At 35.5% G+C, this 144,179-nt stretch overlaps 1 protein-coding gene and 1 long non-coding RNA gene across 3 annotated transcripts; both read right to left on the bottom strand.

Annotated features, from left to right (window-relative positions):
• Positions 1–39,697: 39,697 nt before the first annotated feature.
• LOC135071909 (G-protein coupled receptor dmsr-1-like) lies at positions 39,698–122,621 on the bottom strand. Of its 2 annotated transcripts, none has more exons than XM_063965775.1 (6): positions 122,457–122,621; positions 92,499–93,359; positions 72,675–72,855; positions 56,101–56,291; positions 50,527–50,604; positions 39,698–40,364 (listed from the first exon to the last, which is right to left on the bottom strand). In XM_063965775.1, the coding sequence occupies exons 2-5, from the start codon at positions 93,258–93,260 to the stop codon at positions 50,587–50,589; spliced, it is 1,152 nt and encodes a 383-aa protein (XP_063821845.1). In that variant the 5' UTR covers positions 93,261–93,359; positions 122,457–122,621; the 3' UTR covers positions 39,698–40,364; positions 50,527–50,586. The 2 variants fall into 2 exon arrangements, with proteins under 2 accessions (XP_063821845.1, XP_063821846.1); XM_063965776.1 differs by having other exon boundaries at positions 56,125–56,291.
• Positions 43,099–43,994, bottom strand: LOC135072262 (uncharacterized). Its single transcript, XR_010257386.1, has 2 exons — positions 43,728–43,994; positions 43,099–43,313 (listed from the first exon to the last, which is right to left on the bottom strand). It is a non-coding gene; the product is annotated as an uncharacterized LOC135072262 (long non-coding RNA).
• Positions 122,622–144,179: the final 21,558 nt, after the last annotated feature.

Genomic DNA, 144,179 nt, shown 5'->3' with positions numbered 1-144,179 from the left:
TGTTTGCTGCTCCCGGCGTAAGCATCATTTCCACCTCATGCTCGTCACAAAATGACATTGAAGTTGTTACGGTTGAAACTGGGAACTGTACTATAACTTCCGTGTACAAACCTCCAGGGACACTGTTTCATTTCGACCCTCCAGATAATTTTGACAACCAACCAGTGAAGGTCGTGATCGGAGACTTCAACAGCCGGGGTTCCAACTGGGGCTACCAGGACACGGACATGAGTGGACACGCACTGGAGGAGTGGGCTGACACAAATGATCTGAGTCTGATCCATAATCCTAAGCAACCGGCTTCTTTTAACAGCGGCCGATGGAAAAAAGGGTACAATCCAGACTTGATCTTTGTCTCGTCCTCCATTAGCTCACAATGTGCCAAAACCGTGTGTCCACCCATACCTCGTACCCAGCACAGGCCTATCATGTGTGTGGTACAGCCCGTCATCCGACCTATTGAGGTTCCATTCCAGCGCAGGTTTAACTTCGCCAAAGGTAACTGGGAACAGTTCGCGCAGTCCGTCGACGTCGCCCTTCTCGATGTCTTGCCTACCCCGAAAAACTATGATCGCTTTGTTGAGATCGTGTGGACCATTTCTCGGCGCTGTATCCCCCGGGGTTGCAGGACATCCTACATTCCGGGGCTGTCGGCGGACTCCGCCGAACTACTAAGGCAGTATGAGCTCATGTATGACTCTGACCCTTTCTCGGAAGATACCACCTTGATAGGCGAAAAGCTCCTGACAAATATTGGTGAAAAGCGAAAGATGAGGTGGGTTAACACTGTCACTAGCGTCGATATGACGCACAACAGTAAAAAGGCCTGGACAACTCTCCGCAAACTCACAAGCGAGCCCCCTCAACCCGCATCGCCCAGCCAAGTCACGGCCAACCAGATTGCGCATCAGCTCTTGCTGAATGGCAAATCTTCGTGTCCCCTTGGTAGAGTCCCCAAATCAAAAGACATCACGAACAACTGTGATGATATCAGCAAACCCTTTAGCCTGACTGATATAAAAACCGCAATAAAACTCCTTAAGTGCGGTAAAGCCCCTGGAGTCGACGATATCTCAGTTGAGCAAATTAAGAACCTTGGTCCTGCTGCGGTGTCATGGTTGCTGCAAATGTTCAACTTCTGCCTGGAACATGCCTCAATCCCCCAGCTCTGGCGAAAGGCAAAGGTCATCGCTATCCCAAAACCGGGTAAGCCAGCGGACGATCCGAAAAACTTTAGGCCAATATCATTATTGTGCCATTCTTACAAGTTGTTCGAGAGACTGTTGCTAGCCCGGCTTACCCCAATGATCGACCCAAAGCTAATCCCCGAACAAGCCGGTTTTAGGCCTGTTAAGTCTTGCAGCAACCAGACGCTCAAACTAACGCAGCACATTGAAGATGGTTTCGAGACAGGCATGGTTACGGGTGCTGTGTTTGTAGACCTCTCCGCAGCCTACGACACTGTTAACCTGAGACGTTTGTTGTGGAAGGTGGAGTCCCTTACCAATGACAATAAATTTGTCAACGTACTCCGCGAACTTCTGCACAATCGGAGGTTCCAGGTCCACTTCCTGTCCGACAAAAGTCGTTGGAGGACACAAAAAAATGGTTTGCCTCAAGGCAGTGTCTTGGCACCCATTCTATTTAACGTGTACACCAACGACCAACCATCTAACCCCCACACGTCCCGCTTCCTATATGCAGACGACCTTGCTTTAACCTCTCAGGCTGCTAGCTTCGAACAGGTTGAAGACGACCTATCGAACGCTCTGGAAAGCCTGGGAGAGTACTATGAGGCTAATTCCTTGAGGCCAAATCCTACCAAGACCCAAAGTTGCGTATTCCACCTGCGCAATAGAGAGGCGGGCCGAAAACTCAACATCCAATGGCGTGGGGTGCCCATTGAGCATACCGACTTTCCCAAGTACCTGGGTGTCTTTCTGGATAGGTCACTGACTTTTAAGAAAAACTGCCAAAACATTAAGCAGAAGGTGCATTCCAGAAACGGCCTCTTGCGCCGACTGGTTTCCACTAAATGGGGAGCCTCGCCCGCTGTTTTGCGGTGCACTGGTTTGGCGCTTTCCTTTTCAGCAGGTGAATATGCGAGCCCCGTATGGAGCCGCTCAGCCCATGCCAAGCTAGTAGATACAGCACTGAATGAAACCTGCCGGTTGATTACTGGTTGCCTAAAACCGACACCGGTACAAATGCTGTATCCGCTGGCTGGAATAGCGCCCCCAGAGATCCGCAGAGCCGTCGCGGCCTCCTCCGAGAAATCGGCCATGCTGAGTGACACACGGCACCCACTTTTCAATTACGACCCTGTGCCTCAAAGGCTAAAAAGCCGAAGCAATTTCGTAAAAAGTGTGTCCCCTCTCCTTCATGACGATCGGTCAAAAGAGAGATGCAGGTTATGGCGCGAGAGAGCTGATCTCCCCTGCCCTTTTGTCCCTATGTCTGAGAGTCCTCCACCTGGACATGAGCTCCCCTGGCTTACCTGGAAGTCTTTAAATAGACTTCGGACGCAGGTTGGCCGTAGTAAGGACAATCTGGCCAGGTGGGGATTCTTGGATGGCTTGAACATGGAGTGCAGATGCGGTTTTGTTCCCCAGTCGATGAGGCACCTGATGTCATGCCCTGAGTGCCCAAGCAACTGCACTCAGGAGGATTTGATGAGTGCTTCTGACAACGCCACTCTTGTGGCGGAGTTTTGGGCTGACACTGTGTAGGTTTGTTGTCGACACGAAAAGAAGAAGAATAACGTCATCATCACCCGGTGTCTTGTTCTTCTTTAGCTGTTTGAGAGCCATCCTATAATCTCGTATGGGCTGATGTCCGGGATATCTTCGGTATAAGGTCGAGCTACCTTAGCTCTTGGAACTGTCCTGTGGCTGAGCTATTAACAGGTTTGGTAACCGAGGTATAATAATATGCTGTCCATAATAACTTTTCGATCTCACCCAGAAACTTTACTTGAATTTATACCATCATCGAACTAAAGTCGCAGACATAGCCCGACGGATTAGCAAGCTGAAGTGGCAATGGGCAGGGCACATAGTACGCAGAACTGACGGCCAATGGGGCAGCAAGGTTCTGGAATGGAGGCCACGTACCGGAAAACGCAGCGTGGGACGTCCACCTACAAGGTGGACCGACGACATCGTAAAGGTAGCAGGGAAGCGCTGGATGCAGGCCGCTACCAATCGATCAACGTGGAAAGCATTAGGGGAGGCCTATGTTTAGCAGTGGACGTCCTATGGCTGAAATGATGATGATGATGATACCATCATCCGCCGTCTTCAGCTGGCTTCGCCCATTAGAGTTGTCTCTAGCGAACATTTTGGAGCTTTGGTTCCGCTCTATTGCCTCTTTTATATTATTAGAAATAAAGTTGCGAATACATATCTCAAGGACTTCCTTATCTAAGGACCTATTTGGATACTTTAACGTTTTGAAAGCTTAAAATAATTTATGAAAAATTTCAATATCGGAATACGATATTGGATTCAGTTCCGGAATTGAAATATCGGAAAAAATCCATCCGAAATTCCGGAGTTACGAAATTCCGGAATTCCGGTATCCAATAGGGTGTCCCGAAATGTCTTTTTTTATATTTTCGCTACACAAGACCCCTCAAAAGTTGCGTCATAAGATGTAGATTACCGTAAAAATAATTAAAAAAATATAAAATAATGTCTCAAGGGCTCTACCGGCATTTTTATGTCTCAAAAAATCACTTAATCAGCCCTTCACTGTTTGTCATCTATTATATTTTTTTCACAATTATTTCATTTTATTTTGTAATAACAGTGGCAGCTGAACCCTAAGATATTATGATTTGCAGGCAATGACAGACTGTTTCCAGTGAGGAATAGGTTTGGTTCGAACTAGCAGAATTCATATTTTGACTTGTTTTTCTCAAATTTTCTACTCCTTCGGCGAAGCTGTTGGTATTATTTCTGTTGTGGTTTTATTGCTGTAAGGTATCGCACCGCAGTTTATTGTTATAATATTACATACTTTTAGCATAAATTTAACAAAAATTTAGCAATATATGGTAGTAATATACTTTTTGATGTTTTTCAGGTAAAAACTACCTAGCCAAAAATCTTTATAATATTATATTTAAACAGAATACTAATTAACATGTTAAATAGTTTTAGCATACTATTAAATATAAATAACATTTATGTACGTTATATACACTTTCTAGCTGAAGTTTTTGTTGTCTACGCAGTTTTTTACCAATAGTGAACTTCAACGGAAGTAAAAATATATTTTTAGTTATGAAACGCATACATATTATATATCAAATTAAAGACAATTTAATATACTTCATTGGCTCATGTAAAACTTTTAGTAGAGTATAAGACATTTTGTAAAAAAATGATTTAAAAAGTAGTATCACAACAATGTAAAAAAATTCAATTTTCCTTTAATTACTAACTAAAGGTTGATTTTATCGATACAATTTATACCACAAAATATCAAGCGCACACGTAAAGCTATCATATAAATAAAAAAGTAATGAAATCGGACAAATGGTTTTCAAGTTATGGTTGATTTTCTAAAATTGACAGCCATTTTTGTTAGATTCCACTTAGAGATGCCAATCATTGTTTTATAATAGCGTAATAAAATTATTAACCTGCTGTAAGAAGGGAATTGAGTATCCTCAAATTAAATCGATATCTTGGCTGACCCATGGATTAATTAGGAATACATTAAAATCGCGCGCGTAAATGCCTAATTCTGGTCAAAAAGCCAATTCTGTTTTGAAAGTATTTATGGATTTATTGGTTTTTAAACTATTTTAAACCTTGATGTGACTCATTGTGTACCCTCAAATTTAATAAAAACGTTATTTTTGTATTATAAATAGTTTTTGTTAGGAACCCCTAAAATAGCAATTTAAAAATTTTTTAAGGACAGGTAGAGGCCTCAAGATGACAGATATCTCATTAAATTTAATGCTAATCGTAATCTATATTTCAAAACGCAACTTTTGATACCTCTTGCGTAACCGTAGCTCAAAAAAAAATTTTTCCCATACAACGACGGGACACCCTAGTATCCAAGCCCTAGTACTAACTCAAATTATGTCATTACTAGCTTTTGCCCGCGGCTTCACCCGCGTGAAATTTAGTTTTTCACAGATCGTCTTAAGTTATAGCCTATATGTTATTCTGGGTTATAAACAACAATACTGTAAAGTTTCATTAAAATCCGTTCAGTAGTTTTTGCGTGGAAGAGTAACAAACATCCAGATATCCAAACTTTCGCATTTATAATATTATAGTAGAATTTAACTACTTTCATGAAGTTTCGGCCTCATTAACACTATTTTGTTTGACCAGGAACAACGGGATAGATAAAGGCCTCTCTCGTTACCTTAGTAAACGTCAAAACAATGTTAGACTCTCGGAGAGTTCCCGTGTTCTACGAGAACTACGAGTAGTTCCCAAACTTTCGAACTATGTTTGGACAACTTTTCCTCATACGGCTACTAAAGTATTTTATATTTTTCTGAACTATAAAGTTGGAGTTAAAATTTTAGTATTGCGGCATTCAAGCGAGTACTTCAGGGATTCTTTCAGTCGAGAAGTTTCAGTCGAAGGTTTTTTCTTATCAAATACCACGAGCTGCCGAGCTATTCTGAACGATGATAGGTTTATACCTACTTATGTTCTATATCGTCTTAAAACATATTATCATCCTATCTGCAATACTGCTAGTATTACCTACTACGTATCACGGATATAAACATGCTTGAATATTTCCATATTAGGTGTATAAAAATACTCGATTAGGCAGATAAACTAGGGATTTCTTTTGTGTAAAACGAACTTTGGAATTTGTATGTACGTATAGCTTACCTCTAAATAAAAAATTACTGACCGTGAAAGAGTACATTTCCAGATTTTTGATAAAACGATTTTCCCAGAGACTTTATTCGGCACATCTGGCACAATCATTATCGAATCACGGGAATCGAAATCTGCGTCAGAATCGAAGTATCATTAGAAAGTTGCATTTTTTATAACTTCTCTCCGCTTGCTACTTTTCTCGGATTCGGTTATTATATTGAAAAACTTGGGACACATTTTTTCTTGCATACATAAGTACACGTATTATGTGAAAAAAATTGCCTTATTTTGCCCAAATGGAAATATAATTAATTTAAACCAGTGAATGAAAGTCATTAGCGGAAAAATATTTTCTGTGTCTAGGTACCTACTTATTGACTCGTAACTGGATCTAGATCGTTATTACAAGATTCACGATACGTCTATATAAGTTTGTTTAGCCGTTTTACTTACAGAAGTAGTTTCTTCTTTCACCTAGTACCTATTTGGTTTTCCATTCACGTTTTCGATTACCAGATAAAACTGCCGCCAATAACATAGCACGAGTTCCTCTGTGTTCGAGGAATAAAAAACGATCTGGTTTTTATGTTTGAGAGATAATCATAATGCTAGTATATACATAGAAGCCACAAAATAATTATGTATGGCATGGCTAAGTATGTATGTGTACCTGTTCAATAATCATAATATACAACCCGTGTGGCCAGCGTGGGGAGTGTAGACTAAATCCTCCGTTTTCCTTTGGTAAATTAGAGAGAGTCGTGAGCCTAAAAATGACCTGACGACGATAATGATTCTTCTTCTTGTCGTGTCGACAACAAACCTACACAGTGTCAGCCCAAAACTCCGCTACAAGAGTGGCGTTGTCAGTAGCCTATGTAGAAGATAATGATAATGATGGTGAGATGTATCGAAGACTTAGTTCAATTATTTCGAGTTTCATTGCAAAAATTCAACGCAAACAAAATAAGCAAGTACAAAATACAACATTAATAATGATTATATTAATAGAAAACTTGTATATAATTCAGGGCAGGAATTTGAATTCGATTATGGATGCAGAATCATTTAGAATACTGATTATAGAACAAAGTTTGCGCATTTTCTGATAGGTATTCATGGCGTTGAATATTTTTGCGGGCGTTCACCTTCAACTTTTGGAAAGTTTGATAAGAAATAATATTTGTACGATAAATCGGTACGAGCCGTTGGTTGGCATAAGATAACACTAGTGTTGTATTATGCAGTAGTGACGTTTTATTGCTATTAAGAAGATTCATTTAAGTTATTTCCAACACTTTTGCTTTTAAATTTTGCGCCTGACTTGTGAATGTTGACCGTTCAACATTTATCAACTAATGAAAACTAGAAAGAACTATTCTAAAGAAATACTCAATACTTTATTTCTTTACCACATTACCGCATTCTCATTAGGTCTAACTTTCGGTATGAGTTTTTGATAAAATGCTCCTGAAATATATTTATTGTTATTTTCCAATTCATTCCATCCTTATCAGAAATTCAGTAGCCATTGAAATTAAAAAGGAAACATGAGAAACCTATTATGATTCAGTATGAAATTGAAAGGTTTATTTCTTATTACTTTCTTCTATTATGCATAGGTAGAAACCTTGTCATTGTAACACGGAAACGCAAAGCTTCGTTCAGCCATTTTTCTTTACCTTTGTGGATGTGGTGTATTCTTTGATAGCGTTTTCTTTTGTCACTTTTCATAAATAATACGGGTTCCTTACATAACATTACAGCTTTTCAGCTGGCAGCATAATTGAAATTTGTGATAAGACAACAGCATAGTTTCAAATTGGTAAGAAACGACTATGCACTTATATTTAATCTGAAATTACATAGATACTCGAGTCCTGAAATCTACACGGCAGGAGCCGCAGGCAAGTTTGTGTAACATTGCAAGTTTGGAAGTCATAAATGTAGTTAATAGATTTTAGTTTACTTCCTTCCGCGATGCTATCGCACTTGATAAAGTGTCTGTCGAAGTTGCGGAAATTTAGTTGCATCTGTTGCTCGGTTTACCCTTGTCACGATGTCTCATCAGGGCTGCCAAGCGATGTTCTCCCGAATCTGGGTCATGGATCTGATCGGAAAGCGATGTACAGTCAACCACACATCAGACTACACATATTTGTTGCAAAGTAATCTCTATTACAACTACCTACTTAAGATGCTACAGTGTTAACGTTGATGTGCCGTCGTCTGTACCACTGCCTGTGGTCACTCAAATTCGGTTACAAGTCAGTGTTTAGTCACAATGCAAATAAAAACTGCGCTTTGAGTATGGTAAGAAGCCCTTTGAAGCGAGCACAATTTGTAATGCATTATTTATTGCTCCACATACAGAATATCGACCGTAAACGTTGTTGGAGTTTGGAGCGTAAGAAGGAAAAGACCACGAAGATTACCACGGATTTATTTTAGAACATACAGCACACAGAGACTACATGAGATCGAGTGATTGATCCAGAAGTCTGGAAGCCTTACATTGACAGCAGAGTGCCAAATTCAAATATTCAAATATGCTTGCGTTTAACCAAAAAGTTTCTAACTTTCCAACACTGGCCCTTAAACGCAAGCTAAACTTACAATAAATACATTTATAAAACACTTAACACTAAAGAAACACAACACAAATACAAAATTAACATTTTAAAAAACTTAAGTTACAATTAGCTTTAATTCAATTGTTAGCATTAAGTAACTTAAATTACAGTTAGCAATTGACACACAAACTTATTGTGTTTCTCTTTACATAGTGCTTTAGTTAACACATCAGCTAACATAACAACAGTTGACAAATATTTAATTTCAACTATTCCTTTGTTTACAATTTCTTTAATAAAATGATGACGAATATCAATATGCTTAGTTCTAGAATGAAACATATAGTTTTTACATAGTTTTATAGCAGATTGATTGTCATTGTAAATTGTTATTCTAGGCATGGTACCAAAAATCTCACATATAAACTTTCTAATAAATAGAGCTTCCTTACATGTGTCAGACAACGCCATGTACCTACTCCGCTTCAGTACTGGACAAGGCAACAGTACGTTGCTTGCGACTCTCCCAAGTAACGACTGACTTACCAATAGTAAACACAAAGCCTGTGTATGACTTGCGGTCCATGTTGTCTGACGCCCAGTCAGCATCAGCATAAGCTGAAATATCCATGCCCGACCTAGAAAACACAAGAGCAAAATTACTAGTACCCTTCAAATAACGTAAAATTCTCTTCGCAGCTTTCCAGTGACTTTCTCCGAAGCAATCGTTGAATTGACTAAGGTAGCTTACGGCATGACTTATATCAGGTCTCGTGCAAACTGCCACATACATCAGTGAACCAAGTAAACCTCTATGGTCATAGGTCTCATCTTTAGGTTCCTTGCAAAGTTTCAGTCCCGTTTCCATGGGTGTTGCAATAGGTTTACAGTCCTCCATTCGAAACTTCTTCAATACCTTCTGTATATAGTTTGACTGAGTGAGGTAAATTTTATCATCTTTCCTCATCAACTTCATCCCAAGTATGTGTTGAGCTGGCCCTAGATCAGTGATTTCGAATTCATCCTGCAATCCTTTCTTTATATTATCCCTGTCTGGAAAACCTGGAGATGAAAATACAATTAGATCGTCCACATACAATGCAATGATCATCATCAATCCATTTTCAGACTTCGAGAAAACACAAGGCTCAGAATTCAATTGACTGAACTTCAGCTTGTTGCATAAAACCTTGGTAATCTTGTCATACCAAGACTTGGAGGCCTGTTTAAGTCCGTAAACAGCCTTATTAAGTTTATATACCATTCCTTCACTACCTTTCACCTTGAAACATTCTGGCTGCTCCATATACACAGTTTCTTCCAAATCACCATTCAGGAATGCAGTTTTTACATCCCAATGTTCAATATCAAGGCTATACTCTGCCGCTACTGCCAGAAGCATCCTGAGTGTAGAGTATCTAACCACAGGTGAGAAGGTTTCTTGATAATCTATACCATATTTCTGTGTGTATCCCTTGGCAACCAGACGAGCTTTATATTTCAATAACTCACCATCAGCGCCATACTTCCTTTCGAAGATCCATTTGCATTGAACAGGCTTACGACCTGGTTCAGGCTTTGTTAGAGTCCAACATTTGAGTTTATTGAATGAATTATACTCATCATTCATCGCCTTCCGCCAGCTGTCTGAATCAGTTCCGCTCAGCGCCTCGGCTGCAGTACGTGGTTCGTCGGGGTAGCCGTCGACCGATCCCACAAGGTTGGCCAGCAGAGGAGACTCCGGAACATCTTCATATGAAGTGTCTGTTGACATCTCCGCCTCAGCAATAGAGTCTTCACCTGGAACATAGGTTTCATCCGAGCAATTTTCTGTGTCATCGCTAGAAGAGTCTTCTGTTGTACTCGTGCTGACTTCCTGTGATAATCTCATGTCATCAGAAATATCAGATCTCTCATTGGATGACTCTGATTGCTGAATTTCAACAGAACTCTTGTTGAAGTCAACAATTATGGTGTTGATCAACATTTTCATCATCTGACATGTTTTTATTAGAGAATTTATTTTCTAAAAACATAACATTGCTTTTCGAGTCTAGCTTTCTTCTATTCTTTACTAAAGAATATGCGACGCAACCAAAAATTCTCAAATGGTTTAGATTTACCTTTTTATTTGTCCATTTCTCTTCAGGTGTCACTCCAGCAACGGCCTTCGTAGGACTTCGGTTTTTCAGGTAAACCGCTGTATTCACTGCCTCAGCCCAGAATTTCATTCCGAGGCCAGCATCTCGCAGCAAGCACCTGACCTTCTCCATCACAGTCCTGTTGGCTCGTTCTGCGACGCCATTTTGTTGTGGACAGCCTGGTATGGTCTTCTGGTGTTTGATCCCACACGCCTTCATATAAGCCTGAAATTTAGAACTCATATATTCTCCGCCTCCATCACTTCTAAGTACCTTTATTTTCTTTCCTGTTTCATTTTCCACAAGAGCTTTGAATTGTTTAAAATATTCAAAAGTTTCATGTTTGAATTTCAAAAAATAAACAAACTGCTTCCTTGTGTAGTCGTCAATGAAACTAAGAAAATATTTAGCTCCCCCTAGAGATGGCTGTTGCATGGGACCACAAAGGTCAGTGTGAACTAGACCTAACACCTCTGTAGCTCTACTATACGACTTTTTGGGAAATGGCGGGCAGCCTACTCTGTTTCCCTTCAACACATGACACACATTGCTGAAAAGTCGAATTATTAAAAGAAATACCATTAGCCATACCTTTTTGTAAAAGTTGCATACTTCTCGAGTTCAGATGACCAAGACGCTTATGCCACAAATCATGGGATGTCGTGTCTACTGCTGGCGACGCCACTATGGTACACTCCTGTTCCACAGTACTGGCGTTGTCTGACACCGTGTCGAGTTGATAAACACCGTTGATTTGAGTACCAGTAGCTAGAATTTCATCACCATTGTAAATAATACAAGAATTTCTGTCAAATTTGACAACATAACCCTTTTTTGTCAAAGCACTGACAGATAATAAATTAGTACTTAAGTTAGGTAGGTACGTAATAAGTTTCACTTATTGTCCTTACACAGTCTTTTAAACGAACCTGAACTTCACCTAAGCCCGCGGTCTATGGCATTTCACCGTTTGCAATGCTCACTTTAAAAACCTTATTACGATCGCACTTCACCATCACTTTTTCACTATTACACATGTGGTTTGTGGCCCCAGAGTCTATGTACCACACGTCACTTTTCACCTTCACGGAGAGTGCCGACAGATTAGCCTTGTTCTTCTTCCATGGCTTCTTCTGCTGTTTCTGACTCTTTGGCTCGTCCCCGGAGGTCTGCTCTTTGGACGTTGAACTCCTTTTTGGACAGTTCCGCAGCATGTGTCCTCTGGCACCACACCCGAAGCACTTTGGGTTCTTCTGTGTAATCAGTGCCGTTTCTTCAGTTTTCTCTTCCCGTCTTTGGGTTTCCTGAAGTAATTTAGTCGAGATGGCTTCCGTACTTAGCTTGGAAGATGAGTGCTCAATCGCCATGATGAGCGGGTCGTAATCATCTGTGAGCCCACTCAGTATGATCACCGCAACGAGTTCATCGTCCAGCGGCGATTCAATTTCACTCAATTGATGTGAAATTTCTTTTATTTTGTTCAGGTACACTTCCATTGAGCTACAATCAGATAATTTTGTATTGAAGAGACTCCGCAGCAAGCCCAATCTCCTGCTCAGACCACGTCCCTCATACGTTTTCTGTAGTATTGTCCACGCTTCGTGGGCACTTTTGGCAGTGCGTATATGCGGAATTATGGTCGGCGCCACGGACAGCGCGATGCGCGCTAAGGCCTTATCATCCTTCTTCTTGTTGTCCTCGTCGGCCACCGCTTCTACGCAGTCCCACAACTCTTCATGGATTAGCACCATTCGCATCGAGAACTTCCACGTGGAGTAATTTTCTGCCCCCTTTAGTCTCTCAATGCAATTCTGACCGATTCCCATCGAAGCCATCTTGAATACCGTTCGCCGCTTCCGGTACGGTAATAATTCCAAGTGCGCGATGTATGACCAATCTCGCGGAAATATGAGCGCTTTTCACTTCTTGTAACTACGCTCTGCTACCATGTTGGAGTTTGGAGCGTAAGAAGGAAAAGACCACGAAGATTACCACGGATTTATTTTAGAACATACAGCACACAGAGACTACATGAGATCGAGTGATTGATCCAGAAGTCTGGAAGCCTTACATTGACAGCGGAGTGCCAAATTCAAATATTCAAATATGCTTGCGTTTAACCAAAAAGTTTCTAACTTCCATTTGTGACGTCATCTTGTGAAATAATGCGAGAGGTAACAGCGTGGGCATATGATGCATAATGTTAGTAAACATACATATTAAACAATTTTTCTTATTAACCCCGCCCCGCAAGTAAGTTAAATTAATTATAAGCTTAAACATGCTCAGGATTAAATATGATGTTACTATAATACGAGTACCTATAACAGATACAGATTACTCAATAGCTCTGTAGCAACGAATCACAAAAGACCAATGAAAACATGCAATGCTATTAATATAGTCATTTTATACCCAATATCAACATATTTTTGACAAAATAGATTATTTTTTCAATCCAAATTTTTACTAGGGTATCTATTATTTGTGATACCTATTTATGTCTTGTGATATTGATCCGAAAAATAATGATTCGCTTCACTGTTTTGCTAAGCAAGAACTTTTTTTTCCCAATAGAGAAGCTACCCACAACCATCAAGTTTGTAAGCGATTATTTTATTGTTATTTATATCTTATCTAAGTATAAATCAATTATGGGATTAGTACAGAACAGAGGTGGAATTGTGTAAAGCAATCGTTATCATTTGACAGTTCATAACGTACGATTATTCTGTCAAACGCTTTGTTTAACTGACTTTATCGTACGTTATGAACTGTCAAATGATTACGATTGCTTTACACAATTCCACCTCCGGTCTATTAATAGCCTTAGAGTAATTTGATAATTAATTAACATATCTGACAGTTATAAACTCCATTAGTGTCCTAACATATTATCCTATAATGGTAATGTCTTTGTCGACTTTGTAAATTTGATATAGGTATTAAGTTGTAATTAATTACCAAAACTAATATTTAACGATGAAAGTCCTGTAAATGATGAAGCGAAAGTTCCCAGAAGAAGCCTATTTACTCCTGGAAGTCTATTACTTGTATGAAATCGGGCTCAAATAGAAGAAAATGTCGTAGTTTCGAGTTCGAAGAATTAGTTATTTATTAGTCTGTTAATAAATAATAATAAAAGTATATTGAACAGCTTGTATTGCTCAAGATCCGTCTTGTATAAACCAAAATATAGCCTCAGTATAAATTTAAGTAATCTCCGCAATTTGTGAATCAATTTTTCAGCAAAAATTATTAATTTAATTGTACTTTTAAATTGACTGAATGTGTAAACAAACAGGTATCTTTGTTTTTGCGCTTCAGATATTTTATTTACATATACAAAATACTCGACATACATTTTTGGTATTAAAAGTTATCTATGTAGTAAAATAAAATAATACCCATACACGAGTAAATATTTATGGAGTAAATAAACATCTTTCTTCGTAACACCTGGCGATCCGATCTATTAAAAGACGGAACTGTAAGTAGGCCACGGCTCTTCGAAACAATACTTATTTATAGTATACTTTATTGTTATAGTAATATTTCGACAAACATGTTATTCTTCTACAGCCCTACAGTTAAATTCGTGGCTCTCATGATTTTACGTTGCTTTTCGTACCTTCTTCTTCTTATCGTGTCAACAACAAACCTACACAGTGTCAGCACAAAACTCCGCTACAAGAGTGGCGTTGTCAGCAGCATTCATTAAATCCTCCTACGTGCAGTTGCTCGGGCACTCAGGGCACGACTTCATGTGCTTCATCGACTGGGGAATAAAACTTTCGTACCTTTTCCCACTATGATCTCTTTGTCTATGAGGCATTACATCAATAGTGCTCCCACTAACCACAACTTTCTACCTACATGAGATAGTGAATCTGGCACCCACTACCATTTCAGTTGCCCTGCACAATTGATGTCTACCTATGAGCTATGACCTCACCCGAGTTAGGTCAACTTTGTTATGCGTAACTGAATTACGCTATGACCAATGACCATGGTAAAGTTGCGGGGTTCGGGCATGTGTGTGGGATCGGCTGTCAGTGCTCGATCATTTTACATGCTGATCACTCAATATTGATTAAACCCTTTTTTAAATTCGAGCACATTTATTCGAATCAGATGTTTTTTGTATAGGAAGGTTTTGATATGCTTTTTCGGGTTTAATCTCGCAGTGCATTCAAGCTCGTATTTTGAAAGGACGCTCAAACCCCATTGAAGTTTAAGTGCGGTTCAATTTAAAAATGATCCGATTTATGAATTGAGTGCAGATTCATGCTAAGTATTTTTTGACATAACAGGTTTTAGTTTGAATCGAGCTTAGAGCTTTGTGTAACAGGAAATTGTTGCCTTATAAATAAATATACAAAGCAGCGATAATATTTCTAAACGTCTCAAAAATCTCATTGATGTTGTGTCAGTCAGTCCATACAAATATTTTGTGGCAAAATCTAATTTTACATTCAATATGTTCTCATTACAAAAACAACGAATTATGTAAACCATTTGAATATTTTCGGATCTTTTTGGTCCATTGAATTACAATCCAGGCAGAACATGTTGAGGAGCTTCATATTGAGAAGGAATTTGTCCGCCGGCTGCGTATTAACATTGAAAATATGTGAGGTATACGTTTCCCTGTAATTCGCTTTGGGAGATCTGGATGGATGATTTTTGGGGTTCCAAATATACGGAAATAATGTTTTGTGGACGAAATGTATAAATAGATATCACAGATATGGTCTAGTTACTAATGCTTTATTTTCCGGTGGCATGGTAGTTGCGGGTGAGGGTTCGAATCCTTCTAGTGTTTGCCCGATTAGGTGCACAAGCACACTACAAAGAGTCATATTTATAGAAATGACAATAGAGATGATAGCAATAGAAATACTTTAGAACTTCTTTCAAATATTTATCATTTTAGTCAAAAGTGCATTTTACTGCAAAATTTTAAGAAATAAATCATTGTAAATTCGGGTCAAGCCACCCGATCAAATAATAGCTCTCCACCTTGCCAGCCCACGCCTACCGTTAACTGTCATTTAAATTAACGGGAACAAATAATTAAACAGGCTGTGACAAAATTAAATAAGGTCTGCACCATTTACTTACGTAAGGCAATAATTATTATTTACTTTGGTACGAGTTTATTATGGTATATGTATGCCTACTTGCTCCTCTATTCTAGGGACATTAAAAATTATCGTTTTGCGGAATAAAAATGACAATAATGTTACCAATTATTCGGACACCACTCTGTCAACACCTCATGACCACTTTTCTTCATTCATGGTTACACCACGATATTTTCGTTCTCCAGTCCTTTTAGATTTTGCGAAGTGAAACGTATTACGTATTGGTGCAAGAGAGAAATCTAGAGTTTGGATGAATAGATAGAAGCCCACTAGGGTTAATAGGGCAACATACATTCTGAAATTCCGCACTACCTATTGACCTAAAACCAATTTGACTTGTGGGTAATTTTTCAATTGTTGGATAACTTTTAACTAAAGAATAGTTTGGCACATTGACAGTTCTAGTATGGGAAACATGTCAAAATGACAAGGTTATTCTTTAGTTAAAAGATATCCGACGATTGAAAAATCAGACCTAAATAATTTCCACATTTTCATGCCAATAAAATTTCGATATTCATAACCCGTAAGACCTTTGAAATAATACGAAAAACGCGCTTGACGTGTTTTCCGTTGAAAATACAATCAGCCGGCTAAAATAATGAAATTATTTTACTAAACACACATTTGCTCTGTAGTCGGTGCTCGTTTTTCGTCATAATACCCTTGTCCTGGAAAATATTCTCCCGCTTTTGTTGGTGTGCTTATTTAGGCAAGTACATAATATAATATTGACATGTATACGAGTACAATGTACATCGAGGAAGAGGGTGGTTTTTGATATTTGTTGCTACGTTGGATCTACCTTCTCATATGGCTTAGGAATCTATATGAATAAAATATTAACACTGAATGATTTTACCTTATATTACAAAAAGTACATTTTCACATCACTTTGACTTCATACTAAGCAAACCAGTCGTGAAAAACGAAGTATTTTTCCCTATTCTTCTTCTTATCGTGTCGACAACAAACCTACAGTGTCAGCCCAGAACTCCGCTACAAGAGTGTTAATAATATTAATATCGGATAATATTAGATCCGATAGATATTTCAGGCGTTTCATTTGATCTTTCAATAAATAAGGAAAACATTTTAAAAAATCTATTTATAATACAAAGTGGAATGTTATGCCACTGATATTATATCTGCTGTTTTTAAGATAATGGCTTTTGGTTTGGAATATAGAGAAGAAAATTATTGTTCTTATTATACGTAATTGAATTTTTAAGATGGTGTACCTATCCTTCCAGCAATATGTATCCTCTTTATTTAGTAGAAAATACATATTTTATAAACCAAAACCACAGATTTGAATTTCAACGATGAGCTATCTCTCCATATGCGAAACATTTTTACACGTGTATTTCAGTGCGAGTGGTCACGTTTTTCCTTGTATTTTTTAATCGAATCCGAGTTATGAAAAAAAAAAATATAGTGCAGCTTCGATATTTTTGCCGACACTTATTATAAATGGATGTCACTTCTTTGTAAAAATCGTACTCTGGTGACTTTTTTCATGATTGGCCTCTTTCAGTCTTCAGTCATTTATGAAAAAATTTGAAGGAAGAAGCATGTCGTGGCGGAGATCCGTATCAGGGCATTCTCCATTGCTTCTATATTTTTTGTGACTGTTTATTATTGATCTTCCACTTCCTGTGAAAAAGAGTAAATTATTTTACAAATGAATGCAAATGAATATTATACAAATACGTAGGTGTACCTTTTTGTGACCACGCTTATTACCCTCGCAGCCTCGTGTACCGTGCTTGGGTATCATGTCGCTGAAGTACTGTAGGTAGGTAACCCATTTTTATTTATAAAACAGCGACAGCCCATATGTAATTAGGGGCAGTAGTACGAATGTGTTCGCGTTGTTAGCACCGTTTCGTTCCATTAGCCCGTTGTCAGCCAGCATCACACGCCTGACCAGGCGGCGTAATAGCAAAGGATGGGAATAGTCATGATGTCTGCATACATACATATACAACGGTGTGTTTTTGGCAATAAAATAAAAGTTGCCAAAGCTTGGTTGTTAGGGACGTGAAGTTTTGATGACGAACGACTCTATTTTTAGATTTTGATTGATTTTAGACATTGTAGACGACTGATCACATGCATGCACAGCAATAACTGGGTATAAGCTCTATTAGGTGTCTTCGCCTCTAACCTAGCCGTTTTGGTGCCAGTACCTTGTTAAATATTTTTAGTATTTAATACACAAGCTTTTATTTCATTATTGTAATGCTGTACGTTTACCAAATAAGTATGTTTTCTTTCTGTCTTACCAATGATCCTATGGCTAGAATCGAAAGACGCCTTTTTATGTATGTTGTTAGAACTCCTTCAAGTGGCTCAAGGTTTCGTAGCAGCCTTGCTTGCTACAAAACTTGTGAAACTTCTATAAGGTATACTTTTTCTATATCTACTTATGTCGCAGATAGATTGCTACTTAGGACGTCATCAGAGAATGTCGCTGATTTACCATAGGGTGGTCCAAACCATGCTTATTTTATATGGTGGCTGATACGAGTGATAGGACACTAAAATCGGGGCTGTTATGTCTACATGGTTGGTAGGCATAAACAACTATTATTTATTCCCGGACCAACTGGAGCTTGTATTATAGTGACTAGACAACGCGTATTAATATCTAAATAAATAATTTCACTCAACAAAATAATTCCATAACAATAGCCTGACCTAGAACGTAGTACAGATTACAAAAGGAAGGCTGGTATATTTAGCGGGCTAGTCTTTCTCACCCCATATAATGTGCTTCAATGTTTTTTATATTTTTCTATACAGGGTGTTAGGTAAATGGGTATATGAGCCGACCGACACTAGCCCATGTTAACATGGGCATATAAATGGTATGGTGAAGTCAGAAATTTGATATCATCATATTTTTTTAATTTTCATACAAAATTTAATAAAATCCGATTTGTATGAAAATTAAAATAATTAAAATGAAGATATCAATTTTCTGACTAAACCATACCATTTATAAGCCCATGTTAACATGGGCTAGTGTCGGCTCATATACCCATTTATCTAACACCATGTATAGGTAAAAAATCTGGTGTCAGATTTTTAAGAGTATAAAGTAGGTCTCTGGTATTTGTATAAGGTTTAACGGGCAATTCAGAGCACAATATTTAGCAATTTTCTAACAAAACATATCCCAAAATTATATTCTGTGTCAATTGGCAATTGAACATTAAAGTCCAGTTAACAGTCTAACCAAGCCTGTAAAATGAAATCGTCGCAATAAAATTAAGTATTCAAAGGAAAGTATTAGGACTCGTTTGCATGTAAAAGTGCGTAGAAACGTAGTAAACAGTGGTAACAATTCATTGTTTACGTGTCGGTAAGGGGAGCAATTACAAGTGGGATATTACCCACCTGTAATTCCACGTATGGAACGATACGTTAAATTCCACGTATATTAACCGCACACAGAACCGCACCTATACATGGAAACGTGTCCCCGTTCTATTTGGCCAAGCCCACTTTTAGGCAGTATTCTGATATTACGGAACAAAATAATGCCGAAATTTACATAACACATTGGAAAGTACCCGGTTGAGTACTTGGGTATAATCTTTACGTTTACATTAAGTCAAGCTTTAGCTTGACTTTAGGCTATAACGAGATGCTAGACGTGTACCATAAGAACGTGAAAGTAAAAAAATTAAGAACTGAAATATTTTAAAGGTAATCCATTAATTACTAATCTTATAGGGTGTAGATATCCGCTAAGAACGGATTTTACAAAACTCCACCCCAAACGAGGTAAAACGGGGTCCACGAGTACGAAGTCGCGGGTGGCCGCTAGTTTACCATATTTTTGAAATCGCATATAAAGTATTATGTAATTACCTAATGAAAAACATTATTTTATTCAGCAGCAGTAATTGCACTACGCAAAGTAAACGATGTTTGATCAATTGTATTTCCCGAACAATGATTGCGGAGAGCTTTTGTATTCAGTTCGATGATTCTTCATTTGCGAATCGTTAAATTACCAATTTACGGAATTTTAAAACTCGAACTCACTCTCAGGGACCAACAATAACTATTAAAGAAACGTTAAACTTGCGCAATAAAAAAATCAAGATGCGTGTTGGTAATTAGGTATATACATACACTCAATATCAAATAAATCGCACCTTCCGCGACGCGAACTTTAAAGATTTTGTTTCACAGATAATCATGGTGCCCCAACAATATTGGTGTTATTTGAAAGCCTAATAAATAAACTTAAAGAAAAACACATTTAATTTTTTTATAAACAATTAACAGGTACCATAAATTTGACTTGAAAAAAGGCATCACTTGGGGCTCACCTATGGGACTGTGCCGGTATGCACAATACTTAATCTCTTCATATCTTATCTTGATCACGTTCACAGTGTCAGCACATTTATCACGTATAGTGTTGATGCTGTGACGTCATTTACCTGTAATCTATATCGCATAAATAGTCACGCAGTTCGCGTTAATAAACAGACATATAGCAGAGACTAATACCAACTGTTGTATCATTCATACGGTCTCTCACCATGGCACAAATTGGTGACCCCGACGAAGAAGATGATCCCGACGAAGTTGGCACAAATTGGTGACCGCGACGAAGAAGATGAACCCGACGAAGAAGATGATCCCGACGAAGTTGCCACAAATTATTATCACAGACGAAGAACCCGACGTGAAGAAGATTAATCCAGCGATCCCAACGAAGCCGACGAACGACGACGAAGTTAACACGTACGAAACAACGTGATGTGAGACGTAACCTCCATCACCACCACCTTCGGCATCAGCCTTCGCCAGCTTTCACCATCTGACACGGAATCAAATTGGTTACCCTGATTGAGCAGAGCAAATCCGTGACGTCATCAACATACATCACCGTCAACATGTCAACTTCGTGCAAGTCGTACAACACAACACCACAAGAAGTCGTTGCCAGTTCCGCTGTCACATCCCATATTCCCGAATATTGGAAGGACCAACCTCGTCTGCGCAGCTGGAATCAGTCTTGGAACCTCAAAAGATTCAAATCGGTGATAAAATATTAGAGAATGCAAAAATAATGAAGTCTCAGCACTCAGCAGTCAACGACAACATCAGCAAAAATTCAAGACCAAACAATGGAAAATGTGCTAACTCAGCTACAACATGTGCAATTGAAATAATAATTGTGCCATGAATAATGACCGTGAAAATTTGCGACGCAGCAGTTACAGGCCAAGGTCGCCTAGTCAAGTAAGAAGATTTTGTTATTATAATATGTATCAACGTATGCAGAAAAATGTGAAAAATGTGAAAAATCATGTGATTGGAAACAAACGAACCAAGGAAATTAAAAATCGCACAGCCAGCATGGCTTCTGTGCTATCTACCCGTCTAACCGCCTTATTTTTACCGACTGAAAAAGTGGTATGAGGTTTTTAATCGTTACGGGAGCAACATATCAGTGATAATAATCAACAATGCCAAATGAGCAATATGTTATTATGCCACGAATGGTTCAAAGATAAACACTTACGATGAGAAAACTCTGACTCTTAGCTTGGGAATTCAATCATTTAGAAAAATGTGAGTCCCTCCAGAGCGAATAATATTTCTTAGGTTATCCGATAACGAGCCAAGGAATCGCCCAACAGAGCAGAAATACAAAGCAATCGATGAATGGAAACACAGTTAAGGAATTGAGAAAATTACGCAGCCGCGTATCGAAGTTGAATACTTTGAATATTTCAAGAATGATAATTCGCCTATCCTTTGGTCTTCAGAAGCCGATAACGCTTATGAAATGTGCAAGGAAACAAGGCATGAACGCTGTGACTACAGCGCACCCATCGCGTAACGCCGAGCTTGCGCGAGGGCAACCCACGATTGTGAAAACGCCAGCTAAGGAAGAAGCCAGTGGTTATGTTTTGTTATAATCTCATTTTTATAAACGTTTCCCCATTTTTCACCACATGATTTGTATAACGTAGATAGTTATTGTAATAAACGCATTATTTTTATTTCTTGTATGTAAGTATGTAGAGATTGAACATTGAACCATGTATTAACGTAGATAATTTATGTAGGTGTATGTTATTGTAATTAGCGCATTATTTTTTATTTCTTATTTAAAGGGGGGGAGTACTGTGCCGGTATGCACAATACTTAATCTCTTCATATCTTATCTTGATCACGTTCACAGTGTTAGCACATTTATCACGTATAGTGTTGATGCTGTGACGTCATTTACCTGTAATCTATATCGTATAAATAGTCACGCAGTTCGCGTTAATAAACAGACATATAGCAGAGACTAATACCAACTGTTATCTGTATCATTCATACGGTCTCCCAACATGGCACAGGACCAAGTAGACCAATTTTTGTGGTTATAAAACCAAATAATGATCTTACGTGTCCTTTTAAACAGATGGATAGCAATTAATCCCAATTTAACAGTTTTATAAACATAAAAGTTGGCTCAAGTATAACTACCTATTTTTTGAAGAAGTGACTCTGGATCCTTCTAAAGACACATTTTTGGGACAAAAACCTTTTCCTTAATGAAATGAAGTTTAGAACTAGGCTTTCAAATGGTAGCATGGTTGGTGGGAAGTGGGGATGCATACGTTTGGTAAGTGCTTGTCGCGGGAGGTGCGATTTATTTGATGCCGAGTGTATATACCTAGGTACTTGAATAAGGCCCTGCCTGGCCCTGTTGAATTTCTTTTATTAGATTTAATTTCATGACACTCACACCGTCACTATTATTTACTGAATAGTAAAGTAGGTGTCACAATGAAAATCGGAATGAAAAATCTTGATTCATTTAGATTAATACGAGTAGACCAGTACTTGCCACTTATGAATAATTTAAGTGTAAAATTGATCTTTTTCCTTTTATATTTCGTATATTCCTCGATATTAGTTCAAATTCTATTCTAAGCGAAACTAGTTAAATATTTACTTACTTAAGAGGGTGTCGCTAGTTTGGTCGTCGCGCCTAAGCAAAGAACGTGCCCAACCACGGAATTGTTTAGGCTTAGGCAGCGATTTTAGATTTTTTGTATGTTGGGTTAGTGTAGCAGAGAGTCGGCAAATGTTGACAACGGAAACACGTCAAAGGTTTGTGGGTCTATTCTGGAGAACAATTTCGATATTGTAACTTCGGTTGAGTAGATTTCGATAAAATGTTGCTAAGCCTACTTATGTGCCTTAATTTACCTACTTTTGAAGTTTATAATAAGTACGTAACGTTGACTTGTATGTGCTTTGGGCTCAACAGTAAGTCTAAATATGATTTCACTTGAAAAAAAAATAGTGTCTCTATGTAGGTACTCGTAGGCTCCCACTTTATACCTTCACAATGGTCGTACTGAGTTGTAGAAAAGGAAACAACTGACCTGTGAGAGTAAATAGATAACTAAATAACATCTTTATTAGGTACCTGTCTCTCAAATCTAGTTCTATACTTACCAGCATTTTATAACCCTTCTCTGATACATAGGTAGCATAATGTTGAATGGGTGGAATGTCACATACCTACTGAAATCGTTTTGTAGAATAGGACCCTTAGTATTGTATCGAACTTGCCGATTGTGCTGACTTCGTGGTTTCATTGTGGAGCCGTCCACAACAGGTTAAAACTGAAGAGTCTTGGCAGGTTGCAAAAAGTGAAGTTATTGTTTGCTTTTAGGGAAGTATGAAAGTTATATCTTTTTATTTTTGTTCTGTCTAGACCAAACCTATGGGTGCACGAAAAAGAACAACTTTTCACTTGAAAAAAATATCACTTCAGAATATACAGGGTGTTTTTGGGACGTCAAACGTCAGCGAGACTTAAAATGTGCTTTATACATTATACATGTATGCTCTGTCACGTCATTAATGTCAATGTCATTTGTCCTATGCCGCTCCCATACCTTAGGCACCGACTAAGTTACGTGCTAGACCTAAGGCTATAACTAATAAAGAATGTGTCTTTGTCAGTCGAATTAATGACAATGAGTGAGGCCCATAAATTAGACTTCACCGATTCAAACCGATCCATTTAAATAAAAGCATTAGTCAATTTCCGAAAGCAATTTCAAAGGTGTGCTTTGTTAAAAAGCGCAAATTTCATTAATGGATGAAAGTTGACGTGGGCCGCGTCGCAGTGTTGATCATTCCACTTTTCATACTACACTCGGGGCCAATAAATTGGATCACTTACTTTGCATTTTAAGAATAAAAGTCCCAGCACAATTACACAAAAACGTTATTACTTTCACGGGAAACAACTTTTAAAACATTAAGCAATGTTTTACGAGGTAGGTACAGTACGTACCTAGGTATACAAAATAATTTGTTTTGCAGAACTTAATGAGCTATGTTATGTTTCATGATAAATGATAACCATAGCTATCATCACCACATTCGAAAACCAAGTTGTACAATAATTACGAACATGCGGTCAGAAAGTCTGGTTGGATAAATTAATTAATTAATCATTCTGGTGATTTACAATTCAAATATTTGTTGTTTAAATTATGTAATTTATTACTTAACAAAATATGTAGGCACTTATCTCTATAAGCCGCTTATTTTAAATGATACTCAGCAAAAAGCAGCATCACTAAGGACATCTATGTATAAGCACACTTTAAACTTAGGATTTCTCGGAGATCGTCGTGTTTCATAAGCTTGGGAAGTCGGTTCGTTAGACTTCCATGGACTAACATTTACCTAAGCCGTCGTAAAACATGGCTTGGCGAGCCGTAAGCCGCAAAATAGCTACCGAAGCAAGGCCGCGTTCAAACCGTGTTATCAACTGCCAGATGTGCTCAGCGAATCCCAGGTGCGTATTACAGAGCGAAGCTTAAAGCTCGACTCAATATCTAGAATTGAATACGTTGAATTTAAATATTTGGGTGAATATCAACAAACTCGTTTTTTGCCTAATTCCGGTGGCGAATTTTAATTTCCACTTTCCAAAACTTTTTTGTGGCAGAAATAATAGTAAATAACTTGTATTATTCAATGATATGGTAGAGATCAAAATATTATTAATACTTCTCGAGATATGTCAATTTGAAATTATCAAGAGCCACCGAAATTGTATTTGAGCCACCGGAATTAAGAACCAATCCACCGAAATTTATTTATACAGCGGACTTCGGAATGTTACGGATGATTGTCTCAAATTACTTATTTATTTGTAATCAATTAAGTATTATTATCCAGTAAAGATGTTTATAATTAAAAATAATATTCAGGCCTGTGTTGTGACCCTAAAAAAGCATCAAATCTTCCCACGTGAGTCGTAATAGCCGACTAAGGAATCAAAATACTGGAGGGTGGGCTGCAGCATCTTTCCGGGTATTATACTACCATACTGGAACTACCAACCAGCCTGTTAAGCATGGTGATAACGGCAAAATCCCTCCATAGAGAACAAATCCAAAACTTTCTGGCTCTAGCCGCCAACAGCACCGTTATTCTAGAGTCATCACAAAGACATCATACATGACCCTCAAACCCAGAAACCAACTCTAGTCCCGGGAGGGCGACCAACTGCCCCAGGTTGGTGTTAGGTTTATCTTCCATAAGTAAAAATATTGGTCCAGGCTAGCCAAGTTTTCATGATGGTATCATACCTATCCTATACTCAGAATTACGCAACTAATTATTCGCTAAAGACCATGCGAACTGGAGATTAAGTATGAAGATATTTCTAGATCTATACCAGCTACTGAACTAACACATTACATATTTGTGACAGGGTAATTTAACGGAAAACTATGCAAACCTAGCGACAATGAGCTAGATGAAAGTAGTACAATTAAGAAACGGAGGACTAAATCCAGCCAGCCTCATAGAGAGAGAAGGCCTAGCAAAAGATGCCAGAACTGTAAAAGCGTACTGAGCTGCACCCTAATAGTACTGCAAAAATCAAAATGTAATAATCATTTTTAGACGAACAGGCAATCACATTTGCATTCTCCGATCACCACACAGCTTATGACCGCAGTCTATGAAGGAACACTATCTGCGGTTGCGATCTTCATCAGTGAGGGACCGAGGAAGAAGAAGAAGTCATCACCGAAATAGAAGAATGCCGAATAAAAGATGCTCAAAAGCTGTCGACTGATGAAGCCTAAGCCACGACCAGTGCCAATCCAGCTCCAAAGCCCCACGAATTTTCATCTCGAGTGGCAGAATAGATTGCAACCTACGAGACTTGGGAAATTTTAGCTGTTTCAGGACTATTCTTATCTGTTTTTAAGATTCTGCTTAGTATCGATGTATAAATAGCTATCCAAGTCCTCACGCTGATACAAAGTGTATGACGAGACGATTTTTTGTAATAAATCGAAAGTATGTATTTGCGAGGACCAAATTGAATATACCAACATGAATAACGAGGATAGCAGAACCATTTTGGTAAATGCCTAAGCTGCTAGGAGAGATTAAGAAGCACTACTAGTAATTAGGCTGAAGATCGAGATTATTCCGACACTTTAGCGAAGATATCCTAGACTTTAGCTTGAGTGAGATTAGAATGCCCTATTAAAAACAACAAGGTATGTACCAGGAGATAATGAAATCACAACTGAGCTTATGAAATCAGATGGAATGCTAGTACTAAAGTTCTCTTAAATACCACCATGTTTATTGGTCGATAAACCAAAAAATAAGACATGGTGGTGGTGCTAGAGACTGGAATGGAATGGACGTTGGCGATGGTCCAGAGTCAGGTGAGGCAGCTTTTTCCTGAAACATGACACTCTTGCTATCCAACATCCAGTCTCCCAGACAACCTCATTTTCGAAAAGACGTTCGTAATACTACGTATACATATTTAAGGCTGCGTCAAATTATGCAGAAGACTGAGGACTATAATCAGTCATTATTATTGGCCTTTTTGTACCTTCTTCGATTCGGTCAAGACCTGGGCTGTGCTACAGTCTCTTTAATGGCGTCAAATTGACTGTCGATACATGCAACTTCTGAAGTATTTGTATGAAAACTTCATAATATCAGCCCTCCCCCAAGATCAGAACTCGAAACTTATCTGATTGCTGCGAGGGTTCAGAGTTGGAGACACCATAATCTCTTAAAGTCTTCACTACCTCCCACTTAGAGGTTTTCAAGCTTCTGAGCTAGACCGAGCTCAGTATCAAGATACGGCGAGTACATCACACAACTTCGATTCACTGACGATATTGTAGTTATGACTGAGACCTTAGTAGACCTAGGTACAATGCTCCAGAGCCAATAAGACCAATTCCGGCAATAGATTCGCCACCGGAGCCACCGGAATTGAAAAACTGTTACAAAATTCAAATTATAAAGAAAACTATAATTCTGATCAATAATTTCTGTATGCAGATACAACAAAACACCAAACTTTAATCATGTTAAAGAATCGTTTAGCATCTAAGTAAGTAGCTTTCACTCATACACTTGCCAGCGAAATTGAAAAATTTTGTATTCCTGTGCCGCTGATACAAATATTTACGGGTCTGCTGGAAAAACAATACCACAAGTCGCAAGTCTTTATAGCCCGATCAGGAGGACACAGCTGAGTGATACAGGGAAGAAGAAGTCTACGTCTCTCAAAGCTTCTTTGGAGAAGTAAGAGAGTGTCGAAATTGAGCCACTGTAATTGCTTTTTTCCGTGGGACAGTTTTGAAAGGCTATTTAAAACACTTAAAATATGAAATATCACATTTCTTTCATATCATTTGGAAGTCTTATTTAATGTATTTTATAGCTATACTATTTTTAAATTACTAGAATCCCCGAGAAAGAAGGAATAACACAATTTATGAGTAGAAATAGAGTTAGGACGCGCCACCGCTATTAGATTTTGGGTCTTTGAAAATTTTTTTAGTACATAAAATAACTACCTATTGTCCTGAAGACTTTGCTATCGTGTAAAACGCTGTATAAACTATATACAGAAAAAAAATCATCGGTCTAGTTACATTTCTCCCATCGATTCTCAGCTCCGCCGCGTAAAAAACGTGTTTGGGATATTCACCCATTTAGACCAAATACAGGGTTTGGCTTTGTAAAACAACGCCAATCCTAGGGGAGACACTGATGCCAAAAAAAACCTTAAATTGTCATGGAAAATCCTTGAAATCGGGAAATTAAGGTATAATTACGCGGGCGAGCTATCGGTCACTCCCCCCGCTCTCTCGGGGCGGCGGCCGCATTAGTGTAGCGGGCTAGCGGGGTACCTATGCGGGAGCGATGCGTACGGTAACAGCAAGGTTTTTTACTAATAAAGTATTAGTTAAATATTTATTTATATTTTTCTTACTGTAATTATTTTCATATTGTTTTCTATCAACCCTGAGTCGGATGTTGCTGTTAAAAACTACACCCTGTAAAGGACATCTAAGACTGAAATTGAATCGAGTCTTGAGTGTTGTTTTGAGTACTAACCTTAGTGTGAACCTCTAGGCAATGTTTTTTTACGACCGTGCCGGTACCTAGGGCGCTTTTATGTGTGGTGGCGTGATACAGTCCACAGCACATAAAGTTTATATAATATTTTTGTTCCAACGTCGCACCCATTACAACTATACACCACTACTTTTTTATCACCGGAAAAAATTTAACAGGTTATGTAGAAATGTGTGAAAATTATAAAGTAAAAAAAATGTTAAATTTTTATAAAGTTAATTTTTTTATTAAATTTTCTTTAGTCCCTATTTTACGCGTCACAGCTGGGCCACTCCGCTGCTCGTTCATTCAGTAGAGTAGTCGTACGCGCTCGCACATTGATCTGTCTGTCTCGCTCACGCCTTGACCACGCTTCCAGTGTTATTATTACTAACTTAGACCATTTTAATGCAACATTTCAAGTAATTTTGAGTTCTAATAAGTGTTTCATTACACTTACGTACTTCTTTACGTGGTATTCTGACTGTTAACACTAATTGTAAGTTAATAATACAATGAAATACCTACCTACTGTGAATACGTTACGAATACACACCAATGTGTCGTTACGAGGCTACTACGACTTTAAAAGAAATTTGTAATTCAAAGATCTGCCAAAACAGCGGCTTTCAGTGTTATCACCACAGAATAATAATAATGTATTACTTAGCTACCTATCTTAGGCTATTTTTATTGCAACATTTCAAGTAGGTAATTAGAATTGTAATTAAACGCAGGGCAAAGGACGAAAACAGTAATTTAGTAATTACGTAATACGTCACGTTGTATTTCTGTGAGTTTTTAACACTAGTTAATAATAATACCTACTGTGTAACTCCAATTGAGATCGCGCGTCGTTCGTAGTTCGTGAATTTAAGATCCGCCATAACAGCTGAGTGGTGTGAACAGTTTTAGATGGTGGTTTTAGTAGGCGCTTAGGTAAAATAATAAAATAATTCAACTTTCCCTTCATACTTACCCGGGCTTAGGATCGGCCTTAGGACCGGCAAAATTCAATGCTTTGATAAGCACCCTGCATCATGCTGAAGTGTGGCTGTCCCGGTACAGTCGCAAAACCGCACTACACAATTTCTCCGGCCAAGAATAATAATGTACGTATCATTAACACGTATTCACGTGAGGTGAATTGGTAAGACAACGTAATAATTGCACGACACTATTGACTTGATTGATACAATGTTAACAAGACAGTTCACGACCGATCAAGAGCTCGCGCGCGCGCAACTGACCGCGGCCGGCGGCCGAGCGAGCGAGACGGCGGCGCGGGGCCGCGGGTGATAATGGCCGCCGCACAACAAACGTACACCGCCGCCTTTAGGAAGCGTCGGGCCGGCAACGTCGCATCTCTCTCCATAGTAACGGGCGGCCTTGCGTTGCCGCGTTGAGCGTAAATATTGCTAGCGACGCGTGTGTCCAAATATTACCAATTTTGGGATGAAATTTTGAGTAGCTTTATTTAACTTTTTTTTTTGCATAAATAGGATCAGTATCAATAACTCATTACCCAGAATTTTTTTTTTCGGTGATAAAAATTTAGTGGTGTATAAGATGCTATAGTTTTAACCTTCATTTGTCCTTGTCTTTACAATAAATCGGCAGCAAGGGATAGCGTCAGCGTATGGCCGAGTCGTGAAAATGTGTAAAAGTCGTAACTTAGTGAATGCGCTTTTTTATTTAAGAATTAGTCAAAAAAGGATATTATTTGCGTGACATCACAGATCTTTCTTTAAAAGTTAAAATACAAATTAATCGAGAACTTACACCTTGTTCATAAATAGTTTTCTTCATACATACTGTGAGATAAGATTTACTAGAGATTATTTTACGTCTATTTATCTTACTAAATAAATATGCTCTAAGCTAAATACTTAAGTACCTAAATGGTACTTTAGAATCACAGGCGTTATTTGGTTCTCAGACGTCTACGTAGTTTATTCTTAAGATGTTTGTTTGTTAATTAGCCTACTTCGGCGCAACTCGTGTTAGAGTAGGCGAATTCACTTTACTTGTATTTATTAAGAGTTATTATTTTTCTTCAGACGAGTGGGCTGAGTAACGACCCCCTTGTCAGGCTTTATTGCTGCCTTAGGCGGGTTCGATTCAGCTGTTCTATGCTTAATTATTACCCATTTACATAATCACGTTTTTTTTTATTGATAACACGCTTAGTAATTTCCCAAACCTTTTTTTTATGGGACAGCAGGCAAAGGACCAGACGGATCACCTGATGGTAAGTGATTACCGTCGCCCATAGACACCCGCAGTCCCGGGGGCGTTACAGCCTTTGGTATAGAAACGCTCTCTTCTTGAAAGTTTGTAGGTCGTATCGGTACGCTCTCTTCTTGAAAGTTTGTAGGTCGTATCGGTACGCTCTCTTCTTGAAAGTTTGTAGGTCGTATCGGTACGCTCTCTTCTTGAAAGTTTGTAGGTCGTATCGGTACGCTCTCTTCTTGAAAGTTTGTAGGTCGTATCGGTAAGCTCTCTTCTTGAAAGTTTGTAGGTCGTATCGGTACGCTCTCTTCTTGAAAGTTTGTAGGTCGTATCGGTACGCTCTCTTCTTGAAAGTTTGTAGGTCGTATCGGTACGCTCTCTTCTTGAAAGTTTGTAGGTCGTATCGGTACGCTCTCTTCTTGAAAGTTTGTAGGTCGTATCGGTAAGCTCTCTTCTTGAAAGTTTGTATGTCGTATCGGTACGCTCTCTTCTTGAAAGTTTGTAGGTCGTATCGGTACGCTCTCTTCTTGAAAGTTTGTAGGTCGTATCGGTCCGGAAATTAACCTGTTCAAAGTTAACGTTTATTTTTCAAATGTCATTTTAGATACTAAATCACTAAAGTACTGCAGAAATCGAAAATCTGTAATGATTATGAAAAATGTGTAAAAAAATGATTAGAAATTACTTAGTCCTTGAGATATTTTTGCAAGTCTCCTTGTATTTATTTATATTTAATAGAAACGCGCATATCTCTTTAGAATTTCCATTTATTATTTCCTATTTGCCCGCTGGATATACAAATGGAACGACATCTGCAATGGTTTTCTTTTTGCTATTTCGCTTTCACGACAAAACATTACCTCTGATGTCTTTGCTTATCTGCTGAAAACGGTTTTTACAATACTTTGTAGCTTATTTCTATACAAATTAATGTACCTATCATCCGAGCCGACTCTGCCATTTTGTAAATAGGTAGGTCGTCAATTTAAGTCAAGGATAAGGTTTAGTAAAGAGAGCACATCAAGTTTAACACTGGGCTTTTATAAATAGCGGTAATTTTGCAATAAATACAATAAATAGATCTATCATGCTATCGAGTGTAGAATATGACATAAAATTGTTTAATGTCAATTGTCATTGTCAATGTAATTTCACTCGTTCGTGTTTTAAAGTAAAATAAAGACCTATCAGGTAAAAACAAAATAAATCTTTGCATTGGATGGTTTGCATTCAAAACGGCTAATAGAATAAATTAAAAAACCGAAGGACATCAGGGATGCTGATCAAAATATTATGAAACCACCCAAAGGTCCCATCGGATATTCGGTGTATCGATAAATCCATAATATCCGGGCCATCTGCGGTCTTAAATTACACGATATTATCAATGTGTGACCTCGACTTCTGATCCGATAATTATACATATAGGCCGTGTGTTGGCAACATTAGTAGGGGAGATCGAGGAGAGTTGAGGCATTGTCGAATTTTGGAAATCTATTAACTATCAGCAAGCTAGCAACAGCGCGCATTTGTTAGCTCGGGACTTGAAATAAAAAACGCGCACTGTTACGAGCTCGCTAGTAGTCAGCAAGTTCCAAAAAATCGTCAATGTCACAACTCTCTTCTGTTACAACTCACCTCGGTCTCCCATAGGTAAATAGGTAAGTTAGATCAAGCTATACATTTTCTTATTGAAAAATAGCCCCTATCACAACTACACAAGATGCCACACTAAAAACTTAAATTGCTGACGTCTTTACCTACTTGGAGGAAAAAAACACTGCGGAAGGAAATCGAAAACAGGGCTATTTTTATTAGAGTCTAATTTGTCAGAGGCTTTATAAGTTTTATTGCTCTTCAAAGAAAAGATACTTAAAACGCAATCAAATAAAAAATAAGAATATTGTATTCAAAGGAATGATTGATCTACAAAGGTAAAATACAGATGGAACAGGTACTGTAATGGAATAAAATTATCGATTTAGGTAAAAAAAAAATTCTTTAAGTTTGCGTTGTTGACTATGCCCGTAAGGCTCTAAAAAAACTAAAAATTATCATGATATTGATTATAACCATAAAACCATCTCTGAATTTTTGTAACAATATAAATTAGGTAGGTATTCTTGTTTAACCTGTTATATTTTCAAATGAATTATGGAGCAATTAGAAGCAAAACTTTGGACCTAATAGCTGCCTTTGATTGGAATATGTCCAGATTACTCTAGATTGATTTATATTATCTGTTTGCCGAGCAATCCTGCTCAAGAAATGGTCCTTGTCAAATCACCTTAAGAATCTGTAAAATTAAATTGTAAAATGCGATTAAGGGATGATTTTACCATCATCGGATAACTAACTGAAGAATAAACTTGTCATTTTGACATATTTCCCTTGCTGAAGCTGTCAATGTGCCAAACTTATTCTTCAGTTAAAAGTTATCCGACGATGGTAAAATCAGCTCTAAAACCGTCAAAACACTGTAACTATGAATTTGCAACATGACATCTTGTAAATGCGATTACGAACGTCAATACTACTGTAAATAATAAATAAGACATGTTACCGATAAGAATTTATAGCGTATTTATTTCTTGCGTTGCCTGTCTCGTCGTCAGTTGCAAATGGCATGAGTGAAATGAGTTTGCATGTATAATAGTTAAATGGAAAAATATGTTTTTCTGATAGTTTAGGTAATTGAACCTACTTATCATTCGAATTGAAAAGTAAAATAAATTTTTTTGCCTAAAATAGTAGAATCAAATAAATTAATAGCTTACTTAGGAAAAAAAACATAGTGACATAGAGCTCTCGTGTTAAGACTAAGGCACATACCATCGAATTTTAGCCGGCCGATAGGTGGGCCCGATTTTAATTTGTATGAAAATCAAATCGGTTTAATGTGCACAATAGTGCGCATTTCCATACATGCCCATACCGATTAACTGCCCGACTAAACTACTTATCGGCCGACAAAAAGTTGGTGGTCTGCGCCTAGGCTAAGTGTTACATCTGAAATGAAAAAACTTTAGAAGGTAGAGAACTAATCTCGCCTCTCGCTTCTACTACTTTATTTCTCGTTTATTCAGGATTGCTCCTTGGCCACCAATGAAAGTGAAAGTAGAGTAGTACCGAGGATAGCTAAGTGTCTTGCAAACAGCAACTTATTTGTCTTTGCCAGAAAAGAACAATACAACCCTGCCCTGTATAAAATAAACATTTTTTAGCTTAACGGAGTTTTACAAGTAAAGTGAATTTGAGCTAAACTTAAAAAGTTTGATCAAGGTGACACCCAGAATTTTTTGTTAGAAGTAGGTACTACTTACATCCATCTTCACAATCATTCGCGTTTATAATATTAGTTAAAATGGTTTCAGACCCTTAGGTCGTCCAAATCTAAATAAACATTGAGAATCCATTAGATATAATCAATTTAAGATGTCTATTAGAAGCCCCGCTCATTCAATAATAGCAATGAAGTTTCCAATAAAGGGTTACCTACCGTATTTCTGTCTAAAATAACATTTTCGAATCTTTAAAATAACATAATGTAGAATTGAATGACAGATATTCGAAATGATGTCTATTTCTGCCCCCCTAGACAAAACGCACTTTTTGATCGAATCGAAAATCGAATCCGTCAAAACTCCATACAAAAAAGGGGCTTTTCGACCACTTTTCGACTGGTTTGCGATTATAATTGCACTTTGTCTAGACCCACTGACCCTTACTTATTTGATTGATGTGGGTGGCATATATGATACTCTAGTTCAAACATAAATTCGGTAGATATCTACCGATCTACCTACCTATTTTGTCAAAATAGTTTAAGTACTGTATAAAATATTTTCATTTGCATTAAACATGACTCTTTGTATCTGTTTGTCTGTGATGTTATTTATTTTATAACGTTAATTTTACTTGGAGATGGATTGGATCTGAAAAAGCTTTCTGAAGAAAAGTTAATGAAATTAAATGTCTGAAATACGGTATGAAAGTTTGTAGGTGTAGGATTTTAAATTTTAATCTTAAATGAATCAAAGCATGCTGTAGTCTACTGCTGTCTTTATTATAATAAACGAGAGAAAGAGACACAGAGAGAGAAAGAAAAACACAAAATAGATAAAACTAGCCTGTCTTTAAGGCAACAGAAATCCATGCAAGCAAAGTCTGAGCCTATTATATGTCTTTAAGATTAGATAGTCTCTAAAGGGAAAGGTCATGTTTTTATACAGTACTAAAGCTAACTTAATCATCCATGTTCTGAGAAAACTCACGAAAGAAACAAATCCCTATAGCATTTTGTGTAAGTAATATACATTGTTAGTAGAATGTCACATTTTGCGGTACTTTTTCGTCTCAAGGCTCACAGAAGATTGATATTTTGTGGCTTTTTCATCGAAAGGAAGTTCGTTTTAAAATGTAAAAACGTTGTAGAATAACGCTCTTTTACCTACTCTCCACGCAAAATTCTTAAAAAAGAAGATTCTTATCACACTAATAACTATAGGTAAAGTTCAAAAGATGAAACTTGAATAGGTGTTAAACAACCTCTACCAATTTTAATTAAATAATTTCGTATCCTATTTAATATTGTTCTCAATCAGAGCACACCTAAAGTAAGAAGATAAAGTTTAATTCACATTCCATTTGCATAAAAAAATAACGAAATATTTGCTTAAAATATTTTCATTTCCTTTTAATAAGCTGCTGATTTATCGCGGTATGTGGTAATAAACATCATTATGGTATGAAGCACCGCAAATGAAATCCATGGAATAACATACTGCAGTCGTAAAATAAACTTTATGTGCCGTTAACAGAGTTTTTACTGCATTGTTTATCGCCCCACGTACTGGATGTGTAAATTTTTATACATGAACTAGCATTTTCTGAACCAGTGCGGTAAATGCTATATCAACATTTTTTGTCTGAAAATGTAGTAAATCAAATTAACGATTCGCTTATCTTTCCAATATTTCGAAATAACAAGTTAGGTATCATAAATGTACTTTTTTAATACTATTTGGGTAGCTTATATTAAAGGATTTTGTTGATATAAAATTACTTTCATTTTACTCAAAAGTAGCATACATAGTACCTTATAATGTAAGCTTTAAGCACTGCAAGCTTACTGAAACATCAATACGTTTTTTTGTATGAATAAAATATAGTTTCAAATGGCAAATTCAATGTAAGGGTTTATGCAGTGGCTTATTTACCTTTGGTAAAGTAATAAATTATTTCAAGTCAATTTATTTTTGTGTAAATCTAAAAAATCCATAGAAAGTAGGTAACTTTTCGACTTAATCACGCCTTGGAAGGATATTTTCCTATACCAGTGCTCTTTTCCACCCACGTGCAACGAAACTTTTCCTTTATGAGAAAACGTATCGCTTCGTTACTTATGAAGTACCCAACAGTTGCTTTATTTATTTTTATGCGTTACCTAAGAAATCTTTATATAAACTAGAGAATAAGACTTGAAGGAAATGCACGTGTTGCATAAGTTTTCTTTAATAACTTCAATGCCATGCTACAATACTTTTGTTGATAATAGCATATTTTGATACGTTTATGACAGGGACAACGCTGAGGACAAAAATTATAGTATTATATTAATGAGCATTTAAGAATACCTACCTATCTACATATAATGTGTAGATAATGTAGAGACGTAGATCACCAATCAAAAAACCCGTTTATAGGTATTCCATCCTTCATCGATTTTGCATCAAATAACGCCAGTTCATTACTACTTTATCCTGGTACATTTTGGACTGTGGTACAGTCACTATAACATCAGAATAACACTGTTGGTGAAAATAACGGTATCCTTCCGTTTGGCCAAATTACTTTTCGCCAAATTTCACTTCGCAAACAACTTATCGCCAAAGTTTCATTTCCCAAATGAACTTTTAGCAACTGTACTTTTCGCAACTAATTCATTTGGTCAAATTATCATTTGGCAAAATTTTACTTGGCAAATGTTTATATAGCAAATGTTTTAATTTGCCAAATATTATATCCCAAATAATTTGTTTGGTCAAATTGACACTTCACATTCTTACCCACCGTTACCCACAAATCAAAGCATAAGGCACATGATCATTGCTAAGACTGGTGGGCATACAAATTCATGGTTTTCACAAGAATTTTATGTAAAACAAAGAGATTGCAGAAAATAGTATGGTTGCAAAAAGTAGGTATTGCAGAAAATAGTAGGTTAGGTTAGGTTAGAACAGTGACCCTTAATGCGCGAAGGCGAGCGAAGCGTGCCGCGGCAGCGGCCGCCGAGCGCTAGAATCACCTCTATTGTTAATGAATCATTTGGAAATTTCGATAAAAAGAATGAAAAAATTAATTTAGGAGAAATTTTATACATATATTAACTACCCACTAAACAAAATAATAACCACAAGCTAATTTGTATTCCATTCTATGCACCAATCAAATTATTTTGTAAATAGTTTATCGTGAAATATTTTTGCCAAATGAAACATTTGGCAAAACATACTTTGCCAAACAATAATTTGCCAAACAATAATATGCCAAAAACGACATTTGTGAATTAAAAGTTTGCAATAAGTTGTTTTGCCAAATGAGAATTTGCGAAATGAAAATTTGCGAAACGTTGTTTGCAATGTGATAATTTGGGAAACGTTTTTTGGCCAAACATTAGTAATCCGAAAATAACACCTGTTACAACTAGATAAGACCCCTAAGTGTTTATGTTAATGTGCAATCGACTTTAGTATTTTAGGCCAGTAGAATTAAACACAAAAATTGATTAAATCGGAAATAATTCCTACAAAAGATTTTTTTGCTTTAATGGCTTCATTGGTTGCCCATTAAGACTCTCCTAAGTTTTCGACTTCGACGGAGTTGTGCTTAAGTGGTGAGGGCCCCCGAAAGCGGCGTTTTTTCGGTTTTCCGGTTATACCGCGTAAAGGACTTACCCTATCGAAAAGTGGTCTTCATGACGGTTAAAGGGCACTTAATCCTGCATTTAATAAGACCAAATTCATATGTTTTGGACAAACCGTTCTCGCGCTAAAGTTCGGCAAAGTAGAAAATATACGTATAATTAATGACCCTCTCTACGTCCAATGGCTTGTTATCCACATGCTTCCAAGCCTTGTAAAGGGTCGCCTTAATCAGTGTAACCCTAACAAGGCTCACGAGTTTGATTCGCTTATCCTTGTTCGTCCCAGCCGTTCCTTAAGTGCGGTTGCTGCACCTCTTCCTGACACTCTCCTGAACGACTCTGTATTACCTAATGTGGCTGCCTCTCTTCCTTGTACCCTCCTGTACGATTGCATTGCTTAGCTATATGCCTGGTCCAAGGTTCGACGCCACAAAATCAACTTTGTACGCGTGAAAATAGTTTAAATACTATTTTCCGTGCTTGCAACATTTTTCTTTACTGCTTCGCCTCTATTAGTCGTAGAGTGATTGTATATATCCTATAGCCTTCCTCAATGTATGAGCTATTCAACACAAAAATAATTATTTCAATCAAACTAGTAATTCTTGAGATTAGCGCGTTCAAACAAACAAACAAAAAACTCTTCAGCGTTTTAATATGAACTTGTTGTTGTTGATTTTTGGCGTCGAACCTTAGACCAGGCATACGGCTAGGCAACGTAGTCATGCAGGAGGATACAAGGAAGAGGGGCAGCCACAGTAGGTAACACAGAGTCGTTCAGGTGAGTGCCAGGAAGAGGTGCAGCAACCGCAGTTAAGGAACGGCTGGGACGAACAAGGATAGGCGCATCAAGCTCGTAAGCCTTGATAGGGTTACACTGGTTGAGGTGGCCCTTTTCAAGACTTGGAAGCCTGTGGGTAACAAACCATTGGACGTGGAGAGGGTCATTAATTATACGTATATTTTCTACTTTGCCGAACATTAGCGCGAGAACGGTTTGTCCAAAACATATGAATTTGGTCTTATTCAATGCAGGATTAAGTGCCCTTCAACCGTCATGAAGACCACTTTTTGATAGGGTAAGTCCTTTACGCGGTATAACCGGAAAACCGAAAAAATGCCTCTTTCGGGGGCCCCCACCACTTAAGCACACCTCCGTCGAAGTCGAAAACTTAGGAGAGTCTTAATGGGCAACCAATGAAGCCATTAAAACAATAAAATCTTTTGTAGGAATTATTTCCGATTTAAAAGCTAATTCTACTGGACTATTTAATAATATACAGTGAAGTAAAAACAAGCGCGTCATACATGTCATAAAATGTCAGTTAGTTCGCCTACGTGACGCCTCGTGTAAAAAGCTGCATGTGTGTGAACGAACACTCTGATGGAAATGTAACAAGTATATTTATTTCGCACCAATGGATCTTGAGAGATGTTAACTTCATCCGATTAACATTGAAAGCGAACTTACTCTATTAATCCTACTAGATGTAAAACAAATGAAAAGCATTTAACAATATCCACCATCAATAAGAATATCAGAGTACCATTCGCCCTAAGTTCTATACTAAATCTTATTCAAGGCTTTTCCAGCTTTTTTCCCTTTCAGCCTCTATGTCCCAAGGCTAAAATACATTACAATACCCTAAGGCCTTTTTTAAGCCACGACTGAGGCATCTTTCGGGAAGCCTTGCTCTATCATAGAGCATTGTATCCCCCGGGCAAAATTATTATCAGGAGAAAGTCTATACCTATTACTGCCGATTTATATCGTAATATACGAGTACAACGCTTTCAAAGACTATTGGCGCGTGCTATACTTACCTACCCTCTTAGCAATTAGTGTCACTGGCAGGAAAGCTCTTGGCAGGGCTGGTATGAAATAACGGCTTCTCTCGACGATACTTACAACGTTCAGAATTCGATATCTAAAAAAAAAATCATCAAACCTACCTTTACTTTGAATTAAACTATAAATAAACATTAATTTCAAAGTTGTTTTTAACAGTACTTACCTAAATTTCAATTAAAATTAACGAGCAATATTTCAAAACTTAAATTAGTTTGCTATTCATAAATTAACCTTTGTGTGGAGGTAGGCAGCCAGTTCAGTTGGGTTTGTATTTTAAACTTTGAACAGAGAGTAAAGAGGAACTCCCATAGTTTCGTTACCCGAGTTAGTTTCACCTGTGGTTTCACTTTAAAAGTCTAACTTTCCTCTTATCATACCATATTTATTTAATAATTTAAACTGCTTCTATACATAATAAGAATTATTATTATGATTGTGTTTTTTTATTCTTCAAAGACGATTGGGAAAGGATCTTAAATAAAACAGATTTTTATAAACAAACTTTTTTGGCGTTGACTTTACTTGACTGAAATTCGTGCGTACAGTGAACACACATTATTTGGTACAATTGAAATGACATAAAGTAGAAATGATGCTAAAAATTACAAACATTTTAAGACATTGTATTTACAAACTTTTATTTTTATTCAAAAAGTAATAAAAGTCTAATCTTACATGCATAATTGCATACACGATGAAATATGATGGCAATCGTTACCCGCTTATTATGTTAACCCTGTCAATATTCATATTAACTATACACTAAGACAGTAAGTGCAAATAGCGGGTATACAATAGTGAGTACTTAAACGTGACATAAATGCGTAGTCTACTTTACTCTTCAAACTATAATACAAAGTATACAATTAACGTTTTGGACCCTAGAAGTAAAAAAATTCTGAGTAATTTTGTTCAGACATACACAACTATAATACAAAATGTACAGATTGTTACTCAAATGCGACGATAGAGAATTCTAGATCTTGCGTCATGGCTCATAAGACACAAAATCTAGAGAAAAACACAGACACATAAAGATAATCTACTTAACTACCTAAGAAATTTATAACAATTCTATGAAGTAGGAAATTTACATCGCCTTACTAATAATACAATATTATACAGTTAATAACTATAGTAATCTTCAACTAATTTAGAGAGCAAGATTATGTACCTGTAAAAGAAAGTAATTTCATTAATTCAATGTTGAAAAATAAAACCTTCAAACTATATTTACAGGCCAGAAAGTTAAATTTTATATTGTGTGCGACAAGTTTTATATGTAAGAGGCCTTTGAAACATTTTCGAGATCGTTGCTCGAATAAAGTTGAAAGTTTTTTACTCGTTCATATCGGCTGACATGATAAATGACAGTCGCTATCGCTGGCTCGACACGCTATCGACGGGCAAATAGGGAAATTTCGCCCAACGATTAATTGACGTATTTATAATCGCACGGGTAAAATAAAAGATGAAAAACGACCGAGTTGTGACAATAGAATATTTTTTGATTGAATGCATTTTGATGATTTCCGTGAAAAAAAGGAAAGGGAACGTGAAAAACCCGTAGTTGAATTTGAAATAATTATAAAAATAAATGTGGGTACCTACATCATACAGTTTTTGACCTTCAAGTGAAAATCTGAAAACTTGGCAACGAAAGTAGTAAAAGCCAGTATTGCCTTCATTTAGACATAACATTCTTGAGGTACCAATTTCAGAGGAAAATGTAAAACTTTATGAACCCTCGGGGCGTCAGACATCGATGCTGTCGAACCCAGTTTAAAGTTTATTTCTTAAGTTCAACCGAGTGATTTTATATTTTCCAAAGCCCGGATTAGCTACTTCAGTCAGTAATGAAACAATCATCTTGGATTTTCCCCGACTTTCAGTTCTTGTTAATAATTAGAAAATAATAAAAATAAAACAGTCTAAATGAGAGAGTTGAAAGGCAAATCAAATTCTGTATATTAAGTCAAAAAAGGAACGATACACACAACAGAAATGATTTCAAATCACTTTTGCAGATGATACTTGATTATTTGGTTTAAAGTTTTCTGGAATTTTCCAATAACTTTCACAATCTCCTAGAAAGTTCCACAATATTGTAGAGAGCAGGAGGAATAAATCCAATATCAACTTAAAGTTTAGTAAAGTGATGACATTTGATGGTACTTTTACTTTATAGAGGCGTCTGAAGAAGTACTAGTGGATGATCATTTCATGCTACACTTAAACTTAAGATTTAAATTAAGATTAATGATCCCACACGAATTTTAATCGTGCTTGAAATTAAGTACTTATTTTATGTTGGAATTCATGATGTATTAAGTAGATTAACACCTTTGCTGCGGCAGTAACTTTCTAATACTTTCCATTCCTTCGGTACAAGGTCGGTAAACCTGGTATTAAAACTTACATTGTGGCGGCACAAGGCTTAAAGACCTTGTAATATTTAAGATATATTAATTTTATTTTTGGCTTCATGTTAATAGATATTGTGTTTTTTTTCTTTGAATATTAATAATAATGCATTTATTGACATACACCTGAAGGCGTTCGTGAATAACTTGTTTAGTATAAAAATTATAGCTATTTTCAAAATACAAGGCTTATGCACCCTGTGCCGCACTGAAGTAGGGGAGTCTGGTGGGTATTCTAGGGATGTGAAATACAAATATCGATAGTTTTAATTAAGTTTTAATAAAAATTTAAAAAAGTAACAAACAAAGATGTTTTAATCATTTAGTCTAAATATTTTACAAATAAGACATACGTGCATAAATACTTAAATAAGCTATATTTAAAGAAAACATATTATTTAATAACATTTAGTTACAACTTCAAATATTTGTCACGAAAAACTATTTAAATTAGCAATAAATCGTGTATCAAATTAAATTATAATCAATTTGCAGTTTTGATTTTGTTTGTTTCTCTTGACGCCATGTCGACATGTGCGTTTCTTACGAATGCGAGGCAACACTGGCTGCATGAAGCTAGCGTGGGGTGCGGTACCAGGTGCGCAGGGTACAAGGCGCTTCGACCTGGTTTCGCATTGTGAAGACATTTTATTACTTCCGTGCGGTACCAGGTCTAAAAACCTGGTATTAAGGTAGGTACATCATTGGATTCTATTTTAAGAATACATCATAGATATATATTCATCACTTTCCTACACCGGACCCAATTGAAGTTATGCCTTTCGCACGACAAGGAAGACTATAATTTTCTTAGCCGCACGGTAAGCGAGACGTACACAAGGTCTATAGACCTGGTTTCGCACTCAACGTGTTAAGTATCTATTGAATTCAGTCAAAATCACTACGAAGATTAGTAGGTATTTATTAAACAAACGAGTGATGCAATTTGTAAAGCTTTCCGTTATATGGAAAATACTTTTTTGTTTTTATAACGTGACGCACTTTTAGCATCACTTCAGTCAACGCCAACACATCATCCATATAATTCAAGGAAAAACCTTTTTGGGTTAATTCGGTCCTCGCCGCATTAATTTGCACAGCTAATTTAAACCCTTCACTTTTAACCTACGATGTACAATCAGCAGCACATCAGACGATACAGTTTTGTTGAAAAATAGCACCTATTGCAACGATACAAAAGCTCGCAGAGTTTGGCTTAATGTGCTGGCGTCTGTACATGTATCGAGAGTTGCAAAAATGTAATATTTTTAGTTGTGCAGTGTTTTTCCAAAGCAATTTCACTAAACAAATATTCAGACCCGTAATATGAATTAAAGGATCCAAATTCAAACACAGTCCAATATTTTTAATTTCAATATTTCGACGAATTCAAATATAGGCTAATCACATCATCGAATCTATGATTAAGTTAGTATCCATTGTCACGTTTTAAATTAATTTTTAGAATTAATAAAACGAGCAAAATAAGTTTACAAAATTTATTAATCTAAGTTTAAAAATATTTGATTTTAAGGTACAGGTGGGTAGGTTGTAAAAAGATCGGTTCCACGTAACACTTGTGCCAGACTCCCCTGTGCGGCCTCCTGCGGTCCCCGTGGGACGCCGTGATGTCCACTTCTCTGCCCCCTCCGGAACGGTCCACAATAAGTCCTAGCTCAAACTGAGCCCGGCCGTAATTCCTGCATAAACATTGTTTTATATTAGCCTTCGTGTGGGGTGAGAGATTGTACTGCCACGAATCTTGATTAGGTGATTTCAAACAGGCGGAAGAATATAAGCCAAGCTAGGGAAGACGGCCAGCAAGTACTAGAAGAGGTCTAGGCATTTAATTTACTGGGATGTAGTGGCAGTTGTAGATAGCAGAAACGGTTACAGTTAACTGATGGCTAATAAGAAAATAATTAAGTAATTTCGCTTCAAGGAACATAATTTATACCAACCAATTTACCTACACAATTCGCTAAAATATTAATAAGCGTAAATCTATGCTATAAGGGCGATTACAACAACACTTAACTTCTACTATAAAAAGCATTAATTACTATTTAGGAACATACCCTATCTTAACAAATAATAAGAGATGCACAACTTACCCAGTTACGGGATGAAATGTAGGCTAGACACTTAAGTTTGATTAACTGTGAGGTTTCATTAAAGTTTTATTAAACTCGCACTATGAAAAAACGCCAACGAGATCGATTTATTAAGACGCGCGCCGCATCAAGCGGTACGCGGGTGCTCAAGTTCAAGTTTCAAGCGAGGCTGGCGAGTGTGGCAGTCTGTCTCTGGCCGAGACGCTGCGCCTGCGGCGCGCACTCCCCGCGCCCTTCGCCCCGAGCGTATTTACGTTCAAAAACTTATGATCCATTGAATCGTAAAATAAAAAAAAATAACATTTTCAAATGTTACACCATCGCTATAACAGGATATAGGCCCAAGGCCCGGTTCTCACCAAAGCGAAGCAAAGCGGAGCGGAGAGGAGAAGTGTTTTGAGTAACCAATCAGATTTCATTATTTCCATTTGCCGCTGCGCTCCGAAACGCGCCGCCGCCGCTGTCAAATTCTATACCTAAAAAAAATTGACAGCCTGATACTTCTCCGCTCTGCTCCGCTCCGTCTTAGTCGAAACAGGGCCTAATTTGCGTTATGTAATTGCAAAAAAAAACCTATAATCGAGAGGCTCAATCAACAATATGTCTCGAAAAGACGTTTAGCAATCTAATTTTGTTGTCTCAGCCTGTGAATTGTATTTAATGGTATTCCGATGATAAATTTGAGACACTTTCGGAACTTCAAAGCTCAGAGCTGTTAATTTGGACGATGATTCGTTTATCATATTTTCAGCAGATACTTGGAGGGCATTTAGTCTTCGGTATCGTTTACAGTCTTATTATATCGATATTTTTCGTTGACACATCGATGCATTTCGAATCGATTCAAAAATAATTAACAGATAATAAATAATTTAAGTATAAAACACAATTTCACATTATATTTTCTTGCTTATAAGTTTCATAGAGCATTCAGTTTGCCAAGTCATTCATGATTACTTCTTGTAATAGCGAAATAGGAACGGTACATTTAGCTTTTCACTTAATTAAACAGTACTACCACTTAGGTTGATTAGCCATTGAAATATAAGTAGAATTGGCTGTCTGAATACGAATATAGGGGTTTGATTTTCTTTTATAAGGGTAGAATACCTTTTCTCACCGTAAAAAGTATTTGGACATAGGTAATTTATTATTGTTACACACCTGTCTTGTAACACATATTTCTCTACATTTAGATTTTAATACCTACATTTACTTTATTTGCAAAAGTGCGTTTAAAAGTAAAAACAATTATGTTAAAGTACTGATTTATTGAATTGTGTAATTTATTACTTTAGACACCCTTTAAATTGATTTGACCTAACCGCGCTGAAACTTTAGGCTCTTTGATTCGATTAGGCACGCTCTTTTATAATTAAATATTTCAATAGAGGCTTAGCATAAAATATTAAAGGCCTCTTTAAATAAACCATTTGACCTAATAATGAAATATTTAGATGATTTAATATTTTTACTAAAAACGTGACTAGACTTAGTTTCATATAGAACATCACAATGAGCAGCGAGTGACTCTATAATTGAGTAGGCCATTAGTCCATCTGGGAGGTCGACCCTGAAATTCTTATTCAACAATAAGCCCTAAAGCATCATTAGAACTAAAAATACCGTTTAGTCTTTATTCATCATTAGTGAAATCCATAGTTGTCCGAAAATGACAAAGTATTTTAGCTGAACTGGTGCTAGGGCACTTCATTAATGTTCATGAGTACCTATCATGGTAAGTACAGACGACAGCACAACAAGCTTAACACTGTGGCAACTTATACAGTTTTTTTTTTTTTTTTTTCATTTATTGGGGTCAACAAACAGCTTACACAATGAATGCTTATTAGCTATATACAATTCTGACTTAGATAATTGTGAAACCAACATAGTTAACCACATATTACTATATGAGTACTTAATTATAAGTATGTTGAGAAGCTATAATTAAAGAAAAACAATTATAACGTAACCTAGTCCAACATTCAAACCATTATGCCTTCTGTTAATTTATCCAATACAAGTTTTTTATATGTGCTGATTTTAGAAGAGAATATATCTATATGATTAAAATACTTATTATATATCTGCGCTAGTCTATACGATGGTGAACGCTTTCCAGCATTAGTCCGACATATATCTTTAGCAAAAAGTTTAAAAGTACGGCAGGCTCTCATGCGTGGCCTACTCGGTACTTGATATCTTATCCTATCTGTAATACTGATACAATCATATTTAATCATATTTATTATGACAAAAATCATAAAGCAGGGTAGCCTGCAATAACAGTCTCCTAGTTTTAAGGCAGGGCAACTCATACCTTTCCAATAATCCAGAATAAGGTAAACGGCCACGATAACATTTATAGTTCATACACTTTAGGTATTTTTTCTGTACTCTTTCTAGACTATCAGAATATTTATTATAATAAGGATCCCAAATAGATATGGCATATTCCAACTGAGAACGAATCAAAGATTTGTAAAGATGAAGATATGTAGCTGGTTTCCTAAAATTGTTAGCAGATCGCATGACACAACCATACATTTTGTATGCTTTGTTACAAATATTTTCAATATGTGAATCCAGCGTAAGTTTACAGTCTAGTGTAACCCCTAGGTCCCTAAGTTGCTGTACTCTATTAAGATTGACACCACAAATTGAGTAGTTATACTCTGTAAATACTCTTTTTCTTGTAAAAGTTATGCAGTTACATTTATTCAAGCTTAGTTTTAATTTATTTTTATTACAGTATTCCGTAAATCGGTCCAGATCTTGTTGAAATTTGAGGTGGTCAGAAGTATTATTAATTGTACGATATATCTTAAGGTCGTCTGCATATAATAAAAAGTTGCAATGCTTAAAGCAGTCAGTGACGTCATTAATGAAAACAACAAAAAGGAATGGGCCCAAAATTGAGCCCTGTGGGACACCAGAAGTTACAGAGACAGTTTCGGATTCGTGCCCATTGATTACCACCTTTTGTGTTCTATTTGTCACATAAGATTTGAACCATCTCCACAGATTCCCCCGTATACCATTATAGGCTATTTTTTCTAGTAATATTTTATGATCTACCCTATCAAATGCCTTTTGAAAATCGGTGTACACACTGTCTGTCTGTTTGTTGGAGTCTATATTGTGAAATAAATCGTTGGTGTACACTACAAGATTGGTAACGGTAGAACGTCTACGGACGAATCCGTGTTGTTGTGGAAGTATGTTATTGTGGAGAAGAGGATATACGATATTATGTATACGCCTCTCAAAAAGCTTCGCAAGAGTGGGTAAAATGGAGATAGGTCGATAGTTTGCGACGTCCTTCTTAGAACCGGCTTTGTGTACTGGTGTGATTCTGGCGACTTTCCATACTTTGGGACACACACCTTCCCTTAAGCACTTATTGTATAATTCGTGTAGCGGCTTACATATTGTTTTTGCAGTTCTTACCAAGAATATAGGTGGGATATTATCTGTACCTGCGCTTTTAGTAGTATCTAAATATTTAAGCTCTCTTAATACATTATCAGCTGATAAGACTATTTCGCTTATGATGTTTTCAGTACGAGTTTTTGAATCTAAGTCCTTAACATCCTCCGTGCTGTAGCTATCAGAAACTTGTGTTGGTTGAAATACAGAGTGAAAAAAGGCTGAAAAAAGATTGCACACGGCTTCCGGGTTTTCAGCTGTAGTATATTGCATATTGTTAGGAATATCTGATGTATTTTTACGATTTTTAATATAAGTCCAAAAGAATTTTACATTATTTTTGATACTATCCTCGACATGTTTCATATATCTATTGTAACATAAATGTGATTCCTTTCGAAATCTATTTCGAAACATATTGAAAGTTATGTAATCCGATTCATTGCGATATTTTTTCCATTTTATCCAAGCATTCTTTTTATTTTTGAAGATATGAACAAGCGATGGAGTGAACCAAATTGGGAAATGTGAGTTTGAAATAGCCCTAGCAGGAACATGCTTGCGTACAATATTATAAATAGACTCGTAGAACAGATCCACACACGATTCAGCCGATTTATCGTGAAACAAAGTGTCCCAGTCAATACTTAAGATATCGCCATTAACCGATTCGTAGTCCGCATTTCTAAAACAGTATCTCGTCTGTGGCTTGCGAGGTATATGAGTCTCGCCGCTATCATGAGGAATTAAAACATAAAAAGGTGGATGATGTTTATCTATAGGTACTAGGGATATGGGTGTAGAATAAGCTAGACTATGAGGAATGGTCGTTATACATAAGTCAAGCAGTCTCTGTAAATCATTTTTTATTGTATTTATCTGTAAGCAGTTAAATAAAGACATAAAATTTAATAAATAAGAGCTAGGTGGTCTAGTACAGCTTGACTGTATAGGTTTCAAGTGTGCACCGTCTTCGTACCATTCAATAAACGGTAAATTGAGGTCTCCTATTATACAGAAATGAGTAATCTCTGCCATTTGTAAATAGTCCCGCATACTCTCAAAGTATTCATTGTATACCTCGTTATTTACTTGAGGGGGCACGTATAATGCGCCAATAATATATCGAGAATTCCCTACGCCTAGTTCTAAGAGTATCTGATCGATTACGGGAGGGAACGCGAGGGACGCAGAGGGGGGCAACGGCGAGCAGGTAGCGGCACGGTGCACGCGCAGCACGGCCACCAGTACGCCGCCGCCGTCCCGCCTATGGGTGGACGCGCGGTCTCGATCGCTACGATATACAATATAACGGCAGTCAATAAATTCGTTGTTAGATATGTCAGGGTGTAACCATGTCTCAGTTAGAATGATAACGTCGTAAGTATGTAATAGAATGTTCATATAGATCGTATTTAATTTGGTTCTTATTCCTCGGCAATTTTGGTAATAAATAGATAACGAGTTAGTGTTATTATGTGTATCGAATTTTATTACTGATAATAAACAGTTTTCTGTAAATAGTGTTCATAAGTTTACAGTTAAAATTGAAGAAGTAATTTGTTATACATGCCAAGGGAAAGTAAAGTGATATATAAGTTAGCGGATTTAATATGCTTAAAAAGTTAGACAGATTCAATTTTGTTAAGACAAAGTAGTTGGTGCCATTTACATTTGCATTAATTGTAATTGTCGGGTAGAAAAAAATTAAGGATAATGACAAGTAATTCCAATAATGTTTAACTACACACAGTGTACTTGATTTATTTAGTAAGGGATCCTTTGTTTTTAATAGCTTTAGCAACTGTAGACTATTTAGGTGATATTTACTAGTATTTATATGGAGGTTATTACTGCCGAGCTCTTTACTTTTGAGATATGAGCGACCCTGTACCTTGAAATATGAAATAAAGTTATCTTCACACTTTAGTTCACATGAGTTAGAGTTACAAAATAACTTACATTTAGTTAGTATTATATCAGTGACATTATATAAGCTTAGGCATACAAAATGGAGGAATAATAATACAATAAACACATATTGTCTAGGTAGGTATGGCCAGTGTGTATGATTACGAGTATACCTTACTAGTTGAGGATTATTTGATTTTATTAATGTCTTGTTCCATACGTATGGCGACCACCGGTGATGTATCTGACTTACGTGCCAGTATGACTCCGTGCTTAATCCATACGTATTTATACTCAAATTTTTTGGCCCTGTCACGACACTCTCGAAACAAACGCTTGTTTTGTAGGGTTAGATGTTCGTTCACAAATATTTTTTGTACCGACCCAGAGATACCTAGTTGCTCGGTACTCAGTCCTTTCATTGAGCGACTTGAGGAAAGAACATTGTCACGTAGCACCCTGGTTGTGAATTTGACCACGATGTTTTTAGGACGGGTGTCTTTATGGTCTGCGTGAGGTACTCGGTGTACTGCGACTATATCTGACGCCAGTATCTGTTGTTTGATTACTGTTCCAAGGTTCATGACGATATTGACAAGGTTTTCATTCCGTCTGTCCGGCAAGTTGACAATTTCTATGTTGCAGTCTCTTGCCTGTTGTTCCATTGTTGCTAACTTGTTCTCAAGTGTTTGTATAGAGTTAGGTAGATTAGCTGTTACAGATATTTGGTTTTCTACCTCCTTCATTCGTTTCTCTAATGTGTCCTGTCGCAGATCAACAGCCCCCAGCGATTTTTCCATCTCGGCTAATCGGGTATTTATGTCATTAAGTGATTCCTTGAAGCCAGCGTTGTCTGAACGCAGGCCAGTGATCGTCGCGTTCATGGCATCTATGGAGGTCGAGATTTTAGTAAGCTCAGAAGTTATAGTTGATTTTAAGGAGGCTGTAGTTTCATCAATCATACGAGTAAATTTTTCGAACATAAAATCCGTCTTTTTTTCTAGTAGTTTCATCCGTAAATCGATGTCATCATCCGGTTGCTTGCGTTTACGCATATTTATAAATGAGTCATCCATTGTCGCTTCAATAGTTGATAAGTTCGGGTTAGAGGCGAACTTCGGTGGTGTGCGTTCGGTCATATTCGCAAGCGAGCCGAGTATGTGCGAATGAAGCAGATGTATAGTGTTGTCTTCTTATCTTCGTTGAGTGGGGTAGGCTAAGCCGAACCGATTGTCAGACAATATCAACACTTATGTCACAAAGCACAATGACGAAAACTGAACCAGTCACTTTAAGGCACTCTTGTCACGACGAATAACACGTCTGCTCTCAACAAACTTTGCGGGCGAAAAAAAAAAGGAACAGTTGTAATAGACGCTATTTTGCAACAAAAAATATACCTATGTGTATAGTCTGAGGTGCTGTCGACTGCCTTTAATTTGCAGTTCTTACTCACCTTTCAAAACTCTTACATATTACTTTCTTCGACCACCCTGATCAGGGCGGGTATTTGTCGCTATAGCGGCCCGGTGACCTGTAACAATTGGTGACGCTTAGAACAAAACAAGACACGTTACAAACTACATAAAATTACTAATAAAACAAAATAAAATCGCTAGGCGCAAAATTCGGCAGAGAAAAAATTTAAAAATGTCCGAACGAAAATCGAAAAAGTAAACGTAAGCTTCGGGCAAAATCGAGGGTACAAGCTAGTTATTAGCATAATTACTAACTAGTAAATTATATTACAAGTTTGCTTAAAATTACTTTACTTTATTGCATATTCATGAGTTATTAATTTTAGTAATTAAATAAAGCTAGGTATTTGCATTAATGATTTTTTGATTTAAAAGTTATTTCTAGTATTTTCAATTTTCTTACAATCGAAATAATCGGCTTAAAAGAATTATGAGTTTGCTCATTTATTCCTAAAGATGAATGGTATAATTAAAATTTCTTTCTTTTTCAGGTGTGGCAGCAGCACTGGCCTGACGCTGGTCTACTGGTAAGTTTTTAAAAGCTTTCCAAATTTTTTCGTATAAATCTCTAATCTAAATCTAGGCTATCCCATTGATGCCAAGGAAGTAGCTACCGTCAGTGTTCTAATCTAAGGGCTTAGTCTAGCCAAATCAGATCTATCCATCGGGTATCTAGCTAGATGGTCGACCCACGCTATACGTGTCGGAGGGCAGTCTTCAATTAAGAACTCTGTAACTTTTTCTTTATTTGTTTGATAAAATTGATCGCCCTCCCAAGTCAAGAATTTTTCAGTGTAATTAATTAGGTACTTTACGTAGGTCGAGAATGTTATCAGTGAAATCACTAAGGCCCTTTTCAAACGTCCCGGTTGCCGGCTAACCGGCGCCGGGTACCCGGTCGTGAAGTGTATGGGCATGCCGGATTAATTACGCCGGAACATGTGAAAGCTACATACCATGCCCATACACTTCACCACCGGATACCCGGCGCCGGTTAGCCGGCAACCGGGACGTGTGAAAAGGGACTAAGTACGTAATATACGTACTGAAATATGTAATAGTACCAGGCCTGTTCATCTCCGCGAGTTTGCATCGAAAACAAAACACGTACGATGGCCCACCTACAGGATACTATTCGACAAGGCCTCACATACGAGCGAACATTGACTCACGCACGCGTATTCTTGTGTATGATGGAAGAAAATAAAGAAAATGGTGTACTAAATACTGCGCAGTATTTAACTGCCTAAATAATAATAAAAACACAGAAATGTACTTTTTTAAGTTGCCTCATCTAGACACTGAGAGGTAAATAAGTAGTTAATATTATTCATGATAATTCATGCTAAATCATATATTTCCTCCGCCATTTTCCGCAGTTTGGCACCTCACGTCACATCATTTTACCGAAGTCAGCCCTATAGCTTCGGCGCAGTGCCGATCACTGACGTTTGTCAACAAAATGGTGCTTGACTCTTGAGACAGGCTAAATTACACCATATTGTTAATGACATTGAGCATACATTTTTTTAAATAGGTACCTTCGCGAAGTAAAACTTCTGTACGTAGTACTTATTATTATTCTGTGATAGTACTCATGGGAAAATGCGCACATAATTATCTATTTTCCATCTGCTACCAACATCACTGTTTAGATAATACTCGTTGTGTAATGGGTGGAACACCTGTCACAAACTATACCGATATTGTGTACACCTTAACGATCCATTAGCATCGTTAGGGGTTTGACAGGTCATCATTATTGTTTTCATTTATCTAGCTTAGATAAGCATCTGGCAAATGTAAACAATAGGTTTGTAGGTATTACAGTGACGTTCCTTAAATATATTGTGAAAAGAATTTGAATACAGAGAAACTATTTATTTATGAGGCTTTGTTATTTTAGGCTGGAGTAAAATATCGTTGACCTAACTTGTATATAACTATGAAAGCTTATTTTATTTATCGCCATCTGGTGCTTACTTGGCCTATAGAGCGAGCAATTTTGGGATTTTTTGTTTCCAAATTCTCCTCGCAACGTAAGCTTGATCAATGATACACCAAACGGTCGGGATCACACTGTTTCTATCATCATTCAACATTCATACAATGACGAATGACGCATCAATCACATTATTCATAGGCTAAATCCAACGTAGAAAACCTTTTCATCTAAGCGCAATTACTACTCCCCTAACCCTAAAGAAATAGGCTTAAGCCCAAAATTCTAAGTGTAAGCAACTGATTTGAATTGATTTCTGCCAATTTCCATTCACACATACGAAACTAAACAGTTGCGGGTGTGCAGATAATCCTTTGAACGTTTAGTTTGCAAATGTTTAGCCCCGGACGGCTGACTCGATCACGCTCATTAATCAGGATTAGCAGGGCTGTATTGATACACTATTGGGTCCTGGGAATTAGAGAAAAAACAACAAAACTAGGCACAAATAACCTTGAGTCACTAAAAAACCTAGTCTCTAAAAACCTAAGTTACTAAAAAACCGGATTACTAAAAAACCTAATTACTATAAAACCTAATTACTAAAAAACCTAATTAATTTCTAAAAAACCTAATTACTTAAAAAACTAATCACAAAAAAATCCATAAGCGCTCCTGCACACGACGCCGCCACCGCGCCGCCGCCGCGCCGTTGCCGCGTCGTGTGCAGGAGCGCTTAGTCCTAAAAAGTCTAGAGTCACTAAAAAGGACCCATTAAGCCACTACTTTACGCATTTCTGCGTCAGTTATAAATTCTGTCTTATGATTGATCTAATAAATATTCAAACAAAACCAATCAAGCCTTAATCTACGCTTGAAATTGAAAGTTTTGAGCTCCGTTCTTTTTTATGACGTTCATTGCCGTCTGAACGTCGAGTACTTTATCTAGGTATCCGACATCCGTATTTCAGATCAGATTTAATTAAAACACCTACATTATATTCTGCAGAATCTTCAATATGAATGGATATTATAGTAAAAGAAAATGAACGGAAAGCTTTTACTTGCTAAAAGCTAAAAATGTCCTACAATAATTCTGTTTGCAAGCCTTATGGATCAGTCGCGGTTAGTACGGCTCTGCCTACATAATTCAAATTGCATACTAATGATCAACAAACTACATCAACTTTATGAGATTTCCATTTATTGATCCACACGTAGTTCACGTACAGATTATGTAGGTCGAATTAAAGGCGTTCATTTTATCACTACATACTGTACGTCTTGAATACTGACGAAGTGTTTTGATGAAAACTATATTTAGAGTAAACCTAGTTTTATTTACGTGATTTTACAAAATAGAAGTAACATGAAAATATGTTCGAAAAAACAATTCGCAAAATATCTGTTATTACAACATTTCAAGCAATTACAAGTTGATATCAGTCAATTCCATTGCCTACATTTAAGACATGCCCCAAATTCAACCTCGGTTTACAGGCAGAGGGATAAGAATGGCAGGATAATCCTTTTGAACCCTCAGATAAGGAGCTTTGTATAAATTGAAGACCTCTGTTCAGGACTAAGTAAGATCAAGTCGAGTAAAAGTACAAAAATAAACACTCTAATTGTGTGAGAAATGAGAAATGTGGCGATTTATGACCATACGTCTATCGAATATTTTATGTGACCTAACACCAACTAGCTTTTTTGTTAAAAAATCTTTAATTGAGCATCTTGTAGTATAGGACACCTAGTTTGGATGTTAATGCCTGCCAATCAAATAAATAAGACAAACGATTCCTAACAATTCCAAAAACAGTCCTTAAGAAATACTTGGCTACGAGTATATAGGTGCCTCATGAAAACAGCAAAAAGCTCTTCAATCTGTCTACCCCAACCCTGTCAGTGTGATGGGTTAATAGAACAAATTGTAGTAGGTACACATTCTTCCCCGACAAATAACCACGTACTACAATAGGCAGGAAAAATGTTCACTGAAATGTTCCACAATATAATCCAAAAGGAAACTTGTCTAGACTTTTCTTCAGATGTTATCCTGTTTTATTTCGCGGAAAATCATTTATTTTTACTATCACGTAACTCCGTGTACTTATCTAGATACAAAACATTTTTAGAAAGGGCCATTATCGTGACCATCTTACCTTTCTAAGGTTGTAATCGTATATGATCTTGAGGCACAGGGTATCATATTTAAATTAGTGGGGAAATGTCTAAGTTGTGCTACTGAAAACCTGATGATGCCAATTTTGTGAGATCTAGTTATGATAGAAGGTAAGTATCTGATTTTATCATTTTGGGCTACTTGGTGATAGTTTTATTTTAACACAATAATACGAACTTTTTGAAATTGTAACTGATGTAACTGTTACTTCATAAGCATAATCAAATGTCTAAAATGTTTTGCCTTGACTTTTGTTTTGATATAAAAAAAAAATCAACGCATGGTGTAAATATTTCTTAGCATTTCTCAGATTAGGTGACATCAATTAATAAGGCTGGATGACATTTTGTAAGACGATAGGTAATATAAACAAAGCTTATACTCGTATTCCTATCTAAGTCAAAGCTTCCATTGTGTGAGTGACAGATACCGGATTTTAATTATTTGCTCGTCTTTTTGATTTATTTAATTAATGATGTTCCTTTATTGTTTCAACTTCGTAGAAAAGTCACAAAATGTAGTTAAGTATATTTTTAGACATTAAATTTTATTAAAAAACGGTTCAAAGGTAAAATAATATTATGTCTTTAGCAAAACGCTTATCTCTTGGTAAATGTGGCTGTAATAATTGGACTGGAATATTTTTATAACAATAGACGTAGGTAATTACCTATGTCTGTAACAATTTGGCAAAGTACAAGGTTTCAACTGAAAAACTTTGCCTTTGAATTATTCTAGATTGCGGTTACGGCGGGGAAACCACAAACATTCTATTATAATCATAATTAAGGTTCAATGCTTTGGGTTTGTTTGTTAATAAACATCTTAATAAACATCTTAATAAACATTGTTGGTGCAAAAATATAAAATATTGCAACTAAAAGTGTTAAGTTCCGTTTACATCGATTAAATTTTCTAAAAATAGTAAATGTTCTTGCTTGTTATTCTCCTCGTAACCCAGTCTGGACTTTTAGCACGCTAGTCACATAGAAACAATGTGCGAAGAAATTATACGACCTAATTCCACTGGCCCCCTTTCATCACCGGGGAACCAGACGGGAGTAAATTATACCCTGTAAGCCTACCTGTATCTACTATACTATATTTAAGAGGAATAAATCAAATCGTGTTCATAAAATTGTCCATATAGATTTCCGCAATTTTGTATAACAGAGACTGAATCAATATGTAGTCTTGGCCCTATTGAAACGAAGCTTAAACTTCAATCGAAACTAACCTACTTGAGTGTCATTTCTGAATACGAGTTTCAGTGTTCGATAAGTGCAGGGTCATTGCATTATTTAACTTTTCAATAATAGGCAAGCAGAGGCTTAACTAGCAAGTTATAATATTTGAGCTGTCAAGCTAACTGGCAGCGGTCGAAAATGCCATAAGTCTAACAAGCAAAAGTCGAAAGTCTCTCACACAATGGAAGCCTCCATCCGATACCTGCGTTGTGGGCTCCAGCTTGGTGGCGAACTTGGCCGGCTCCTCTGCCGCGGACAGCATTCGGCGCGCCAGCCGCGCGAAGGTGCAGCGGAACTGCCGGCTCATGCTGCAGTACAGCACGAAGTTCACTGATGACGTGAACAGGGCTAGCACATCCATCAAGTCACCTGGTGAATAAAAAAGTCAGTTAAGCACAGAACTTTTCACGCCAGGGCGATGACATTCGGGTTCTGGAAAAGTATTGCGCGGGAAATCGAGACAAAGAAAACAAAAGAATATCGGTATTATTTGCCGAAAAAGAACGGCGTTTCTTAGTGGCCAGTGTCACGCGGCCAAGGAATAGACCATAAATATTGTGTAGTTTAACGCCCGTTTTCCTTATTCAATCCTCGTTTAGATTTTAATATTGTTTAAATAGTCATAGAACAATACGAACATATAAAACATCGACAACCGCAGATATTTTCACCAAAAACATATTAAAATTTGACAGTTGAGGGACGAATTTGGATAAGGATTGAATATAGGAAACCAGAATTGGATTTAAGAAGGATTTACAGCATGGATGTAAGTAAGTTGTCAAATTGAAAGCGAACGTGAAAGATTTGTGAAACCAACAAAGATATTCGTTACATTTCGCAAAAAAAAAAACGGAATTAAACCTGTCACTTATGTTACATAACTTCTTAGGACGATCTTTTGTCGTATACTACGGGAATCGGGATCCTATTCCCTATTGGTTCCTATATCGCATATAAAGGGAAGCTTATGAATGTGAAGCTACATATTATCAGAGAGAGTTTTGCGGTCAATTAGTGCTGCCGCATACTAATTGCGACTAAGAGTGGATTTTAAGCCGATCATTAAGAACTAGGTGCGGATTCCAGTGGCAGACCTTTTAACAGACGAATTTTAGCCAATTAGGATCTAATTTATGAAACAGGTTAATTAAACAATTTTCCGTTCCATTTAATAATTTTCATCTACGGCTCATACTAATAATACTTAATTAGCAAACTATGTTAATTAAATAATAACGGCAGATACTCTTACAGTTCAATTCGTACCTACAATAACCGTAATACCCGTATTCTTTCGGGTTGATCGTTTATGCCTAACCCAGAAATTGAAAGACAATCATCTGTAAAATCAATAATTGGGCGCATGATATTCTGTTCAAACAAGAGATATTATTTAAAGTTAGGACTCACAAAAATTCCGGAATGTTTCTCACAACTTTTTCCGTGCAGGTTGAATTACACAGAACAAAATAAAAATAAAGCACCGGGCAGTTACCTAAGTTTCGTTGACGAAGAACCCACCTTAACGATCTTCTCTTTAACATTAGGTACTTTTAATGTCGACAGCCAAAATCCTGGACCCTTGTCGTGTTTCAAACTTTACGCAAAGGATTGCTCCTTGCTGCCTTTTGTGAGTTAGATTTAATATAGCTTTCATTTTCATTCCTTTCTGGTATATTAATATCGTAGGACATTTATATAGCGAATTAAATATTCATATGATGAATGTTGCTATGAAATAAAATTGAAATAGGCAGACGTTTTAGGACTGTAACTTAGTCCTTAGATATTTATAGATAGGTAACTCTTTATTGCACCCCACATAAAACTGTCACATGAAACTAATGTAAAATGAAACGCCACAATTTAAGCGGTTCAAGGATCTAAGTATTTAAAGAACAAACTCGGACTTTCAATGAAATACAATGCGGACTGTTACTTTGAATAATGTTTTTCCCAATCCATATTATTGTAACAACAAATCAGTTAGTTATAAATAGTGAAATATATTTTCAGATGTTTCAATTCAACCTTGGTCCTATTATGAACTAAAATTGCCGCTATTTGTGTCAAATAGGGTATTACATGATTATTTTATTGAACAGAACCGAATAGGCTAACCCAAAGGCAAAACAAAAACAGTGTCAAGCCGATGACATAGAGAGATGGATCGTGTGTATCTGTAGCTTATCGAATTGAGCATTATTTGGCAACCACAGTCTCTTAACCAGATGATATATCTGCCTTCACGTGTCGTCTGGGCGAATTGGAAAAGGGAAATAAAACAGAATTCCCCGAAATAAGTATACATCGTGAATTTAAAATAGCAAACCCTAAAAAAAATTTAAGCACTAGAAGATGAATACATTATTCAAATGAGCATTACTTAATCTGATCTACTAGTGGATCTCAATAGCGGACGAATGATTAAACTCTAATCATTCGTTACTCGATATAAGTGCTTAGCTCATCAGTCTCCATTTTCCACAGCATTTGAGAGACCTGAAGCTGACTTTTATTTGTTTTTTAGGCAGTTCTTTTATTGTAATGTCTCGATATCCCTTTTCGATTGGAGCACGTACTTCGGGACACTTACCGCCACCTGCGCATATCGATTCCACTTTCAACTGGAACAAATGAATTCATTTTTTACGTCACACTAGAGATCGTTTCAGGCTATATTTTCAGCACTTCGCTTATTTGAATTGTTCATTCTATAGACTTGAAGCTCAAATGTTTTATTGATTTGATGGCAAATAAAACTGACTAGACAAAATACTGAGAATATTTTAGGTTATTTAGCTAAAATAAAGTTAAGTTTTACTGTAAAATGCTTATTTTACATGGTAGGTGGGTACTTACTGTTATTTCTTTTCAGTTCCACGAACGTTAACGACTTGTAAAAGTTCGTATAATTTGTAAAGTCCTGCCATTCTTTTGAATACATTTATGGTTAATTACGTTTTTATTTCTTTTGTATTTGGTTATGGTAAACGAAATTGTATATTAAAATGAATGAGTACGAAGAACTCATGATTACTCAAAAGAATTCAACTGAAAAAGAGAGAAAAGTTAAGTGAAAAAATCAGATTGTATAATTTGTATACTAGAGTGAAATTCGCAATTGTATAGAAAAGAGAGGTTTATTTAGCTCTATTTACTGTGCCTAGTATTCACTTTTAGTAATCTAAGTATCGCATCGCACTATATTTTAATTCCCTTTAGCTTAAATGTGCTATTTAAAATCACTCCGTGACTATTAACCCAGATACTCCTGAAACTTTTTATACTTGTCAATTTTTATAAAATTTTAGTATGTTTCTTAATAGAGGTCAAGTGTCCACAGAAAAATTTTAGAAAAATTATTCGTCAACTGGAAAAGCCGGAAAATGGGTGGTGTTTTAACACCTGGTCGGAGAATGGACTACTACTATGAGCAAAAACCATACTATGATTTTGTTAGGTTTAAGAGTTAAAAACGAGTTGTAAGTTACTCATTTATTTAAAAAAAATACCAAAATCTTATTCAGAGGTATGGTAGGTATATGGTAAGACATAAATCATAGCCTAGGAAGCTTTAGTAGGCGCATATTTTACACCAAATTGATTTTTTCTTGCGAATTTTACATGTCAATTGCTTATAGTACTCGTAAGTAAAGTAGTACATAGGGATGTAAGCTCCGTGGACCCTGGTTGTGGCGCCATTCTTCATAAATATGGTTTCGGAGTATGACTTTAGCACAGAACTTTCACAGAAGGTAGGTACCTACTTGCACTATATTGCATTGCATTGTTGTAATTGTGATTGAGGTAGGTACCTACTTTCATGGCAGAAGAACTAACTGCATTGGAGGCATCATTAGATTCATTTCGTCTTACTTTAAAAAATTCAGAGATCGGGATGTTATCATCTTTATCTGAAGAAGACTTGTCGTACTGTACTTCTGTCTTGGCTCTAAGTTGAGAACCTGGAGTTCAAGAAAAATAGCAATAGAAAACTTACACGCTATAACTAGTAATGCAGAAGCAACGGATGAATATTCTGGTGAAGAAGACCACGTTACCTTACAAAATCTTCCAGGTTATAGTTGATAAACGGAACCAGGCTAACCTGGAAGATTTTGTAAGGTAACGTGGTCTTCTTCACCAGAATATTCATCCGTTGGTTCTGTATTAGCATTTTCTGGTGGTAAAATTGCTATGTAATTCGGTATCTGAGCATCGTCGTCAATGTTTTCTAATACGTCCTTAATTTTGTGAAGTCTCAGCGGTCTTTTATATCGTGACCTGAACTTTTAATAAATATACAGGTTATGCGACCAGGTGTTAAAACACCGATAGAAATTTTGTCATAAAAAGTCTCAAAAATGTAAAGCTTTTCAAAAACATATGTTTATAGTTTTGTAGCTAAAAGTAGTACATAAAAAATCAAAATCAAAATCAAAATCAAAAATATTTATTCAGTTTAGACCACAAGTGGCACTTATGAACGTCAATAGAAAATAATAAAAAAAGAAAAGGTAGCCCTTATGGGGCACTTTACATGTCTCCTTATCTTTTGGGCCCTACCAGCGCTTCGAGACAAACATATGGCAAGTGCTGAGAAGAAACGCCGGAACAAACTCAGTCACCACTTATTGCCAGGAATTATCTAACGGTAAGAATAGTCAAATTTAAGTACATCAAATTGTGCAGACTGAACTGACCACGCATCCTTGTCATCAATATAGTCTCGAACCTTGTAGTACCCTTTGGACATAAGGGTATTTTTTATATGTATCTTAAATTTGTTTATTGGCAATTCGACAAGGTTGTGTGGTATTTTGTTAAATATGGTAATACATTTCCCCAAGAATGAATTACCTATCTTATGCAACCTAAATGATGGAACAGCAAGTTTATTCTTATGTCTCGTGTTAAATGAGTGGACGTCACTTTTCTTAGTAAATAAATGTATATGTTTACGGACATACATAATGTTATCAAATATGTATTGCGAAGCCACAGTCAATATATTGATTTCTTTAAAAACTTCTCTAAGCGAGTCACGTGGTTTAAGACCGTATATTGCCCGAACAGCTCTTTTCTGTAAAATGAAAATTGATTCTATGTCTGCTGCTGAGCCCCACAGTAAAAGACCATAAGACATAATACTATGAAAATAACTAAAATATACAAGCCTTGCTGTTTCAACATCAGTCAAGTTTCTGATCTTTCTCACCGCAAAGGCAGCTGAACTAAGTCTTCCCGCCAAGGCAGCAATATGGGGGCCCCATTGTAATTTACAGTCTAGGATAATACCTAGAAAGACAGTAGAGTTTATCAGTTCAATGCGTTCATTATTTACTGTAATATTAGTATTAACTTGTTTGACATTAGGCATAGTGAATTTTAAACATTTAGTTTTTTTTGCGTTTAATAGCAAATTATTAGTTGTAAACCAGTCTAATACTTTGGAAAGAGCATTATTCACGTCGTAAAATATTTCCTGACGCCTGTCAGTTTTAAAAATTAAAGAAGTGTCATCAGCAAATAATACTATCTCACAAAGGTCCTTTGAATAAAAAGGTAGATCATTTATATAAATCAGAAAGAGCAATGGTCCCAGTATTGAGCCTTGGGGCACTCCCATTTTTAGGGAGGCGCCCGAAGAGTTAGTTCCGTGAATATTTACTTTTTGTAATCTGTCTGAGAGGTAAGAGTGTAATAGGCTTAAGGCCTTGCCTGATACGCCATAATGTTCTAGCTTAAATAACAGAGTTTGATGATCAACACAGTCAAACGCCTTCGATAAGTCACAAAATACACCAATAGCATCTTTTTTCTCCTGCCAAGCATCGAAAATGTGTTTGATAAGAGCAACCCCTGCATCGGTCGTACTTTTCCCTTTTGTGAACCCATATTGTTTTTCATGAAACAGTTTATTTAAGTTAAAATGAGACAGTAGTTGATTGAAAATATTTTTTTCAAATATTTTACTGAGCGCAGGTAGTATCGATATAGGTCTAAAGTTGGATGGGTCACTTTTGTCTCCTGCTTTAAATAATGGTATGATTTTACTATGTTTCATCAGGGTAGGGAACTGACCTTCGTTAATACATTCATTAAAGATATGAGCTAAATGGGGAGCTATAAGAGGAATGATGGGTTTTATTATGTCTGTTGATATGCCCCATATATCCTCTGTCTTTTTTATATTTAGTTCTTTGAAAGTTTTAATAATAACTATGGGGTCTATTTGTCTAAATTTTAATGGGCTATTGCAAACATCAACACAACCCTCGAGAAGAGACATTGCCTGATATGAACATGAATTAAGATTGCTTGTTGTTATGATTGGTACATTTGAGAAGTAACCTTCGAATGCGTTTGCTACCTTATCATTGCATTTAATATACTTATTATCAATTTTTAATGCGAATGTGTCATCCCGAGATATAATTCTACAAGTTTCTTTATTAATACAATTCCAAGTAGCTTTAATTTTGTTGCCAGAGTTTTTAATTTTGTCACGTATGTAAATAGATTTTGCCATAGTACAAACTTGTTTAAAAACTTTCGAGTATTTTTTTACATATTCTATAAAGTCCGGGTCGCTACTATAGGCTTTTCTACCATATAATTCAAACATTTTTTTCCTACTAATATAAATACCTACTGTAGCCCAGTCACTGAATTTAGTTTTATTGTTTTTAATAATAATTGTTTTCTTAGGAAAAGTTTTATTGAACTCATTTTTAATTAATTCAAATAATTGCTCATATAAAATATTTATACTACAGTTAAAATAATGCAAAAGTGGGACCTTATTAGATATTTGAGATTTAAATTTGTCTTTCTGGGATGCAGTGACTGGTCTATATTCTATTTCCTTGCTCGATGGCACAAAATGGTGTTGAAATGACGCTATTTGACCGCAATGATCAGAATTAACAAAATTTATTATTGATTTCTCTAGCACTAAGCAGTTACAGAATATATTGTCTAAGCAAGTAGCTGATGTTGGAGTCACCCTAGTTGGTTCAGAGAAAAGATTTAACAAGTTAAAAGATTTGAATAAATTTAAAAACCGTATTGAAAGAGAGGAATCTTCTATTATATTAATATTAAAGTCTCCACATACAACTACTTTCTTTGAACTATTACACACTCTTCTAAGTACCTCTTCCATTGTGGTTTCAAATAATTCATAGTTACTAGATGGGGGTCTATATACACATACAATAACATAGTCGTCCAGTTTAGCACATGACAGCTCAATGGTTCGCTCAACAGAGAGAGATACAATATCTTTACGCTCTTTACATTTTAATTTATCATTGATTAATATTAGTGACCCTCCACGAATAGCTAACTCTCTAGTGAATGAACTAATAAGCTTATAACTATTAATGCTCAGCATTAGTTCATATTGCCTGAGCCAATGTTCCGTTAAACATAAGACATGAATATTCAATTCTTGGATAAATAACTCAATTTCCAAGTCTTTGCCGGAGAAGCCTTGTACATTTTGATGCACTAAATTAAAACCGTTAAATTTCTTTGTACCCGAATTTTGTATGCCAGAGTTATCCTCTATTGTCTTACGATGTAATTTAAATTATGATTTGGAACAGATTCCAAGGGTCGAACATCCATGTTCTGCTCAATAAAAGCAGTTTGGCTAGCCAAATTAATGGCTAAATCTATACTTATAATAAATCTGTAGAGAGGTCAATTCTGTACATGAAATATATTTTCAAAATAACTATCAGGGGGTGATTAGTGATCGATACTGATGCCAAAAATGCAATCAGTAAAATTTTTGTCTGTCTGTCTGTCTGTCTGTCTGTCTGTCTGTCTGTCTGTCTGTATGTTCCTTATAGAAACAAAAACCACTTGACGGATTTTAACGAAACTTGGTACAATTATTCTTCATACTCCTGGGCAGGTTATAGGATACTTAGGAATTCCCACGGGAACGGGAATTAGCGGGAAAATCCTTTTGTACGAAAAATCTAAACCGCTTAAGTTAGACGCTTGAAATTTGGCATGCAGGTACCTTAGTAAACTTAAAGCTTAGTTGCAACAGGATATTGCAAAATTCCCACGGGAACGGGAGTTAGCGGGAAAAAACATTTGTATGAAAAATCTAAACCGCGTAAGATAGACTCTTGAAATTTGGCATGCAGGTACCTTAGTAAACTAAAAGCTTAGTTACAACAGGATATTGCAAAAATCTCACGGGAACGGGAGTTAGCGGGAAAAAACATTTGTATGAAAAAATCTGAACCGCGTAAGATAGATGAAGGGGGGGTAAAACGGAGATCCACGCGCACGAAGTCGCGGGCGGCCGCTAGTATTTAATAAAATATGATAGCGAATTCGCTATTCGTCGTTTACAATATTTATTTAGATAATTATATTTATCTATTGTCAATAAACATTTATTTTTTAAATAATTGTTAATGTCAATTACATGGAATTTGCATTGATTATATGTCAGTGTATTCAATGTCAAATTCAATTTATATCTTAAATTATTTTCGTCCTGTGGCAAGCTTCTACTGTAGGGGAATGTGAACAAAATTATTTTATCTACATTAAGTAAACATAAGCTATCAAAAATATTTAGTAGGTCTTTTTTGCCTACATTGCCCCTATTTCCTATTAAAATTACTAATGTGGTATTTATTGAGAACGAATAATTTGTTATTTTTCTCATAATTTGTAAATAGGAAGCACCCGGTAAACAATGGTTGATTACACTTTGTCCCAAGTAACTATTAATAAGTTGGCCCATATTTTTGCCTAACTCATCACTGAACATTACTATGTTGGTTTTTTCAATATTTTTAGTTGGGGAGCCGCTGGTAAATGTGTGTGATATCCTAGGACAGTAGTCTTTGTTTAGGGTGTTTAGAGTAGGTGGTGACTCACAACCAGACTGAAAACTATCTGTACAAGATTCATCCAATAGGATAGAATTTTGACAGTTGCAATTAGATATAAATTTTTTCAAAGCCTGGAAATGTTCATCACACTCTTTTTTTGTACATTGATACCGTTCAGACATTGTGTTCAAAGATTTCTTAAGATTACATAATTTATATTCTAGGTTTTCGACATCATGTTCATATTTCAGTACACTATTCTCTAACATTGTGGAACATAAATGTCAAGCTCATTCTTTAGACGCTGTCTCTCATTTATACAGTGTGAGTCACGTTAAAGTGTACATATGAAAATAGATGAAACTAGACCTATTTTTATCGACAAAAAAGAGGTCAAAAAATTTTTGAGATTTTTTTTTAATTTTTTATAGAATTTTTTTTCTTCCAATTACTTATTGTAAAGAAAACGTAATAACTTTTAAACTAAGAGGTATATCCTGATAAAATAAAAACAGTAATATTGCTTAATAACAGGCAATACTAAAAAAAATACATAAAATACACAAAAAAGGCCAACAAATAATAAAAAATGATACTTTTTGAAAAAAATATGCTTTTAAATTCGTGTTTTTTTGGTTATTTGATAAATTTCTCCAAAAAATGCCCCTATAACAGGTGGTTTTTATTACTTTGTATTATTCTCTATCGTATTATCTTTGTAAAACCAAAAATCGCATGTCTCTATCCCTATCACAACATTTGCTATGATCGTTTGAACAAAGGCCTGACACAACATTATTCTCCGCTACAGGTAGAGACAATTTTAATTTTAACTAAAATGCTTATTTTACTTCGAAATCTTTTGTTTTTATTTGAAATCTAACTTGTCTTTATCAAAATTACAAATCTAGAGCCATTTTCAGTTTCGTTGTTAACGAAGCGTTGAATGGCGCGCCCAGAGAGGCTTAGTTCAAACGATCATTGCAAACGTTGTGATAGGGATAGAGACATGCGATTTTTGGTTTTACGAAGGTAATACGATAGAGAATAATACAAAGTAATAAAAACCACCTGTTATAGGGGCATTTTTTGGAGAAATTGCTCAAATAACCAAAAAAACACGAATTTAAAAGCAATTTTTTTTCAAAAAGTATCATTTTTTATTATTTGTTGGCCTTTTTTGTGTATTTTATGTATTTTTTTAGTATCGCCTGTTATTTAGCATTATTACTGTTTTTATTTTATCAGGATATACCGCTTAGTTTAAAAGTTATTACGTTTTCTTTACAATAAGTAATTTGAAGAAAAAAAATTCTATAAAAAATTAAAAAAAAATCTCAAAAATTTTTTGACCTCTTTTTTGTCGATAAAAATAGGTCTAGTTTCATCTATTTTCATATGTACACTTTAACGTGACTCACACTGTATAGTTTACTTTGTTGTATAAGCATTTTTGTTTTTTAATCAACTTATTTGTTTTTTTAATATAATTACTAATTTTTACATACATACATAAATTGTTGCTTTTGGTAAATAATAAAGTATTAGAAAGTAAATGCCAAAGGATCAATTGATCAATAATTGGAGGTTAATAAAATTGTAGGTAAATATAACCTCTTACGCGGGTGACAGTATAAGGTCACACTAATAGTATTTCGCTTCTAAAATATGCACTACTGTTGTAAATATAAAACAAATAGGTACCTGTTTCCAAAGATAGAACAATGTTAACAAAATCCAACGTAATATTTTCGAAATTGCACTGTCAAATCGGTCCTAAGTATTTGCACAATTTGCACCATAAACACAATGCAATACACAGATTTAAACGATATTTCACATATAATTACATAAAACAGAAACAGTGATGAGTTTAGAGACCTTTTACAATATTAAATTTATAATAAAAATCAGTAAATAAATTGGGACAAGTTCAAAATGGGACAAGTTAAAATAATAACTAGTATAATCTGAGGTATTACTAGCAAGTTTATGAAATACCTTACCTTTTATTAGACGTTTTTTCACAAAACTAAATTACAGAATTCAAAATAATAAAAAACTAACAAAATAAAGCAAATATGCGATATCGAACATACTCAATTACAGCTTGATTCGTAATGAAGAGAAAATACAAGAAACAGTAAACAAATTCTCGATATTTTTATAATTTATCTGAGGATATTCCGAACTACATTTTAGCGGTGTTATAACGCCTGGTAGGAGTAAGTGGGTTAAAGACGCTTAGAGACAGTAAAAGGTAATTTTCACTTCGGTTTTACACATAATAGGTACCTTTAATAGGTCCCCAGACGTCGCGTCGCGCCGTGACGTTTTATGTACAACCTAAAATTACACCGAAGCGAGGTGTTACATCAAATAACTACATACACCGTAACCTGAACTAAGACGTGTTTAGGTGTTCATTTCCTAACTTGTGTGTGGGCGCACGTATTTCAGGCGTTGATTAACTCGCTGTGGAGGTAAATTAAAACACAGCTTGATAACTACATATTAATAATGGTAAAAAAATGTGTTTCACCAAACATTATTAAAATACCGCTCTTGGTAAAAACTAAGTTTTTGGGATTGATTCATTCACAAAATATGTAGGTAGTCAAGATTTTAGCATATTCAGGTTTTAAGCAATTGGATTGGATATCCAACAACACAAAGTAATCTGTATAACTTTAAGTAACAAAGAATGGTAACTAAGAAAGTAAAAATTAAGTATTTGAGAATGGGAGAACTTATAACAAGGACATGTAACAATATTGCTTAGTTTTATCAGGTCCCAATAAATTTTCAGACAGTAACTCGTATCTAACTAAATCTAAAAGTTTCTTTACTTTACCTAACCCTAATACCTATGAGACACATAACCCCAAAAGTAGTTTATCTGGCAGATAAAAGGTTCCTAAAAGGCATGATCTTTATGGGTAAAGTAGTGAAACAAGTTTTTAAACTCGTTTCATGTAGCATCCATCAAGTAGGTACTACAGTTTCCATAGATAAAGGAAGTATCGGGATCGATACCCACTAAGTTAAAACTATTTGACTATCCATTAGTCTCGGCCGCACGAACGAGTGACCACTTGATTGATTACTAACATTGAACGCATCTCCTGTAGACTTTTGGTGCGTACTTTTAGAAAAACGCTATTTTAATGGAAGTATTAATATTGTTTTTTCTGTGTTTGAAAAATATGAATACTTATATAAGGTAGGTACTTATACCTAATAGTTTTTTATTTACTCAGCTATAAAAACGTAAAGTTTAAAACTTCTGTTATTCTCTGAAATCAAGCTAAGTAAATAATTTTACATTACATTTTCAGAATAGACGAAGAATTCACGAAAATAATCTCCGTAAGATTGCTAAGAATTCGATTATCATCAAAATTGTTTTCGCAATTTGAAACTGTCCAATAAAATAAATAAAGTGTGAAGATGACAAGAGCTTTTAGACCCAAAAAAAGATCCACCGCGACGACAGTTCAACTACAAGAATGTAATATTTCTTTGATGCCCACCTGTCCTTTAATAGCAAACACCTTTTTCTCTTTTTGTTACTTACATCCTAAAAGGCCTTTTCTCGCGTGTTGTATAATAATAATAATAGACAAGCCTGCCACAGATAGAATAAAACTGTCTGAAGAAAAGTATTAAATCAATCTTTTATTATTTTTGTGACATTTTTATTACTTCCTAAGGACTTCGAATGTACCTTAAGTAATACAGTTATTTTTCACGCTAGCTTATCCCCATGTTGGGCATTTCAGTGACTGTCGCCGGCTTTGATCCCACGTAATATATGGAAATTGATATGACAGGCGGTGCATTAGAATCGCGCAGACACGTTTGACTGCTGTATACATATTAAAATCCAATTTTCGCCGCCACCCTCGTTCGCTTGGGTGCTGCTGACACTTTCCGTCCGTGATTAAGTTGTTTTAACGGTACGGTATCTAACACGATCGTCATTGATAAAATATTTATTTCGATGCTTTATTGTTTGATGACTCGCAAAATTTGTTTTGGTAAAATGATCTTCAAGATCATGAAGTCAATGTCATCTGACTCATTCACCTTAAGCGCACCTGTTTATATTTTGACAGTTGTAACATACAGTTCAAATCGCAAGAGTGACCTGAAAAACAATGGAACCAGGTTAAAAGAAGACGTCGAATCTTCGATGCAATAAAGTTGTTTGCTTTCGCGAAACGAATGTGCGCTGTAAAACTTTATAGCGAATGAAGTTTGCGTTTGTTTTTAGAACTTTTAGGTGCGCTTGAGTAATTCTGCAAAACTGACCCCAATTATCTTGAAAAAATATACATTTGGGATGTAAAGTAAAAATAACAAGTACCATTGTTTCAACCTTTTGCTAGTAATAATATTTGTCTATTTGGTTGTCCTAAATAAACAAAACTAAAATTTCATGTTTAAGCCAAAAAAATTCATGTGTATTTAGAAATTCCTTCGGCGATGAAACGATTCGGTTTTCCATTTAAACGTTACAATTCCAAACCGAATAGTTGTCTATTTTTCAGCCAACTCTAATTGGTAGAAATAATAAAATTCCATCGTGGAAATGGGACGTTAGTATTCGTTAGAAAACATTGCTTAATTGCTATCGTTACTGGTTGAATCTAAATAAACGTCGCATTTAGAGTCAAAATGCTTTATTCAAATATTCCCAGCAATAAATTCATATACGAGTACAACTGCTGCTGATGTTGTTGAAAATTGGGGCGAAAATGTTGTGAATTTAAATCATCTGAATAGGTGTTTAGGTATACGTTTAAGCTATTCCTATTGTTGTATTTCAATATTAATACGTGTAGCAAAGCTCTTGATTGCATAAACCATTTGAAAAGCTGGCAACATTTATGTAGCGCAAGTAATTAATGCAATTTGCAAGCTTAAATGCTTTAAAAGCTGTTCATTTAACTGATACGTGTTGTGGATGTGTTCAAATACCTACCTGTTTCATCGACGACACATACACAATGCCCTAATCCCTACCGTGTTTTCAATTATACTCTCCTCCGTATTCATAACGATTCGAAACTGTAATTAAAATTCAGATTGTAAGGTACTTGATACAAATAAGGCCTACGTTCTAATAAGGCCTATGCATCAGAAAACACAGATAAATAAATCCAACCGGGATAATACTTCAAGGACACGTACTCATATGCCCTACAACCCGGTAGAGTGCAAGAGCGTCCCGATCCACGATCCCAGCACCAATTGGCACGCGTTCTTCTAAGGTGGTGGGTGATTTCGTGCTCTCTTATAAAAATCTGGCGATTTCATCTTAAATTTTCGGTAAAATGACGCTGTTTTAGATTAAGTTTTTCTTAGTAATCGTTTCTAAATATTTCTTACTAGCTAATAATTACCTTAATTTGTACTACTGGCTATAGATGCATTATTTGTAAATTTTTAAAGACAACAAGAGCGAGATATCTTATAAGGCCTAGGCCTTATTTCAGCATGGTAGGCCATATTAGATATTAATGTCAACACCTGATTACGGATAAATTCATTAAACTAAATGAGTCAAAGAGTAACTAAATAAGAATGTTACTAACAGCACAGAAAAGAAAAAGAAAACAGAGTCGAAAAAAAACACAAAACCTGTAAAAAAAGATACAAAACCAATAAAAAATAAGAAAAAAAGCCGTATGTATAATTCTAAAGGAAAGGAGAATAAAAGCTGGTATTATCATGCCTGTCTCGAAGACAATGTAGCAGATATGCGACCATAAAGGACTGCTTTTGGTGGTATCACAAAGATTGTGTAGGAGTTCGTAAAGATGATTCAGAAGCCTTTTTATGCCCTGGTTCTAACAAAAATTGAGGTCTCATTTTGTTTACAAAAATTCAAGACTAAATAATGTTCCTAAACTGATTTATTTAAAAGATTTTATGTGTAGGCCTTATTCGAACACGGTGTTTTAATAAGCCCTATACAAAAAAATAATATTGTTTGTTTTTGATATTTTTTTTTGATAATTTAAGTAAGGAATCATTACTTTGTTACTATGAATATTTAATTTTATCTTTAATTTATGTATTATTCTTAATAAGTGGAATTTAAGTTTATGTAGAGATATACAGTATATTTCTGTTTACTTGGTATGTAAAATTTTGATAACGCAAACAAATCGACGTGTTTAATGATAAAAGACCGCATTTTGTTTATTACAACTTCAATTTTAAGGTCTACAGGCATTTGAATCATATAGGCCTTATTATATATATATATATATATTCCGTGTAGGTGATTTATTAAAGCCAAAATCAGTGGTTTCGTAATTTGCTTATTTTGAACAGATCCCAACTAATATTATAAATGCGAAAGTAACTCTGTCTGTCTGTCTGTCTGTTACGCTTTCCCGCTTAAACCTCGCAACCGATTTTGATGAAATTTGGCATAGAGATAGTTTGAGTCCCGGGAAAGAACATAGGATAGTTTTTATCCCGGTTTTTGAAACAGGGACGCGCGCGATAAAGTTTTTCTGTGACAGACAAAATTCCACGCGGGCGAAGCCGCGGGCGGAAAGCTAGTTTAGTTATAAATTGTGTTATTTTTTGTAATATTGCTAAAATTAAAGGATGGAACAAGTTAATTAACCTTATTTTTGTTGACTGGCGTTAATATTTATTGAAATATAAGCATTTAAAGTTAGGTAGGCCTTATTTGTATCAAGTACCTTACTTTTTACATCTGACTTTCAATAAAGGTTGGCTCTTTTCAATCTAGACGGTCATTTGGCTACAAAGTTTCTACAAAATCCAAGGAATTTAAAGGGAACTAAAATCCTGAAGCAATAGAAACTCGAATAGGAAAGACATTTTGGCAAATTGGATTGCTGTAGCGTGTAATAGGCTGGTAGCCCAGTAGTGATAGCGTACTTAGGTCTCTAAAAGCTAAGTCGAGTTTAATATTACGTTTAACAATTATACAATTCAACCGTTATCCTTGGGGTTTTCAAACATTTCAAAATCTTTGCGTAAGTATTTTTAACGACTAGAAGAATCCTCATTCGACGCTTTTTCGTAGTCATTTCAGCCCATTTGTAGTTTAATTATTTTAGAAAATGTATCTATGACTTAAGGACTTGCCACACTGGATACGTTCTGCGGTCTGCGGTCCGGTCAAAGTGAAAGCAGCCCGCATCATGTATGAACAACATTATCAGTTAGAGCAACGGTCTACGGTCCGGGCAAGACAATCTGTCAGCAATCGTGAGAGGTGCGGTTTGCGTTCTTTGCTCGTGCCCGCACAGTCAGATCGCATTTGACTTAAGAAGTGTGGTCTATGACTTACCAAACAGTTCTTGAAGAAGTTTGGTGCAAGGTATAGCAGGCCTCGAGGCATTTCTGTCAATATGAATAGCCCCAGCACAAACAGCAGCTTAATCCACTTCATCTATAGGTACAGTCTTGTCTTGATTTAGGGAGTGGGTACTTAATATTTAATGACTTACCGAACATGCTGTAGCAGTTCTTGAAGAAGTCTGGCGCTAGTGCACTGGCAAGGCCCAGCAGACCCTGAGGCACCTCCGTCGAGAGGAACAGCCTAGGCATAGCCAGCAGCCTAGTCTACTTCACTTGGCAATAATCCTCTTGGTACTTGCCTTTGACTTAGTGAGTGTGGTCTATGACTTACCAAACATGCTATAGCAGTTCTTGAAGTAGTCTGGAGTTTGTGCACTAGCGAGGCCCAGCAGGCCCAGCACAGCCAGTATCAATCTAGTTTACCCACGAATCATCCTTTTGTGGTACCAGTCTTGCCTTGTGTCTTACATCTATCTTATACATATTATCTTGATTTAGTAAGGGAGTATATGCAATGACTTACCGAACATGCTATAGCAGTTCTTGAAGAAGTCTGGAGCTAGTGCACTGGCGAGGCCCAACAGGCCTTGAGGCACCTCAGTCGAGAGGAACAGCCCCAGCACAGCCAGCAGCATCCGAGTCGTGCGGTCGGTGCGACTGGAGCGCCGCACGCACGACTCCTCGGCGAGACACTGCTTTTCGGTCTGAGAAAAGAAAATCATCATTATCATCAGGTCAATTACTCTCCAGTAACTCTCCACAGGGAGATCCTTTCTAATTTACTAAAAGTAATTAGAACGCTAGCCTAAATTAGGTAATTCAAAGCTTTTAGGATAAGCACCATTTATTTCGGCGACTAATCCGTGACCTATTTTTCAAATCATGTTATACTTTATTTTGAGTTAACCTTTAGCTACTGAGGTGGATTTAATTTCACGTAAACACTGACGTGGGGGCCTGAGAGGCCCGTACATATGTGTGCTTATATTTAAAAATATTTAATCTTTTTAGGGTTTTATGTTTCATAATTATTAATAGTGGTTATATTTAAATACAATAAAACGATTTTTATGTAAATTATTTGTTAATAAGTACGTGTTATTTCAATATTTAGAAAACATGTAGCATTTTTGGCAAAAATCTCGTGAAATCATGATTCACAAAGTTATCATGAAAAATATTCAAAAATTCAACAAATCAACTTAGAATCTTAATTTTCAATAGTCTTTTTAGCTAACGATAAATCAGTAATCCTAATATGAAATAGGGGGAAAAAAATTACACACATCAAATAGTGCGAATTAAACACAGTCTGGATAAACTTGCTTTGCTCAGTGAAGGAAGCCATACATGTTTTTAAAATGTAGATTTCATTTGAATCTTCAAAATACATGTATGGCACTTGGTTTCATCTTTTAAATCTTGATAAACAGGTACAGGCTTATCATTTCCTAGCATACATGCCAAAAACTACTGTTCTTCTATTTTTCGTTAAATTCTGGTTATTTTTACTTCCGAGATACCGCTTTCTGTCGGACGACGTACTGTGGGCTCCATATTATAGATTTTTTCAAATTATTTCAAGAAAAGACGATAACTAAATGAAAACTATAGATAAAAAAAGTTACGCCAATACTGAGGTGGGGGCCTGAGAGGCCCACAAGAAACTTTAAAATTAATTTACCTACTGAAATTGCGCGTGCAATCACGTGCACCGTTGTTGACAGGCTTGGCGCAATGAAACTCGAAGGTACTAAAAGATTCGAGTGTGTCGTGCACGTGGGAGAGAAGAAATTCAACAATTTTACTTTTGCAAGGCCTGAGAGGCCCCCACGTCAGTAGTTAAAGGTTAAACAGCACACGTTCGCTAGATTTTGAGCCTTAATTGTAACGTGTGTGTTGAGGTTAATTTCGAACGGCTTAATTAATCGGGCAATGTTGACGTTGCAGAAAAACTTTCCATGTTCCGCTAAAAATAGCTCTCAACTCAATCTCATGATGTATACATATTTTGCAGCTGTGAGTGTTACTTTTATTAAGGGTCGATATCCCCTATACGTGTAGGCATTCTCTGATACAGTCCTGATTTATTTATTGTTGTATCAACTTTCACAATACTCAATCGCATCGGCTATTTGAGCGTCGGTCCGCCAAGCATAATAATAGCTATCTTTCCGACCCCTAACATCTTATTCACACATATCAACCCCTATATTCGGCAAAAATGTTTCCTCCATTTTCAATTCAATAGTATTTCTTTTATTGCTTTATTTGATAAAACTGTAGCGATACGAATGTTTCTGATATTGTTTCGGGAAGGAATTCACGCAGTGAGTTGAGTGAGAACACAAAACGTTATTTCGTTTGAAGAATGTATGATGAAGCTCGAATATCATTATGGTGAATAAATAAAGCTCAGATGTTATTAATTTAGTCTTTCTTTTGTTTTTCATAATGTCTTGATTTTTTATTAAATTGTTTTTTTTTCATCAACCTTATTGTAAAAATACAAGAATGTGTACCTGTGCCACAGAACAGAACACGAATAATGTGCTACAATATTACGAGTACAAAAGTAGGTACTTAGAGGTGTTTCGACGGACGATTATCTATAGTACGAAATTTATATTAGACGTTTTGAATGAATGAAGAGCCTCTATGTTTTTGTTTGCAGACCACTAAAATAGGCCAGTCATAAATAGTGTTCCCGAGGCCTATAGGCTTTTAGGCTTTTTTTTAAGGCTAGCCTATGAATTAGGGGCTACAGCGGGAAAAAAGCCTAAAAAGTCTTTTAGGCCTTTAGGCTAGGCCTTTTTCATAGCCTTTTTTTTTGTCCACCCGATTACTATAGGCTTTTAGCCTTTTTGTAGGCTAGGCGCATATTTAAAAGGCTTGAAAGGCTAAAAAGCCTATAAAGGTTTTTAGTCCTTTAGGCTAGGTCTATTTTATTTATTTTTAACCGACTTCAAAAAAGGAAGAGGTTATATTCGACTGTATGTATTTTTTTTCTATGTATGTTCACCGATTACTCCGTCAATTTTGTGGACCAATTTTCAAAATTATTTTTTTGTTCGATAGGGTACACTTCTGAGGTGGTCCCATTGTTACCAAGTCAGGATCTGATGATGGGATCCTAGGGAAATCGAGGGCAACCCTCAAATTTTATAGGCACGTATATCGTTTTTTCAAACTTTTTAAGTTATTCAAGTATTCGCTCCTGGAATTAATCATGATCTCATAATTATTGATGAGCTGATGATAGAAGGTAAAACTACTTAATGCTTAGGAGTTGGAGGATAATTATTTAAATATTATAGGTACAAATAGACCAATAGTTGTATTCTTTCATGTTTTTAACCTTTAACCAGTGACATGACTATTTTATAACACTATAAGGGACATGACGTCTCACAGGCTACTACTTCGAAATCAAAAAATTGACAAAATTACATGTGGATTACTTTAAAATTGTATTTGTATTTAACAATTGGTATGTCAATAAAACAAATGTAAATGAATTCAATCATTTTTTTTATAATTACATAGAAAAAAACTATAATTACCAATTAGTGGTAATTTTCAGCCTCAATTGATATGAGGTCCTTTTTTAGCATTTTAATAGACTTTATATAAATCTATGTCAAATTTAATACTTTTTACTAAAAATCTAATAATACAGAAACCAAAAAAACATAAAAGCCACTTCTGAAAACTAAAAATAAAAATTCTGACACCCGCTACATTTGGCATAAAATCAATGGCAATTTTTGCAGAAAAGGCGAGAACATTGCAAACATAAGGGATTGTAACACCCCAACACAAGTGTACTGTGGCGGCGTAGCATGGCTTGGCACCCGGGGCGACCCCTTCCCCCCCTTCTCACCCCTCATAAGACCATAAGTTGGATGTTCATATTGCGGGGGGCTAAGGCACCCCAGAATGGTCTGGTGTCCCCCAGAATTTTCGGGTTACCGATTTGAAGCCGAAAGATTTTAGTACTAAGTCATGAGCTATATTATTATGATGAGATGATACCAATCGCATGCACCCTCTTATCATGACATAACAGATGCGCGACGTCCTTGTCATGCAGATGCACCTGTGGGCACTAATCTTCGCGACTGAGTTGTCACTCCGTTGTCACCCCCTGATGCTTGGCACCCTGGGCGGACCCCCCCCCCCCTCTTACGCCGCCACTGTCCGCTGTGTACACTGTCATTTTGTGTAGTTTAGGCAGACAAATACTGCATGCCCTTTGCTTGGCTTGACTTGTTTCAGGATGGAACAGACGGTCCATCGTTTGAACCTTGACGAGGTTCAAAAGGTTCAAACGATTGACTGACCGTTCGTAATATTTTATTCTTTGATGAATTCGTGGGCTGGAGTTATCATTTCCTAGTCTTTTCTGCCCTTTTGCACTTAAAATAAAAAGTAGAGTGTAAAAGTTTTTGTATGACAACTAGGGACATGTAGCCTCACAGGCTACGATCGATTTTCTAATTCGTATAACTTACGTGCAAAACAACCGATAACACGTCTGCCTTCTTCTGTGGTCGTTTTAGCACTAAAACAAAAGCTACTAAGACGCTGGGTCGCTGCAAGCGAGGGGAAGTGGTCAATTCTAAGAATTTGAAAAACATGAGACGTCTGTCAGACTACGTGTCACTGGTTAAAGGTTAAGTTGGGCTGACGGTTTAAGGTCTTTTTAGGTTGCCGATATGGTAACCTGTATTTTGTAGGGAATATTATTTTACACTAGACATGAAGAATATGGTCTCAATGTACTGCCTACCTTCGGTGGTAACATCAAGGTAATAATTAGTTTACTAAAAAGCAAGAAATAAGTTAAATTTTATTAAAAAAAATATATCAAAAAAGAAATTATACAGGGTGTTAGGTAAATGGGTATATGAGCCGACACTAGCCCATGTTAACATGGTCATATAAATGGTATGGTGAAGTCAGATATTTGATATCATCATTTTAATTTTTTTAATTTTCATACAAAATAAATTTTATAAAATCCGATTTGTATGAAAATTAAAATAATTAAAATGAAGATATCGATTTTCTGACTTCACCATACCATTTATATGACCATGTTTACATGGGCTAGTGTCGGCTCATATACCCATTTACCTAACACCCTGTATATTTTGCATAACGTTTTTATTTAATTAGAAAATAAATGCAATACAAAAATACTTTGTTTCATTCATACGAAGCCATAGCCTGAATAATGGCTATAGCCTTATAATAAGCCTACTACTCGAAAAAGACTTTAGTCGGAAATAAAGCCTAAAATGCTATTTTAGGCCTACGGGTTTTTTTAAAACCTATAGGCTTTTTATAATGAGTATCCTTTTAAAAGCCTAGTAGTCTATCATGGCCAAAAAAAGAACTAAATAAGCTTAATTTTAGGCCTAAAAGCCTATAGGCCCCGGGAACACTAGTCATAAATACTGATGTTATTGGCATACTATTCTGGACAATAGAAAATCAGTTGGCGACTGGCGTTGGCTAGTCGCCATGGTAGCAACTACCTACTTCCTATTCACTAAAAGATATTGAAGGAATAATCACATCGCACGTAAAAGTTTCTGAAACTGGCCATTTGTAATTATTTAAAAAAAAACAATAAATGTTTTCGAAAATGGAACTCTCCGCGAGTCTAGTCTTCATTTTTGTTTTTATAAATTGGCATTTGTTTTTATATAGCGGCATTTGATTTGGCATTGAGACGGTTTATTCACACACAGTCACATGCGATGGTGTCACGTGGCCAGTTTGCTTTGCATTTTTTATAGACTATCCCGCTGAAGTGCGATAGTGCCACGGAGTCAATCGTAATTTGTCTTTTCTGAAATTCCTTTCGTGTTATATCGCACGTTTACGTGTAAATTAAAAACGTTTTGGGTATCCTGTATGGCGATAATAACTCTTGTCAGATATCAAGTCATCAACCCTGGAAAAAAGTTCTCGTTTTCACAAAATACCTCCGCTACAGCTTCCCTTTGTCAAATCAGAACAGTTAAGTGGCAACAATTTTGTCGTGATATGGAATATTGTTAGGTAGCTACTATGATACTTATTTGATTTCAATAAACTGCAAAGAGAAAAGTAATATCAAAGCTACTTAACTCTAGAGAATGTGTTAAGTATTCCCTTTGTGTTCTTTGAAATATTTATTAAAGACCTAGGTAGGTACTAAAAGTTTAACGTCCTAAGTTATGCCTCTGCCTCTTCCGAAGGCAACAAGATGAATGGAAACTGTAAATATATAAATTGAGGTCGCAGTGATAAAAAAATATAAGTAATTTCAAATATGTATAAACTTGAGATACTCGTACTTAACACTCAGTCGGGACTCGCCAGACAGTTACAAATGTTTGGTACTAAAGAATTTAACTTTAGACAAGAACTTCTTAAATTTGATGGTATTGATTAAAAAAGACTTAAAAACATTGCTGTAGATACGTTTACGGATGGATATTAGGTATATTGGCTTCAAATGTTTTGGTCCAACTCTTTGATGTAGGTAACATGTTGGCTTACACAACAGCACGTAGGAACGTAAATGAGCGTGTAACTTTGAATATGTACGAAATTTTCCGGGAAAATTCTCCTGAACGTGATCGAGGGTTTAATTTAAACGGAATTTATCACTAGATGCTCACTGATTGGCCACGCATGAATGAAAAAATTTGCCACTTTTGCCTTACTGGGTTACTTCAAAATTTTCCAATATTACACTTAATTTGTTTGCTATTAGTGTTTGGGGACAATGTTCTTCAATATTAAAGCCAACCTCTTCGGATTTATAAATCGGAACGAGGTTGACTTTAGGACGTCAGGAGTATAATATTGGGTAGGTACCTTTAATTAATAAAAGTAAAAGAGTTTAATGTAAGGGTCTTGTTCCCAAGTTAAAACTTACCTCCATAGGAATCGAATACCATCTTTTTAACATGATACCTAAGTTAGTCAAGAAAATTTAACCTTTTTCCTAAGTTTATAACTTTGATGAAGCAACTTTAAAATTGTAATGAAAAATTAAAGCCTTTAACTTGGGTCGAGTTTTTTCGAAAGTTATCGTTAACGAAGTTCATTATTTTAAGTCAAATTAGACATTAACTACCTAAAGTAATAAACTCCTTCAACAGATACTGTATACTTGTAATAGTAACAACAATAGGTACGTGAAAACTTAATTAATCTGCCAGAGACAAAATTTGATCTCTGTATTCACCATTCCACATTCACAAACAAATCCTATAGGTACCTATGTCTCTAAATCGAGATACACGGTTACAAACCATTTTAATTATAACTCAAGTAACAGCCAGTTACTGTGCGACAATAGGCTCGGATTGTAGCGACATCAACATGACTGACTGACATTGAAAACCACAGCAACTAGGTAGAATTGACGCTCGTTTGCAATCAACGAACATAATCAACCACTAGCTGTGCCCGCGACTTTGTACGCGTGAAAATAGTTTGAATAATATAAATGCCCCTATTGGCATGAGGATGATGCTAAATAGACAAAAAGCTAAAATAAATGGGCTATCCAACACAATTTTTTTTTTTCAAATCGGACCAATGTAGTTCATGAAATTTTCGTTCAAGCAAACAAAAAACAAACTCTTCAGCTTTATATTATTAACTAGCTTTCCGCCCGCGGCCTCGCCCGCGTGGAATTTGTCGGTTTTTTATATAACCTATGACACTCAGCAAAAATGTGGCTTTCTATTGGTGAAAGAGTTTTTAAAATCGGTTCAGTAGATCCCGAGATTACCCCTTACAATTTAACAAATATACAAACACACAAACTTTACCTCTTTATAATATTAGTATAGATAAAGAAGTGTATAGATAAATGTCTATTGTCTATGATGAATATGACATTTAAACGGTCCAAGTGCTCATATTGAAGTGACTATCGTCTACACATTATCAAAAAATTGCAGTAGCTCTACCTATGAACGAAATTAATAAAAGCCTTACTACATTTTTTACGTTACGAAAGTTGAGTATTACTAGTGACTATGAAAGTTGGAATATAACTTGTAATAAGTAGGCCGCATACTTAGTCAGCTAAAGTCAGTTAAAGCTGTACTAAGCGGAAACTAGATGATAACTTCTAAATTAGCGCGAAGTTTCTTCCCACTGACTGATGGGATAATCTGCGGCTCGTTCTACTTACTAATGATTATGACAGGCGCCTATTTATTAATAATATCTTAATGTACTTATTAAATGTCAGGAATAGATAAAAAGATACTTGTAATAATTAATTAAATAGCTATAAACGTAATATTCTAGATTAAGCATTCGAGCTCATTGCAATATTTTGCTCCCAGTGGAAATTGGGATTTAGCCGCGGCTACGTTTTGACTAATATAACCTAGTAATTTATTAAAATTACCATAAAACTTCTGATTACACGCAAAGGTAAAATGTAATTGAACAATTAGTTCTAACTTACTGTGTGCTTACCACGACTTTACGTTAAGTGTGCTCGCTAGCGAGTGCGTCAAAAAAATCTATGAAGAGTTTAGTTCTCGAAAGTTGCCGCTAGGGGCGCTGTACGATTTGTCATACATTTATTGTCATTTTTTACGCAGTCACTAGCGAGCACACCTAACGTAAACTCATGGTAAGCACACTATTTTGTAAAAAAAAATCCGTCTGGATATCCAGCCGGTACAAGCCATTTATCTTACTCGAGTAAGCACAACGGAAAATCTACAGAAACGACAATCGAACAATCGTATTTACAAAATAAATCTATGTACATATCGGTAACAAAGCCATGAATAATAAATAAGCATTTTGCCATTCTTATGCTAAAACGTTTTTTTGTACCTATGTAGCTACTGCTGAGGTACGCAGCTAGCTTAAATATGGAACAAAATAAGCTAGATTTTCTTGCCATTTAATTCTACTTTTTTCCTTCTTCTATATGTGTAGTCTATAAAAACTGAAGTCACAACTCCACAACAACTCAAACTAAATGAGGACAAATCAATCAATCGGACGAAGCACAGACCCAGATCCAGAGAAGTCTTATGACATATAGGGATTTTATCACCCAGTGGCGAAACAGGCCTTAAGCATTTTAACTTTATACCTACTTTGAATAATATTCCCCCGGTTTTAACTTCATCCTACTGCCTAACTTAGGCAGACAGCCAGCAATAACTAGCTCGATTCAATACAAAGAACCACAAAGCAAAACCTCTAATGCGGGTAGTTGTGGTTTTCACTCTGCGGTGATGAAACCGTAATTTAATCATACTAGTCCAGTAGAATTAGCTTTTAAATCGGAAATAATTCCTACAAAAGATTTTATTGTTTTAATGGCTTCATTGGTTGCCCATTAAGAATCTCCTAAGTTTTCGACTTCGACGGAGTTGTGCTTAAGTGGTGGGGGCCCCCGAAAGGGGCATTTTTTCGGTTTTCCGGTTATACCGCGTAAAGGACTTACCCTATCGAAAAGTGGTCTTCATGACGGTTGAAGGGCACTTAATCCTGCATTGAATAAGACCAAATTCATATGTTTTGGACAAACCGTTCTCGCGCTAAAGTTCGGCAAAGTAGAAAATATACGTATAATTAATGACCCTCTCCACGTCCAATGGCTTGTTACCCACAGGCTTCCAAGTCTTGAAAAGGGCCACCTCAACCAGTGTAACCCTATCAAGGCTTACGAGCTTGATGCGCCTATCCTTGTTCGTATCGTCCCAGACGTTCCTTAAATGCGGTTGGTGCACCTCTTCCTTGCACTCTCCTGAACGACCCTGTGTTACCTACTGTGGCTGTCCCTCTTCCTTGCAGCCTCCTGCACGACTACGTTGCCTAGCCGTATGCCTGGTCCAAGGTTCGACGCCAAAAAATCAACAACAACAGATTCATATTTTTGGACTACCCGTTCTCATGCTAATGTTCATCAAAGTTGTATACATTTTACAAATTTATGAAAATCTAGCCGTGATTTCGCATGTGCGGAAATGTTTTGATCATTTTTCCCCGTTTTCGCAACACTTGTCAGTGATGCTCTGCTCCTATTGGTTGTAGTGTAATAGCCTATAATCCTATAGCCTTCCTCGATTTATGAGCTTAGGGGAGACTGGGGCTGGTTTTAACAGGGGTAAATACTAACAGCGTAATTACATAGAACCTATTCGACTTACCACGCTAATTCCAACGCACTTTGTGCCTACGAATAAGCGCGAATGTGTCTAGACCTGTCAGTTGCCGGCCAAGCGTCACGGGAGCAGGTTGCGTCAGACGCCTCCAATTTCACAGGAAAATGAACTTTTTTACCGTGTTTAATTTTTTGAATAACTCTTTAAATATGTATCGTAGAAAATTGGCTTTGGTATTGCATAAATCCGAATTTATTGTATTTTTCATTAATTTCAAAGTTTTAATCGAAAACATAACCGGTAAAAGAAAAACAATAATTTTGTGCAAAATGAGGTCGTGGGGTTGGTTTTAACAAAATGCACGGGGTAGGTTCTAACGCGTTAATATTTGCCCCGAACATTGAGTAAGACTGACTTTTATAACCAAAGTTGTATGTTGATTTATTAGAGGAGTATTTTTTTTGTTATTTTATTTGATAAAGATAGATTTAGTAAGTTTTAAGTTTATTACACATGTTTAAACGGCAAGGAGCCGAATTTCAATGATCATTTGATGATCAAAAATTATTTTTTGTTCTTTGATTTGAGTAATGCTGATTGATTGAGTCAGTTTATTTAACTAATAAATTTTAAGTTTTCTGTTTATTTTATGAACGGTAAGGAACCGCATTTAATTTTTTAGTGTTTCTAATAAACATTGATTATTATTTTGTTGTTTATCTTAGCCAAAATCCCATTCCCAACTATAAATTATTTCTTACCCCCGCTGTTAAAACTTTCCCCAGCGATGTTAAAACCAACCCCAAACCGGGGGTAAGATCTAACAAGTGACTTGTTTGGCAAAACTCGATTTTTCTCAGATATGGTAATTATTATACAGGGTGTTAGGTAAATGGGTATATGAGCCGACACTAGGCCATGTTAACATGGTCATATAAATGGTATGGTGAAGTCAGAAAATTGATATCTTCATTTTAATTATTTTAATTTTCATACATATCGGATTTTATAAAATTTATTTTGTATGAAAATTAAAAAAAATTAAATCACGATATCAAATTTCTGACTTCACCATACCATTTATATGCCTATGTTAACATGGGCTAGTGTCGGCTCATATACCCATTTACCTAACACCCTGTATACATTTTGTTGTACTTTACGTAAAGCTCATTAAATTTGACATCACGTACCAAAAAACCATGTTTCTTGCTAAAGCAGTTTAGAAAATATTACGCTCAAATCAAAATTTGTTAGAACCAGCCCCAGTCTCCCCTATTCAACACAAAAAGAATTATTCAAATCAAACCAGTAGTTCCTGAGATTAGCGCGTTCAACCAAATAAACAAAGAAGCTCTTCAGAGTTTATAAGTAATACTAAGTATATTAGTATTATTAATAATATCTTAGTGTTAGTGCACTTGTTATTTACATAGTACTATAGTACTTCGTCCGAGTATATCTTGGTAAGCAGGCCCGTTTCAGTTTCCTGTTCTTTTTTCGAGATAAAAAGTTGGGTGTATGACCTGTATTCGAAACCGTTCAGCCGTTTTTGTGTGATTGAGTAACAAGAAAACATACAAACTATTGCATTTACTTATAATATTAGTAGGAGTAGGATTTTTGTAGAATATAAAAAGAGATATTACCTTTTAAAAAGTTTTTATCTGATAATTATGTTTTGCGACTGATGATAAAGGAAAATGAACGAACACAACTCATGAAATCAAATAAATATGTACATTGAACAACAACAAACATTAATTACCTACATGTATTAAGATAAGATTTTTCATGACAAAGTCGCGACTGAAAGCTAGTATGTTAGACATATTATACAACATAGTACTATGTAAATAACACGTACACTAACACTAAGATATTATTAATAATACTAATAGTATTACTTATAAACGCTGAAGAGTTTCTTTGTTTATTTGGTTGAACGCGCTAATCTCAGGAACTACTGGTTTGATTTGAATAATATTTTTGTGTTGAATAAGCCCATAAATCGAGGAAGGCTATAGGATTATAGGCTATTACACTACAACCAATAGGAGCAGAGCATCACTGACAAGTGTTGCGAAAACGGGGAAAAATGATCAAAACATTTCCGCACATGCGAAATCACGGCTAGATTTTCATAAATATGTAAAATTTATACAACTTTGATGGGCATTAGCATGAGAACGGGTAGTCCAAAAATATGAATCTGTTATTGTTGATTTTTTTGGCGTCGAACCTTGGACCAGGCATACGGCTAAGCAACGTAGTCGTGCAGGAGGGTGCAAGGAAGAGGGACAGCCACAGTAGGTTACACAGGGTCGTTCAGGAGAGTGCAAGGAAGAGGTGCACTAACCGCAGTTAAGGAACGGCTGGGAGGAACAAGGATAGGCGCATCAAGCTCGTAAGCCTTGATAGGGTTACACTGGTTGAGGTGGCCCTTTTCAAGACTTGGAAGGATGTGGGTAACAAGCCATTGGACGTGGAGAGGGTCATTAATTGTACGTATATTTTCTACTTTGCCGAACTTTAGCGCGAGAACGATTTGTCCAAAACATATGAATTTGGTCTTATTCAATGCAAGATAAAGTGCCCTTCAACCGTCATGAAGACCACTTTTCGATAGGGTAAGTCCTTTACGCGGTATAACCAGAAAACCGAAAAAACGCCCCTTTCGGGGGCCCCCACTACTTAAGCACAACTCCGTCGAAGTCGAAAACTTAGGAGAGTCTTAACGGGCAACCAATGAAGCCATTAAAGCAAAAAAATCTTTTGTAGGAATTATTTCCGATTTAATCAATTTTTGTGTTTAATTCTACTGGCCTATACAGTATTATGGCAGCTTTTACGATGTTTTTTCAGCCAGTAATAAAATTACCCACTGAATAGTCCCCGTAGGTCGTTTTGTTTGTCTAGAGTGTATATTTCTCATTTTGCCTCAGTAAACGTTTTAATCAGAGACTACGTTTTGTTTAACTATAATCATAAATTAGAGAAGAATCAAAAGCCCACAATTTCTTCTTAATAAGCTTAAAATTCACGCTTAATTAAATTAAGTAGGTAACTTAAGTATAATGTCGGTATGATATTGCGGGCTCTAATTATTGTTCCTTCGAGCTTTTGAAACATTAATAAGTTTTTATAATGTAATTAAACATCCATTTACGTAATTAGTAGGTGTATAAACGTACAATCATATAATGTCTTTTTGGCAGCAATAAAAAAGTTTTTTCGTTAATGATAATAAGTAACAATTTAACCATGATCAAAATGTCCTTCTAAAATGTCTTGTAAAAGTTAATTATTATTTTGCGCCTATATTCTCTAGACTAGAAACATAATAAAATAAATTTCATCTAGTTGAACTTAAATTTTTTCTTATGAACAAAAAAATACCAAATTGGTACTTATTATTTTTTACTTTTGTAAACAATTTCACCAATATCGCCTCCTTTGTACGAGCTGAAGAAATCAAAAGCGAGTGTTAATTTCAAAGTTTCCAATAGACTCGGTGTCATTCACCTCCACTTTATTTTTCGAGTAGAAGGCAATTAAATGGTCGTAGTTTACAGACAGCACATCAAGGGAAAAACTGTAGCACTTTATTTATTTTGTAATAAGTGCGATTTTGCAACTGTATTTCTCCTCTAGCTAACTCCAGTTGCACGTAATGACCATCGTTTTTAATTGGAATGTACGTAACACCCCAACTCCATTTTATGAAGGGTTTTGTTGCCTGTTTTTGGAGGAATTGATCAAAGTAAAATACGGTGCGAGACAATATTTTTTAATTTAAAAATGTTCATCATATTTTGATGAAAAGATAATGATGGGTTTTATTAAAATATCTGTACTACAGAGATTTTGAGAGCTCGTTGGCGAAAAGTGGTGAAATTAAGTCGCATCGTTCGAAAAAGCGATGATAGATTAAGTAATCCAAATGGTTTTATAATTTGTTTTTAGTCGAAAAACACCATTATCATAACCAATCAGTTAATTCCTGAATACAGGGTGTTACAAATAGAAGGTATACATAACAATCTAAAACAAAACCATTTTTTTTTAAATTACAGATTTTCTGATTGTAAAGATGCTTTGGGGGTACCAAAGCATCTTTACAATCAGTCAATAACTAGAGAAGTATTCATTGTGTGTACCTAATATATTCACTGTTATCTTTATCTCTTAATAAGTCTTAACAAGAACAGTTATCTTGGCTATTGGTTTTCAAAAACGAGAGACTATGTTGCTTCTAAGCGCCTCTACTAATCTCCTGTGAGGATGCTATAAAAATAACCATAAACCAGTTTAGGTTGGATATTTTTGCCATCGGAATGAGGGTTGAAGGTTTTATGAGACAATAAAGGTAGAATGAGAGCAACTTTAATAGGATCCTCATCACTACGTATATACGGTAACGACTCCACTTTAAATCCCAAACTGAATGGTATGTCATTTGAAGCCGTTTCTATACCGTGCTAATGATAGCAAGTTTGATTCAGAATTTGATTATACGCGTCCTCGTCCGGGACTTGTGAATAATTTATAGATGGACGTGCCAAGGATGTACCATTTGTACCTCGGTTTAATGGATACGATAATTTAATTTGTACCCTAATTATAATGCTTCACTGTGAGTACTTACTCTGAATAACGTATACCTTAGTAGGTATCTTGGTAAGTGCCTATTCAAAGATGTATGTGTAGCACTTGAAGTTTAATATTATAAGGTATAGATTTCTGAATACATTTATTAGCTTGGCATATACAGAAGATAGTCTTAGCCTACGCAGACCAAAGAACAAAAATATTAATCAATTATTTAGATGTACCTAAAATATTTTTTTTTAAATAAGTAAATGCCTTTCATATTGTAAGCCTGTGCCAAAAAGCAATACTAATAAAATTCTATTAAGGGTCTTCTAATGAAAAAAAGTGTTTTATTAACCAAAATGAGCAGCAGCAGTTTGTTGTATTAATAGAACAGTATTAACAGGAATATAATGGTGTTAACCGTAGCTTAACGTCCGTTTCCATTAAAATGCTTTGCCAATTGCACAAGTATTTGCTGCTGCTTACAGACTTCTCGTTTGAACGTCAGATGAATTAATGATCCCAGCGGAGATGCCATTAACAACAGGCTTCGACATCAGCTAACTTCTAATGATCTTCTGTTAATGCTTAACTCTAATGTTCCGTTACTGTAGGAGTGTAGGTACTTTTTTTTTTTTTTTTTTTTTTTATGTGATAGGAGGCAAACGAGCAGACGGATCACCTGATGGTAAGCAATTGCCGTCGCCCATGTACACCCGCAACATCAGTGAAGTCACAAGTGCGCTGCCAACCTTTTAAATCCCATTCCCCCCCAATTGGGCCTCCGGTATCCTCACTCACTCGGCGAAACACAGCGCAAGCGCTGCTTCACGCCGGTTTTTTGTGAGGCCGTGGTATCACTCCGGTCGAGCCGGCCCATTCATGCCGAAGCGTGGCTCTCCCACGGAAAAAACCTTAAATACTACTTGAACCTTAAATAGTACCTTGTAATTTGATAAGAGATACCAAACAAAAGCTTTTCGTAAGATTATATTCCATAACCTAAAAGTGCGATTCGAAAAACTTTATTAGAGGTGTAAAAAAGTTATTAATAAATTCTTGGCCAAAAAGTGTTTGAAGTTGTTTTTCTTTGGAATTGTCAGTGATATAATACGTTTCGAATATTTATTCATAAATACTAATTAATTAAGCTACCTTCTATTATGAAGATAGTTTAATAATTCATGAGCAATGAATGAGTATAAGCACCTGTGTTTCAATGAGGTTTTATGCTACATAACCAAAGTCTGGCTCCCGTTCCCATGGGTACTTTATCTTCCTATCAACCCGCTCAGTTACTTCTTATAAACAAAATTTGCCTTCCCGAATACTTAGAAAAGACTCCTTTTTATCCCAGATATGTCTAACGATTCCATAGGGATGAGTTTTTGTGTGATAAAGTGAAAACCACGTGTAAATAAGCCAGAAAATTAATATTGGTTACTGAGGCAAGATAGTTGAAAATTGTACAGTTCTTGATAGAAAATGATTAATTTCTAGTCCAGACATAGGTAATTATTTTTATTAAACTATCATTAAGTATTTTATTAGTAAGAAAAACAGGTAGACTACCTTTCTAATACAAAAAAATTAGAACAGTATACAGCGGAGAGTGAGTTTAAGTAGGTACGATTAATAATATAATCGTACGATTAAATGCCCAGCTGAGTTGAAACAATAACATTTAATGGTTTATAGTAATAGTTATGAAATTCAGAACTTGAAGAGCCCTTATTGAGTAGAGATTAAGTATTACCTAACTAAAATAAAATAAGTTGCTTTGTGAAATTGCGAATACCGAGAACGATTACATTGTCGAAGTTACCTTAGGGGTTTTAGTTTGCAAACAACATTCAAAACTCGATTCAAACTGGACCATCGATATAAACGTGTGATTGGTCAAATTGAAATACAATTCATTATAGGCTTAAATCGAGTTAAGAGTGTAGATTCATGTCTGACCGTTGTTTTAGAATAGGTACGAGTGAAAAAGTTGTTTTGCCATTTTTCGTCGCAAATTATAGTATTTTCAGCCGTTAACAATGCCAATAAGTACTTTAAAATGTAAAATGTATTTTTGAGACGTGGCAGGAAACCTTTTGTGATTTTTTTCACAGAAATAACATTTCAAACTATCAATTTAACTAACAAACAAAAAAAGGTAGAGCTGGTTTCATTCAACCCAACTAAAAGGTCTAGGAATTTATGGATTTCTTCATTACCATATTTTTAATTACCTTTAGAACAGTGGCATACAAAGTTTGCAAAAAATAATCACATATTTTAAACATTTTAGCCAGGTTTGCTTATCTTAAAAAGAAAAGTGGAACCCGTATTTAGATGTGTACCGTTTAATTAAACCCAGCCTATATGCACCGATCAGCCTGTTTAGAACATGGCTTAAGCTACATGATGTTATTAAATTCTCTGATAAGCTTTTAACCCACCTGTCTCGCGCCTGTATATCCAGGGGAAACCATTAATGCTGTTATGTTTGGATTTGCGGGCTCTTTATGCGGTCGAAAATAACTCGGCAGCGCCAAGTATCTCATCTAATTACCAACATCACAGAAACAGTTTCGGTAGTCCAATAAGAAAAGCAAAACGCCCTTGACTATAAAAAGCTTGCGCCTAAAAAACGAAATCTATTTGTGGCTGTTGGGAAATCATTGTGATAACCCAACCGGTGTCCAGAAAAGAGATTGAATCTAAAAATAAAAAGAGAAGCTCTTCCTAGGATAAATTCATTGGTGGTTTTCCCAGTAGTGTTTTGAAAGAGCTGTGTTCTGATAATGAGATACTAAAAACCTTTAAGTAAAATTTTCATATTTTTGTAACTAATGTCATTAAGTAGGATGTAATTGTTGCCATTGGCCAAAACATTCCTTTAGTTTTTTTTAAAAGTATGTATAAAAATAGGTGACACTCATGAAGAACACAGAAAGACTAATAACAATTGGATTGACTCTTATATTATGCAAGCATTTTTTTTTCTTATTTATTTCTTTATTTGAAGAAGAAAATTGTAAGTTTAAAGTGAACTATCTGTTTTTCCTGGGCTAGAATGAGACTGTTTCTCATTATGTGACTCAAATTACTAGATCGATTCTAATTACATCGTCTTGTCAACATGATCTAACGTTGAGCTAAACGTTAATATCGCTTGTATGCTACATTTAAGACCTATTAACCTTATAATTGGCAGTTCTAGTCTTATAGGTATACCTACAACTTGTTATTAAAGCTTTTAGTTAGACCGTGTTCACACATTTATTAATCTTTTCTTTTACTTAAAATATTCAATACGGTGTGACAGTAGGTACCTACGTTAAAATATTACCTTTTTTTACCACACTTATAACACCACACAACTTTAATGCCAACTTTTAACAACTATTAAAGCTATAAATACACGTATACAACAATGGAGAGGTATTATTAATTCAAAACTAATACAAAAATACATTACTAATAATTACAAGTAATTTTAATTACTCTTACGAGTAGAACGTTGTCCTCTGTTCTGAGTAGGTGCTTATTAATATTTGTGTGAAAATTCCCAAGTCTGTTCAAAGAAAGACGCGAGCAATTAATAAACTTTATGATTGCAACTTAACGACAAATAAAGACAGATTGAACGAAAGTTCAATCGAAAACTTCATGCTACTTTATTGTGCACGGTAGACAAGAATGACATTGTTACACGATGTTTTTCTCTCTTTCTTTTCTTTTAGTGCTTTTGAAATGGACGTTGTAATAGGTCCTCGAAACTGTATTTTGCGACAATTAAGTACAGTCGCGAGCACATCAGATACCCATTTTTGTAGCAAAATCGCTTCTATTACCAGTACAGAAGAAACCACTGTATTTCGCTTAATATGCCTTCGTGTCGGTGCATTTTCTGTGAAAGTACTCGGCGCCCTTACACAGACATTCTACAAAATGGACCAGTTAAACACCATGTTAACATGAAATATGATAAATATTGTTTTGTCTTTAGTCTATTTACAAAAATGACATTTTTTGCTGGATATATTTATAACACTCTCAATTGATTAAAACTGAAGTTCACGACCTCCGCCAACGTCCAATCGTCTGGGAGGGATTCAGAAAATTTCCAATCATAGATAATTTGCAGTAACCAGGCATTTGCTTTAGTACTAACCATGAAATAAATTACAAGCAATACACAATGAGTATCTCCTACATTTATAGGAAAATAGTAGGGGAGACTGGGGCTGGTCCTAACAAATTTTGATTTGAGCGTAATATTTTCTAAACTGCTTTAGCAAAAAACATGGTTTTTTGGTACGTGATGTCAAATTTAATGAGCTTTACGTAAAGTACAACAAAATGTATATAATAATTACCATATCTGAGAAAAATCGAGTTTTGCCAAACAAGTCACTTGTTAGATCTTACCCCCGGTTTGGGGTTGGTTTTAACATCGCTGGGGAAAGTTTTAACAGCGGGGGTAAGAAATGATTTATAGTTGGGAATGGGATTTTGGCTAAGATAAACAACAAAATAATAATCAATGTTTATTAGAAACAATAATAAAATAAAATGCGGTTCCTTACCGTTCATAAAATAAACAGAAAACTTAAATTTTATTAGTTAAATAAACTGACTCACTCAATCAGCATTACTCAAATCAAAGAACAAAAAATAATTTTTGATCATCAAATGATCATTGGAATTCGGCTCCTTACCGTTTAAACATGTGTAATAAACTTAAAACTTACTAAATCTATCTTTATTAAATAAAATAACAAAAAAAATACTCCTCTAATAAATCAACATACAACTTTGGTTATAAAAGTCAGTCTTACTCAATGTTCGGGGCAAATATTAACGCGTTAGAACCTACCCCGTGCATTTTGTTAAAACCAACCCCACGACCTCATTTTGCACAAAATTATTGTTTTTCTTTTACCGGTTATATTTTCGATTAAAACTTTGAAATTAATGAAAAATACAATAAATTCGGATTTATGCAATACCAAAGCCAATTTTCTACGATACATATTTAAAGAGTAATGCAAAAAATTAAACACGTAAAAAAGTTCATTTTCCTGTGAAATTTGAGGCGTCTGACGCAACCTGCTCCCGTGACGCTTGGCCAGCAACTGACAGGTCGAGACACGTTCGCGCTTATTCGTAGGCACAAAGTGCGTTGGAATTAGCGTGGTAAGTCGAATAGGTTCTATGTAATTACGCTGTTAGTACTTATTTACCCCTGTTAAAACCAGCCCCAGTCTCCCCTAAATGAAAAGTTTTATAAATTAATATCTATGTTCAGCGGAATACCTAACCGTCTATTTTTAATTACTTAAGATTTTTTCTGTTATTTTATTACCGATAATTTTATTAAAATCGGCAGCGTTTGTTCTTCTCGGTAATAATGTTCAAAACTCAAACACGGTCTCAAACTTTGAGAATGGAAACTTGTTGCCAAAGAGATAGAAACGGTGCGGCGTGTATTCAACCGTAAGACCGTGTTATTATTCTTTATTGAAAAAATTCTGGAACCCGCAAATTCTTTATAAAATTCCCGCTTCTTTACTTTCTACATAAAACAGACCAAAAATACTCACCTCATTCGGCCCAACTGTTGAACGCTTTAGCAACTTCTGCCTCTTCCTCTCCGTCGTCGTTAATTTTGATATTAAACACGTACTTAATATAGATAGAGCTATGCTCGGGACTAGTTTTAATATAACACTGTATATCCACATAATTGCCGTAACCAGCTCCACGTTCTTAGACATTTCTAGCACGTATACGGTCCGATTATGCGGCAGCGATAGGTCCTCCGCGAATTCCGAATTATTCAGCGGCGTCACTTCACTCGGCACTATAGTCATCGCGAAATAAAAAGGAAGACACAAAAACGGGCATATCACATACGCACTCACAATCGCTAAAGTCGTATTCTTTTTATTGCACCAAGTTCTGTTTCTCTGCGGATATGCGATGGCCACGTACCGCCACACCGCTAACGTGACGGCCAGCCAGATCGAGATCGTGTGAAACGTTTGACTGAATATGGAATGGAAGTAAACGAAGATTGCCCACGCGTAAGTGTTTTTGTTGACTTGAGGTCCGATTTTGATATTCATGTGGAGAGCGTAAGGTATATATTCGAGCATGACGAGAAGGTCGGCGACTGCCAGTCCCGTGAGTATGGAGTTGGTAGAGCTGGTCATCTCGCGCCGGCTGAGCACTGCTATGTTTATGGAGTTGGTGGCAGAGCCGACGATGCAGATGACGAGGGCTATGTATCCGTGCAGGCGGCTGTAGGCCTTGTTGAAGTCCGTGGCTCCGGGCACGCAGTACGCGTCGGTCGCGTTCGCCATGCTCGCGGTCCACGCTCGCTGTGCTGAGCGTTGTCATCGGCGCTGGAGCGGGGTCAACATCATCCCGACGTCAAGCCATCGTCACGTGGCCGTCACAATCTGTAACAAATGACAACCGATCAGAAAGTGACCGTGATTTAACATTTGTGCTGTCCGAGCGACGCCTGTTTGATTAATTGAGATTGAAAAGGCGTTGGCATTACAGCGTAAAATGCGTGTGCGGGACGAGGAATTTTAAAAGTGGAACAGTGTATTGTTTTCATAATTTTAATAAAATCTTATAATAGATTCAAGGACTGGTCCGCCTTCCGCCGATAGATACTAAGCGTGGATCTTGACACGTCATGGTCGTGGGACGGTTATTCTCTTACGTCACACGTGTGTACACAGCACAATAGATGAGCGCGCAATAGATGAGAAAAATATTTGTAACCTAAGAGTAGGTTCCTTCCCATAAGTACTCTTTGATAACATCTCTTCAATCTCATTCTATAACCATAGGATATTATTGATTTAATTTAAATGAACTATTTTTCATTTCAATGTAAAAATTTTCACAATTACCCTTTTGTAATACAGAAAGCAATAGAATTTCCTTCGCGATAAAAATAAAAGTGTTTACCGTCAAATTCTATTTGGCACCCGTATTTGCGTCATTCCGGAATTTTAAAAGCTCCCATCAAATTTTCTCTTGTCTGTTGTTTAATGTACTTTAGATTTTATAACACTTAAATGTTAGTCAACACTTTTACTGGTTCAAATAGTTGGTTAAAAATCCTTCATTTGTAAACTAACAGTCGACAGCTCTTAAACAAAACAGAAATATAACCACCACTTATTTGATAGCTTGAGCGTATTCGTCATTTTGTGGTCCATAATAATATATTTTTTGTATCGCCAAAACTATACACATAAAACTCAGCCAACCCTAGTTTTAACTGGAGTTATGACTGCAACATTAATATCTAGCACGTGCTGTTATAAATCAAAGGATTTATTTCAAACTTTATACTGTGTGTCTCTGTGGTATATTTTTCAAAAACTCCATTTAACTTTTTAAGCCCCGAAAACCTATTTATATTCCAGAGATGTACTTAATAATTGTAGCAATCCTGAGTTCTAATTACAGTTTCATCGCGCCCTTCGCCCGTTTGTCTGTCAGTTTCATAACTTTGAGGGGCTTTGATATTCAAATCGCACGAGAGTAAACTAGGCATGATTACAAAAGCAGTGTAAAATCAAAGAACGTCACATGACCTTTGGGAAAGAAGGTCTTACTTTGCTATGTATGAGTTATCAAAACTAGAAATTAGGGAAGCGATAGTGAGATATTCGACAGCTTGATAACTCAGTGCAAAAGTAAATACGGTTAAATAACTTTACCTAAATGTCATTAAAGGCTGGGTTGCACCTTACTTTGATTTCATACGTCAATAATCTGACAAACTCTATACAAAAACACCGGTTATCGTTAAAGTGACGGTCAATGATAAGAGGTGCAACTCAGCCTAAGAGTTTTAGAAAAACTTATCAAGAGACTAATCTAACACATCTATACTTATAATAAATCTGTAGAGAGGTCAATTCTGTACATGAAATATATTTTCAAAATAACTATCAGGGGGTGATTAGTGATCGATACTGATGCCAAAAATGCAATCAGTAAAATTTTTGTCTGTCTGTCTGTCTGTCTGTCTGTCCGTCTGTATGTTCCGTATAGAAACAAAAACTACTCGACGGATTTTAACGAAACTTGGTACAATTATTCTTCATACTCCAGTAGGCCTAAGATGCGCGCCGTGATAACTTTTATCGACGTCAAAATGTATGGACAAAATCGATAAAATGGCGTGATAACCGCTTATCGCGGCGCGCATCTTAGAGTAGCTGGGCAGGTTATAGTATACTTAGGAATTCCCACAGAAACAGGAATTAGCGGGAAAATCCTTTTGTATGAAAAATCTAAACCGCTTAAGTTAGACACTTGAAATTTGGCATGTAGGCACCTTAGTAAACTTAAAGCTTAGCGTCAATAGGATATTGCAAAATTCCCAAGGGAACGGGAGTTAGCGGAAAAAAACATTTGTATGAAAAAATCTAAACCGCGTAAGATAGATGAAGGGGGTAAAACGGGATCCACGCGTGCGAAGTCGCGGGCGGCCGCTAGTTATTAATAATAATATAATTTGGGCTAAAATCGTTAAAAACATCTCGTAAAAAACTAAAACCCAACTACGACAAAAAACGACGCTGAAAAAGTATAAAACAAACTTGCTAATGTAGTTGCATAGTAATTTGCATGTTTGGAAAGGCGTAGTCACACGTTACATATACCTACCTACCCTAGCACTTTGACAACGTGTGACTATGCCTTTCCAAACATGCAAATTACTATGCAACTACATTAGCAAGTTTGTTCAGTTCAGTATTCTGAAAATCTTGTTTTATACTTTTTCAGCGTCGTTTTTTGTCGTAGTTGGGTTTTAGTTTTTTTACTTTTTATTATTTGTACTATTTTGGTGTTAAAGTGTATTTGTGGCGCATAATATTAAAAAAAGTTAAATTAATGAACTAATAAGTAGTAAAGAAGCTATGAACGAAAAGATGTGAATTATATGCAATCAGCCCATGAATACAGGTAAAGTCACAAGCAAATGCTAGTAATATATATATATTCAAAATGTACAAGTAAAGCGCTTTCAAATGATACCTACTAAACACGGCATATTTATCTTAACTTTATTTTTTTTACTCTGTATGTTTTGTCTGCTAGAGGGCGCCACATTAGATTTTGTGAAACCCCATATAGCCTATAACCAGCGGACAATTTAGACGCTTCTAATGATATGTCATTTGTCGAATTCTGATAAGTAGTTTAGAAGTTACGAGGGAACACATGAACATACATACATACATACATACATACATACATAGCCTGTCAAAATCATAACCCTCCTTTTGCTTTGCCGTAGTCGGGTAAAAATCAACACTTCTTGTGTTGGATCTAAAGAGGCTCCAAAAAGATAGTGTAAGTAATTCATGAGTAATAACGTAAGTATTTAGTTCTTTACGACCATTACAGTTCTTAGTCTCTCGTAGTACATAGGTATTGTTGTATGTTACATCATCACTAAAAGAGAGAACAAGTAAAAGGCGGGCTCATAAAGTAACTAGAGGAACGTACATATGTGTCGGCCGTTAACAATGTTAGGAAAGTCGCCCCAGACAATAATTAAGGGTCACGTGATAACTACTAGGTACACGGCAGTGTGACAAGCCAAATTCGCGCCCAAATAGTGTATTTTTACACATAAAATAGTAGGCTAGCTAGACGTTTTGCTATGAAAAGGTAGATGATTATATTTTTATATTCATAACTTTTAACAATAATTACTTAGGTGACATGTAAAATCGATTATTTCCATTTTACTTAATTGAAAAATCAACTGAGAAATAATTCCAATTCAATAAACGTCAAACTGGCTCTTGAAATGTATTTACACCTGAATTATTTTATGCAGTTATATTTTTTATTTTTGCCATACTTGGCCACTTTTAACATTTATGCTACGGGATTTTGTTACATGATGTCACAAAAATGATCTTTGCGAAGAATATTAGTAATTAGTCGACGTAATGTAATATGAAAGTAAATTACATCGTATTAATTTCACCTTGTCCGTATTTTGTGTATTAAGATGTTAATTGATACTCGTACTTATATTCCGATAGCAAAATGAAACTTGAAAGCGATCAACAACAAATATATTTACCTATTATTTTTTTGACTCTATCTGTAGAATACACAGCTAATTGCTTTGAATAACAAAACAAAGTCTACAAATTGAAATAGCAATACAAAATTCCACTGGGAGATTTACAAAGATCATTTAATTTTTAATGTTATGAGCTTTCTGCAAAGCTTTCATACATTACAGCTATGTATTTCCTTTTTGTTGCGATAACCACAAAAATGCATTACTTTAAAGTGTCATATATTTCCCGGATGGCTATAGCGTACACTGTAGTCCTCTGAGGTTAGTTTGCCGGTTTAATACCATAAATACCGAGCTTTAAGCTCACAAAAATTCGCTGCTTTTCAGCAGCTATGTTAGGAATTCAGCTCCTAAACGCAGTGACTTTTAGATAACTATTTTAGTAATAAAAGTAGCTATAAAATAAGTAGTCGGGCTTTGTACCTACTTACTTACGGATGCATAGGTAACTCTAGTGCACTGAACTTGTGCACGTATAGTCAAAAATGTAAAGTTGAATACATTTTAATCTGTGTATAGCAGAAGTAATTGTGTGTGTACCTAAGATAATTAATTTTACATAATAAGCTAAAAGTACTTTAATGGAATGATGACAGCAATTTGCGTGACAAGTTGCCTTACAACTTAAAACAATAGTGTGAAGTTAATACAATAGGTAATACATTATCTAACACATTTGTATACTTACAGCAATAAAGAGTAGCAAGTCTGTTTGAAAAAAATATTACAGATTTTCTTGGCCGTTTAAAAATCTCAGCTGAAAGTTTTATTGACCCAATAAATAAAATAACTCTATAGTAAGACTTCTGAAAATGCTTAGTTTATTTTTGGATACGAATAAAGAAGCCACAAGTACTTTTTGAGACTTGAAAAAATATATGATAGCTTTCTTTGGCAACAACAACACGGATAAGTACTTTGATGGACAAAGCTTTTCATGCCTCAATGGAAACAATTTCTAAGCATTTTTACTTCAAAAACAAGATTATTTCCATTCGTGACTGTGTGATTCCAGCAGAGTTGAATAGGACCACGCCTACTCTTCCTGTGATTGTCGTAAAAGGCGTCTAAAGGACTATTACGCGAAAATCAGTCCACAACCCGACTGGCCAGCGTGTAGTTTCAGTTTGTGTGGTGATTAAATGACCTGATAATGATGATGATGGTGAATAAAATTCGTTATTAGATAATATCTACATACATTTTCATAATTAAATATACTAAAATTATTAAAACCAGTTGAGTGTTGTAGTTGAGTTGTGTGTAACAATTCAATCACATAGCCATACAGATCTGAGTAAGGCAGATAACATAAATCCTGCTTCTCCCAGTTAGCTGAGAAAATTGTTGCAGACATCTGTTTACGAAGCCATAGTGCAATTACACGATCTTAATTGAAATTAAACACTTTCACATTACCCTTCAGCTATTTTCAGCTGCTTTTACCTCGCGAAATAAAATGTCTTAGTAAATTAGCGAATATTTTCAATTTCGCTTGTTTGGGTACCAAAATATAGAGCTATTATATTTCCAGATGGTATTTTATTTTAAGATATAATAAGCAATACTCTATAGCCTATCCGTAGCAGCATTATTAAACACGCATTTGACACAAGATCGTAGTAGAAAATGATGCTCAAAATTCAATACAAACTCAAAGTGATGATTGAATTTTAAATTATTTGACAGTTTAATCTTACAATTAATTGCTTCATAAACTTTGATCACTTTTGGAATTAAGTGGAGACCGGGGATAGTTGACTAATTTTTTACTAAATCATACATAGTTTTTGTGTTTTCATGCATACAGACAAATAAATCGCATTAATGGATAGAAGAACTATTAAACTAATAAAAAACAACAAAACATAGTTCATTGTTAAATATCTTCATCATATTTAAATGCATTTTATAGAACATCTACTCTTAGTCAATCTACCCCGGTTCCGGGGTAGATTGACTATATGCCCGGGGTAAGTAGACCTACGTATCAATAAGCAAGGAATTATGAGAAGAGTCAAGTAATAAAACACTATTTCAATTTAATTGAACTCTTTATTCAAAAACAATTATAATCAAGTACAGACATTTTTAATAAGTCTTTAAAAAAACTATCAACTCTTAGTATTTAAACTTTTTAAACTAAAATCTTCTTCAGTCTCATTTTAAATCACATATCAATCTTTGTATACAGGGTGTCCCAGATGGCTGAATCAAACTGATAGGGGAGGTAGCTCTACTAATGTACTATCCCTAAAAAAATATAGCGCAAAGGACACAATTTTTTTTTAAGTGAAAAAAAATCAGCTTTGCCTAAGTATCTGGCTATAATTGCTGCGTTTGGAGTTTATTTGTACTTTTTTGTTACTAATATTAATTGTACATGATCGCTTCGTTTAATTGTAAACAAACTTTTGAAAATAATGACTAGATTTCGAGTTTAGAGCACTATATTTTAAAAAAAATCCGAACTCAAATTTTTTTTTCATATTTTTTGGGATAGTACATTAGTAAAGCTACCTCCATTCTGTGACACCCTGTATAGTTTTTTACGTTTCCGAGTATTTCTTCTATTATCTAAACGTGGCGCCGCTTTAGGAAAGGGTCTTATTTCTTCATCGTTCAGTCGTTCGTTTATTATCCTCATCGTGCTGTAGCAATAAAAAGAATGTATGTATTAAGAATCGAATAAATAGATAATTTTAAAGATATTTTAACTCAAAATGTTATTGGGGTTGGTTGATTCAACCAGCCCCGAAAGAAATTAGTCTACCAACCCCAAACGACATTTTAAGTTTCGATGGCATGGATAACCTACACACTGCCACCTAATAAAGAAATAACACAAGAAATAATATCCATATGGACTCATAAAACACTCTGACTAATAGGCAAACGGTTAACATAAAATGTGTAGGTACCAAATCAAAAAATATGCAACACGAAAATATTACTTACATGATATGAAAACAAATCACGGGTCACTACTCGAAAACGGCGTGTGCTGGCGACGAGGCGCTACCGACGACTGAGCGGGGGGCGGAAAGTGATGCGCGGCTGCCCTGGGATGATGCAATACTCAAACCGTTGGCGAGTTTTTGGCGGTTAGTCTACCTACCCCTATAGGCAACCATCCCCGGTCTCCTATCTGCCTAAGTTACATTTGAAAACTGTAGCATTTAATTTTAAAGGCAAATTGTAATATATTAAACTCATTTTAAAAGCTAAAATAAGTAGGTATTACCAGTAAATTACATGTTCTAATACTTACTTACTAATTGCAAATGGTGTCACATGCCATTGGTGAACAATACTTTATTGTACTTTAGAAAGCGATCTAAGGGTAAAGGAATATTTTATTAAACCAGTTTTTTAAAAAGATTTTACCAAACAATTTTCTAGGGAATTTGACATCAAAATCTATTTCCTGCAGCAATATTTTACTCTTCCGCAAACACCTATCTGAATACCAAAATGGAAACTAAAATGAAGATTAATATTCTTTAAAGGTCGTTATTTTGAGCCACAAGCTTTCATAAGAACTCAATTGAAATGAGAATACAGTAGCAAGCAAAGAAATATTAATAGAACAAGGTAGAAGTTATCGGCATGAAGATCCTTTTAAGTCCGCAAGTCTTAAACAAGTTCATTTGCAAACAATAAAGAAAAGTAAGTATCTAAAACGTTTTTAATAACATCATGACTGTGTTAAATTATATTAAGATAGAGTCTGAATAGATAAAAGGGCCGTAACGGCTTTGGAAAAGGGTACCCTTTTCTTTTTAATATCCGGTAATGTCCCTATTCAATATTCAGTGTTGGCTTTTAGCTCTTCGATGGATGTTAATAGATTTGAGTTAAAATTTTACTACCGACCTCTATAAAAGTTAGGTATCGTAGTATTTTATATTTAAATTTAAAAATTAACTATGCTTTTCAGCTTACGCGTGGGAGTCAGACTTCTACTAGGGTCTACATTTCACACTAAGATATTTCTTTCTTAGGCAAAGTTTTTGAAGTAAAAAATGAGTTTCCTCTTAATATTCCACACGCAGGTTCAGTTTTTGGATACGTCAGTTATCAGTTAAACTGACTGGTCTGTCCAACTGTAAGTATCTGTCATTTAGAGAGCGTTACTAACCTCTTAATTATATTTTATGAAGTAAAATAACCCAGTTAGATACGAACCTTCATTATAACAATAGTACAATACATGTCATAGAAAATTCGAGAAATCAGGAAAAAGAGAATTTTTCTGAATAACGTGTCTGTTAACTTTTTGACATCGTCAATTTGATTTCATTTGCGTGTCAAATTGAGCTAGTATTGTATTTAAAAATCCACTAGGTAGTATGTTTGTAAAATTAGTTTCGTTTACGTCAAATTGTTATCGCACTGTTTGTTCTGACGATACGAATAAATTTTCGCTTGTTAATCCTGATATGGGACTGACAGAATGTAGTTAAGAAGATAAATAACAATTTAGATACCTATCTAGGTAACGAGTAAGATGCCTCTAATTAGAAAAGTTTTATATTATTGCTATTTCTCTACTTGTCTAAAGAGTCTACACTTGTCGTTCTTATTATCAGAACATTTTATTATAATAAATGAAATATGTACTCCATTTTAGATATTTAGATAGCTAAAATAAAAAAAGTCCTCGAATTAAGTTCGACGTCTAACACATATATAAACTTAGATTTTCCAAACCTAATGGGGTACGGATTCATTAGACAGCCAACTTTATGACGTCATAAAAAGTGGACCATAAAATTCTGTTAAGAAAATACGACTGCGTGAATTGGACGAATCACATAAAGGCCGGTATATCTACTTTTACCACATTTCAAATAGCGTAAGGCATGCTATTACGAGTACATTTCATTTATGGGTTTTATATATGATAGGCGACATTGTTAATGTGTCTTGTTATTATCTTTAATACCTTTCTGAAATAAGAGGGTAAGGTTGCTATCATGGGGCCGGTTTATTGTCCAGCAGTGTACTGTAACGGGCTGTTGATGATGATGATGATGACGACTTTTTTTAAGTGTATGGTTGGGTTGGAACGCAAAACGTTATTTTGTTTCCCGACTGTCTTAGATAAGTATTACTCCTTATTCAATACAAAACAAATATATGAAACGTTCCGTCACGAAAGGAGCCAAGCTTACTCGAACATGAAGAACGCATCCTGATTCAGTTACCTTGCATATTGCGGTGCAAATTCGCATACCTACGCCATGCACATACAATAAAGGTTCGACCAAATCAACGCGTGCAGCCTGCGTGCGCGATGGCGATGGCGATCAAACGTCGTGTATGAATAATTTGTATTCGTAGCGATGAGTTCACATCAACGCGTCCTGTCATTGATTGCGGCGATCTATGCAGCGTCTGCAAGTCAGATCGCGCTTGCGATTTTGATGTTTCTGATTTTAAAATGAAGGATATTTTTCATAGTAAACGTCTGGAACACGATCGCGGCAGTGTGAACTACTTTTGCACGTGCAGTGATCGCCATCGCGCACGCAGGCTGCACGCGTTGGTTTGGCCGAAGCTTCACCCAGCTAAACACTGTTGCATCTTGTGTTATATTAGATGTTATTTTGCAATTAAAACGTTTGTCTGACGCTGCTGACTGTACCAAATTGTGTTCTCACAGACGGCAAGAAATTACTCTGCTCTGAATTATTCAGGCTTGAAATGCAAGTTAGTGATATTATGTAAATTCAGGCTTCTCTCCAATTAACGGAATATTTAAAACAATATTGTGTAATTGAGTAAGACATGAGCATTACAGAACTAGACAGGAGTTTCTAATGATAGTTTCCAAGGTATATTCTGTTCGTGATGGTACCTAAGTATAGTAGCGTATAAACTTAAGACTTTCGAAATCGATTAAAATTTGGAAAAAAAAACTCAAAATTGTTGTTTTTGAGTTTTAGAATTAGGTCCTCCTATAAAATAAAAAGTACAGAATCAACTCTTTTCATTTGAACATCCAGAAAGGAAAAATCCGTATCATAGTATCTAAGTTACTTGTTTAATGTGCACACATTTTACAATTAAAATTCGTAGTCATAAGAATGATCTACACTAAAAAACATAACCCTCCTTCTGGCGTAGTCGTGTAAAAAGAGAATACCTATGTAAAGGACTTTTTAAGTCAAAAACATTGCAAAAATTCCATTTAAAACTGTCTATAAATGTGTAACAGATATTTTGAGCACTCTCGTTGTAAACTACATTTGATGCTGGCTATGTAACCGATACCAACTGCTGTGCGATGTATAAGACCCAATTCCCTTAGGTCAGGTCACGGCTGATATTTCCCGTTTCTATCTTAGCACAGTATTGTTTTCGTTATATAAATAAGACGTAGAGCACTAAAAGAGCAGCTTGATCAAAGATTGCCTTCAAGATAATCTTTATACAACGCCCGAGAGATTATATCCACGATTTAACGTCTTGATCTTTCTTAGATCTCATTAATAAAAATACAGTTATTGCCCAAGCGTGACTTGCTCGGGGATACTCAAGATATTTTTTTGCTCGTAAAAACCACTCAGCAATATTTTAGTACTTATGAGCTATCTCCAAAGTTTTTAACAGATTTTACGATACTAAAAATATTTAATCGAAGATCAAATATTGAGAGAGAAATCATACTGATGGTTATTTAAGAACTACTCGGGGGCAGTGAAGCGGCGTAAGTTAAGATAAACTCGCTTTAAAAATTCAATGACTTAGGCTGAGTTGCACCAGCTAACTTTAACAGTAACTATGACGATAACCGGAATCTTTTGTATGGAATTTGACAGACTTTCGACGTTTGTCAAAGTTAAAGTAAGATAAGGAACTCAGCCTGAAAGGCTGTCAAACTCCATTGAAAAAAACATCTTTATTGTTATATTCATGGCTAAAATAAGGAGGTGCTAAGTACTCAGCCCAATTCTTTATCTTGCAGACAACCTACGAAGTTTTTTTTAACTCCTTATGAAAACATTTGTTTTTATATGCGTAGCTTGGATTATTGCGTTCTACTACGTACGTAACATATTTTATGTTATTCAATATGTATTCAAATGTGATGCATAACACTGCCTAAAGAAGCTCAAACTCTCACGTATTATGACTTAGAATGTAATATATTGTAGTGGCATTGCCTCAGACAGAATAAATACGGGTACAAAACAAAGGACGTTTAGCCGTAGGGCGCAGAATTGCTTGCTCGCAAGTCATGGCTCCCAAACCGTGTGAGTACGGTGTGAGGTACGTTCCATACGGGAAATACTAACATATTATGGGCTGAAAAGTATAGCATAAAGTAGCGGCAATAGCTGAGGATAAATACAGGTACAAAACAAGGGAATTTAGCCGTAGGGCGCAGAATTGCTTGCTCGTAAGTCATGGCTCCCAAACCGTATGAGGTCTGCGTTCCATTGGAAATGAATATAATAATTGCAACTGGGAAATACCATCATATTATGGACTGAAAAGTATAGCATACAATACGCTGGACTGCAAAGAAAAGGGGTCGGTTAGAAAATCTTCCATATCCTTAAAAGTACCTAATCCTACTTAGCTGGAGAAACTACGCATTTTTTTACAATTAATAAAAATAAAAAGCTTCAATTAATTTAGTATTCAGTTCATAAAGCTGGGTCAGGCACTTTTGAAGATATTGAAGATTTTCTAAACGACGCTTTTTCTTTACAGTCTAGTAGCAGCATTGGCTGAAAGGATAAATAACACAAGTAGGTACAAAACAAAGGGCCTGTTGCCGAAGGGCGTAGGATTGCTTGCTCATAAGTCACAGGGAACACACGGCACGAGGGATGTGTTCAATTGGATATGAATTCATAATCGTAACCGGAAAATACACTTTGTTGAACTTAGTTATTTCGTTGGATTTTATTTTTACGAGCTTTTATTTCATTTTACATACCCTGTTGTATGTGGGCATAACGTTAAAATTTAATAGAACCCACTTTCAGAAGTTCTGTGGAACTGAAATTTTACTTAAAGATACCTAATTTAAGTAAATTTGTCAGCTAGTTTGTGATGTTGATAATGAATGGAAAGAATGCAAATAATAAAAGTTCGAGCTTAATAAAAACATTCTTTATTTTCATTAGCTAAGGGTCTATGCTGAAATTGTGTACCTATAAAATTCTGTAGTGTTCCCAATATTATTCTATCTCATCTTTGAGAAGAAACTAAATTAACTTCAAAATATTTTTACTGAAAATAATAACTAAGTTAACTGCATTTTTACGAGTATCTGCCAAATTATTCCATAAAAATCGAGCAGGTTTCCTCCGCTTTCTCATTACTATGCGAAGCGTATCATGTTTCCCCCCAACTGTCAAACACCCCGCGTCGTTAAACACGTTTTCGCGAAATTGGCTTCTTTAGCCGAACACGCTCGAACTATAAGGTTTTGTTGTGCCCATACTTACCTAACATTACATACTCGTACATTCAAATAGCGATCCTTTTCTGGGAATACATTTGACTTTTGACTTACATGCAAGGTATTAGTCTGTAAGTTTATGTACATACACGTATCGCTAATAAAATTACTTTGGTAATAATACGTTTCAGTTTGTCTTATTTCGAAAATATTGTCACCTTAAACGCATACGCAACAAATACATATTATTTCAGTTATAAATAATTTCCTCATTAGTCTGGCGGGACTAAATTTAGTCATTAGTCCTCTGGTAGACACTGAAAATAAGCTAAAATGCCAGTTAGATTCCCAGCTGTTTCTATCAACACTGCCACCATTGCATTCTTGAACGAACGCAAACGGTAAATTGTGGATTCACGTTGTGTTAAACCTAATTTTAAACGTGAAAATAGACAGACGTTCTGGAAATTAATAATAATTTCGTCTGTCTGAGAGAGTGTGAAAATGAGATAAATTGTTGTTAATTATAAAATTATCAACAATTTATCTCACTTTCAGTGTTTATTCAAAAGCCTTAAAATACGTTATTCAACGAAATTACACCAGGGCATTATTTTATTACAGCTGGAATAAGTCAATATATAAAAAACACATAAAAGTAATAGGCAGTTCATTGTCTTAATTAAATTAGGTAGATAGTTGGCACCACCAACCAATTGACATACTTTTTATGACCTGTCAAAACGCCAGTTCACGAAATTTTGTATATAGCGAGGCTGCGACGAAACATAATTGACTTTCACGGGCCTTTAATTGAAAATTTACAGTTAATTGAAAATCTACTGAATATTCAGGGATGAAAGAATTTTAAGGAAAGTTGTCCCTAGATTATTGGTAATTAGTAGTTACTAACTACTGTATTTTTGTATCTAATCGTACAAATAAGCATTATAATGTTTTGAAACAAAAAATATTTCAAATTAATAACTTTACCCTTAAAATATTATTATTTGAACTAGACGATAAAAAAATGATACTCTGTAGTCTCTATCGTTAGCTGTGATTTTTAAATAAAGTGCTTCATAGAAAATTTGATTTAATAACATGTTGAGAAAAGACTTCATTATAATGGAGATAATGTGAAATATTCCGTCAAAATGTTGAAACATGAGCAGTGGGCGTGTGAGGGCGTTGCACGACTGTTCGATAATGTTCGATTCCCCGAGGACAACACGATGTTCATTCCTCAAAATAGCGATTACAATGATATTTGTACAAAGAAAAAAGGGACAAGTCAATACAAACCTTCACTCGATTTCTAATATTTCCACGACAATAATGATTATAGGCATTTAGCTTCGTATTGTCTAAATAAAACTTCGTCTCTGTTTTCAAAGATTAAACGCTTAGGTTTCGTATTTTTAAAGATATTTTTACCAGCAGTTTCTTCTTCAGACCTTCCAGTTTGCCCCTATTACTTATAATATAATCTAAACATAAAAGCCTTAGCTTTTGGTAAGGTACTAAAAATAAACTGACGCTAAATTATTTTTTCAATTAAGTACCAATTACCTTCGAGGGCTTAAAATGTCCTCATGCTCACAAGTAAATGTACATTTACAAGTGTCAAAAGAGATTATTCAAAATGAAAATAAAAACAACCTATTCAGTGGGTTGCAAATGTTACTCTATATTAGCATAATAATGACGGCAAGCATGTTTATGAGGATGAATTATGTAGTATTACAGTGTTACCGAGACGCAGAAACATGAAACTGGGTGTTTTTGATGCAAGAGGTGGAATTGTGTAAAGCAATCGTTATCATTTGGCAGTTCATAACGTACGATTATTCTGTCAAACGCTTTGTTTAACTGACTTTATTGTACGTTATGAACTGTCAAATGATTACGATTGCTTTACACAATTCCACCTCTGATTTGTTGAATGTGGCGTCATTTTAATTATTTATTTATTTATTTATTTATTTAAGGACAACCAACAAAACATACACCATACATTCACAGTTTCCTTATAAATAAATTAAGCTAAGGTGTTGCCACGACATGCACCGAATGTTGGATAACAATAACGTTGCCAAAGTGACAGAATGCAAAACAATAAATTATTAGCTAACCGTCGGAGTATACAATTCAGAAATTTGTTTTTTGAATTTACGTAGCGAAGATGACATATCAACGCTGGCCCCGGATGAACGTGACAGGTTGCTAAATTGTGACTGAATCCTGTTGATAGAGGAGAAATGACCCAGATTTGTCCTAAAACCATTTGCTTTAAACGGCAGATACCTGGACAACCGAGCTAGTTTGAAGGGAACATTGAATTTAATCTGTTTAACGAGATCAGGACAATCTATGTATGATATGCATCAAAAATATTGCAACACGTATCTAATTGTGAATATAAACTAGTATGAATAAGTACTTGATTTTCAATGTTAATTTGGTTCAGTTTTTTTTGCATACCTATTTAGTATAAGACGCTAAATACATAGAATAAGTACCTTATATGTCATACAATACTGACTCTCGGTAACTCTTCAACTCATTGGGTCTCGAAACGACAGCAGTGCGATTCCAAAATTGTATGTACCCCTTTTGTCTTAATCTACTCCAACTAAGTAATACGTTAAAAGAAATAGAATGATTATAATGGTGCGAGAAAATAGTTTTGCTATTATCACCTTCGATGTTGGGTAGGATCTTTAGCATTTTGTGAGCAGAGCTGAACCGTTTTGTAAATGTTGTGTCAAATATCAACTGAATCAGTCGCACCCACTTACGGACAATTCGCAGGAATTAGAATAACTCAACATAAATGTTTCACAAAATGTACGTTTATTATGCAGGTCGTGTTTTCGTAAGTTTATGTGTATGGATGGCGGGTAGAAAAAGTTAAAAGGCATGTGTTTGTTTGCAGATTTAGCGGGTAAAACATAACATTGTTTATTCGTTTATAAAGCATTTTTTCTGTTTTATGAACTTTTTAGGGCTTTGGCTTTGGGGGTTCTAGAGCAAACAATGTCATGTTACTTTATACAAGAACAACAACATTTCTAGTTAACATTTTTAAAAATACTGATTCTTTTTTATCGGGGATCAGACTAAAGTCTCGAGTTTGTAGATCAAGAAGTTAGATGTAGCGCTCTTCCAGCAACATAACCATGATACCACAATCATACTGTTACCACCATAACGATAAAAGAAGTACCTACAAGAAATGTCTTAACACGTTGAGTGCGAAACCAGGTCTATAGACCTTGTGTACGTCTCGCTTACCGTGCGGCTAAGAAAAATATAATCTTCCTTGTCGTGCGAAAGGCATAACTTCAATGAAGAATGTTCACTAATTTTGTTTTTTAGCTTTCTGTATTCTCTGTTAAAAATAAAAAATACACGTGAAAGAATTATTTCGATACGTTAATTAGTTTCCAAGATATTGAATTTTAAAAGTGCGGGCGCGGCCGGCCCGCCATTTTATGCGCGTGACGTCATATTACAACGACTGGCTCATATTTGTATGGGTGGAATCTTGCAAACTGAATTAAGACCCACTTCCAGGCAACCGATTAAGCTGAAATTTCGCAAACACATGTGATTTGGATGACCATGCAATATTATGATGACATGGAGCTGATCTGATGATGGAGCTGGAAGGTGGCCATAGGAACTCTATAATAAAACGACTTAAATGCATCGAGTTTGGGCTCGTTCGTTTTGTATTGATGAGTATTTTAATTCTATATAGTAATCGGGGTCTAATGATGGAGCTGGAAGGTAATTCGCAATAAAACGACACAATCGCATCAAGTTTGGGTTTGGTTCAATTTTAATTTCTGTGATGGGTCTGGGTGTTAATATGTATAATAAGTTTGTATTTACAAAAAAAAATTATTTAAGTATGTTTATATCCGTTTTCTAGTGAGCGGACGCTGTGAATGTACGTCACACGGGGTCACGTGACCGTCGGCGGGACTCAATATTTAAGCGAACTTTGAATGCCTATAAAATCATAACTACTGGGTATTTTTGAATGAAATAAAAACTTATGTATTTGTAAATGTAAAAGCTTAACTATAACATAGGTTTCAAGTGATTTTGCATACCTAGTAACATTCTCAATTGGGTCCGGTGTAGGAAAGTGATGAATATATATCTATGATGTATTCTTAAAATAGAATCCAATGATGTACCTACCTCAATACCAGGTTTTTAGACCTGGTACCGCACGGAAGTAATAAAATGTCTTCACAATGCGAAACCAGGTCGAAGCACCTTGTACCCTGCGCACCTGGTACCGCACCCCACGCTAGCTTCGTGCAGCCAGTGTTGCCTCGCATTCGTAAGAAACGCACATGTCGACATGGCGTCAAGAGAAACAAACAAAATCAAAACTGTAAATTGATTATAATTTAATTTGCTACACGATTTATAGCTAATTTAAATAATGTTTTTCGTGACAAACATTTGAAGTTGTAACTAAATGTTATTAAATAATATGTTTTCTTTAAATATAGCTTATTTAAGTATTTATGCACGTATGTCTTATTTGTAAAATATTTAGACTAAATTATTACAACATCTTTGTTTGTTACTTTTTTAAATTTTTATTATAACTTAATTTAAACTATTAATATTTGTATTTCACATCCCTAGAATACTCACCAGACTTCCCTACTTCAGTGCGGCACAGGGTGCATAAGCCTTGTATTTTGAATATAGCTATAATTTTTATACTAAACAAGTTATTCACGAACGCCTTCAGGTGTATGTCAATAAATGCATTATTATTAATATTCAAAGAAAAAAACCACAATATCTATTAACATGAAGCCAAAAATAAAATTAATATATTTTAAATATTACAAGGTCTTTAAGCCTTGTGCCGCCACAATGTAAGTTTTAATACCAGGTTTACTGACCTTGTACTGAAGGAATGGAAAGTATTAGAAAGTTACTGCCGCAGCAAAGGTGTTAAGATCTGCTTATAATAAATTCACATACGATACAAATTCTAATTCGATTCGAACTGTTGATCTGTGTGCCTACCATGAGTTTACGTTAGGTGAGCTCGCTGCGTCTTTCCGTTCTATACATGGCCAGAACGCACCCATAGGAAACTGCTCGTGTATATTTTGGAGTGTCTCTTTGTAAGTCGGTCACTACAAACTATACACGAATTTTGCGTACTGATCGTGTATAGTTTGTGTCGTGGATGGATTCCGTCTTCGCTCCAAACTATACTACACCACTTACAGTTGACTAGAGTGTGTTTAGTTTATTTGATTTAATAAAATATGGAATTATATTTAAAATTATTACATTTATTAGATATTATGCTCGTGCTTTGTCCTCGAGATTAGAAATAAGAACTACCTATGTAGATCACGTACGGTGATGTCATTTTTAAATTCATTAATTTTTACATAAAATATTACTATTTTACTGAATCTACATATTATTATAATAAATCTAGATTTATAACACTAATGTAAGTGGTTTCTGAAATTAAATTGATTAGGTAGATTTCAAATTAAATAACAATTATTTATTAGTGAGAGTGAATGAAGAAAGTTAAACGTGCATTATTAACTAAAATTGTCGACCGTTCGGTGTAGTGGTTCGAAACGGATAACTGTTCCGGAGGTAGCGGGTTCGATTCCCGCACAGTACAAACATTAATTTGTGTGCATGAACATATTTTGATATTTGTTTGTATTGGACTGGGTGTCTTCTATGTATAATAAGTATGTATTTACAAAAAAAGTATTTAAGTATGTTTATATCCGTTATCTAGTACCCATAGTACAAGCTTTGCTTAGTTTGGGACTAGAAGCGCAGTGTAAAATGTCCAGGGATATTCATTTTTATTTATAAGGTTTTATCTCAAGAACAAAAATCATTTTCACATACATAATTCTTAATTTCAGAGTTATTCAGCCCCAAAACAAATATCTTTTCTATGGCAGAATATGGAACACCAAAAAGCTCTTTATCAAAACAATGGCACGTGTCGAAATTGATTCAATGTTTAAAGTAGACACGCAGTTATGAATTAATATGCAATAGAGCCGTGTGGTGACGGCAGAGTAGAATACATTTGTCACCAACCCCTACTCTTCCCGCGGGTGTCGTAAGAGGCGACTTAGGGACTACACATCAAACAGAGAATGGGCAGCAGCGCTCTCTGAAAAACATCAATCTTTTAAACTGCGATCTCCAACCCGCCTGCCTAGCGTGGAGATTATGGCAAAACCCTCCACTATAGTGGAGGAGGCTCATAGTCCAGCAGTGGACTGTAAAGGGCTGTTGATGATGATGCAATAGAATGAGAGGTAAATAAGTCAAAATGACGAGCATGCAACTAAGTACTCGCGTATAAATTGTAATCGCGAACTTATTACAATACATACATGATTAGTCCGTATGCGTACAGTTACTGACGATGTATATTTTGGAGTAAGATAATTGACCTAAGTCACTACAAAGTATACGCGAGCAGTACGCAGCGTATGCGTACTGGTCGTGTATAGTTTGGAGGAGCTTAGTAAAAAAAGTCACATCCAAACTATACTCGATTAGTTTCACACCCTTGCGTTCTGGCTATGTATAGACTGGAAAGACGCGAGCTCGCTAGCGAATACGTCAAAAAATTCTATGAAGATTTATTTCTTGAAAGTAGCCGCTAGGGGCGCTGCACAATATGTCATACATTTAAATGTCATTTTTTTACGCAGTCGCTAGCGAGCACACCTAACGTAAACTCATGGTAGGCACACTGTTGTAAATGGGTACTATGTTATATTACAAGCGAATATCCTTCAACAAGTGGAAAGTGCTACCATCTGCTTTTACTGTGAAGTTTATTGCTTGTAAATAACTAGTACTTGTACTAAGATTTTATTTGTGTAGACTAGATTCGTTCTTCTAAAAAAGTGTTCCATTCCCGCACTTTGTATACAAAGTCCGGAAATTCGGACTATAAATAACACATTGAAAACCCACGCCTAGCTTCTACTTTATCGAAGCCTAGCAACTACATTATAATGTATACAGGGTGAAAACGATAAGTGATCTCACTCGATTATTTCGAAACTAAGTATTTATGATATCGAAAAACTGGTTACGATTTTTTTTAATTACTTTTAAACGATATAAATAGTTAATAGAGTACAGAATAATCTGGATTTATCCGAAAATTCAATTTTTCGCAGCACACAGCAAAGCACTTTCAGGATCAGTAACTAGTTTTTCGTTATCTTGTACAGTTTAGAAATAATCGAGTGAAGTCACTTAAGTGCATATCTTTTCTACCCTGTATGTATGCTATATTCATACGTACAAGGTTAAGAGGTTAACTTTACAATACAAAAACCATTTTAAGTAGGAGAATTTGTAAAAGGACACCACAAGGAAAGAGAAATTCTTTTTGGTAAAAAGAATAAAGATAAGGAAAATAACGCTAAAATAAATATTTGTATCGTGGGGACAAGAAACCATTGCTATAAGTACATTGCATTTGATTTGGAAAAGTACTAACACGACTCTAACAAACTATAGAGAAATACCACCTAAAGATTTTAAATTACAAAATATATCACCAGATAAATAAAACACAACTTTGTTTAGCTAAATACAGGTTCAAATGATTATCTCTACCAATATTCTAAAGTAGGTATTATCAGCAAGTTAAACCTAACTACATTCTCACTGTAGCGTTCTCACGTAGGAATAGGTAGGTAATAAATAACGTTTCTTATTTAAGAGCGTTTACGCCGTTTGGCGCAAAAACAGTACTTTTTCAACTCGTTACAATCATAAACCAGTAATACTACAAATATGTTATAGGCATAAATAGTTAGGCAATTTCGTCGTCTAAATAGTTAATTGAGAAAATATTGCGATTAGTTTAGTATTTAAGAATTCTATCAAGATAAGTCCACACAGGTTTTGTAAATTTCCACTTTAGCGTCAGTTTACAAGCTGAAATTTTTATAAAAATACTGTGAAAACGATTTAAAAAACATTTATATCCTATAGCATAGATCCTTGGGCAAATAGTTATCTGAGAAAATTTTTAGATTTAAGCATTTTACAATAAGAAATCACAAATTAAAAGAACGTGAAATACCCAAAAATCAAAGTGATTTTTTCACCAATATTCTTCCTTTATTCAACATAAAAATAGCTTAATATAATAAAACAACATCTTCTTTAAAATATTTACTTTGAAACGATATTTAATTCATTGTTATTGTTTTGCTATAAACATTTGAAAACTATTAAAAAACGCCGCGCGCGAATCATTTCCAATGATGCCCCTTGAAACGCCGCGCTTCGCGTAAACGCTCTTAAACTAGTCACTTACTATGTATCGCAAGTCATGTTTCTGAAAGTACATAACAACTATGTGCAGACCCAAATTCTAATCTTTGTTTATACAATGTTTACGGAACGTTTTGAACCAACTTTGATAGTTGGAGGCTGGGACTCTAAAATTACATTCAAAACTCTATCCAACATTAATAGTGGTTACAAGGCAGGGTGAGATTGATCAAAATTCTAGAACTTGTCCAATCATCTTGCTAGTGTCAGTCAAAGTTAATACAGAGTAAATCAAATAGTTTTGACTGGATTTCTAAAATTCATGTTAATTGGCAAAAAAATAACACAAATAATATTTACTAATGATTTCCAAAGTAAGATTTATTTATCATTTAATAATATTTACTTCCACAAATTTTATAAATGAAGTTTGCAGTGGCTACAAAATCATGCTTAGATTCGATTGGTTGACCTTAAAAAGCAGTGACGTCACAAATTAAGATCTTTTGATCAGAGATTACAATATCTATTTTTATTTGAACTAAGTAGGCGTCTACCGGATATGAAGGTAATGCGTTGGCGGTGGATTAATAATTAGAACCTTTTTTGCGGGGGTTGGCGTCCTCTGGGATTTGGGAGTGGCCTAAAAGCTTTGTTTAATATGCCGGCAAATAACAATCAAGACACGCTCACACATTAGACATTTCAACGCAACAAGATTTAAACAAAATACAGTCGCGAGTGGGCGTCAAAAGGACAACTTTTTTTTTCTTTTATGGCATGCAACCACGACGATTTAGCCAAAATGGCGACGACACTTTCATTATTTGACAGGTTCCATTTTTGAATTATTAATGATGATAATGCTTATTATTATTATACGTCAGGCAAAGTAGGTGGTATGTAAAAAAGACAATGCCGGAAATTGGCGTCTTTTTTTTTTCGCGCGGCCATCGACCAAACCTTGTTTTTTGATTACAAAATAGTGTAATAAACCAAACTTACTATGACATGTATACCTCTAAACTCAGTCTGAACTGAGTTACGAGCATTAGAAGTTTGATGATTTTCATACTAGATTTGCTTTTTGCGCGCAAGTTTTGTAAGAAATTGCAACAAAATAGTGACATTGTATGTGTAAACAAACAATACCATCCATTAAAGGCTCCAGACATCAGTATGCAGCAGAATCAGCGCAATAAAAAATAGCGCAATAATTTGTTGCAATTTCTTACAAAACTTGCGCGCAAAAAGCAAATCTAGTATGAAAATCATCAAACTTCTAATGCTCGTAACTCAGTTCAGACTGAGTTTAGAGGTATACATGCCATAATAAGTTTGGTTTATTACACTATTTTGTAATCAAAAAATAAAGTTTGGTCGATGGCCGCGCGAAAAAAAAAAGACGCCACCTTCCATACAAAATCTGGCATTGCCATTTTGAATAATATAAATCACCAGTTGAAATGTTTAAGTGAGTATAAACGAATAAAACAATATGGGGCAAAACCTTTGTTTTCAATCATTTTTCAGTCCCGGGCGAGTTTTCAGCTGCATATCCATTCGAAAATGAAATGAGGAATATTTCAAAGGCTATTCTTTAAAATAAGACAAAAATATGCGGAATTCCGGATTTTCAAAACGTTGTTTTAGGATCATCCCACGCGGCCAAAATAAATATTTGTGGACATGGTGTTTTTAAAACTCGTTAATGAAAACTCAATTGAGTTGTTGAACGAAACGATGAAAAAACTTACTAAGGTAGGTAGATTGATTTAAACTGTAATGAGAACAATTAAAACTGTTATTTTTCAACAACAAATAATTTCAGATATAAAGTATTTGAAATGATAGTGCCAGGATTTGATATTTAAAAATAGCTCGTTCCAGGAAACAACTATTAGCTTAATACTCGTTAAGTTAATTATCTGTTACTGTTTTTGAAATAGTAAAATCATAAACCCAAAAAAAAACTGCGTATTAGGGGTATGTCAAAACGTCAATCATGTAACTTACTAGGTAGGTATTTAAAAATTGGACCACAATAAAATGTTTACTCATAATGTTAAAATATTTGCATCGAGGCTTGAAATTAAATAAGTGAAGAACTTTTCATTCAACCCTTATATTTTTCCAACAACCTCTCGCATTTATTATAACCCTGGGATTGGGCCTTTTGAATATGATTCAAGCCTTTTTAATTTAAATTACGAATTTCTCTTATCATTGGCCCTGGAATATATTAACATCTCTTTCAGTTTTGGTAGTAGGGTCAAAGTATATTGAAATGGAAAAAGGGATTCATATAAATTATCCTTTGCATAAATATTAAATACCTAGCTGATAAAGTGGGGAAAAATAAATTCTATGTGAGAACATGTTTGATTAATCGTAAAATGACCAAAGTGAAATTTATTAAGTACGTGCTGTTAAACCTAACAATTAATAGAAAAGCTTTTTTAAAATAATATGATTTATGTACGGTGTCTAATGGCACACTGCACACATCAGCCTGCAAATGTTTGTTATTAACACATACCTATAATAAGTAGGTACATAAGATACACAGCATAAACTTGAGTTGTACTGTAGGTACCTACATTCGTAACTTATAGAAACAAGTTCATGTGAATAAAAGTAGGCAATTTATTAGGAATTTACTAAAATAGAAAGCTCAATTAACATACAAACGGTTTAGTTAAAAAAAATATGCGGGCATTACACAATTGAAGTTCACCAGGAAAAAAACGTTTTTGTCACGCTTACGTATTAAATTCGACCTCGATATGTAAATTGCGTATGTAGCAGTATAAACAAGCTTCGAATTAACGCAAAAAAACTGGTTCACGTTTATAATGTAAAGGATGTTAGTCTAAGATTATAATTATAAACAAATAACAGATTCCGTTGTTTTTGGAAAACTTTTGATTGCGTCATTTTAATAAACTTAGCTAACGAAGAATATAACATGAATAAGCGACAACATAATATATTATATGTCCGTCTATTTTAAAAATCACTAATATAAACATTGAAGTATCCCTATTTTATCTTATTTTGGCAGTTACTCATTATTACTCAAGTTACGGAAATTATATCATTCATTTATGTTTTATCAACATGACGTATTTAATTAGAGAGTAGCTATAAGTTAACTCTTTGCGTCTGTATATTTCCTACGATACGCGCAATACCTACTTATTACTGAAAATCCAAGCCGGCAAAGTCGCGGACAAAAACTAGACAAAAACAACAACTGTCTTACAAACTTTGGAACTTGAGGAACCCTAATATCATCCTATAATAAATTGTGTGTGGTTTGTCGCTCAAGCTTTTGTGTATTCTAGAGGTACAACTTTAAACCTAGCAATAGGTGCTCGTTATTAATGGTTGTGCCCAGTAAAATGACAAGGGTACAGAAAGTAAACTCGTTTGTATTCTCGGAATAATAATTAGTTAAGGAAAGTGTAAATAGAAGCTAACACTAAAATAAACAAATTTTAACTTAGACTCTTAGTACTTAGTATTCACAAACATTACTATGAGGTCTCAGTGCGCGTGGACACACAGGGTGACACACGAACCTATCACCGAGCTCTATTCAACGCCGTGCGTTCGATTTGCTGCTTCACTAAGGCACGATTCGACCAAACTTTTATCCGAGAATAACTCCTGGTATAACTGGCACATTGACAGTCTCTGTATGAGAAATATGTCAAAATGTCGAATAACTGTCGATTTATTCTGAGATTAATATTTACTCTTGTTTGGTCGAATCGTTTGTGAATACAGGCCTTAGTTACTTAGGTCGACGAAAACCTATTGCCATCACAGGGCACTTTGAATTTTCCATGAGACTGATTGACAATTTATTGGACTGAACTGTTTCAAAGTCTTGAAAATACGGTCCACTGACTATCTAGAATTTAGAAGCATCCTAAGAGTTTTGAACTTAACTTAGTCGCGCTGAGCAAGCCAATTCATATTCTAGATTCATAGATTCATAGATCTAGTTTCCAATAAAACTGTTTCAACACATAAACCGAGAGTAGTCTCAAGTATCTAAGATATATTGGTTTCTGAGGCTATTCGGCTCTTGGAGTTACGGGATATTACGAACGTCACAGGGAACCAAAAATTACTAGAACATTTTCCGCTTTTTCCCTGTCGGAAGCGGTTAGAGAATCGAGACAATTTTATGAAGTCGCATCTCCACAGGAGTCTACCATTTATTTCGAATTCTGTGAACGAAATCAAAGGTTGAAACAATACGGGCATTTACGAATCTTCCTGTTGAGCCAGCACATAAGAGCAATCATTCTTTTGTCTGCCCCAGCCGCTTCCCTTCCCATTCCTTCAAGCCTGAAAAATTGCTTCTTGTGTAAAGGTGACATTTGTGTTTAATTGTTCAGCCATTTGCTCTCAGGAGTGTGATTTACTGAAGCAATAATCACGCAAAAGGATTTTATTAATCCTCTTTCAGACGCGCAGAAAGCAATGTGGCGTAGACAGCAAGTTTCATGAAAAGGTAGAGTTATTATTTTCTGTAGATATTTATTGCAATACTGGTTTTCTAGGAGTTCAAGTTTATAGGACCAGTAATCATTTAAAGAAATAAGTGGCATCAGATGTATAGGTATGTAGAGTTCCGGTGGCTATATCTCACTTTTAATTATTTGAAAGTAGAAAATTGGCTTTCCTTTTTTCATGAACACTTTTGATGGCGAAGCATACACTTGCGTTGATTGTTTGTTCTTATTTATACATTATACTCGTACTTTGTATATCACCTGCCAATCTGTTGCTGCAAGGGTTTCCACTTGAATAAGTTATCGTCAAACGAAACTAAAAAGTTACGCACGCGTTGGACCCTAGTTCAAAGTTTCAGCATTTAGATTTGGATACCAAGTATTGGTGACCAATTATTGTGTGGAATATTAAAGCAAATAAACTCACTCAGTTTTACTCACTTCTTCATTTACCTTATGAAGTAACATCTTATTATAATATCTCACAAATTCGGACATCAAATCACCCTGATCATGATGTCAGACTACACGTTATATGTTAGAGAGAACGCCCAGGGCCACCACCCTTAAACCCAAAACGTTTCTGTCAGATATTATAATCAACCCTGCAATATGTATCCAAAGAGGAAACAACATAACGTGATTAACGTTAAATAATTATGTCACTCTGTAACAATTTACGTTAATATTACTCGTTGATCTTTAATAAGATTATGGAACCGCTTACATAAACAAGAAGTAATTACTTGGAATAAACATCATTTCGGCAACTTGGTTTCTTCTTAATTCTATGTAAACGTTTCATTTTCTTTCGCCCTAGGGTAACTCTATGATTAGATGATTCCTGTTAAACAATTTCATTATAAGAATTTTCTTTTTGGATTAAACTAATAATTTGTTCTTGAAGTAAAATTACAAGGTCCAAGATTACTAAGTTGGTACTTACTTAGATTTGAAGAAAAGTGTACCTACTTAATAATAGTGAAGAACTCAAAATCTCAATAAGAATACCTACCGAACGCCGGAATTCTATAGCCTAGCAAAAAGTAACAGTTAATTAACAGAAACAATTAAATGTAACACTGTTTTCTTTGTTTAGTAAATGATAAGGTTATTTATAGAAATGTGATATAGTAAACTTAGAGACTTCTCAGCAGGAAGGTTCGTTTTTGTGACATACGAGTATTTATGAATCCTGTCGAAATGATATTTCACATAATTCGATGGATCATTTTTCACTTGCTAAAGACGTGTAGTGGCTCAAATGACACTTGCCATCTTGAGTTATTTTGTTTGTGGAACTGATAAAACACTGACGCCCGTATTCACAAGCATTACTATGAGGTCTCACAGTGCGCGTGGATGCACAGGGGGACACACGAACCAATCACAGAGTTCTAATTCAACGCTGTGCGTTCGAATTGCTATTTCACTTAAGCAAGCATCGTTTGTGAATACGGTTAAGATTAGTTCCTTAATTTTGTTTATGATTGGACGGCGCCTCAACGCGGCGGAGCAAAATTTAATCAGGATGCTACGACTTATTTCTAACAGTCTTATAAATTGATGATTCGTGCTTTGGTTCTATGCTCCATTCTAATTTATTTATTTATTTAGGTTATTTATTTATTTAATGTATTCAGAACGTGTGTTTGTCTCGAAATATTATTATGCCACGCCTTTCCCCTCCAAGTAACCAACTTATGTAAACGGACAAAAACAACAATCTTAATATTTTCCAATCCTTCAGTGTTTTCCCTTATCGATATTCGTGTAGGTAGGTACTGAACAAACGTAATTATAGTAAATGGATGTTGAGTTGAACCGATTTACCGGTTATAAATATACGTCATCATAGGTATAAAGATTAAAATTTTATTGTTCTGATAAATGTTGACGAAAATGTTTGATAAACTTCTTAAACATAATGCAAAGCAGCTTATTATTTTACCACGATTCTACTTCTCCTTAAATGTGACAAACCAAAGTAATCATTGCTTGTCACTAATCTGATGTCGTTAGTGCATTGAGCATGAACAGATCCTCGCCCCAGCAGACCCAATTATTTTGACACCTCGCTCCGAAGCCACATATCGCCATATAAACTGATGTATACAGGATGAAATTTAAACTTATCTACTCATGATACTCAGTAATATTTTCCAAATATGAGACAAATCCTATGAGTTTTTTGTCTTTGTTTTTGCTATTTATTTGTGTTAGTGTGCTCATCAGAGTTTAAAACGATTGTATAGATATACCTATTGTCGAAATAAGATGCCAGTGTTAAGCTTGATGTCCCGTCCTATGTACCTACAAAGTATGAATTATATTAGTAGGTATTTGCAATTTTAACACATTGGATTTGTATCTTAATTGAGGAAATCCAATGTAATAATAATACTATGTATCATGAGTAGAGTCTCATTTTAAAAAGATGCCACCGACTTAAAAACGCCCTGTATAAACTGTTTGTCCGAGTCGCTTGCTGGGACAATCAAAGAACCAATCTTGGTGGATCAAAGTACAACAATAGAACGTGACACTAGTTTGGATACTCGGCCGTGTTCCAGATGTAAAGTTTCTACGCTAGGTATGTATTGGATTCCCAAGGATTAACATAATTTGTGAAAAATCACCTACTTACTTATTTTGAAAATTAAAAATAACTTGAAAATATCGAACTGCCTAAGGCGGGAATTGAACCCATGACCTTCCGCTTGCCGGGCGACTGGGTTCAATTCCCGCCTAAGGCAGTTCGATTTGTTCAAGTTATTTATAATTTTCAAATTAGTATGAGATGGGACTCTTAACGCTAAAAATTAAATAACTACCTACTTATTTTGTTTCAGTATGGTTGTGTTAATATGGAATCACTCGTATATATTTTTTCCCGGTTTGGGAGTTGTGAAGCCGAAATGTATGTCTAATGATTTCCTGCTTTCGAGGGCACGTGAAGCTGACGAGCCATGTCAGAAATCAATGGCGACCTCAGATCATCTATGATCATAGATGGCGACACATTGAGTCCTACTCATACAATCAACGTGATAGTATATCGTATTTTATATTAGTGGGCACATAATTATACTGAGATCATTTAATCTATTTGTAAGCCAGTGGTCATTTTAGTGATCGCTTTGATCTTTAAATGAATTTAATTGGTACAGACAAAGAAAAATATTAATCTCTTCAAACCACAGGGTGCTGCTACGAGTAACGAATCTTTTTTGACGAACGAATGAATTGCCATTCAGTTAGGTACGAATTCAAATACAAATGCCGAACTACGTTAATTATTTCAAAGGGTGAACCAGCATCAATTAAATTGACCTTTCACATAATTTCCTAGACTATCAATCAAGACTAGCTTGGAACTAGTTTAAAATGCACATTCTCTTTATTTTTAGCATTCTCAATTAAAAATATTTTGTACTCGTTATCATACAAAGGTACACATTGAACAGCTGTGTGAAAATCTGTGTTTGTTCTACATCGCACTTGTGTAATGTAATTTTCATAATGAGTCGATTTATCTCGTGTCTCATGCTGCCGTAATTATTTCTCATTCATCTGTTAAGGCTACGTTTCCGGGTGCTACTCAAGTGTGATTAGATATTATGCTACTCGAAGAAAATCATTTTCCTTATATGCGTACAAATATGTATAAGACATTTCACCAAAAACTTCTCCCAACTTCGACATTCATCAAGATACTTTCATCTCAACTTTACTAAAGACAAAATAATCAATAGATTCTAATTAAAATAATCAAATTCGCAATCTCATCAGCACCTAATTTGATATTGACGAACGATAACGAAATGTTTAATTGAGAAAAACAAACATGGCCGCCGAAACCTGTTCGCCGTTTATCTAATTTATTTTCGACACCGTGTTTTTACGACTTTTTATATGACTTTTCATTCATCAAACCCCGTTACGAACGATTTATTTTCACTGATATCCACAAATATACTCGTACGCACGCTCTAATAAAACTATTAACAACTCAAAGTTTATTAAAACATTTTTAACGCAAAGTTTGTTTTCTTTCAAAAAAGTTTTCTATTCCTGTTCCAATTTCAAAACACCAAAAAAGTTCCTTCCAAAAAAAAGTACTTACGTTCTGTCAAATCCAATCAGAGTACTGTCCATTGCGGTAATTTGTGATAAAAACCGTGCGTCTGTTAGTAATTACGCGAAATTCAGCGGGCGCGGAACGACGTGGCGTGCACTGATCGCCGAGTCAAGCCGAGCACTGGGGTCGAGTCGCCGACCGTCGCCTCAACGCCGCCGACTGTACAAAGAGGAAACTGAATGAAAAGTGTTTTCCCGATGTCAGTTGCAGATACTCAACACTCGAATAAAGGCATTGGTTGGTTTTTGTTTTTGTGATTTTGTTTTCCACGATGTTTTGACTTTCAATTAACGCAATTAAAAGTGGGAAGGGTGTAATGGACAGATTAGAAAGACAAAAACTCTGATTGCCAACCTTCACGTAAAATCTTTTGCTTTTTCCAGGAAATAAAACAAGAATGACGTAATTTAAAAAAAATATTTTAAGTCGCTTAAACAATTTGCGGTATAGTTATTATTTATACCTAGAGGTACACTATGAAGAAAATAAATAACGTGAAAAATTGCGAACTTTCGCTGAAAAAAGTTTTTAGTATAAAGCTCTGTCTGAACTTTATTTTTAAAAGCCCGTTTAATGTAAACGGGCCCATTATTTAATTAAACCTTGTTTATATTTGACTCTTTGGTGATAAAATATAATATTAGTAAGATCTGGATTAAGTCATTTTGAAAGCCTGCTAAGTGTTTGACGCGTGCCATTTATACCTCTGTTTATACCTAATTCAAAACGGTTTTCACGAATAATAATAATTAAAACATTTAACATTTTATTTACAATATTATTTTATGTGCTAAGCTCTTCATAATGAACAAGCACATAACATTATTTTTAAATACAAAATTCACAGCCAGCCCAATGTTGAGTTAGGTTTATCCTAAATAAATAGAATAATATAAAGCTTCCATTTTCCATAAATGCTCGTAGGCCGTGATTTAAATTTATCATTGGCGCTATAATCTTTCTAAAACTTTTTTATTCACGAAGCGTGCCAAGACTCTAAAAACTAGCTCGTCTTGGGCTATGGCTCGCGGACATTTATCATCTTGTCAAATGTTTAACACGGCTCCGCTATTTTTAAACTATAATTTGCTAGAGTCATGGTTTGTGTTACAATTGTTTGTTGGTGACTTTGAAATGAGATTACGTGATGCTCAGATGAAAAAAGTTTCAAAAGAAAAAACAAAAGAATAATGCTATAAGAAGGGATGGCATTTGGCCTGCTATCACTTTGCATTAGCGATTTGGTAGCTCGATTAGAAAAGGGACAGCTTAAATGTAGCGTCCGCCGACTTATAAGAATAACTTTCGTAATTTTTCGTTTATTTGTAGAAGAAGAAAACTCAAATAAATAAAGATTTATTTAAACTTTAGGGTGACGTCGGCTATAGATTTTAAGACAAAACAAATCAAATCAAGACGTACGAGTAATTTAACTTTGTAGATCAGCTTTTGTTTTTGCATCGTAAATCTTGTCATAATATGCAACGTAGAGTTTTCATTCGCTTTGTAAATGTCACTAATCTTCGTGACTATATTAAATATTAATCAAATGCTAAGCTAGAAAAGTGACTGGGATCGCGTTCTTTAACTTGCTCTACATTTATGGAAGGATTATCTTTTATGCCAATATGGTGGGTTATATTTTACCACTTAGAAGCGTTACTTGGAAGCTTTTACCTTATTTTGTGTAGGATATAATAACCTATTTACATATAAGTCGTATCCATAAACAATATAGCATAGAATAGAATGGACTTTATTGAACACAGTGAGTACACATTTATAAACAATAGCAACACAAAGCAAAAAGAAAGAAAAGTGAAAAATAAAAGGAAATTACTGGGCCACTAGGCTCCCACTCAGCATTTATCTTGACATGCTCGTAAGGGCATGTCAAAAACAATAATATCTGTAGTTACCAGAAAATAGAAGCTTATTGTATGTAAGTATTTATTTAATCGTTTCTCAGGTTTCTCCGAAACTACTTCAAGCACTCTCTCATAAACACAAGAAAGACACCGGTAATTTATGTCTTTTGGGATTCCTATTTATTTTGTAAAGAGAAAATAAATAAATAAAATATTATAATATTAGAGATTTACATTGTGATGTAATTTTAAAATTTCTTAGTAGATACAAGATGGAAGAAGGTAATGAAAATTTGCAACACAATAATTATTTTGTGAGTCCAACGAGCTGAAAAAGCTCCTTATCACCAACTTTCGTTCTCTGTTTTTTTATTGTCACTCCCAACCCTTGTTCTTCTCGTTCCAATTTATCAGCAGTTCATTATTATTAATTACTTGTCTTAACTACGTAAGCTGACAACACAAAGGATGACGATAATAGTACTACGGCTTGCCTGCGTTGGTGCTTATCTTATGTTCTTAGCAATTGAAGTTAATTAATTTACCAATATCTGTTCCTGATACTACGTACTTATATGTAAAAGACGTTTTCTAGTAAAAAAATAGTCAAGATTGGCTCATTTATATGGGACGGTGTCCAGTACACAGATTACCTTAGTAATTAATCAGAGCAAAATGCATTTTTACAAGGTTCTAAGTTACAATTAGTTTAGGTTTAAAGACAAGAAAGATTAAAAAAAATATTTCGAGAATAGCTCATATACTTATGTTAATCTGTTTTTTTACAGAGATTTTAAATCAAAAATACCTACAGATTTTTTATTCAGAAACAAAAGAAACTAAAATATTAATTTGATAAACTACGGTTGAGATCGAGAATGTCAAGTTTTAAACATAATAACAAGTTTTAATGTAATAAAAATCTTTACACTAATTTGACTGCCTGTCAGATGAATGTTAACTAACCCAATTTTCGTTATAAAGTTGGTAGAAATCAGTGTCTGGGAGTAAAAACTTATTTAAATTAACCTCTAACTCTTTATTCATTTCGTATAATAAGATAAACGACTAAAAGTTGCCACTTAAGTGCTAACGGATTTACCTTAAGTTTAAGAAGTTTTTCTAAAAAGCAAAGTTGAAAAGGTAATCTCCACGTACAGTCTGAGCAACCGAAGTTTTCAATTAAAGTTTACGTGACGTTGACTCCTATAGAGGTTGGATAAGAATCGATAGTTACTGGAATAAACATCTGTCTTCCAAAGCTATTTAAAGAATTGTAACTAAAAGTAGACCTTATTTTACCTCTAGAATTGGAATCGTAAACGATCATAGGTTTTTTTTGTTCGCCCTTCCTACTTTTTAAAACATCAGTGATCAGTGAAAATCGTGATTTCGATCTAGCTTTATGGAATATTAGCAAAAAGAATCAAACAAAAAAAAGAAAAAAATGTTACTTCCAAATTATAATACAGTGTGTACGGTACAACAGGTGCTGGTATGTGCGACTTCACTGTTAATATGATTTTGACATAGCCAAAAACGCTTTTTAATAATAAATAGAATACTTAACCACACTCAATCATACACTCATAAATTATGAATGGATGAAAGAGGTAGATGTTTATTTTCTTTATGAACGATCTTTGTTTTTTCGAAAACAATACAGAAAGCTGTTTGTAACAAATGTAAGTACTTTCAATGTTTAACACTTTCAATGTTATTTATAGCAATCATGTTTCTTACTGTTTCAATGTTAAATTAAAATTGAAACATTTTGCTTTGTTGGAAGTATTTTCTTGAATAAGTCATTTTTTTTAATTTAAAAATACCTAACCTTGTTTGTTTGATCTTTATCTATCTTGATTACCCCCACTCTTCCTGTGGATGTCGTAAGAGGCAATTAAGAGAAAAAATTGCAAATAATAAACCTTCCAAAACCATTTAGCTGGCGTGGGGAGTGTATGCCAACTCCTCTATGCCTCTGGTAAATTGGAGAACCCTCTCTTCTTGTAGCGCTGACTAAATGACCTGACGGTGATGATTCTCTGTGGTGTAAAGATACATCTAACATAATATCTTTACTTAATTTCACAGTATCACAATAATGGAAGCGAAAATTCCAAGGTGAAACTTTCTGATGCTTAATTGCGCAATCACGCTTAGCGAGTTGAAAAGGGCGGATTAGCAGGCTTTGAGTTAAGGCGTTTCCAAACATTTTTGGCGATAGGAAGTCGACAAAGTTTGTAAAATATTACTTTGAATAATGCTGGATGACAAGGTGGTGCGGCTAAATACTGTCCATTGTTCAACCAGTAGGTATCCTAATAGGGTAATTTTTTTATCGTTATTTTCTGGTGGATGATGGCCTTGCGCCATTAATAACACAAAGTATGTGGACTTGCGCTCCTAGTACATTTCATTATGATAGAGTTAGTGAATAGGAGACAATGGGTGAGATTATTTGTCCCTAATCTATTATTTATAGCCCTAAGTAACGTGTCTTCCATTTAGCTACGAGTATCACATAGGTACATAAGCTTTGTACTCGAGCTTAAGCGGATTGCCCAAAGACAATCAGAGAACGATATTATCCGTGAAGTTCTAATTCGAAAGTAATGACGTTTTGAGCACTAGATGTTTGCAGTTGCACCTTATCGCCTGCATTTGAGAGATTATTGTAATGCTGCACTATGTTCTGAAATGCTAGATAAGTACAGCAACATTGTATAGTCGACACATTTTGTTGCAAAACCGCACTTATTGCACCTATAATAAGAGACACAGTGGTTAGATTGAGTGCCCTCGTCTGTCTCTCGCTCGCGCTCTATTTCAACATAGTTTAAGTTTCATAATATACAGGGTGTCAGGGTCAGGATGACAAAAACTAAACAGATTTTATTTTCATGAAAACTGCACATTACATCGTGTCTAATACTTATAAAAATATGGAAAAAACTCATGAATAAAGTAAGCTAAGCGATGATTAGGTTTACTTTATACTATGCAAACAGCCAGTCTGTGTTGAAGAGTTAAACAGAAATAAATTGTGTAAATTGGATTTTAATTAATCAAAAGCGTTAGAAATAAATGCAGGTAAATCTTCGACATTGTCAGATAAATTATATTCAGCTCTAGCTGCCTTATATGCCGCCATATGCATGCAGTATGCAATCTCCATCAAACTGCTATTAGCAGGACGGCGAAGACCAGCTTATCGTATGCTCTCCAGTCTAAACGGAATTATAAGCCCTCCTGAGACGTTCCTATTAGAATGTAGTATCTACCTACCAGCGTTGCCAGACGTCCCGATTTTGGCGGGACGTCCCGATTTTTAAATAAAATTTATATTTCCCGCGCGGGACAGGCTCGGTCCCGCTTTTCGGAGAGAGACATTCACTTCACCAGATTATTGTTTGAAACGCCATATTATTCTAAAGAATATTTTTTTTATTTCAATTTTGGTTTATTTTTTCTTTTTTTATTCTAAAGACGAATTTAATGATAATCTGATTTAAAATATTATTTTTTTGTTAAAATACATTTTCTATGGCTACTTTTGCTATCTATTGTCACGTAAACGTAATTTTAAGTCAAATATAAAGATAAATATTTGAAAACCTTTGATTGTATACGTTTTTTTACTATGTCCCGCTTTTGACGAAAGAATCCCGCTATTTTCACTCAAAAAGTACCAAAGTCCCGACTTGGCGAAAAAAAAAACTGGCAACGCTGCTACCTACCCACATGTCATTCCATTGTCTCACGATCCAAATCTTGTATGGGCCTACCAAACAATTGAAGGTAGACAGTCTATACGTCTAGACATCGAGTTCGATCTAATTCTGGAATGTAAATATTTGCTCGTATATTTGAGTAATTTGCGTCACGATTTAAAAACTGAATGTATGCAGCGTTAATAGTATTCGCATGTCGACGCTTTTCACTCCAATCTTCAATCGATAGATGTGCGATGAAAGATTAGTTAAAAATAAACGTCATGTAGGTATTCTGTTATTCCATCGCGCATATTTATAAAAGCTTTATTCGATTAATAAAGAGAGAAGAAAAATGAAGTTCAATAATATTCGTTATTAATTGAATACGCTTCCTAAAATACGAGTAATCTATACTAATAAACAATGGACGCGGAAGTTTGTGAGGATGGATGTATGTTTTTTCTCCGTCACATCTAAACTACTGGACTGATTTTGATGAAACTTTACTATACTATACTATAAACATATATGTAGGTAATATACAGGTACCTACGCGTAAGTATCTACATCAGTAGGTATAGGACGTAACTATGCTATAAATAAGCTTCTTTTATCGAAATCTACTTAGAAGAATTCGTGGGCATATCAAGATAAAGCTAAAAGGTTCATCGCTTTATATTTAAAATTCAGCTTCATTGCTCATTTAGTTAATAAATTATTACTCATTAAACATCTTTATAGTCAGTGTTTTTAATAACCAAAGTACCTATCTGTATTAAAGCTCTAAAAGCTTTAAAGGGCTTTTATCAGAACTAATTAATGAAAAATATAACGTCTACTATCCACTTGGTTTGTAACAAAGTGAAAACTCATTTTCAGCGTGAATTAATTACGTTAATCGAATCATTTAGTGCGGTTTTAACCACATTTAATTATTACTATGTAAGTATATGAATGAGTTACCGATTAAAGCGCTTGTGTTTAATATTACACGTGCAACCGACAAGTGTGTACTATCGACCAATCATAATCAGAGGTGCAATTGTGTAAAGCAATCGTATTCATTTCACAGTTCAAAACGTACGATAAAATCTGTATAACAAAGCGTTTGACAGAATATAGCGTAGGTACGTTTTAAAATGAATACGATTCCTTTACTTACACAATTACACCTCAGATTACCTACCTATACATTTCTTTTGCAAAATAGCACTTTATATTACTTAGCATAAATAAATTGCCACTCGTTAAACTTGATGTGCTGTCTATATTATTATAAGTCTAGCGCTTAACTCAGTCAAACGTATGGCAGTTAAGGGGTGGTATTGAAATATGACGTGACAGAGCATACAAATCTGAAGTCTCGCTGACGTTTGACGTCAATAAAGACAGCCTCCCGTGCCGCTCCCATACCTCAGGCAATGACTGAACTGTAGGCGCTCTGACGAAGGGCTAGACCTATAATTCTCTGGTATTATAGGTATTACTTAGAGTAAAATACTTAATTAACATTTGTTAATTAAATTCAGTAGTGTTCCCTTTGTTACGATTCGTTGTTTATAGTTTTCTGAATTTAAATGTTTTTCGTATAGCCTGGAGGGACTATGTTTTCCTGGAATGAAAGGCAATTCAAAATACCAAGGAAAAGACAAGTTTTTGAATATTAAACTACTTACTTAAAATCCGAGTTTAAAACATTTCACGTAAAACTTAAAAGTGCAAAAGAATTTTTATGAACATTTTGTCCATTATAATCAAATTTTAAGGTTAGGTACGTTTAATTCTGTGACTCCATATCTACTAGCCACCATGTCGGTCCGAGTACAGGAGCAGAGCACGAGGGCGATTCCACTGCAGCGAGGCGTTAGGCAGGGAGATGTTATATTTCCGAAACTGTTTACCGCTGCATTGGAAGACGATTTCAAACTCCTGGAATGGAAAGGATTCGGCATAAACATTAATGGCGAGTACATCACTCACCTTCGGTTTGCCGACGATATTGTGGTCATGGCAGAATCGTTGGAAGATCTTGGCACAATGCTCGAAGACCTTAATCGAGTTTCCCAACAGGTAGGCCTGAGGATGAACATGGACAAAACGAAGCTTATGTCGAATGTCCATGTTGCGCCCTACCCAGTTTCAGTTGGGAGCTCAATTCTCGAGATTGTTGACAAGTATGTCTACCTCGGACAAACGATCCAGTTAGGTAGGTCCAATTTCGAGAAGGAGGTCAATCGTCGAATCCAACTCCGTTGGGCAGCGTTCGGGAAACTACGTAACATCTTTTCGTCCAAAATACCGCAGTGCCTGAAGACGAAAGTCTACAACCAATGTGTGTTACCAGTGATAACTTATGGCCGGAAACGTGGCCTCTCACTATAGGCCTTATACAGAAGCTCAAAGTCGCACAGCGTGCTATGGAGAGGGCTATGCTTGGCATAGCTGGGCACCGTTAATCAAATAGTTAACTTCGTTAATCGTTAAAGCGTTACTAAAAAAATTAACTTCGTTAAACGTTAAAACGTTACATTTCGGAAGATTTAACGCAAGTTAACGTTAATCGTTAATCCGTTAATACGTGATAATAAAACAAAAAAAATATTGTATCCAAGGTTCAAATAATTTCGAAAGCTTGTATCGCGCATGTAATTTATTCCTCTATTATGTTTGCGCTACAAGCTTTCGAAATTATTTGAACCTTGCATACGTACAATTATTTTTTCGTTTTAGTACAACTGCATTTCAGTATAAAAGCTTTTAAATTTAAAATATTATACACTTTACGTTGTATATCAATCTCAGAGCCTTGGTACAACAATTTAGCAACAAAGTGCTCGAAAAGACAAATCCAACAAACCCAAACTCGATAAGTTTCCACCGTTTTATTTAGGAATTCCTATGGCCACCTCTTGACTCCATCATCAGCAGGACCCTGGACATCATCTAGTACCTACTAAAGTGCTCAAAAAGACAAATCCAACGAATCCAAATTGGAAGCGATTCCGCCGTTGCATTTAGGAGTTTCTATGGCCACCTCCTGACTCCATCATCAGACCAGCTCAATGGTACCATAACATTGCATTGTCATCGTACTTACATAAGTAAACCAAATTTCAGCTCAATCGGTTGAGGAAAACTGGACTTAAATTCAGTTGTAAATAAATAAAAAAATGGATTTTTTAGGGTTCCGTAGTCCTGACAAGGTTTCAATATGTCTGTCTGTCTGTCTGTCCGAGGTTTTGCTTAGAAACTGTTGGCACTAGGGAGCTGTATTTTTGTAGAGGTAAGTATGTATAATTATTAATCACGCCGACAAAACGGTAAAATAAAATTTTGAAAAACAAAAACATTTTTTTAGCGTAGCTCCCCTACAAGTAAAGTGGGGATGATTTTTTTTTTCATCTTCTACCCCATCGTGTGGGGTATCGTTGGATAGGTCGTTTAAAATTGCTAAGGGGTTTTTAGGACTATTTTTCCATTTAGGAATCTGTTTGCAAATTATTAAAGTTTAAAGTGCCAATTTTTGTTCGCGTAGGGCGTCCAAAATTCGCTTTAAGAGTAAGAGTCATTTGACTCATGTATTATAAAATTTCTTAACCAGTAAAAAATCCTTAAAAGAAAATATGAAAAGTGACTTTAGATGAAGTAATTGCTTGCTTCTGAAATATATTATGGGAACTACGGAACCCTACACTGCGCGTGGCACAACACGCACTTTTTTATATCATTGCGTTGGTGATCTGGTTACAAAAACTGTTGTTTTGGGTTCTGGAAGTTCGTGAATCCCGAACGTACTTATCATACTTATCAGAACGCGTTTTTCAGCGTGTCTGCTGTATCTTTTTGGTAAATAGTAGGTACTGGATTAACGATTAACGGACTTAGGATAATTTAACGGAAGTTAACGAGTCCGTTAACATTTTTTAAAGTTAACTTAAAAGTTAATCCGTTAATAGAAATGTTAACTTCGTTAATTAACGATTAACGGATTAACGAGTTAATGCCCAGCTATGATGCTTGGTGTTTCTTTGCGAGATCGAATCAGAAATGAGGAAATCCGTAAACGAACTAAAGTTGCTGACATAGCCCGACGGATTAGCAAGCTGAAGTGGCAATGGGCAGGGCATATAGTACGCAGAACTGACGGCCGATGGGGCAGCAAGGTTCTGGAATGGAGGCCGCGTACCGGAAAACGCAGCGTGGGACGTCTACCTACAAGGTGGACTAGCTGACGACATCGTAAAGGTAGCAGGGAAGCGCTGGATGCAGGCTGCTACCAATCGATCAACGTGGAAAGCATTAGGGGAGGCCTATGTTCAGCAGTGGACGTCCTATGGCTGAAATGATGATGATGATGATATCTACTAACATTACAAATACGAAGGTCTCTCTGCCTGGCTCTTAAATTAAGGGTCTGGATTTCATTCAAATGCTTTTGGTAAAAGAAACTATTTGTAACTTGCTAAAATTTTAGCGGAGCAACGAGCAGGGGCTTGTGTCTAATAAGCCCAAAAAAATTCCACCGAATTTCATCCCTTTCGGGCTTGTAAAGTTTCTACCCTCAGGGCTACCCTTAGTAGGTACGTCTACCTACAATTTCATTTTAAAGTCACGTTTCTACCCATAGTCTCGGAAAGGCAATAAATAACCGAGTCGAGGGAGAATAAAAGTGCAAGCAACATCGCCGCAGTTTGTAACAGATGCATTCGAGAGACCACGGAATCCTTATAATTGTACGAATGGTAGAAACACGCAATTTTAAATAATAAAATAGGAGAAATATATCGCCTTCCACTCTTATTTTAACCAACTGTCCTCTGCTTAGGTTGTCTGAAAGAGATCGCTGTCTTGCGATAAGACCGACTAAATTCTGCGTCAATCGCTCAATTTGGTATTTTTATGTCGGTTTTGTGTGGTGTACTTACTACATAATATAGGTTGTATAGTTCTTTTAACTCACGAAGGCGAGTGAGCTTTACTTGTGTGTGTACGTGTATATGCACCTCAGATATGCACAAAACGAGAGTTTAATAATATGTCTATAAAAACTTTTGAAAAACGAATAGTAGCGAGCCACCACATAATAATATGAAAAGCTCACTCGCCTTTGTGAATTGCAACAACTATAAGTTATTTGTATTTTACTTAACTTTTCCACGGTTGCTTCTATTTTTACAGGTAGAATAATGTGTCTAAAACAATAGTGTAATTTTATATTATTTTATTTTAGTTCTTCAAGTAAGTATGCGAGTCACTCGTGATTAGGTACGCTGTCGTAAATAACATGACAAGACGCTTAACGCTCCTAGAGGACATTAGACTAAACAGCGCGCAATAATCGGGCACAGGGACGAATGCAAATGTCTCTAGCTCCGCGGAAATTGCCATTTATCTTGCACAGGCGCACGGGACGGCACCTTATTAACGACTTGGCCACGTTCATGCACAGCCTAGGCGGAGCTGTGCGGAGCCGTGCGGAGCAGTGCGGAGTTTGAGATAGGACGTGAAATATATTTGTTTTAGCAGAACTGCGCTGTGAACCCGACGTTAAAGCGATTTGTAAAACAATACTGAGAGTTGAACAATTAGATATTGTTTGACGTTATTTCTTGGAATACTCAACTGATTTACACCGCGGTACCGAAACATTAAGTTACCCCTTACCGAATTCCACTTCTGTTTACAAAATTTTCGCCTAAAAACAAGTATCGTGCTTGAAAAAACAGTTAGGTAACATAATTTCAATAGTTCATTACATTGTCAGTATGATTTTGTTAAGGTCCTGCTTCACTTCCTGCATAAAACAAAAAAATTAAGGTACGTTTACATGACGCGTCTGGATCTTCAAGAAATAACTAATCTTTATCTACAGTTATAAATGAGAAACTTTGGTGTTTAGAATGCATAGGACTAAAGTGACTTAGGTAAATACAATTCTATGAAAAACGTACTTCTATTAATCATAAACTTTAGACTCTAAAGTACGTCACGATTCACGACGACTCCCTTATATCGCAGACGTTGCTGCGGCAAATTCCAGGGCTGCGAAGTCTCAAGGGGAAGTGCATCTGCCGCTCACAGACACATTTATCATTTTTGAGAAAATGCGGTGACATTCTCGGCTATTTGGACATTTCTTAAATCCGTTTTAGATCTCTAGGGTGATACTATGTACCTAAATCATCCTAGTACCTATAGCCTCTAATATCTATACTATAGATAGATAGACGAAAAATATCAAAATACTTACTTAACTACAGTAATAGTAGATGCTAACCGCGTAGTTGCGGTTACAATTTAGGTTTGCGGTGCAATTCGAAAATGGACTTTTGTGAATAAATATGTAGGTCTTCAGCAAGCAATCCAACATATGGAGTAATATGGACGAATGAAAACATTAATTAAACGAGATATTTCCATTTCCAACATGTACTTCTGTTCTTTCCATTTCAAATGACGATGAGCATCTGGTTGTAGCTTAAAGTTTTAAAAAATCATGATTCAGAAGATATTTTAGAGATTATGTGGATTGCTATTCCATTTCTAATATAGGTACTAGAATCGTGTTTAAGCTATAAAACTTGTTCTTTTTATCCTTTACATTATGTATCTATGTAATACTTAGTTCTTTGGTCACGGACACATTGCGTCGTTGTGACATCGCGTGCAATCTGCCGTCCGACAATTTTATGCAGGATCACGTCGTAACGCTCAACTGATCCAGAATATAATGCCGCTGCATTTACCAGTACACATAATATATATAGTACATAGCTTTAGGATTTTCACTAGAAAACATTCAATGCACGTCCACAATATCACAAAATAGGAACAATATCCTCAATTGTGCGGTTATTGCGATACTTACCTTGGTAGGTTTATGGGCCTATTTATTTATTGTTTGTTATTGCTATCGAATCGTAGCTCATGACTAACATGAGTTAAAGATTATATGAGATTTCATCCCATATTACTTATACGATATTTCACCCCCTATTTCACGCAAGGACATGAAAGGTAAGATCAAATTTTGCTATAAATGTCCTTCTGGATTCAGATACAATATCAATTTATCCGATTGGTTTTGCGGTCAAGCATGAGAACGTAGATGCACAAATCTATAAGTAGGTAGTCTTCATAACATACAGGATGACAGGGAATCTCGACCTATACAAATTAAGTCCAGGGGTCAAAACGGGATGGTTACATAAGTTATTCGATTTTATATAAATTTCTTGTTACCAAAAACTATTGTGAATAAACTGTCCTGTAAAATCTGTCACCCTGTATAATTATTTAGACTTTAGACTTTCACTTTCTGTAGGTAAGTACCTACGTAAGCTATTAATAATCAAATTCAAGCTTTCCTTAAATAAATATTCGACTTCGATTCGATGGTTTAAAACTGTCTAGTCATAAGAGGCTTAAGATCAATAATTCCAAAATCGCTAAGTAATCAAGCCAAATAAATAGATTTGCGGTATTTACAATTCGCAAGGATCTTAAACTTTTCGTTAGAATTTCTCTCTGAAATATTTAATTAAGGATTTCGATCCCTTTGACTTACCGAGCTTACGGTATATCTAGTTGTAATAGATTCCAATTTTGAACAAAAATATGTAGCTTTTCAGCTGCATTAGGTACTCACCATTTTCTTAAAATACTTAACATAATCCCAACTAATATTATAAATGCGAAAGTAACTCTGTCTGTCTGTCTGTCTGTTACGCTTTCCCGCTTAAACCTCGCAACCGATTTTGATGAAATTTGGCATAGAGATAGTTTGAGTCCCGGGAAAGAACATAGGATAGTTTTTATCCCGGTTTTTGAAACAGGGACGCGCGCGATAAAGTTTTTCTGTGACAGACAAAATTCCACGCGGGCGAAGCCGCGGGCGGAAAGCTAGTGTAACTATAATTTACTACTCCATATTCAGTACTCTAAAACGATCTACTAATATTCAATCATCCATTGAGTATTGCGGAAATTGTAATATATCTAGAAATCTTTTAGGATTCAGAATGATGACCTCTGGACATAAGCCAAACAGAATTAGTGAAGTTCAATTCACCCAACACAGAATAAAGTTCGAACATCTTGTATCTTTGTGCAAAGTCATAAGTACCATTACGCAATATTATGGTCATGAACTAAATAATATTTAATAATAGCAAATTTTTGAATAAACATCTTGTAAAAATTACAAATAATTCTGTAGGTGGATAATATAGCGCTCAGTCACCTAATTTGGCTACCACAGCGTAAATTAACGTGTGGGTGTTCCAGGCGGGTTAAAGTTATGATATTCATAAAAGGTTATGACGGGCTTTTTTGCTTTGTACTTCAAGTACCATACCACCACCATGCCAGAGGTCGCGACTTCGAAACCCTTCCCGAACAATGAGAACATTTCAGTGTCAAAAATTGCTTTAGGCATTTTGTAGGTAATATATTTTGCCAAAAGCAATTCCTTTAGAGTTAGGTCAATATTCACTAAGCGATATTTCCATCGATGAGGAGCCGAGACGGGATGAAAGCGTCCATTAGAAAATCATCAGCGTAATGTAAAAAAAAATACTCTTTACGTAAACATGAGTAATGGAAATGCGATTTAAACAATCGCTTTTTCGTACAATACAAGAATACACAAACATGGTGTATTTTCAATTTTAGATCGATAATTTAGTATCTTAGCGACAGAATTGTATCGTCGTCGTACCTACCAAATCATATCCTATTATGTCAACAGTACCTTTATGTAAAACCGATACAACAACAAAACCGATATCAAACACAACTGTTGCTAAAATGAATTCTAACACACTAAAGTTTGTATAGCTCTACATATACTATAATAGGTTTCCGCACGCGGCTTCGCCCGCGTGTAATTTTGTCTGTCAGAGGAAAACCCTATCGCGCGCGTCCCTGTTATTAAAACCGGGATTAAAACTATCCTATGTCCTTTTCCGGGACTTAAACTATCTCTATGCCAAATTTCATTAAAATCAGTTCAGTGGTCTAGGCGTGAAAGCAAGACAGACAGACAGAGAAACAGACAGAGTTACTTTCGCATTTATAATATTAAATAAAATAAATAAATAAATCTTGGACAATTTCACACATCGCCAGCTAGCCCCAAAGTAAGCAACTTAATGCTTGTGTTATGGGTGCTAGCTTAACGGATATACTACTTATATACTTTTTTTTTTAAATACATACATATTATACATAGTAACACCCAGACCCGTCACAGAAATTAAAATTCATCATTTCAATTTCTGCCCGGCCGGGAATCGAACCCGGGACCTCTTGGCTTAGTAGCACGTTCTGAACCACTACACCAAACGGCCGACAAATATTAGTATAGATGTATGATGAAGATTAACAAAATAACTAAACAAAGATAAACCCACAACGGTAAGTTCTTGTGCCGAGTCATTTACTTTGCCGGTGTAACTTGGACGAAACTTTTAGAGAAAATGTAACATTGCACGAAATGTAACACACTCAGAGGGCGAAAACACTACACGTAACGACTAAAACAAGTTTGACACTCTTTGTAACTTTGGTACGCGGTGTAGTTTAGAATGTCCCGGGTTTCTTTAGGTAGGTAGCTAGGTCCATAATATTATATTGAGAACGCGTAGTAGGTAGTTTTTTATATATACTTCATTATTTATATCACTATCAAGGGATTGGACCCATTGTCAAAATGGTTCTGGGCTTTAATTATAATTAATAGAAATTTCCGTGTATAATCTATTAAGACGACCTTTGTATTGAGGATTGGGTGTTCCAAAATTTAATGACTTTGAGACAACAAAACAGCTTACTCCAGAAATTAATTTAGATGTCAATTGTTATGCTTAGGCTTTAGTTACTTATACACTTTGATGTACATTATAATAACTGCCTAATTACGTGGTTAATGTGTTTCAGCACGTATGTATTGAATTGTCATTAACACGAGTTAGCTGCGTAATAGTGGGCTCGTGTGTTTAACATGTTAATATGGGTGAGTAAGTAATTGGAACATGCATAGGTAAATATTGGTCAAGCAGTCCCATAATGTGGCAGTATTTTTGGTAAACTAATGCCCGTTTTCACCATCAATCCCTAATTTTTAAGTGTCCCCTATGAAAAAAATCCTGTTATGTGTCACTTAAAAATTAGGGATTGATGGTGAAAACGGGCATAATGCGATAACAGGAGTTTTGCTTTCATAGGGGTCACTTACAAATTAGGAAATGATGGTGAAAACGGGCATAAGTAATTCAAATACCTAAGGCTGATCTAATTAACTAATTAATCATTATTATTTTTTAAAGAAGAATCGTGTTTAATTGGCTATCGAGACATGTAGGGCGGAATTAACGTATCTAAATAAAAAAAATACGTGACACACACACTTTTTTGTTCAAACAGTTCTTGCTTTATTAAAGTAAATTATTTATTTAAATTATGAAGGTTATATCCCCCAAATATTTTATTTCTAGCCTCTTTTGTGAAAAAGATTATTATTAGGAGAGGAGGTACCGAGGTAATTAGTTAAAATACTGTTCCAGCAGAAAACTTTTGGGCGCAACTTTTTGCCTAAAAGCCGGTATGAATACTAATGACCACGAGATAATTTTATTTAAGGTTTAATATGAGTTAAAATGTTTGCTAACATTTCGTACCTCCTTTCAGCTTGGGATATCTCATTATTTTCTATTTCTATGCAGACTAAATTAATTTATGACTAACCCTGATTAACCACGAACTTAAAGTTACTAAGTATAGTTATTTTAAGCTCACAGGTATCTAGACCTAAAACTTACAAGTTTAAAACATTCTGTTCTGTTATAGACTTACCAAACTACATGTACCTGACATAAAGGCATGAAGGTATTTTAAATACGTAGCTACTAAGGCCGGGATATCGACATCTATTTGCTTTCAATAAGTGCGATTTTGCTACAAAAAAGGTAGGTATATTTTGATGTGCTGGCAATTGAACATGTAGATGAGTAGGTATAGACAGAACATTTACTTGTAACAGAAAATCGAGCCGCTCTATGATATGTTCTAGTATTCACCCTTTTACGAGCCAACGTAGTACATTTTAACAGATTTGTACCATGAGTAAGAACGTTACATTACACAGAAATGCTCTAGTCTATATTCTCCTTAAACAGATTGACTCCAATCGGTCATCAACATTTGAACCAGACGAATTGTTCCAAATTGATTTTTTAAATTTGGAACTCGCGAACTAAAAAGATTTCAAACGGAAAACATTCGCAGTTGAGTGAGCATTCAATAAGTGGTATCGATGACTATTAATACTGATGAGAGGTCAGTGAACGAGATTTGAAAATAAATTTATAAATAGGTACAGTTTATCTTTTGCTGTTTGCAATATTTTATGCCAACCATTTGTTAAAGTGCCTTTTACCATAGACCTTTTTAGAAAACATTTAAGACTCCTAGATAAAGAGCTGCGCGAAAAATTCTGGCCTAAGTAGTGAGTAATCATTCACGTACCTATTTTTCAAAGACTAGGCCACGAATTTACATTTTATAATTAATTACTTGTGATTGTTTACTGCTACCAATCGATCAACGAGGAAAGCATTAGGGGAAGCCTATGTTCAGCAGTGGACGTCCTATGGCTGAAATGATGATGATGATGATGATGATGATGACTTGTGATTATTCAATTTTTCAATCCTAATTTAAATTTAAATTTAAATTAGGTAAGTACCTGATTTGTGCCTTCTTATTATGTACTCATATTATAAAAATAACGTATACTTTTTTGAACTTGTGGCAATAACAAAACAAAGTAATTAATTGTCCGTAGTTAAAACACCTAATGAAATCAGTGTGCACGAATAGGTTTATAGTATAATTAAGTGGCAATTAACCGTATCTCGGTCTTTGAATTTGAGATAAGACGGCTAAAACAAGACGTTCGACGGGAAATTAATTATTGAATAATGTTGTTAGCACGCGTGAGTAATTCGGCGAAATCGATTTAAATACATTGTACTTTTTACTCATCAGTATTTATTTATTTAATTTATGTATGAAGAACTGAACTCTCGATTAGTCCTCTTATCAATCTTGCAAACAAAACCGACTAATATTGACAGCACGCTGTCTTTGCCTCTACTTAGTAATTTTTAAAATAGATAGGAATCTTTCATTGCAATATTAAGTAATTTTATATGATCACCAAGACATTTCGATTTCTGTTAGTCGTTTTATTACTTAAAAATAATATTTCTGCCATATACCTAATTGATATCAAATAAATCCTACAAAAGTGATTATAGAGGTACATTAGCCTTCAAACGGTGTTCCTAATGGACTTGACAGGAAGGCAGTCTCTCTTTTCCCCTAATCTCTGAAAATAAAAACACTTTCCTGAACGAAACGTCACAGCTGATCCGGCAATTTGTACCGGGATTTTGATGTCGGTTCCGCTGGAAAAATTGCTGCATTTCAGCTATAGAATGTTCCAGCTACTTACTTTGGTTCTATTTATGGACACAGTGCCATGTTTTTGGCATCTACTAGATAAAAAAAGTATTTTTTCTTTATCCCGAATTCAACTTTCAGTGCGAACTTCAGCTCTTCAAAATAAGTATAAAAAGTGGAGACTTTTTTTAACAAGATTGCGTCTGCAACCTGCGGGTGAGATTTTTATAAAATGCAAGACCATTCATCATTAAAATAAGTTTTTTTACTAGAAGTTACTTTCAGTGGAAATAGAGTCCAAAAAATGTTTTTTCTAGAGGTATAGTCTATCAACTGTAGTCAGATTCTTGTGTTAGTTGTTAAAACGTGCCTATTATGTAATGTATTAGAGATCCTGTATAATGCAAAAAAAAGCGATAACCTATAAAGTCGAACAGTTTTGTAAGAACTCACGAAACACGTGTATGTCACGTCAAAATGTCTTCTAATCTTTGATCCGACTTTGAGGATTAATTGCTCCAGCGCTTGCTATATTTTATGGTATCTGTTAATCATAGAAATATTAATGCACGTCATGTATTAAAATGGATATTTAATTTTGACAACAATAAATTACAATTTTGTTTGTATGAGACAAAGTCATGATCACCTCTTCTTCAATCTTTCTCACCAAGGTGAATATATGAAAGCTAAAACCAGCTTTTTCAGGTTTACTTTTATTTATCTAAATTAAATTAAAAAAAATAGTAAATTACCAGAAGGTAAACTTTGAAATTCAAACTTTTACCATTAAAGTTTTTATTTCAAAGTTTACATTGTAAATGAATTACAGGAATTGTAAGCTTGAAAATGTTAAGAAAATTATAGTATTTTCATCTGTAGCGCCGTCGTAAGCTGATTGTTTTCATTTTCTGGGAAGCTTTAATACTAAGCTTTTGCCTAAAGTTTTTGTATCACCTTAAACATTTATTTTGGATAGTTAATTAAAACTGCTTGTTTCCAACGAGTCATACCCAAACACGTTAACCTGGATTTCCCTACTGTGAACTTTAGATTACTTAATTATTTATATTGTTTCTTTATAATGAAAACTCTTATATTAAAAGTACTTAATGTGTGTTATCAGTACCAGTATGACTGGATGTGATTTTTTTCCCAACGAGCAACGGCGTTACTGGTTGGGGTGTGACTCCTTGGGAACAAGCGACCTGTGAAACAGATACCTACATCTTATTGTGATCTATTTTACATCGCCCATAGTGGTTGATATTATGTAATAACGAAGGGCATCTAAAATATTATATTGTTTTGATCGAAACATTATTAATAAAACCGTGACAGACTAGGTAATAAATAAACCCATCCGTCGCGTGCGTGTGGGTTATGATTGATTAGTAGGACCTTGATTAGACCAGTACATATTCTGGCAGAGAATGCAATCCGGCATTTCTCATTCTTCTTATTTCGTTCCTCCGTGGTTGAGGATTCCGGGTGAAGCTCGCTTCCACATTCGGCCTGATCATCACTTACCATCTGGTGAGATACAAGCCAAGAGCTTCCTCGTTGTGGATAAAAAAAAATTAAGTCCGCTACAGTGCATTGTATGTATGTGTAGAAATTTAAAAATATTCAAAAGTGGTCAATGCTCGAGTCCGACTCGCATTTGACCAGTTTTCTTAATATGTATAATGAGTCATCGCTGTAATTTAAATGCGTCCTTAAATTGCCCTAGAGCTACAACGGCCGATTACGTTTAAATGTGATACAATATTAAGTATTTGTATGCTGTATTGCCCTATATTCGCTTTACTCCTTATCATCCAAAATAGCCTGAGCCCTGCGCTTTAACTTTTCATTGCGGGTTTGCTTGTTTTTCATTTTGTCTGTGTAATATAGGAGGTCAGGTTACGCTGGGGGTATCGTAAGCTCCCTAGCTATTTAATCCCGCACCCTCAGTCCGTTAATTAACTATTTTGGGATAGCTAATGTATGTACTGCGGTGTCATTTGTACCACAAATTGTCCGCTTAAAGGCGAATGTTAAATACGCAAGTGCTTCGTACGATTTAGTTAATTATCACACGTAATTAATTTTCCTCGCCCTGTACATACATAAAGTTAATTAATTAATATTGTTACTAAAAGATTAAAGGGAACATAAAAAGAGCTACATTTTAGTACACTCTTACAAATTCAATGGAAAGATCATCTCTCAAAAAAGATAAACTCATTGTAAATGTCTAGGTATCTAAACGAAAAATGCGTATTGAGAATAGAAAATGTTCAAAGCTAAAACGTAGAAACTTCCGTTGTAAAAATATTTTCTTTCTTTTTCTTATTGCCTTTAAATATTTTATGAAAATAATTTCACACTAAGGCTGAATTGCACCACCTAACTTTGACCGTAACTATAACGATAACCGGTGTTTTTGTATGGAGTTTGACAGATTTTAGACGTTTGTCAAAGTTAAAGTAAGATGGTGCAACCCAGCCTAAATTATAGTAGTACAATAAGTATATCTCATTCTGTTCTTTCAACCACAAATATCTGGTGCCGACTCAATAACTAGTTGAAAGTTTGAGCGTAAATATTTGTACCGGTTCGTCTCGTCCAATATTGCGAAGTTTTTCACAGAAGTTTAATAACACGTTTCAGTTGAAGATATTTGTTGAAATTGTCATGTTTTGGCATAGTTCAATGACTGCTGTAACTCTAAACACTGCGAAGCTCCAAGAAGTTACATTTACTTTGTTGTAAGTTGTTGATTTCAACAACAATATTTGCATTGAAATGTTGCAAAGTGCGTATGGCTCGCACTTTGTAAGAGTTACTTATCATCTCATGTAGAGCTAAGCTTCTAACTTTCTACGCCCTAACTTGTTTTGCTGTCATCACATGAGCGTAAGGTGAAAATTTTATTTCATAAAACCTTTCTCAAGACAATAGTTCTTGTAGTAACCAAAGAGCCAAGCCACTATTACTATCAAAAATGTATCCTACTTCGCTAAACGCAAACACACTAAACGCCCGTATTCATAATCAATGCTTGCCAGCAAATCGGACGCACAGCGTTGAATAGAGCTCTATGATATCTTGTGTGACCCTGTGCGTCCACGCGCACTGTGAGGCCTCATAGTAATGTTTGTGAATTTGGGCGTAACACACCTGTGAGCTGTGCACACGTTCGTTTATCTTTGCCAAAATGTACCTTACAAGTGTAGACTGTCACATTGTTTGCCTGAGCATAACTCCATCGGGCTTTGCCATTTGCCAGAGCTTCAAAGCTTTTGTCAAATTTTCGTCTGCAGCTACGATGTTTGTACACCTACATCCTGAGAAATGATTTTACGCCACTGTACTCGTATAGGGTAATTCCAGGATACATGCCCCAGTGGGATAGGTGCCGCGATTTTAAGTACACTATGTTACAAGCAACTTAGCATAAAGTTATAGTATGTATAATAGAAAGGGACCTCCCCGTACCACTTTTCGCCTCGCAAACCATCAAAGAGTGCGTTCGTTTAGCCAGTGAGAGCAAAAATCTTCCGCGGCCAAACCTTAGCGAGCGTCGAAATAAAATTGGTAAGTATCTTTTAATGGATAATTTTTTTGTCAGCTGTAAAATGAAGCAGATTTTCATATAATTTGATAGACTATCT

This window comes from Ostrinia nubilalis, chromosome 5 (genome assembly GCF_963855985.1).
Source record: "Ostrinia nubilalis chromosome 5, ilOstNubi1.1, whole genome shotgun sequence".
NCBI lineage: Eukaryota > Metazoa > Arthropoda > Insecta > Lepidoptera > Crambidae > Ostrinia > Ostrinia nubilalis.
This window is presented reverse-complemented; position numbering and strand designations above follow the sequence as displayed.

What these genes read in the sequence shown, in the direction of transcription:
- LOC135071909 (XM_063965775.1), bottom strand. Translation starts at nt 93,260, where the DNA reads ATGGCGAACGCGACCGACGCGTACTGCGTGCCCGGAGCCACGGACTTC. An exon ending in CAACAGTTGGGCCGAATGAG is followed by an intron (nt 72,856 to 92,498) that starts GTGAGTATTTTT and finishes TTCTTTTCTCAG; the next exon opens with ACCGAAAAGCAGTGTCTCGC. An exon ending in GAACTGCTATAGCATGTTCG is followed by an intron (nt 56,292 to 72,674) that starts GTAAGTCATTGC and finishes TTTATTCACCAG; the next exon opens with GTGACTTGATGGATGTGCTA.